This window comes from Crocodylus siamensis, chromosome 2 (genome assembly GCF_052110815.1).
Source record: "Crocodylus siamensis isolate JL-2025a chromosome 2, ASM5211081v1, whole genome shotgun sequence".
NCBI lineage: Eukaryota > Metazoa > Chordata > Crocodylia > Crocodylidae > Crocodylus > Crocodylus siamensis.
Genome location: NC_143396.1, coordinates 79423240 through 79535093, shown reverse-complemented (window position 1 = coordinate 79535093; position 111854 = coordinate 79423240). Strand labels below are relative to the sequence as shown.

General features: G+C 42.0%; 1 protein-coding gene across 5 annotated transcripts; it reads right to left on the bottom strand.

Annotated features, from left to right (window-relative positions):
- Window positions 1-30763: 30763 nt before the first annotated feature.
- NEK1 (NIMA related kinase 1) lies at window positions 30764-110328 on the bottom strand. 5 transcript variants are annotated; one of them, XM_090036214.1, is made up of 35 exons: window positions 110276-110328; window positions 101387-101535; window positions 101209-101305; window positions 99859-99956; window positions 98857-98940; window positions 96210-96277; window positions 95561-95647; window positions 93769-93823; window positions 90597-90797; window positions 87704-87764; window positions 83634-83791; window positions 75750-75809; window positions 75468-75527; window positions 75270-75317; window positions 75075-75149; window positions 72666-72844; window positions 72453-72584; window positions 70131-70233; window positions 64176-64259; window positions 63572-63655; window positions 60696-60773; window positions 58377-58472; window positions 55164-55337; window positions 50319-50384; window positions 50001-50229; window positions 47417-47569; window positions 46020-46193; window positions 44920-45043; window positions 44583-44686; window positions 43330-43547; window positions 40239-40393; window positions 35508-35719; window positions 33735-33868; window positions 32615-32747; window positions 30764-31341 (listed from the first exon to the last, which is right to left on the bottom strand). In XM_090036214.1, the coding sequence occupies exons 2-35, from the start codon at window positions 101501-101503 to the stop codon at window positions 31325-31327; spliced, it is 3918 nt and encodes a 1305-aa protein (XP_089892340.1). In that variant the 5' UTR covers window positions 101504-101535; window positions 110276-110328; the 3' UTR covers window positions 30764-31324. The 5 variants fall into 5 exon arrangements, with proteins under 5 accessions (XP_089892340.1, XP_089892341.1, XP_089892344.1 ...); XM_090036215.1 differs by having other exon boundaries at window positions 110250-110302; XM_090036218.1 differs by lacking the exon at window positions 72453-72584.
- Between the last annotated feature and the right edge of the window lie 1526 nt (window positions 110329-111854).

Genomic DNA, 111854 nt, shown 5'->3' with positions numbered 1-111854 from the left:
AGCTGTCCTGCTATGTCTAGATTTGGGATATTAACCTATGTTTTTGTTGTTTTATTGGGTTCTTGTGGAATGTTAAATGTATTTATATGTAATTTTTGTAAATCGGGTTCCTGGAGTTACAGCCTAAAATTACTATGTATTTTATTTCACTTTTACAGAATAAAGTAGTTACCCAATGTTCACATGACTGAAAACAGCACAGTGCTTCCTGTTATATTCCTGAATATGCAATGCAATATTAAATAGCCACCAGATCTTAAATTGATTCTTTTATTATGAAACAGTGTAAATGTATGCAGTTTCTTAAAAACAAACAACTCACTAACCTTGTTTTATACAATTAGTTGAACAATAGAGTCCTTCTCCGTGACTGGGGTTCCTAGGTAACACCACAATATAAATAATACAATGGCATGAAGTTGACTAGATAAACACAATGTGCATCGAGGAATACTCTGTTTCTCAACGCAGTGCTACATCCTGCTGTACAGCCAGCACAACTAAAAATGAGGAGGATTACCAAGAAATTAAAATATTGACTTCTATTTTGTATTCCATGAGTAAACGTCCATTTTGTAATTCAGTTTCATTATCATCCATCACTTTTCCTCAAAAGCTCGCTTCAAGCTTGAATACTACCATCATACAATGGTTTTATAACGAACACAATTATTTATATGGAGTTTTGGCATATCCATTAATGCAGCAAGGATATTTACATTTAGCAAAGCTTTCTAGAGAAGTAAGGTGAATATTCAGAAATAATTGGGAATGATGATAAAGAATGTTGGGCTACTCACTTTCAAACTAAGTTTTTGAAGTATTAGTATATCATGGTATACTAGCTAAAACTACAGAAGCCTTATGCTTAAGAGCTGTCATAAAAATGTATTAATGAGCACAAGTTATAGCACAGGAATTGATTTTTTAAAAAATATACATGATGAGCTAATAGTATGTGTGTTTGTGTACAGCGCTGCCCTCTGTTGGATAAATTGTTTGACTTAGAATTGTTAGAATCAGTGGAAATAATCTCAGTTGACACCAATATAGGTAAGAGCAGAATTTGGCCCATAGTATTTATGCATGACTTAGTCTCAATAATCATCCTAAAAATTCACATGCAGCAAACAAAGCACTCCTCCCTTCCTGTCTTTGTTATTCTTATATATGAAACCTATTGACTAAGGTGTGTGTGTGTGTGTGTGTGTGTGTGTGTGTGTGTGTGTGTAACACAAAGTTTCATGAACCTCAATTCACTTCATCAGATTCAGTTAGAAAGAACAACATAGAGCAGTAGATAGAGTGAGTGATTTGCTCATACAGCAAAATTCTAAAAACTAGTTTGAATGGAAAATTGTAGAACAAGAAAATTGTGGAACTAAGACTGGTTTGTGTTAGGTATGGCTTAAAACAGGGACTATGTAGTCCTATCCCATTACCTGGATTAGCTTTTGTGATGCCTTTGTTCCTATGGATTTTTTGCATGTTTGCTTCTTCCAGCACTGTTCTTCTCTCCCCTCCTCCCTCTCCCTTTTTCCCACCTTCTATATTAAAATCTCTCACTCCACTTTATATATTGCTCTATGATGTCCTTTCATAGCATCTGATGAAGTGAACCTGAGTTCATGAAAGCTTGTGCTATATATCTCTCTCATTTAGTTAGGTCTGTAAGGTACATATCTACCCTGCTTTTTGTCTGATTTCAGACTAACATGGCTAACTACTTCATTCTGATATATGACATATATCAGTTAGGACATGGCACCAATCTATTAAAGAAGCAATTGCATGCCTGCTTAACTAGACTATTATAGCACTATAAGCCTAGATAACTCAGGGAAGCTGAGCAATAAAAGCAGAACAAAGGAACCCAGCAATAAAAGCAGAAGGTAGATATCATCCTCTTGTTGTTCAAATTGTAGAAATATGAAGTTGGACTGCTTTTAAATTCTATTAAATTTTTTTAATCTCGATGAAAATAATATTTTACACAGACAGATTTCTTTCCATTTACTAAATTGCATTTCAGAAGTTAGTATCCATATGCAGACTTTCTTCCTTTTCCAATATACACCATCTGTCTCCTGTTTTTAAACGATTACAATTGCTTTGTAATGGGATCTGTCAAATCTTTGTCCTCCAAGAATTTGCTCTTCAGAAAATTAAAGGAGGCAATGAAGTCTTATGTAGAGTTGGAAAATTGCATAGAGTAAAAGAAATGGTCCACTATTCATAATAGGATATTACTTAACTGATGCAAGTGAAGTAATATGATCAAGTGAATCTATAGCAGTTTATACGGATGGAAGGACAAATAGTATAAGCTTCAGAAAATGTGTAGCTGAAAGAGATCTTGGAAAAAGGATGAACTGAAGAGTAGTGAATATGAGAGAGGAACAAAATAGAAAAAGATTGACACAGTCCAGAACACCTTTCTACTTGTTAACTTGAAAAGGTTATGAAATGTACTGTCATTTGGAAGTATATAATGCACAAGACAAAACAAGTTTGAACGTCACTTTAATATGTAAAGGGTGAGCTCACAATTCTGGTAAAAGGACAGACAATGTGTATGGAAAGACCAAATGAGGAAACAATATATTAAAATTCATGAGTAATGGATAAGAGAGACCCAGGTCCAAGGAACCAAAAATGGGTAAAACTAATTTTAATAGGGAATTCTAGGTAAAATATCTGAGACCACAGTAGTGACTCAAAGCCAAGTTCATCATTTGCATGACAGTGTGTCACACTTCCTCTGTAGTACAATCATGTAACACAGGGCTGTCTAAGTGGCAGCCCACTGACTCCTGGGTCCCTCTCCCCCTATCACTCCTGCTATTGCTGCTGAGAACTCTGGCCTCTTGGTCGCTCCTCCTGCTTCTGCTTTTTGCCTCTGCCCTGAACATAAGGCAACACAACCTGTGGGACCCAGAAGATCTGAGGGAAGCAGGTAGCCCGTGCTACAAGAGGTCTAGAGGCCCACAGCCTGCACAGTTCATGACCCATAGCTGTAATGTTCAGAAGTTGTAATGAAAGGCTTCAGGTCCTATCAGAATGCTTCCATGCAAAGGGTTAGAGTCTTAGAGGAGACATACGTCTGAATTTCTTCATTGTAGGTTAAAGCCTGAGCTTGCTTTAACAGTGCTCTGAACTGAATATGATTATATTAAAATAAAAAATATTTTATGTTTTAGGTTACACATCTTTTTTGTGTATCATTCAGGTAATATTTTTGTTAAAATGGAACTGCCTATGTAACCTCAGTCATGCATAGACAAAGTAATTTCTTTGCAAAATGATTCCTCATAATACAGTGGAAATGATCTCCTTCTGATAGCTAAAGGTCAGGCAAAACTCCCACTGACTTCAATAAAACAGAATTTCACCCTGGGTGCCCATACTGATATAATTGAATGTACATCAGCCACTTTTAAAGGCGTGTATGATGAAGTATGGCCAGTTCTTCTGTGGTCCCTGGTGGGGGTGGATAAGGATGCTCTTCAGTGATTTAATTCCTTTCTCATTAAAGAGATTTGAGACGGTAGTGTCAGATAATCGCTTTTCCTGCTATGTCTATGCTGCAGTAACTGCTGTGACTTCAGCCTAACCAGTTAGCTTTGGTGCAGCTGGCATCTTAGCCACTGTAGCACAGGACTCAGTATTGGCTAACTTCCTGATGACTTGCCTGGCATCTCAGGAGTGAGATTTGCAGCTTGTTCTGTGCTGCTGTGGTTAAACTGCTACCATCATCTAAGCAAGCTAGTTAAAGCTAAGCAGGCTGTGCTTATGCAAGCTGCAGTCTCAGACTACAGTAGTGACATACTCCTAAGGCTTTCTCACATTCTATACCACAGAGTCATGCTGTCACTCCTCTGCTATTGTGTATGAGAGACTGCAGGAGTGTTGGAGAAGAAAGGTACACATACGTTTCTGATATGCTGCCAGTATCCAGTTTTAGCTCTTTATTTTGTCCAGGCAAAAAATGCTGAGGTGATTATGGCATTAGCCATTTTATTAATTGGTGTTCTCTTATTTCCTGGAATTAGGGAGATTTATGGGGGAGGATTGTGTTTGTATGTTGATGGACCAGTTGCTGCTATAAGCTGCTGTTACATGCTGATATGAAGGTGGACTTATAAATTTGTAGTGTACATGCATTAAAAAGCTGATGCTTTGGTAATAATTTATAGTGCTTGTGAAGGATTATACAGAAGTATAATTTGATGTGGTATTAAAGAACAGGCTGTTAGATGTTCAAAACATGGAGGCTGTAAAAATTAAAACAAAAGTTTGAGGCCAGGTGCATTGCCATGAACAAGATGTGTGTGCATGGGATAAAGATATTAAAGATTTATAGCTGTAATAACAGAGTTTTAGTTTGGACCATCTCTAACACAAAGTGCCTTTCACATGGCTTCCAAATCAATTTTCTATAATACTTTAAGGGAGTGCAAAGTCTCTGACATGGGTACAAAGGAGCAGTTAAGCTGGGCTTCCCCCCAACCATTTGTTTTACTGTGTAGATTTAAACTGTGATACTGGACAGGGAGGCATAAATAAAGAGGTTTCTTGTTGTGTAACAACTCTCCTCCATTAGGTAGAGACTTCTTGTACTTGGATGAGTGACATTATGTTGGCATCATAAAGAGACTAAATAGGGATAACTAGTGCTGTCTTTTTCCCAAACAGTAGCATGTTTTGGAACATTACAGGTAAGTTTTACCATTGGAGCAGAAATCAGAGCTTGGTATCTTCTTCATGCGAAGGATACATAAATCCCATTTCCTTGGAAGGAGATGGTAATAAGTTGCAACCAGAAAACTCCCTTTTGAAACAACATGTAAAGCTAAGCTGCTCTCTCCAGCAGTAGACCTGCATCTCTCTCCAGAAATCACACAAAACTCCTGATAAGTCTTTAAAACACTTTATTGTGCAGTTTCTCCTCTTCACACTCAGGGAAACCCCAACGGTTTCCTCGGTGTCTGACCTACAAAAGGTGGCTGGGCATTTACCTTCCTTCTGTGAAGCTGCTTCCAGCACAAAGGAAGCTCAGCAAATACTATGGTCCCTAACAAAGAAGAGTGTTTTTAACCCACATAATACCCTTAACAATTCTGAGGACTATTACTGTATGAGTCTTGGGTGCATATACTCCACAGCATACAGGGCATTAGTGCTTTTTGCCCTCTGTCTAGCAACAAAGTTCAGTATCAGAGTTTTACTATTCCAGTACTTTCAGTAAATCAGATCATGTTAGGTCAAGGGTTTTCAAGCTTTTTTAATAAGTGTATCCATGGCGGCTTGATGTGGGGGGTGAGGGGGACGCAGCCAGATGCGGAGCAGTGGCAGTAGGGGAAGAGGGGGTGGCAGTAGCGGCTGCTGCATGTGAACTTTCCCCTCCCCTTGCATCCAGCAGGCCAGGTAGTGCCTGTGCAGCCCACAGAGGGCCGTTGCTGCCCTCACCACACCTGGCCCTGGTCCTGGGAGGTGGCAGCATGGGGTGGTGGGTGGCTGTGCTCCATCCTTGCCCACCCACACATATCCCTTAGTGCCTTCCCAAGTACCCTCAGGGGTACGCATACCCCTGGTTGACAACCCCTGCTTTAGGTCATCTAACTTCCCATCTTAACCTATATGCATGTATTTTCAAATACTTTAGTTGATGGATTAAAACATCATGCAAGAAGATTAGATCTGTTCCAAAGTCCATGTCTCATCTTCATTTTATATATATATATATGTATGTTATAGTCAACAGATTTTGCTTGTGTGAAATAACTGTTAAGCTGTATAGTACCATAAAATGCTGATAGGGTATCTTTCTCCATACTATACTTGGATGTTGCTTATAGCAAGTCCTATATGAGTATCTGGGTTATTACAAGCCATTATAGAATTTTAATTTTGTGGCTAAGGACAGATGTTCAAAAAGCCCAAGCCTGAATTGAGTCAATCTTCGCAGATTAGTTTAACCTGCAGAGAGTGAATCAGTTTCCAAGTGGACAGACATTCCCTTTCTATTCAGGAAATGCAGACACATGCCTGCAGCGGCTCAAGCCAAGACCCTGGGGGTGCTAGAGAAGCCCTCCCTTCCACTGGGGAGCTGAGCTGAGGAGGGGGGCATTGCCCCCGCAAAGCAGCTCCCTGACAGCTGGGAGCAATCCAGGGACACAGGGCTGCCCAGCCCCAGAGGGGAATTCTTCCCCTGCCTCCCTCTCCCCCACCACCATGGGCCCAGAAGGGGGACCCTGTTCAGTGCTGGGGAGGGAGGGTTCTTCTCCTTTTTCCCTCCCTGTGGTGGGGTGGGGAGCAGGGCTCTGTGAGGCTGCCTCCTCTGCTCCCTACTGCCTTCTGTTTCCCTGCAGAAGCCAGCACTGGACGTCGCCTCTGCAAGTGTGGACCTGCAGGTATGCAGCACAGAGCCTCTGCTCTAGGTGCGAGAAGTGCAGCCTTGCACAGTCTGCCCGGCTGCTTCTAACCCCAGGGCTCCATGCCACATGCCTGCAGCTCCACACTTGCAGAGGGAAGCCCTGGGCTGAACTCTGCAGGGAAGCAGTGGGCAGGGCTCCCTCCACTCCCAGCAGTGTGGGGACCTGCACAGGCAGCAGGGAGTGGGAGAGGCAGCAGGCTCCAGTGTGGGGCTTCCCCTGCTGCAAGTGGTAGAGCTGCAGGCATGGGGAGCAGAACCCCAGTGATAAGGCAGGCTCTGCTCCCTCCCCCTAAGCCCAGTGCAGGCCACCTGCGCTAGGCACGAGTACCCTGACCTCCCTGCCTTCTCTGCTGCCAGGCAGTGGGGGTGCATGACATAGGGGCACCCCCCACCCTCACACACACAGGGAGGAAGAGGAAGAGTCCCCATCCAGGGCCACACAGAATCCCCGTCCTGGAGGGGAAAGAGTCTCCACGAGAACAGAACAGAGTGACCCTCCCCACCCTGTGAGACAACCAACCCAGTATGGCCCCATTAAGGTGAAGAGGCAGGGAGAAGGGTTAATTCCTCCCTCCATCCCTTCCCTACAGCTGGGGTCTGCCACCTCCAAGGGCCACCGCTGCAGCCTCCTCCCTTCTGTTCCCTGGCAGACAGGCTGACCCCAGCTGGGATGGGGGAAAGAGGGGAAGGAGTAAAGAATTAACTCCCTCCCTGCCCACGTGGCCTTAATGAGGCCATGCTGACCGGTGTCTCCACTAGGGCCAGGCTAGACAGCAGAGGGGCAGAGTCTACCCTGCAGCTGGAGCAGAGAGCTCTGCCCAGCCCAGCCCAGAGAGCATGTTGGGACGCTGGGGGAGTCTGGTTTAACTTAAATCAGGGAGGGGTCTGGGTCAAACATTGCATAAACTGGTTTGAGCCAAATCAGTTAAGTCTGATACTACATTCAACCAGGTTTATCTCAGACTGGTTTTGGCCATTTTGAAACTGGTTTATGTCCATTGAATGTCTGTTCTGTTACAGGCTTAAACCAGTTTCTGATCACTTAAACCAGTTTGTGTGTAATGTCTGTCCCTTGCCCAAGTCACAGTTGTTGCTGGAAGAGACTTGCAGGGGGTTAGGGAAGGAAAAGAGAAAACTTCAACTTTTTTTTTTTTTTTGAAAGGATGCTAAGCCAGTTTTTAGCTTCTGTAGGCTTAATGATTACAGTGGGCAATAAGCAGAATATGAGCCAGTAGTGTGCCTTGTTACAAGGAAGGCTAATGGCATACTGGGCTGCATTGGTAGGTGTGTTCCCAGTAGGTCAAAGGAAGTGATTATTCCCCCCTATTCAGCACTGTTGAGGCCACATCTGGAGTACTGTGTTCAGTTTTGGGCTCCCCACTACAAAAAGGATGTGGAGAAATTGGAGAGAGTCCAGTGGAGGGCAACGAAAATGGTGAGGGGCCTGGGGGCACATGACATAAGTTATGAGAACAGGCTGAGGGGATGGGGCTTATTTAGTTTAGAAAAGAGAAGACCGAGGTAGGATTCAATAGCAGCTTTCAACTACCGGAAGGGGAGTTCGAAAGAGGATGGAGTTAGACCATTCTTAGTGGTGGCAGGTGACAGAACAAGGAGGAACAGTATCAAGTTGCAGCAAGGGAAGTTTAGGTTAGATATAAGGAAGAATTTTCTTGCTAGGAGAGTAGTAAAATACTGGAACAGATAACCCAGAGAGGTTGTAGACTCTTCATCCTTGGAGGTTTTGAAGACTCAGCTAGATAAAGCTTTTGCTGGGATGATCTAGTTGGGGATGGTCCTGTTTTGAGCAGGAGGTTGGACTAGATAACCTCCTGAGATCCCTTCAAACCTAATTTTCTATAATTCTATGACTTTGGAATATGGTATTTTCCTCCTAAAACTGTATGTAGTGATGGGGTCTTTGACAATGCTATTCAATTATCAACACATTGAATTTTCAAACATCTCAGCTGCCCAGGGCTGCGCGAAACAGCTGTTTCATTTCAGTTTTGGATTCGGCCATTTCGGAGGACACTAATTCATTTTGATGTTTCAGATCAGTGTTCCGTTTCAATTCGGCCGAATCTGTTTTGGAGTTTCGACTCCGATTCGAAGATTCGGATCAACTGGGGAGAGGCAGGCACAGCCAGGTGGCTGCAGGTTCTCCTTTGGCTCCTCTGGCTGTGGTTGCCTCTGCCCCACCAGGGAGAGCTGCAGGAGAAGCCCCCATGGCTGGCCTGCCCAGCCCCAGCCTCCCCTAGCCCTAACCTCCTGGCACTTAAAGCAAAAAAAAAAAGCCCCGCTCTAAAAAAACAAACAAAAACAGCTCACTGGCTGCATCAGCAGTGGTCAGGGCCTCTGAGGGCTCATGGCAGAGCTCCCCTGCCCCCTCATGCAGCACAGGCCAGCAGGGATGGGCCCCCCAGCCTGGCACCCACATGGCAGCCATTACATTGCACAGGTGCAGCATGTCTTGGCAGGGGACTATGTGCTGCCCAGAAGATGGGCTGCTGGGGCTGAGCAGTGCCAGACTCCGGCTAACAGGTGGAGCTGCCCCAGCTTCTAGACAGTGAGTTACAAGCTCTCAGAGGTCCCGATCACTGCTGCTACAGCCAGAGTGAGGGGGGTTTTTTTTCTTTTTTGCCCGGAGGCTGGGGCTGGGCAGGGTAGCCACAGGGGTCTCCCTCAGCTCCTCCAGCTGTGCCTGCCTCTGACCTGGCAGGGGGAACCATGGGAGAAACCCTCCCAGCACTTTAAAAGGAGGACTACAGGGCTGTGCCAGATCATTCCCAGGGGCCACCTCCAAAATGTTTCAGATGGTTTTGTTTCTTTTGTTTCAGAGCCTTCCATTTAGTTTTGGATTTGGTGTTTCAGGGTACTGGACCTCTCTTCATGGGTTTTGTTTCAACTTAGATCCAGCAGTCTGTTAGTTCTTTATATTACATTTGTGGAAGATCTATACAGATATGCAGGAAAACACAGTCCCTGTCAAGAATATGCATTTTATAAAAATAAAAATGGGGAAAGGGATGTGGCATACCAGGCAAGTGGGTAGAGTTGCAACAACTGAAACAGACTTGGATGGCATGTACATTTTAAAAACGTAAAAACAAAAACTGGGAAAACATGGGACACATCCACATCTGTGGGGAAAAAAAGACAACTTTGTATTTCACCAATATGATTGACCAAAGGTTTTCATTAGTTAAAAACTAGAAATTTGTGGGCAGATCTACGTATGCACTTTACTGCACAATAAACTAATTTTCTGCACAGCAAAGTGTCACCATCTAAAAATTCACAGCAATTAGGCCAGTGTAGACTAATTTACTGCTCCATCAGATAGCCCCATCAGACACAAGTACCATCCAATGCAGGGGCGGGCAATCATTTTGGACAAAGGGCCACTTGCTGAGTTTTAGCGAGCCATTGAGGGCCACATGACAGGCAGGCCAGGGCAGATAAATATTAATTTTCTACATTTTCTAGGGGCTCCGCAGGCTGGATAGAATGGCTTGGTGGGCTGCATCCGGCTCCCGGGCCACATTTTGCCCACCCCTGATCCAATGGCAGAGTAAATTACTGTGTTTAAACACACATATAGACAGTGATGTCTGGATTAGTTTACACTGGCTCAAATTGTGCCAGAGTTTATTCAGACACATTAATTTCATGTGTAGACATGCCCCGTCTCACTTAATATTAAATCCAGTGTGAAGATACCCCTTAAAGTGCCTGGAATTACTTTTTATAGTATTTTGTAAGCCTTTTGCTCAGAACATTTAATTTCTAGCTAACTTACGTGGCTTTCATCACCCTAGCATTTGATTATCCAGCCATTATGAGGTAGGAAAGGATTATCTTTATTTTATACCTGAGAAAATTAGACACAATGTATATTAAGTGATATATCCAAGCTGCATAGGAGGATTGACTCCAGATCTTTCATGTCTAGTCTTGTTCTCTAGCCATTAGAACAGTGATTTGCAACTACTGTGCTACAGCACTCAGGGGTACCTTGAAACCTTTTTAGGGGCTGCAGGGTGCCATGCAATGTTAGCACTGTTAGGTGTGCAAACATGAGTGACAAAATGAACCCAGAGATTTCAAATAAGAATCCATAGTGTTAAAAACGTTCTGACCTGTTTGGGTCAGAAGAATTGCAACAGAAGAATTGCTCTATTGTTTTTCTGTAGCCAAAAATTGAGTGAAAATTAAAAGCTGGCACTTTCTGAGGGGTGCTTTGAGAACCACTGCATTAGAACTTAAGTTCTTAAATATCTGGGGGTGGGAGAAGGTATGACCACCAACCTTCCTTAGATGTCAGAGTTTTCTTTGTTGGAGGATAACAGTATGGAAAAGTTTGAGAACTACTACCCTGGACAATCCCTTCCCTCTTGATTTGACCATTAGAATCAAAAGAAGTAACAGGTGAACAGGTGCTAGCTCACAAAAAGACAATATTCCCCTACCATACCATGATCACTCATGGATAAGCCAGCCAAACAAAAGGAAGAAAGAGGAAACAGATATAGCATTACTTTCAGCAACTTCCCTTCTTATTTTCACAGGAATTTGAACAAGCAGATCCAGTGTTTTTACCATAAAGAGAATTACGTAGCACTACACGTGGTAGCTTTAGTGGAAACTCTAGACCTCCTGGACAATAATAAAGGGACAGGCTGTAATTTATTTTTGGCGCTTTTATTTTTAGTTTCCAAAGGATTTTGCAGGACTCTGAAGAACCCTGAGGCTGCTTATTACAATTCCTGTGACACAAACCCATGTGTGCTGCTGCAGTGGCTGTCCAAAAGGGGCTTAGCATGTTATAGGTGCTGTGGGAACCTTAACTCAGACTGTTGCTGGCTTTTGGAGGTTAAGTCAGAAAAACGCTGTTTTAATGTCATTTTCTGTATTTATCTGGCAAATGCTAACGTCATTTTAAAATTGTTTAAAGCACAAAGCATGCTTCCCATGGGATGCATCAAAAGGGCATTTATGTTTTCCTGAGCAGGGAATGGGGAGAGAGGTTGGAACTTAGGCCTCCCTGCTGCTGTTTTTAATGTTTTTCTTCAGCTGATGAGGGCTGTCACTTACTGTTCCCCTAGCTTGCATTAGAAAGGGAGAGTGAGAGACTGCAAGCGAAGAAGTGGGGGCGGGAGATGGAGATTTGGCTCCCTCCTGCTGTTTCACTTCATGTTCTTTTTTCTTTTGGTTGACTAATTCTATTCCCCATTAGCAGTAGAGCTTGAGTCACAGAAAGCATATGCGTTTGGAAATCTATTTTCACCTACAAATCTGAGATCCTTAAAACACTTTATCCTGGTTTGCTTGAAAATCTCTCTTGTAAAAAAAAAAAAAAAAAATATCTGGGACTTCTGTAATATCTATCCAAGGAACTTAAGTCACGACACAAGGCAAATTGCAAAAAGGTAGGAAGTATGATTTTCCTTCATTTTGCACATAGGGAGCTAATGCACCAAGAGTTGGATGGCCCAAGTTTCAAAAGATGCTGGGCACCTAAAATACCCATTGACATCAGCGGGAGTTGTGGAGGAACACTTGATTTGGCAGAAAGCATACAAGAAGGGCCTAGAAATGAGATCCCTTGTTTTTAGTCCCCAGTTCTGCCTCAATGGTATGGCCAGCTTTCCAAAACATACCTGAAAAAATGTGAACCTGATATAGTGATGAAGAGATTTGGCTGGTTTCATAATCCAGATATAAATCTGTGTGAAAAAGCCATCATTTATGACTGATGTAACATTACTGGGATTTTTTAAAGTAATCACAGAGCTAACACAGAACACTAACTTTTAACAGCTTAATACACTTACCAACAATTGAAAGCAAAAAGAAACTCCTAGTGAGATTCTTATGCAAGTATATTAAGACTTTAACTGCACTAGAGAAGCAAGTACATTAAGACCTTAACTACAATAACCACTGCTACCCCCACTTCTGCCACCCAGCATGTATATGACACATTGCAGCGTCATACAACATTTCTCGCTTAATAGCATGCAGGCAGTCCCACGCCCTACTTGAATTAGATTGGTTTTGAATAAAGCCACTCACTGCATGATTCCTTACTGAAATAGTTCCCTCCATTGCATTGTCATTGTGGATGTGTAACAACTGCCAATGGTAGAAACATCCTACCGCTGTCACTCCATGGTATACTGATCACTGGTTAGCTAACTTCACTATGCAGGAGACAGAAGTTAATAGACTAGAAGCCCCTTTATATGAAAAGCACTGTAAATCTGTTTTGTATTGCTTTGCCATAATCATTGCCTCAAGAAAATCTGACCATTGGGCCAAATAGCCAGAAGCAAATTTTTAAGCATTGGTGCCCATGCAGGAAGAAAATAAATCCAACCAGTTAAACTATGCACTTCAGAGGGATTTCTGACACCACTGGTCAGATCTGGGTTTGTTGGGCGGGGAGGAGGAACAGTTGACAATTTTACTTTTTGTTGTACGCTAAGAATCAATCATAGGTAGTTCATTAATGTGGAAATAATTCTGTAAGTTGAAGAATGTGCTCTCTCACATTTAGTGGGTCTGAGTGTACATGCGCGGTGGGTGGGTGGGTATGTGTGGTATTTGGAAACCGCTAACAGTCAAGTTCTAAACTGAGAATGTAAAAAAATCTTAAACGTAAGTTCAAACTCACATTATGAAGAAGTATAATTTTCCACCTTTAGAGACTTCCATTCACATTGGCCCAGTGAGGAAAGCAAGACTGTAAAACAGTGCGGACCCAAGTCATTTTAGGCTCAGTAGTTTATATACAACTTGTTGAAAGCAGTTTCCACCCCTTCTCCATTTTCTTAAGTTGTTAATGGCTTTCAGTCCTAACGTCAGTGAAATGTTTATAACAGCGCCAGATGCTAGGAAGGAACTACTCTAATTAGTTGCATGCATGCTACAATAAAGTGATATGGCAAATAAGCCACATGTAATCTATTACTAGTCTTCTAGACATCTTTATCAGTAGTTGCTGGAGCCCAAATGTACAGGCAGAACCAAGTGCAGAGATATATTAATGAGCCAGGAGCTGTATACTGGTTTACACAAGATGAGAATCTGGCACTTTAGTAGCAGTCAAATTAGTATGGATTTGCTTTGTAAAGGATCTAGTTAATTGCTCCTGAGTTGCTGCTGTGTGTCTCACAAACTTTTCTCAGCCTTCTCTGCTCTCCCATTTCAATCCATTCCTGCACACTGCCTTATCACATTTGTTTCCAAGGCTACTGTTTATCATAATATCAATTCTATGTACTGGTAACAAGTCCATTCAATGTGATTCTAGCTAGAATAAACCAAAATGTAATGCAATCTTTTCCTCAGTGATGAGAGAGGGCATGAAAGAATGCCATTCCTAAACAAAGAGCCTGAGATTTGAAATGACGTTAAGATGGAGACAGATTTCAACATATTTTGCCTGAAGTTGCAAACTAGGGAAAATTCAGATCACGTACTCTAGTTTGTCTACTGGCCAGAATTTTCTGCTGAGTGCAGCAAAGATGCAGGGCTATCAGGGATCTGGTTATGGCTCCCTTATGCTCTGAGCACATCTGCACCAGCTTGTGCTCAGTGCAGTTTAGAGTAGCACTTTAATTTCCACTAGCTGGCTATTGTCCCTAAGGGAGCATAAGTCATTTTGAGCAGAGCAGGACTACATCATGATTCAGCTGCGCACCTGACACTGCTCGCTTTGGGTACAAACGATTGGAGAATGGCTACAGCAGTCTTGGGCCATTTCATTGACCCACACAAGATTTCCGTTGTATCAAGGTACAATCTGGCTGCTTTCTTTGTTGCTTAGGTATTGCGAAAAGGGCCAGAATGCATCCAGACACCTGCCCCAATGAGTTTTAAACTCTAAGGATGGGCAGTAGGATGTAGTTAGTGAACAACTTTCATTTTGAATTAAAAACACCTTGAAGAAAAAATTAAGCGGCTCAAAAGCTCAGCAACTGAAGTGTTGGCCTCCAGTACCTCTGAAACATTAGTTTAGGACTATCACAAACTACTTTAAATGTCTATACATTGAAACAACTTATTGTTTTAGTAGCTTAACAAGTCTTTCAGAGGCTCAGACTTTCTGAGACTGAATTGACACAACTGAAATGCAGAGCACACCTTCTGGCTTTGAAGCATGTGGATTTAGAGCCCTTCCAAAGTTTCAACACAATGGTAGCATGTTAGTATTTAACATTGATATATAGTGCCCTGGGGAAGGATGGCAGTGTTCATTACTAAATATCTACACAGGATTCCTGCCACACGATGTTTACAATTAAGCAGTGGACCGTTACTAATTTCTTTTTCCCAAGGTTTTTTCCCCAAGTTTATGCTGCCACCCTGTGACTGCATAAGGAAGCTTAAAAGCACCACTGTTAGTGAACTGTGAAAGTCAGTTTTCATGTTCTGAGTGCTGAGCTTAGTTAATAGCTGCTTCAGTTTTTACTGTCACCAACTTCAGGCACCACAGCTGTTCCCCTCTATACACTCTAGTAGGTGCTTCTAATGCACTTTGCAAACCAATTTATTGGAGGGAAGGGAGAGTTAGCCAAGTATAAGGTGAAGCAGGTAAGCATATTGCCAAGGAGACTGAAACCCCAAAGAGACTTGGGAGAAGTAGTAATTTTGAAACTAATTAAAAAAAAAAAAAAAAAGCAAATATAGGATACATGCAAGTTACCTGTGTATGGTTTACATATATATACCATCTTCATGTGTCAGAGAAAAGTTATTTAAGGTTTGGTAATAGATATTACAGTAGTATCTTGTGAGGTGGGGAGACACCATTTAACCCACACTATACACAAAGAACTGAGACAAACCAAAGGCCAAACCCAGATAAGGATTTAGTTGCCTAAAATGGAACTTACCAAGAATTTAGGCACCTGTGTCCAATAGTGCACTCAACTCCACCTCAAACCTGGAAGAGGTTAAGTTTTTAACCAGGGTGGATTAAAACTCCACTAGGTGGGTACAGGTCCACTTCTGAGCATCACAGAACTGGCAGGGCTGAGCAGCTCTCAGTTCCATCTCACAGCTCAGCCCAACTGGGCTGCTCAGTCTGGGCATCCCTCTTCAGTCTACGGCTTCAGGGGGCGGGGAGCGAGAGGAGAAAGGGACCAACTTGATAGAAATGATCAGGCTCTGCACAGCAATACAGCTGTGATCACCACTTTTGTTTACATTGTCATGGTGATTTCATCCCATAAAAAAAAAGTCCCAGATTTGTCTCCTCAGCCTGAGGGGGGTTCAGACCCATCTTTCACCCTGCGGAAGAGTACGCTAACCCCAGGGTATGTTCAAGTGGGAGGCATTCTTCCCAACCCCAGGTGTCATAGCTGCTATCTTGCAAAAAAAGTATGTAGGATTAATTAAGCTCGAGAGAGAAGATAAAGTGAGCATGACTCAAATCTAGTAGTTAAGGCACTCTGCTGGGAAAGTGGAAATGTAGATCTTATTCCTGCTCAAGGGATCATTTCATAAACACATAAATGGTCTTGCGCTTCTGGACAAGTCATGATTTTTTACCAGCTTTTGTCACTGAACAGGACAGTTCTTCATGCCAACAACTGGGTGGGAATGGGAAACAGTTCTGCCATGAGTAGGAGGCTGGACTAGATGGCCTCCAGAGGTTCCTTCCAACCTTACTATTGCATGATTCTATAAGCAAACTTCATTTTTATTCAGGGGCTAAGGTCAGCCACCTGTGTATGCTGCCTCTCTACCTGTCACCTTACGGACCTGTCTCATGAGCTATTCCCTGTAATGGAGGTCAGTGTCACATACCTTGAATGTACCCTTAAGATAAGCTGAGTCAACCTAAATAACCAGATAGAAACAATCCAGCTTTTAGATATGGTGAGTTACATCATCCACATCTCATAAGCATATAGCAAGGAGGTTTGGGGCAGCTGCCCTGTGGAGTTTCAATTTGGTCTAGAGTGTGAAACTTCTCTGGCTCCAAAGGCTGCATTTATTGACAATTCTGCACGAAGTTTTATTACTAATCACGGTATTACAAGTGCTTCTAAAATTGCAAAATTTAAGAACATACTGAAGTTCCTTCCAACAGTTCTGACGTCTGGTGACGTATACCTTTTGCAGGAGCACATTAGTGCAGGATTTCTGCCTCAGATTGATGACAAATCTGAGGAGACAGCACATATTTATAAAGAAATCCACTATGGTTTGTGTATATCTTACTACAAAAGGAGAGAGACTCGGGCATAATAGTGAATAAAGTTCACAAACAAGTCTTCATCTTTGCTTGAAGTTGGCTCAAATTACAGCATTTTTTTTATTGCAAGTTTACCTTGCATAAGTCTAATACACATTTCCAGGTTTGATTTTACAAAAAAGCTTTCCCCCCTAAATATAAGTTAGTAATTACAATTGCCCTCTATCAAATCCCAAAGAATTAAAATAATCCTATGGGATAAATTACCTAAAAATACTAAAATGAAAACTGCACTGAAAAGATCACTGAACAAAGAAAAATACAGTACACAGACTTGTATGTGTCCAAATATTTTGATTCTGGTGTCAAATCCCCAAATGTAACCACCAAAAGGCAGCAAACAAAATGCTGAAGTGTGGATACAAGAGGGTGAACCAGTCCCATACTCTTAGTTGTATGAAAGGCAGGTGCTCTGACCAATAAGCTACAAAGTCCTGCTCACACTTGTGCATACACTCTCTGGTCCAATGAACTGCAATTTCTTTCATGCAGTATCAATTTCAAGAGAGGTAGAGGATATCACCAAAGTTGCCAAATTTAACCTGGTGGTAAGCGCACTTTACCAGAAAGAGGGAAATGTGGTTTGATTCCCCTTAGTTCAAAGCAGGCATTGAGCTCAAGTGTCTCATACTGTGGATGAGTGCTCTGAGCCAGGGACAGGCACAAGTGGCCAGGATGGCACAGGCAATGTGTGTGTGGTGTGTGTGTTAGCAGATCAAAGTCAGCACAACAGCAGATAGGGCAGAAAGCAGAGCAGCAAATCATGCAGGAAGCACAAGACAGACCAGAAAGCAGAGAAGCACATTGGGCAGAAGGGGATCGGAGCAGCAGAAGGGGATAGAGGGTGTGGGGCTATTGTGCCACAACTGCCAAAAAGGCTTTATACAAATAAGAAAGCTTTTGGTGACAGGACCACTACCTCCTCTTCTGCTTTCTTTGATTTAGAAGGAGGAAGTGAACCCCCATTAATTTTTTTTTATAGTAACAGACAAATAAAGCTAGAAGGGACCTCTAGAGGTCATCTACTCCAACCCCCTGCTCAAAACAAGGTGATTTATTTAAGAAGAATTAATTAGGTGCCTACTTAAGAACACAGATACAGGCCAGAATTTGAAGCAGAGGTAGGCTTCTAAACAGCTGAGAGGGGAGAGCTAAAGTTACACACATTTCTTCTTCACTGTTATGGTAGCTTGCACAGCTCAATCAACACCTTTGCCTTTGTGAGTGAATGACTGCCAGAAGACTTGGCCCATTCCCCCATGATCTGAAATGTCAGGTACACTGTACGTGAGAGGGTTTTAGTACAAATTCGTTAAATAAATGTTAACTTGCACACAATTTTTGCATGCTTTTGTTTATATTTACATATTTCTCGATTTACATTTTCACATTGGGTTCAAATTAGGTTTTGTGAACATGTGCTTTTGCAAATGTGCCCTTAGATAAAATTGTTGAGAAGCAATGTAACGCTATGCAAACAGTAACATGAAACAGAATGGCCTAACCTGATTTATGTTTGAACATTGCTTACTACCAGTTCATTCCAGTACATGTCCAATAAAAATGTAACAATGGGTTGTCAGTGGTTCTCAACATTAAGTCTCAAAGCATTCCTTGGGAAGTGCCAGCTCTTAGCTTTCATTTTTTTTTGACTACAGAAAATAACAGCCTTTCTGTTGCAAAGATCTTGGGGCAGGGGGAGCAGGTGACAACACACAGTTGGTCAGAAGCGTTTTTGACATTATGGATTCCTATTTGAAATTTCTGGGTTTACCTTGTGAATATGTAGGCATTTGCACACCTAACAGTTTTATTGCATCAGTCTGAAAAGGATATCGTTGCACTCCCATCAGCTTGCAGTGCCCCTAATGTGAATGTTCCATTATAGTACATTCTCTTTTGCCTCTACTGATTGATCACCTGGTAAAGCACACTAGTTGAGCTGAAGTTCAACAGTTTATTTTTTTGTTTTCTAAATGCCATGTGTAACAAATGAGAGGTTGAAAGTTGCTACAAATCTGAGTAGCAATGCTAGACTATAGTCTCATGTCCTACAAAAGACCACACTATCTAGCCTAGTTAGTATGCCTATGCAAATAGGGACGTATTTGATTCGGATTTGGCCGATTCAGAGGCCAGTGATTCCATTCAGAGATTTGGATCATGGTCCTGAATCCCTCTGGCCGAATCAGCTTCAGAAGATTTGGTGCCGATTCGGATCGGGCAGGGAGAACTGCAGGAGAAGCCCCCAGGGCTGCCCCGCCTGGACCCAGCCTCCCAGCACTTAAAAAGCCCCACACCCACCAGCTGCAGCAGCGGGGATTAGGGCCTCTAGTGCCAGAGCCCTGCCCTGCAGTGCAGGCAGAGAGGGGCAGCGGGGGTCACCCCCCCTCCCACCTGGCACCCGTGTGACAGCTGCCCCGTGGTGTGGGTGCAGTGCGGACAGGCATGGTCCTGTGCACTGTATGGGAGCTGGGGCCACTGGGGTTGAGCTCTGCTGGGCTCTGGCTGACACGTTGAGCCGCCCCAGCTCCCAGGTTTGATTTGCCTGCTCTTCCCTGCCACCACTTGCCAGCCAGTGCGGAGGGTGCAAGATGTGCCCACAGCAGCGCTGGGAGCAAGAGCTATGCTATGCCTCTGCTTGCCCCCTTCAACCTGGAGTGAGCCATGCCTGCATCCTGCCACCCCCCTGCCCTGAGTAATGCCCCCCCCAGCTGAGCAGCTTGTCCCAGCCCCAATCCCTCTCTCCCCCACACCCTTTCCCTTCCCCAACCCCAACAGACTTACCAGCTGGAGGCAGCTGTCAGCTGCCTGTTTAGTCTATAGCCAAATCTCTTCCCAAAGCTTTTCCAAATCAATTGAGATGCTTCGAATCGATTCAGAGCTTTTACTTGGTCTCCTGATTTGATTCGGATTTGGAGATTTCATCCTCGAATCAGGGGAATCTCCTCTGAATCAAATCAGCTACTGAAGCTTTACACACCACTACTAGGCAAAAGTAGCTGCTTGCTACTTGGTTTCACCTGCATTAAACCCTTAATTTCCTGTCCTTCTGTCATATGGCATGGTTCAGAATTACCCAGGGTTAGACCAAACTGCACAGCCAGGATCAGTATGCACAGACATTAGACTCTGTTAAAATGGGAGCAGCTTCTGCCATGTTAAGCGACACACAAAATTTTCTGCTATTGCCAAATAACATGCAATAGATCAGATATAGTACCTTAAACCTTCTCTTCTCCATCTCTTCTGTTTAGAAACAAGCACATTTTAATTTTAGCATTTTGCTCCTGTGAATTATTGACCATGCTACATCTAGGAATGTATTAGAAGTGAAGGACTGACCTGGAGCCCCACCATGAAGGCATACCTAGATAAACTGATGTAATTTCCTGCTAACAGTCAGATTCTTTTAAAGATCCTTAGAGGCACATTACTTTGTATGCAAGAAAATGTTTACAAGTATTTGAGAAACAATGAAGTTGGATGCCTGGTGCCCTCACAAAATCACTAAAATGCTTTATATACTTTTGCTTTGGGAGTGCAACTTCACAAATGCAGAACATTCCTGTTTTGATCTTGACCTCTGATACAAATCCTCTGCTAATCATAAAGTTTTTATGAAGTAAGCCTGCAGCAGCTATATGAGTCCCACTGTTGCAATATTACTCATTTAAAGAGCAACGCATTGCATTCTTAACACATAGGTTGGGAAAGACCTAAGCAGGAAGAGCTAACAATCTTGTTAAACATTGCCATGAAGACTGTATGGAAATTAATGCTTTAGACCACAAATGATCTACAATTACAAAACTGTAGATGCAATTTTATGTAGACTACGTCATTTATTAAACAATTTCCCAAAATCTGAAAAAAACCCACGGACTTCAATAAGTTCAATTAAGCACCCCTAACTTTCTAAATTAATATGAATGTTCCTCCTTTAATGACTGCAGTTTAGAGGAGCATATAATTTTTTTCTGTGCTTTTCTCTTTCTTAGTTCAAACATCTGCATGACTTCCATCTGCCTCTCATGCCTTCTCAATTCAAGAGGTGACAACATCATGCATCATTTCTTGCCTGCTCCCCCCACAATAATCTTCTCCAAAATGTCCAACTTGAGAAAGCAGCACCAGGTAGGATTACCCTCACATAAAATAAAGTTTAGCTGGGTAAAATTATGCTAAATATTACATGCACAGTGGGCACGTCTACACTTTCAAAGAACAATTTTTCCCACCAATTAGTTGGTCTAATAAAAGATATCACACTTACCTAAACAGCCTTGTCTGCCTTAGTACTTTATTAAGGAAGTACTAAACTAAGTACACAGTATCTAACTAAATGCACAGTACCTAGAGTTACTGCACAGTAGCACTGGCACACAGTTATTTAGTGATGCATATTAGGGCTGTGCGAAATGGCTATGTCTTGTTTTGATTTCGGAGTCTGTTGTTTCGGAGGACTGTGATTCGTTTTGGATCACTGCTCCATTTCGATTTAACTGAATCTGCTTCAGAGTTCCGACACTGTTTCAGAAATTCAGATTAGCTGATGGTGAGGCAGCTACAGGTTCTCCCGTGGCTCCTCTGGCTATGCCTGCCTCTTCCTGGGTGGGAGGAGGCACAAGAGAAGCCCCATGGCTGCTCTGCCTGGCCTTGTCCCCCCTCCTAGCCTAGTCGTGGCACTTGAAAAAAAAAGCCCCACTCTCACCAGCTGCAGGAGCAGCAATTGGGGCCTCTGGGTACTCATGGCAGAGCCCCCTGCTCAGCACGGGGCAGTGGGAATCACTGACCATCACCTGGCACCCACACACCAGCTGCCCCATGGTACAGGTGCCGTGCAGTGCATGGTACAGGGTGCCGCGTGCTGTATGGGAGCTGGCTGGCTGTACAAAGGGGCTCTGTCACAAGCACCCAGAGGCCCCAATTGCCGTTCCTGCAGCCACTGAGTATAGGGCTTAAGTGCTGGGAGGCTGGGTTGGGCAGGCAATGGGGCTGGGCAGAGCAGCCATAGGGGCTTCTCCCATGGCTCCCCAGGCTGTGCTTGGTGCGGGCTGGGCCAAGCAGACTTGGGTGCTGGCACTGGCCCCAGCTGGCAACAGCAATATGCTATCATCCTGCATACAGGTCTGGGGGCTGCACCCCCCTGGGAGGGCTGTGAGGCTGTGCCAAACTCCTGCTGGGGGGTGCAGGCCCCTGGATCTGAACACAGGATGACAGCAGGCTGCCGTCCCTCCCAGAGCACTGGGATTGGAAGGGACCTCAGGGACAGGTCACAGACACTGGCCAACTACAGATGTCAATATCAGAGCAGTCTTTCCATCCCTCTTCTTAGCTTCTGTTTCCCTGCAAACCTGGCTCTGAAACATTTCCAAAAAGTTTCAGATGGTTTTGTTTCGCTTTGGAGATGTATCAGAACCTTCTGTTGCATTTTGGGTGCCAAAACACCTCCAAAACGAAATGGCAGCCGAATTTTCACACAGTCCTACTGCATATCAGTCTAGTAACACTGTGCGCTATGCTATTAGCATGGTTTTTGTCATGACACACTACCACAATGTTATTAGACTAATGTTCAGTAAGTTTCTCAGGTAGATGTGCCCAGCCAGTGCTTAACAGCAAACCACAACTGCTTTAATCAGTTTGGAAGAACAGGTCCCTTTCATTTACAAACACTGCAATGAGTATTTTCCCTTTTGCATGGTAATAAGGAACTATATTTTAAAATAAATAGATTATGTAATGCACTTGTTGATCAGTACACTTATATAGCATGCTTAATTTAAAACAAGCATTACATATAAATGCTCAAAATACAAGCTAAGTAAGGTTTAAAAGGCATGTATTGAATTCAACAACTCCATTCCAATTATAGTTACTCTAGAAAATGTTAAGTAAGGTAAATTTATTCCCCTTACAAACTTATATGGAAAAATCCATATACATTTGCCAATGAAAGCATCCAATTATAAATCAGTGCCCAAGGTGTGTCTGTAAACTTTAGGTCAGCTAAGACCACGAACATAGAGTAAACAGGGAAAAATCACATAAGAACTGCAGCAAGTAGAAAGAGCACCAGGGCCAGAGCTGTACTTTGTGGGAGGTGGGCAAATTGGGGCAACTGCCCCAGGCCCTGCATTTGGCCTCTCAGCACCCCCCCCATGAATCCATTGCTGAATCTGGCTGCTTACCATCCCCCCCTGCCCCTGCCCACTGCTGAATCCACTGCCAGCTTCCTTGCATCCAGGGGTGGGGCCCAGCACAGGCTGATTTGACCCAGGCCCCACACCCTGCTCAGGTCATTTCTGACCAAGGCACAAGGAATTGAGAGAACATGTGGTAATGAACTGTCATTTACAAGACCAAATACAACCGGGCCTAAGATGTTGCAAGCCCAGGCTTTATTTGCTAACTACTTAACATAAAAGCTCTGAAACACTGGCTGTCCATTTTGCATCTGCCTGAAGCTAATATGACTAGAAACATGTACCATCAGTCAGGTGCAAAGATGAACTTAGAAATGAACTAAATAGAAAAATATTACAAATGTCGGGGGTGGATCCAGAAAGGGGTAGGCAATGGAATTGAAACACCCCCTCCCCACCTTTGCTTGTGCCACATGCGAGCCCTTGGCATAGAGTTTGGCTGGACACCCTGCTGGAAGGGCAAACAGTGGGAGCATTCACTCTCTGGGCTCTGAAGTGGTGTAAAAGCAGGGGTTCTGATGAACTCAGATCACTGCTTTAACAGAGCTCCAGCAAGAATCTGTGCTGACCAGGCAGTTCAAAGCTCACTGCACATACATAGCACAGCCAAAGTACTCCCATACCCTGCCTTCTCCCATTCCTAGACCCACCACTGAGTAATATTTATCTGATTCAACAGACAGCCCAAAGCAGTTACTCTAAGGGCACAGAGACTCTCCTGTTTCCTGTTAGTCCAGGATTCTCCCTCCAAAGACTAACCATTGACACTTGAAGTCTGAATATTAGGTTTTTTGATGCTGATTAAATTAATGATCTGAACTGAACTTGTCCTCCTGCTTAACACAAATAATTACGATGTCATAGGGATAACGGAGACCTGGTGGAACTCTACCCATGACTGGACCATGGGTATAGACGGCTATGCCCTGCACAGGAGAGATCGAGTGGACAAAAGGGGAGGGGGTGTAGCTCTCTATGTCAAGGAGAGTTACATGTCCCTGCAAACCGATATTGGCAACCAGAGTGGACGACTGAGGACCCTCCAGGTTAAAATCCATGGGGAACATGGCACAGGGGACACAGTGATGGGAGTCTACTACAGACCTCCCATCCAAAGTCAGGAGCTTGACCAGGAATTCACCAGGGAATTGACTGAGGCCGCATGCTCTTGGTCCACAGTTGTCATGAGACACATGAACTACCCAGACATCTCGTGGGAAGAGCGCTCGGGTAAATCCAAGCAGTCGCAAAGCTGATCACAGGGATAACGTTCACCCGCACCTCAGCAAGAGCTAAAGTCCAGGACACTTGTAAAGCACTGGAAACTCTGCTAGCCATGTATCCATCACCCACAGAACTACAGAGTGATAATGGCCCTCACTTCTGCAATCATCTTGTGTATGACCGGATCGCGAAACACGGCATGTTATGGACACAGCACATCCCATACCATCTGCAGTCTAATGGATTGGTAGAGTGAGTCAATGGCATCCTCAAATGCAATTTACGGTTAGCTGCTGGCCCAGCTCTTAAGGACTGGGACTTGCAGATGTCAGATTCATCTCCTTGTTGTCTTGTTCCTACAGATTGGATCAGTCCACAAATGCAGCCATAGCCATTCCTAATTGAGCCTGCCACTGAAGACGAGTCCTGCTCTGTCACCTGTCTGAATTGACTGGCATCATGAAGTGGTGGACTGTTATAACTGTATTTTTCTTATTAATGCCTTATTGTGTTTCCTGGGTATGGCATGTCTAATATCCTTCTTATTACCCAGATATTAATGAACTTGCTCCTGAAGACTTCAAGGAGTGGCCTGACACTGAAGAGCATCCCCTGGAAATGTGCTCAGATGACCTTCACGTGGTCCAGCCACAGTATCCATATTGAAAGAAACCCGCCACCCCAGAGCAAGTGAAATCCAAGTAGAACAAACAGGATATATGACTGGCAGGGTGGTATGTCAGTGCACCTGTGGCACCAGTTATTATCCTGGGTACATTCCCTACTGAAGGCTGGAATGGCTAACTGTGGGAGGAAAGGTAATTGTTGTAGTTCTGCTCGTTTATGGGTTTGTTGTAACATACATTCTGAGGGAAATCCCATTGAGTTCAACGCCCCTGAGTCTGTGCCCCCAACTGAGCATTCTGTATCTGTTCAGCCTCTAGAGCCACTGCGTTTATGGGAGAATCTACCCCCCCCCATTCCTATAGCTGACAATCCTCTCCAGCGATAATGTGAAGCTCACTAGGTGGGAGAGCACATTTCAGGTTGAAACAAAGTTATTATACATGATTTATAAATCATACCTCCACCGAGGTGTGGTGGGATAGTACCACTTGGGCTTTGGGCAATTCGTGTTGCTTAGGAGCTAAAAGTGGAGCTGTTGCTCTGCTGCAATTAAGTAACTGTACTATTGCCCTAAAATGGCCAGAAATTTCCTCTGAAACTATACTTCTCAACTTTACGACACCCACTTCATGGGTATCAGGTGTGGACATGCCATGGTTAGAAGACTGGAATGAGGTAAAAGATGAACTATGAAGCCTTAAGGCAAAAGCTCGGCAAGGAACTCACTTAGCCCTTTTTACCTCGGGAGGGTGGGCAAGTCATCAGTTTGGCTGTCAATGTGCCCAAGCCATGTAAATGATACAGTGTGATTTGCACTGTTTGCATGTCACCAGGTATCACCTCAACTATGTGGTTAACCATCTTAAGCATCATAGTGTACTGCATTACCCTAGTGGCAACAGCTAAATGGTGTTTTAACTGTTGTCGTCATAAATCTGTTCACGCTATGCAACTTAACTTCCCTTCCCTGATGTAGCGCATGTAAACTTTGGCATTTCAACTGTAGCTATCACAGTGCTTCAGTAAGCAAGGGGTGGAGCGTGACAGCTGAAAATTATGTCTGCGTGATAAAGACGCTTGCTAAGGCTCTACGATTAGACCAAGTGTTTTTCTGTCAGTTGTTTAGATATTAAGCTATATGTTGTTGTTAAGAGCCTAACTGAAATCAAAGATGTAATAGATCTCATAGACATTAGGGCTGGAAGGGACCTCGGGAGATTGAGTCCAGCCCCCTGCCCAAAGGGCAGGAAGTCAGCTGGGGTCATAGGATCCCAGCAAGATAAACATCCAATTTACTCTTGAAGGTGTTCAATGTAGGTGCTTGAACCACCTCCGATGGCAGACTGTTCCAGACCTTGGGGGCTCGGACAGTAAAGAAATTCTTCCTTATGTCCAGCCTGAAACGGTCTTGCAGGAGTTTGTGACCGTTCGACCTCGTCATCCCTCGGGGCGCTCTGGTGAACAGACGTTCCCCCAGATCCTGGTGGTCACCCCTGATAAACTTATAGGTGGCCATCAGATCACCCCTGAGCCTGCGCTTTTCCAGGCTAAAGAGTCCCATGGCTCTCAGCCTGTCATCGTAAGAACTGTTTTCCTGACCTCTGATTATGCGCGTGGCTCTCCTCTGGACTCTCTCAAGCTTCTCCACATCCTTTTTGAATCGTGGAGCCCAAAACTGGACGCAGTACTCCAGCTGCGGCCTCACCAAGGCCGAGTACAAGGGGAGAATGACGTCCCGGGATTTGCTCGAGAAGCATCTATGGATGCAAGCCAGCGTTTTGGTCGCTTTACTAGCCGCAGCATCGCATTGCAGGCTCATGTTCATCTTGTGGTCAATGATGACCCCCAAGTCTCTTTCTTCTGTAGTGCTATCCAACGTAGCACTGCCGAGCCTATAAGGAAGCTGCAGGTTTTTCCTCCCAAGGTGGAGAACCTTGCATTTTTCGGTGTTAAACACCATCAGGTTCTCGTCTGCCCATTTGCTGAGCTTGTCCAGGTCAGCCTGGGTCACCCGCCTATCATCTGGCGTGGATGCTTTGCCCCAAAGTTTTGTGTCATCAGCGAACTTGGCCAGTCCACTCCTGACTCCAATGTCCACATCATTAATGAAGATGTTGAACAGGATGGGTCCCAGGACAGAGCCGTGAGGGACCCCACTGGTCACAGGGCACCACGATGAGTGACTGCCATCAATTACAACCCTCTGGGTCCAACCACGGAGCCAGTTTCCCAGCCAGCGGATCGTGGTGGAGCCAAGGCCACAACTGGCCAGTTTGGCCAAGAGGTGATCGTGGGATACCAGATCAAAGGCTTTTTTGAAGTCAAGATACATGACATCAATCTCTTCTCCCTTGTCCAGGTGATAGACAACCTGGTCATAGAAGGAAATGAGATTGGTCAAACAAGACCTACCCGCAACAAACCCGTGCTGGCTATCCCTTAGGATGTTAGCCTGGGCCAGTCCATCAAGGATGGCCTCCTTAATAAACTTTTCTAAGATCTTCCCCAGGATAGAAGTCAGGCTAATGGGCCTGTAGTTAGCCGGATCCACACTCCTCCCTTTCTTGAAGATCGGCACCACATTGGCCTTCTTCCAGTCTTCGGGCACTACACCAGAGCCCCAGGAGTTTTCAAAGATCCGTGCCAGGGGCTGGGCTATGATGCTCGCCAGCTCCTTGAGTACCCTGGGGTGCAGATTGTCAGGGCCAGCTGACTTGAAGGTATCCAGCTTCTCAAGGTGTTCCTTCACAAGGTCAGCATTTATGCAGGGTAGGGGATCCCCATCACCCGGATCTCCCTGTCCCATAGCAGGCATGGGCGTCCCATGGGACTGATGAAAGACTGACGCAAAGTACCTGTTTAATAGGTTGGCTTTTTCCTGGGCGTCAGTTGTCAGTTGCCCCATCTGGTTTAGCAGGGGTCCAACGTTGCCCTTGCTTTTCCTCCGGCTCCCCACATATCTGAAAAAGGACTTTTTGTTGTCCTTGATGCTTGAAGCTAGTTGGAGTTCAGTTGCAGCCTTGGCTTTCCCGGTTTGCTCCCTGCAGGACCGGACCAGTGCAGAATAATCCTCCTTGGAGGTGAATCCCATCCTCCATCCTTTGTAGGCTTTCCTTTTTAGCTGCAGGAGGTCCGCTAGGTCCCTAGAGGGCCAGGAGGGCTGCTGTGCCTTCTTGCTGCCTTTCCTCCATGTTGGAATAGATTTAATGAGGCCTTGTATGTAGTATAAGGCCTAGTAAATTTAGCAAAGTCTTGTAGAAGTGGTAGTAGGCTTTGTGGCATAGTTAAAATTAACCTTATCAAAAGAATGCAAGGCTTATACTGCTATTGGTCAGTCCTAAGAATAATTATAATGAGAGAATCTGGATGGCTGTAAGTTATCAGCCTAGCTCAGACATTAGAAATTGGCTGGCACATTCAGAAATTATTTATAAGGAAGATGCAGCTCTGTAAAAGAAGCTCCTGATTTAAGATTAGCTGCTGGCCTGGATTTGGTGGGCCTGTGGATCTTGAGGAGTCCAAGGACTGAATACCAGGGTCCTTCCTGGTACCTCTTGGACAGCGCTGATCAGAGACACTTGACTTTGCTGAGCTTTGCAGAATAGAAACTTGTTGTACATCAAGCAGAGGGGACTGTCGATAAATTGCCGATACGAATTATTATGGTCTGTTCTTGTTTTGTTATTTACATGTAATTGTGTGTTTGTTAAGTCAATAAAACCTTTCTTACCCTTCTACCCCCGATCACACTCTCACTCCCAAACCCTCTGCAGCAGCTGGGACACTGGTGAACTGTGGCCTCGAGTCCACTGTGATCCACTGGCTGGGGAATTGGCTCCGTGGTCAGACCCAAAGGGTGGTGGTTGACAGAAGTCAATTGTCACGGTGCCCTGTAACCAGTGGGGTCCCCCAAGGCTCTGTCCTTGGACCGATACTGTTCAACATCTTCATTAATGATGTGGGCCTTGGAGTCAGAAGCGGACTGGCCAAGTTCACCGATGATACCAACTTTGGGGTAAAGCACCCACACCTGAGGACAGGAGGGCGATCCAGGATGACCTTGACAGGCTCAAGAAATGGGCAGATGAGAACCTGATGGTGTTTAACACTGAAAAATGCAAGGTTCTCCACCTTGGGAAGAAAAACCTGCAGCATCCTTACAGGGTAGCACTATGGATGAAAGGGACCTGGGGGTCATGATTGACCACAAGATGAACATGAGCCTTCAGTGTGATGCTGCAGCTAGTAAAGTGAGCAAAATGCTGGCTTGCATCCATAGATGCTTCTCAACATCATTCTCCTGTTGTACTCTGCCTTGGTGAGGCTGTAGCTGGAGTACTGCATCCAGTTTTGGGCTCCACCATTCAAAAAAGGATGTGGAGGTTGTTGAGAGAGTCCAGAGAAGAGCCACGCGCATGATCAGAGGTCAGGAAAACAGACCTTATGACAGGCTGAGAGCAATGGGACTCTTCATCCTGGAAAAGCACAGGCTCATGGGTGATCTGATGGCCACCTATAAGTTTATCCGAGGTGTTCACCAGGATCTGGGGGAGCATTTGTTCACCAGAGCGCCCCAAGACATGACGAGGTCGAACGGTCACAAACTCCTGCAAGACTGTTTCAGGCTGGACATAAGAAAGAATCTCTTTACTGTCCGAGCCCCCCAAGGTTTGGAATAGACTGCCATCGGAGGCGGTTCAAGCATCTACTCTGAATGCCTTCAACAGAAAATTGGATGTTTATCTTGCTGGGATCCTATGACCCCAGCTGACTTCCTGCCCCTGGGGCAGGAGGCTGAACTTGATGATCTTCCGAGGTCCCTTCCAGCCTTAATGTCTATGAGATCTATGAGAGTTGTATGAAATGATATAAAGGAGGACATACATAGGGGAGAGGAGTGGGGGGAAGGAGTGAGAGACAAAGAGAGAGAAAACTAAGGCAGGCATAGCTTTGGTGCTAAAAGTGAACATAATTTCCAAGTGATATAACAAGGTCCCAAACAAATAACTAAATTTTCAAGTATCATTATGTAACACATCAAGACCATTTACTAACTCTGTTTTTTCTATAAATTGCTTATTTGCATCAGTGAGAATACTGCAATGGATTTCTAAACTTACAACTGAGCCCATGCTCTACAGTTAAAAACGGAATTTGGCCATCTCCTCTAAACTCACTGGAGGCCCCAATTTTAAAACATGCAAAAAAGAGAAAAGAATTTAACACTGTCTTTTTATTCCACCTCCAGTGGACAAGGAGAGAGACTTTAATAGTAACACCACTAAAAACCAACAATTATACAAAAAAAAAATTATTTTTGAAGAAGGTTAGAAATAATATACATATTAAGTCTTGCTTGGTGCTAAAATAATTTAAATATTTTTATTTTTTAGATTTTTCTGACTGAAGTTGCTATTATTAAAGTGTGTAAAATCCATCTTTCTTCAGCGGAGCACTTGGAAGTTAAACATTTCAGCTAAGCCTTAATACCTGATCTGTTATTCAACAGACCAATAAAAATTTCCTGCCACTGTATTTGGGGAAACAAACTCCTAATTTTGTCCATCTTTGTATTCTCTCTGACAAAAAAGCAGAGTAGGAGGAAAGAATAAAATTACCCACCTCCCTAACCTCTAGCTAGGGAAAGCAGGCTACAAATATCAGCATCATCAAAATGATGCATCACAACATTCATGGTTACCTTCATTTCATTTTCCCTTTTCCAACTGCTAGAATTATCAGCACAGCAGCAGGAGGTAAACATAAAAGATTCACCTTAAACTCTGCACAGCATTATAGAAGAGGCAGCAAAATTTGAAAACATTTCTGGTTGAAAGCAATGATAAATTCTTTGGCTACAAATGAATTTCATAACCACTACAAAAAAATTTAACTATTTCAGTGATGTGACAGCAAACACTAGTTTGCCTTAATTTGCAAACACCAGTAAAAGTTCAGTTGACACTGGTTAAAAAAAAAAGTGACAAAACCTGAAGCTGCAAAACACTATAAATTTTATTCTTAAAAAAAAGTGAACTATTCAATGTGGGTAATTGATATGATGTACTTATTTAAATACAGCCTACGTAGTCAGAGAATGAAACATAGCCTTCAATGCTTTGGTATTAATGGAGGCTTTTAGTATGCAAGTGAAGAGCTAAAAGAAGGTATTTTCACAACCTGCTTATCTTTTTAACTGTTTGAGCCTAACAGCCAACAGTTTAAAAGGCTTCTTTCATTATATTATAAAACTCTCCTCTCTCTTACATTAGAACATCTTCTGAATCATCTTCTGTATAATTTGGTTGACATTTAAAGGTGAAGAATTTCTATAACAGGTAACTTTAAAGTGAGAGAACACATGTTGAAGGAAATGCATGAATATTTCAGTTGAAAAAAAGCATATTTTCCATCTTCTTCATGCAACCAGCATGCTTTCTAAAGTGTCCTACCTTCCCACCCCTTTTTAAAAGTGTTACATTTTCCATTATGACTTCTTATTCTGCTCTACAGCATCCAAACACATATATGTAACACAGTATTAATGAATTTCCTGTGTCAGGTTTCATCGTTATCTGTAGAAAAAAAGGAGGGGGGGTGGAAAAAATCAACCTAAGCTTAGTAAACTTAAATTAGGAGGAGCAGCTTAATAATCAACCATATATGTTATAAAACTCTTATCAAAACAACACAGACAGGGACATTTAACAAAATAGCCAACTTCAAAATTACCTTGAAAATACTAACCATGCAAGCCTGTAAGGAATGATACCGCATCTTTACCGGATTAAGTAAAATGTCTTAATATACTTGCACGTCAAACACCATGCTCAGTTTAAAGAAGCTGTCACCATGAAACCCTTTTACCACTAAATAAGAATACAGATTTTTATAACTTCCCTTATGCAAGATAAAAGTATTTATAAAACTGTTTAGTAGCAAATGTCTTTAAAATTGCCACTAGTCCTCTATTTCATTGTTCATTAGCGCAGGTGGCAAAAAATAATTGCAACAAGGCTGGTTCTCAATGGTAATTATTTTAAATGTTTAAACCTTAAATGACCAGAAAGCTAAAATTAGCTTAATTATCATTACTTAAAAAAGCAATATTCTTTCTAGATTATTAAACACAGATTAAGTTTACTTATTTTAAAAGATGGTAAAAACACAAATATTTTCCAAATGTTCCTTCTATTCATGAATATGATACAACAAAGGAATGACCGTATGTATACAAGCATTTTCATTGACCATGTAGGTGTTGCTTTGATTTGTTAGTGCTTTTTAAAAGGTTCTCTTATTGGTTATATTCACCTGAGATTTACTTTTAGAAAAAGAGACCGACAATCTGACTCTTGTTTCAATTTTCCAGGAAGTTTTCATAGGATCAGCCTGAGTGGTTGCTCTTAAGCATGCCAGATACTGCGGTCTCAAGAGGGACCAGAGACGCATCTTCACTGGTGTATTTCTGGATTTGGAACATACATAGGCTAGATGTGCTCAAGAGCAACTCAGCCAAAATTTGTCTGCTGCGTTCAGAAATGCACAGTGCCTCTTTCATTTGCATCATTAGAAATATAAAAAGGCTTTGGGTTCTGGCTACCAAAAACTAGCTCTTAAGGAGAATGCCATGGACGGGGTTCACAAATCAAGGCCCTTCACTGGTATAGCAAATATAAAAACTGAATAGCATTTCACATCATGCCTTTAACCTAAGCATTTCAAGCAATGATTGTTTAGCTATTGCCCAAGGCTTAAAGCTTCAAATCCTTTAAAAACAGGTGAATAGAACCTGCCGTGCTCATTCCAAGCACAAAACCTTAGTACATAAAGCATTAAGAAAATTACCTTCTTGATAGGCTCCATCTGCCATTACCAAATGAAGAATTTTGGCATATAAGTGTTTATGTTCATTTCCCAAACTATTCTGAACTATTGTTGAACAAATATCAATATTTTCATCTTCATCTTCATGTATAGCCTAGAAGGAAAGACAACCATGTGGGTCCAAATTAAGATGGGCATAAAATTAAACGATTTCACAGTAACAAAGCGGAGATCATCTGTACTTGAGCTCAAACTCATCTTCTAGGTCCTCTACAATGGAATTTTGAATGCTGAACTGAATACAGAGTTAGGAGGAACATGCAGAAATTGTAGTCATAGGATAATAGGAAGGAAGAGCTGGAAGGGACCTCCTGAGATCATCTGGTCAGGCCAGGCAACTGCTCAAGACAGGATGGTCCCTGACTAACCCAACCACCCCAGCCAAGAGTCTGTTCAGCCTGCTCTTGAAAATATCCATGGATGGAGATTGCACAACATCCCTAGGTAGCCTGTTCCAATGCTTGACCACCCTTAGAGTCAGAAAGTTCCTCCTAATCTCCAACCTGAATTTCCTCATCTGGAGCTCAAGGCCTATGGTCATAGAGAAAAGCCCAATTCCATCCACTCTGTAATTGCCCTTCAGGCATTTGAAGATTTATCAAATTTCCCTTCAGGTTTTCCTTCTCCACTAAATAACTCTCTTTCACTCTTTCCTCTTAACTCTTCCTTCTCAGGTTCCTAACAACTTCTATTGCTCTGCATTCCAATCTTTCCAATCTGTCCACATCCTTCTTGAAGTACGGAGCCCAAAACCTCACCAGTACTGAACAAAGCAGAAGATTTAGTTTTCTTGAATATTCCAAAACAACAGAAATATTGACATTCCTGTTAATACAACCCAGTATGCTGTTGGCTTTCTTTGCAACCAGAGTGCACTGTTGGCTCCTATACATTCTAGTTATAGCTTACTGTAATGCCTAGGCCCTTCTCTCCAGTACTGCAGCCTAGCCAGTCATTCCCCAGTCTGTACTCATGCATAGTTATACAACAAACTTAGATAGCATAGCAATGAGCAGTATGAGGTCAGATTAAAATAACTTTAAAAAAAAAAGTATTATTCCACTTGGAGAATTCAACAAACCTTTATTTTATCATAGATTTCAATGAATTTATCAAAGCCTATTTCTTGCTCCAAGTTGTATCTCAACTCTTCTAGATGGCTGAAGACACTGTCATACTCTTCACATTCACTGGTGATCTCTCCATCACTGTTGTCTGCAAAGAAAATATATAAGGCAGATAGCACAAAAAGTTTAATCTTCCTGGGGTTCTGAATATATTGCACCACATGACTAAACTCGTGTCATCACAGAAACCTCTAAAACCAAATGCAAGTAATTAGCTTCAGGAAAGTGTGCCAAAATGCCACCATACCGATAAAAACAGCACACCCTCATGGTCTAAAGAAGGAGAGAAGGATAGTGTGCGAGTGTGTGTGGCCAGAGAACTTACTGTTTTCTGACAATATTGTGGCTAGATTTGCAAACTTTGTTACAGTAAACTGACAAACAGGTAGCAGAATTTAGCAATGAAATACGAGAACTCTTGACTTACTATTATAAATGATCAAATATATAATTCTGTGACCGCCATAAGCTAGCAACCTAACCATGCCATACATTTAAACCAGCACTGCCAGCCCCAAGTGTCTACAAAATTAGTAAGAGCTCCAATAAAATAATGAATGTCTTAAAAACCATGATTTTATTGGCTTCTGGGTTCTAAGCTATTAGAGGTTGCATTTTAAAACCTGTCTCGGTACAGCCTTGAAGGCTAACATTTTATTTTCTTTAAAACAGAATCCTATAAATCTCATGAAATCTCATTATTCCAGGAGGTTGGACATTAATACCAAATGCTGAAAGGCTCATCATAAAAATCAAGAGAATGGGCCACTATGGATTACTTCCAAAATGCTGTTATTTACATGAGCAACTAAGAACTGTGAAGAGAGGAGAGAGGGGAGAAACATGCATATGAAGTTTAATTTCTACAAAAACCTTTTAAGACTCCCCATGTAAAGGTGCTACATAAGGCCATTTATTTATGTATTGTTGGTATGCTGAGATATACCAGTAGCCTTCACCTACTCATGAATGATGACAAAACTATGATTTCACTTTTAGTACGTAGTGGTTGTTTTTACAGACAAGAAATTCTGCTATAATCCTGACATCATTTAGAACTTCTTAAATTCCCTCATTTACCCTGTTTCTTTACTAAAAATACAAGTTTGGATTTATTTATTTTTCTTAAACAGAACTATTTTTTCCTTTCATTAGAATTTTAGTGCAGCATTTTGTGCTGTTACTATCAATTCCTCAAAGTAGTAAAGCAGTGATAGAATTTTCTGAAATTAACTCACTTGAATTTCTAGTCTGACAGCAGCAGCTTATTTTGGGAAGGGCAGTGTTAAAAACATGCTGCTTCTTCTGAGTGTATTAAATACATTTTATAAACTTGAATGCAGTATAATTCTAACTACTCCAAACAAGCCATCTGCTATTTCCCATTCACTCTTATGTGACAGGATTGTGAATGCAAGTTGAAAAAGAGAATATATACAGATGTATGATCTTCAATCCTTCCAAAGATATGTTCTAGGTGACTGTATAGCTATACTGGTTTGTAATAACTATTCAGATGCCAAAATGTTTTCCTTCAGCACTACTTGCAGTAAGAAGAAAAACAGATTTAATCACAGCTTGAATTCCCACGTTTTGCAATAAAATAAGCTGGAATCTTACTATTAAAAACAAACAAGCAAATTTAAAACCCTATACTAACCGTTGGTTTATTCTGCATTTATGTCTAACATCCCAGAAAGGAAATGACAAATAGTCACTACTTTTACCTGACTGCCATTCTTCATTAAGTACACTTTCACTGCTGGGGTTATTGTCTTCCTCATCATCCAGTTCTGTACCATTTGTTATGCGTTCTGCAGTTCTAGCTTTTAAAGTAGACTCTTCCTCCTCACTGAATTCCTCACTAGGCTCCTCCCTAAGTAGTTGTTCCATTGAGGCACGAAGCTCTTGCAGGTCTGTATCTGCCTCTCCAAACATACTGAGATAAAAGAAAATATAAAAACATTATAGCCCATCATCCACAAGCCAGTTTTAAAAAATCTTCCACATTTGTACCAGAATTGTGCCAAATTTTTTATAAAGGGGATGCATTTTCCCTAAACTTCAGTGTCAGGAACAATACAAAAATATACTTAGATGGCATCTAAAATAAGACATGTACAAATGACATGTTCCTGATTTTTCTGCCACATGCCACAAACGTGCTGCAGGGTAGCCACCCCTGCTCTAGAGGAACTAGAGGGAAGAGAAAGGAAAAAGAGGTTCTATATACAGCTGCTCCAAAACTGGGGTAGCAATGGACAAAGCAGAGCACCAGGAGGTAATTTAACCAGGTGTAAAAATGGAAAGCAAGTCTTACGAACCCAAATCAGCAAATGTGATTTGGATGGGGTATTTTCAGGAAGAGAAGTGCAAACAAGCCATGTCCCACTAGGGAAGAAGTTGACATGCAGAAAAATATACGTTTTCTTAATTTTGAGATAACTTTCACTATAATACTGACAATTCACACATTAATTATAAATAGCCATAGCATACTGTTTATGGCTCGATAAACAGTACAAGCATCATGCTTTCCCCGTGTGGTTCTCAACTTCTTTTTGATCCCCACAAGCCCCCAGGGCACCTCACAATGAAGCTAATCAGTTCTCACCATACTAAAGCAGTTCTGTTGCCTCCTATTTAGGACGCAGAGCAGCCTGGTGCCATAACCCAATGTTTCCTAGAGCCATGGGAAAACTCAGAGGTAAGAGGATCACCTAAGCACCTCTCCTATACATTTAGTCCACAGGTTCAGGGCTCCTGTTAGCTATCCATATACTAGTCAAAACTCATTCCATCTTGTGAAAATACAGCATGTACTATAAGAACAAGGGGGGTGGGAGGGTGGAAGAAGGAAGGTGTTAAGAGTGGCTCACGACAGTTACTTATTAAACCATTTTTAAGTAACAAGACTTGTTTGATAAATATTCTGATGTCTTCCCTCTTTGATCACATCTGTTTGAAACTGAAATTTCATTAAAAACATCTGATAGCACTTTTTTGGAAAGTCATCCCCCCCATAAGTAAAAACAAACATAAGTAGACAAAGGCCACAGGTGGATACACAACACCAAATGGAGAAGTACAAATACACAGTGGGACAGCAGTGGTTAGTGTGATAGAGAGTGGTCTCAGCACACTAATAGCCTAAACATTGTCAATTGTTTTTGATAGACTCAAGACAAAAGGAAAGGTTTAAAAAAAGAATAATGAGTTGGCATTTATGATGTTTATAGGGTGCTGCTCGTCGCAACTGTGAGGAGTCAGGGAAAAAGTACAAACATTTTTTTGACAATACTCAGCCCTTTTTTTTCTTTCTTTGTTTTTTTTGTTACAAAATTTCAGCAATTGGGCAATGGAGGCTGGCATTGCAGGCAAATTAGAAACACAAGCTGATATGTCGATAATGAGAAACAAGGCAAAATATTGATGTGGGGATAGGCAGAATGGTGGTAGCGCTCGCAATAGTTGAGATAAGCAGTAGGTGGAAAGGGTTGTAGGTAGGGCTGTTAATTAAATCGCAGTTAACGCACACGATTAACGCATTAGTTGGTTCTTGCATTAACGTGTTAAAAAAATTAATTGTGCATGTGGCTTTGAAGCCCATGCCCAGGCTCCACTCTACCACATCCAGGCTGCCCAGTGGGGTAACAAATGGCAGTGCCCTGCTACCTTTGCCTCAGGAGCTGTGCAACGCAATGTAGGGCAGTGGATATGCGATGTGGTCAGTGCATGGCTCCCAGGGCAAAGGCAGCAGGGCTCAGACCCCAGCCCACAGCCTGCCTCCACCTCGTGCACAAATCTGGAGGGCATGTGCCCTCCATGCCTCTCCTGAGGGGGCATGCAGTGGTGGGTAGCCACACCCCCATGCCCTATACGAGCCTCCTGTGGCTCTGACCCATGACTTGCCCCAGCCCCTGGTCCCATTCACCCCAGCCCTTGCCTCTGCCCCACTCCCTCCCATACCATGGGGGCCCTGATCTCCCCCCACCCTCTGTGCTCCTTCCCACACCCATATCCCTTTCCTCCACAGACTTACTTGCAGGGAGCTGTGTCTGTCCCTCACCCCAAGCCACAGCCTCTCTAGCCCTGCTGCTGCCCCTCACCCCTGACCCTCAGTATACTGCATTCTGCCAGGGTGTACCGGGACTGTCCCCCACCCCACACATACACATATACATACAACCCCCCCACAACCTTCACAAATGCTCGCCACGCTCGCACCCCACACCCACCCCAACCATACCTGCATAATTTAATTTTTCTGTGCATTATTTTGAGTTTTGAGCTGTATGATTTAAATTGTGATTAACTGCAACTATTATTTTTTTTAATTGCACAACTAATCACGATCAAAATTTGTAATTGTTTGAGAGCCCTAGGTGTAGGGAGAAGAAAGAATAATTAAGGGATCTGCTTTGGCTATGCCGAACTTGAACTAACAGTTAAGCATCCGTCCACAAAGATGTCAGAAACGGAGCAAAGATTTAATTTGAACAGAAGGATGCAGGTCTGGAGTTGAGAGATAGATCTGTGAGCCATTAGGAAGAGAAAATGAACTGCTACTTCTAGATTAAATTATCTAAAGATAAGATATACAAGGGAAAAAAGAGGGACCAAAGGATAGACCCTGACAAACCCCCCCCCGAAATTTGGAGAATGAGTTTCCAAAGGACACACTGAAGGATCAATTAAGACAGGTAGAAGGAGAGGACATTTCAAGAGCATGGTCAACATGTTACAGGACACTTGTCAATAAATACTGAGGTTGGAAAACTGAATCTGACCTTAAGTCAGAAGAGGAGGTCATTAGATATTTTGGCAATAGTGGTTAAGATATTGAATACACTTTAGAGCAGGGCTGGTCAAAATATGGCCCACAGGCAGGATGCGGCCCATGAGGCTATTCTATCTGGCCCGCAGGGCCCCTAAGAAAAAGGAGAAAATTAATATTTCTCTGCCCTTGGTTCTTGTCAGAAGTGGCAGGAACAAGGGCAGTAGGACCCAGGGGAAGCCCGGCGGGATCCAACAAAAGCAGGGGCCACCCACCCTGCCCCCCAGCCAGGGTTTCTGGGCTGGGAACACATGGCTGCCCCAGCATGGGAAGCTCAGGTAACAGGGTGGGGGGACACCAGGCAGGGAAGGAGTGCGGGGTGGGGGGGGAAGCGGCCCCTCCCCACCCCACACTTGGTGCCCCACGCTGCAGCTGCTTGCAGCCCACATGGGGCTGCCTGTGCCCGCTTTGGACAGCCCACGTGGGCTGCAAGCCCCTGCAGTGTGGCACACAGGGCAGGGGAGGGCCACTTCCCCCCCATGCTCAGCTTTTCCCTGGGCTCCTTCCCTACCAGAGAAAAGTGGCCCCTCGCCCACCCCATGGCCACCACTCCCTGCTGCAGGCACTCGCAGCCTGCATGGGGCTGTCTGAAGCAAGCACAGGCAGCCCCAGGCAGGCTGAGAGTACCTGCAGGGTGCCGGGCATGGCTCAGAGAGGGGCTGCTTTTCCCTCCCCACTGTTCTCAGCACCACCTTGTAACCTGGCCCCACTGCCAGGCTGGTAGGGGGCAGGTTACAAGCTGGTCCTGAATGCAGGGAAAAGCAGCCCCTCGCCCAACCCATGGCCAGCACCCTGTGTTGCAGCCACCTGTGGGCTGCCTGTGCCTGCTCCAGACAGCCCTGCATGGGCTGTGAGCACCTGCAGCAGGGAGCACTGGCCATGGGGTGGGCGAAGGGCCACTTTTCCCTACGCTCAGCACCAGCTTCTTCCCTGCTGGCGAGCAGGGGATTGGGGCTGTGTGCTGCCCCCCACCTGCACCAGGGGGCTGGAGGGCACTGGGTGTGAGTGGGCAGGGAGCCTGTGGGAGCACAGGGCCAGCACCGGTGTCCTGAGGCTAGTGCCGGTGGGGCCCAGAGCAGCATGGCGGGAGCAAAGGGTCCCAGCTGGCGGGAACTCTATGGAACCAAGTTAGCTCCCCCATCTCCCTGCTGGTGCAATCCAGCCCAGCTCCACAGACCCCTGCTGGCTTGCACCCCACTCTGGGCCCCACTGGTGCTGGCCCTGGGACATTGGTCCCAAGATGGTGACCAGCGGGTGGGGCACCTGTCAAGGGGCAGAGCTACCCATGCAGCCCTCGACAGCCTGCCAAAACTGGGTAAGCAGCTCTCCGCTGAAAATAACTGCCCGCCCCTGCTTTAAAGAGCATTTAAGATGGAACTGGAGGAGAAGATTTCCAGATAACAGTTGTACATTTAATAAGCTAAAAGAGTAAAGAGAATGGCAGCAGTTGGAGTGATTAGTGGGTTTAGGGTCGGGGGGGGGGGAGGGGGTGTTGTCCGTTTGTTTGTTTTTTTTACAATGGGAGAGGAAAAAATCCATGTCAGTAACTTGGTTACTCATATCCAACTAAAGAATATTCTAAATATTTTTGCAATATTGGGAGTAAATGTTTTATGCTTACAGGTCATCAGAATCAGAATGTCCTTCTTTGACATGCTCATCTTCCATATCATCTATTTCAAGATGGTCTTGATGTTGTACATCTGCTATACTTGGAACATCAACTACTGCCTTGTACAATTTGGAAAGATCTGGGAGTGAACACGTTCTTAACATCTATAAAGATCACAAACACCTCACGTTAAGACGGTTTTTATAACGATTCAGTAACAAAACATGGAACAACTAAATTTAAAAATTAAAGCAAAGTATGAAAATCTATTTTGACGCTTTATCTCAAAACAAAAACCACACGCAGGAAGTATATTCTAAATTCTGAAACCGTGAGATTTTCTATTAGAAGTAAAAGGGATGTTTTCCCTTTTTAATGTTGAAAAGGTACAAGAAACCCAGAATAAAAATATGTAAACTGATGTACAGTTTCTTTTATCATGTGGATCTGTTCTTTTTTTTTTTGCTAGATCTTTTTAATAATAAAAATGTTACATTGGTCAAAAACTGCACTGTTAAATGTGCATGTGCTCATGCACACATTTAAAAAAAATATTCCTGTCAGTTTAAAAAAAATACATTAAAAATTAATTTCTTTAGTATGCTACTAAAGACACCTTGTTTAATGGCAACTGAAGAAAAACGAAATATCTACTTAATTATTCATGGTGCTTTGGATTATTGTGTCTGCAGCTTGGACAATAAAAGACAAGTGATGTGACAAAGCTGCATTCAAGTCAGTTTTTCTAGTAGTAAAAATAGGAAAAGAACAAAAAAAACCCAACACATTGATTTCACTGGCAACAAAAATAAAAGCATAGCACAGATTAGCTGTCCACTCAGTATTTACACAAGAAGGTTCTGGTAAGGGTAATTAGGTTTCTTACAACGTATACTTAATATCCTACACCAATGGTGCTCAACCTTTTTCCCCCTGTGGGCCAGATGGGCAGTGGCTGGTCCAACAGCAGGCCATGTAGTGGCTCTGTTCCAGCAGCTAGGGCCATGGCAGCAGCCACCATCCAGCCATGTGAAAGTGGGTGGAGGGAACAGCCTGGCTTAAGCCTGGCCCCACAGGTTGGGGAAAGGGACTTCACCCAGCCCCAAGAAGGCGGGAGGGATGTAACCTGGCCCCACAGGGGAGAAAAGGGCCTTGACCCAGCCCTGTGGTATAGCCTGGCCCCACTGTGTGGCCTGGTCCCATGGAGGGAAAGGGGGTGTGGCCTGGGCCCAACCCAGGCCCCTGGGGAAAAGGGAGCATGGTCAGGCCTTGTTGGGGAGAAGGGAATGTGACCTAGTCCTGTGGGAAAAAGCAGGGTTGGACCTGGCCTGTGGGGTGGGGGGGAGGGCCATGGCTGTATTAATGGCCACTACTCCCTTACTGCGAAATTTCCAGACACCCCAGGGGAGCCCAGCAGGTCATATGTTCTGGTTTCGTGGGCTGCATTCAGTTCACAGGTCAAAAGTTGAGCACCCCCAGTCCTACACCTTGATATTTTTACTGCAAAGTTTTACTCTTAGAACTTGCTTGCTGTTAGCATTGGCTTAAGTGTGTTCATGTCCAGTTTTGATTCCTTCAAACTAAACTTCTGAAGGTAAACCAAGTGCCAGAAGACCTACTGTACAGTACAGCAGAGCAATACCCGTGTAGAAGCTGAAGTACTTGCACCAGTGCCAGCATCATGCAGCAATAAGCCCTGGAAAGATATTGTTCCCATAACAGTGGCCAAAATAACTGAATTTGGTCATCTGTGACAGCTAGGGGTCAGAGTGCCCTATAATGAAATACTGCTGTATTTTGGGAACGCCTCTTTGCTACCTTTGTGACCACACAGGCTTAGCTCTGGGTAAGGCTCCAATTAAAGCTTATGTTGCTGCTTGATCCAGGAAAGTAGTCCTGGACTTCCTCAGCTTGTGGGGAGAAGTAGAAGTTCAGCCACTGCCATGGAAGTCCTGAAGCAACAAATGTGAATATACAGACAATGGAAAAGAGATGGAGATGCTGGGATGTGACAAGGATAACTTCCAATGTCAGGCAATGGAACTTATCTTTCAGTAAGCCTACCACAGCAAAGGGCAGGAGAAAAAAAATCTAGTCGCATCCTCATAATACAATCAGCACTTAAAGAAGCTCAGTGACAAACAGAATAGAGATTTTAATAGCCAGAATAATGGACATCTTGCCAGATTAAGAGACAGCAACCCAAATCAGAGGAAATTGGACTCATACTCCAAATATTTTCAGCAAGGAATACTAGGGTCTGAAATACCTCGCAAAAATTTCACACAAAATAATATGCTGTACAGTAGCACAGGACACTGGTGCCTACCGACAATGTTGCAGTTTCTCTTAATGCAACCAGGTACTGTGAGACTACACCAACCTGGCAAAGGGAGCTGACTACGTAGGGACCTCTGCTGAAAAAGCTACTGTATTTATTTGCATACAATTCATACCTCTCTCCTCCCCTCCCCCAATCAGGTTTCTGAAACTGGGGTATATGTCTTAGATTTTACTTCACTGGAATAGAAGCATGGAAGAAAGAGGCAAGGAAACTTTGTGCTAAAACATCTGCCAAAATGTCTGCCACTTCTCCCAGAAGAGGCAAGCAGCAGGGGAAGAGTTCAGTGTTAACTCTCTCATAGCTGTTGGTAGGTAGGTTTTGGCTGAAAAGCCATTAAGCGGACTCAAGACAAGCATGCTGCTGTAGTCTGTAGCATCTTATCAGGTGTGTGGTGTGAAAGCAATCCTTCATTATTTCTAGGAACTTATTTAAATAGCTGCTTCTAACAAACAAGCAGCAGTCTTGTTGCTTCCCTTGAAGGGTCTGGGGCCTACCCTTGTTGCTGTCCTGCTATACTAGAACTGTCTCCCGGGATGTCACACTTCCTTTATGTTTATGTTTCTAGGAGGACTTACTCCATATCATAAAACTCAGGGAAAAATATCTTTCTACATTCTACCTTCCAAAAAATAAGATACATATCTTATTTGGGGTCCTGTGGTATGTGAGAAAATACATGATGTAGAGGTTCTCGTACAGACAAGCCCCAAGATAACAACATTAGTTTATCAATAAAAATAAGCTTTAGGTACTTGCCTTTGGATTGTTTGCATCAAATAAGCCAGTAGAAAGCCCAATCAACAATGAACTTTTCCCTTTACTTTTGGCTGGTGATACAGAGCGTGACCGAGGTGGAAACGACTCATCCAGTGAAGACTGAGCTGACAAAATTGGTGAGGCTGTTGGTCTGGTGTGGGGCTGTGCCACCCTCTGGAAAAAGGGTTCAGGTTGCATAGAGTGATCAAGACAAGTTTCTGGCATGATAAGAGAAATAATGTTATAGATCTATGTAGATTTAAAGAAACCCTCCAGTCCTCTAAGCCTTCAGGGCTCCCCAAGGACTCAAAACTTTCCAGACCCATGTGGAGCCAGGTGAGCTGAACAGCTGCACACCCAATCTGTGCATGTGGGGCTGGGGTGGGGCAGTGCGTGGCCCAGTCTAAGGGCTGACCCTGGGCTCTGGCCTGGTGACCGTCCTCGTGCAACTTATTTGGGTCAAAGCCGATGGTAGACAGGGTTCCATTCCTATAGCCCAATTTTACTAAAAAACACATACCAGCTAATTACCATACTGTGGATTCACTTATTTTGACTGTTTTAATACAGGTGGTCAAAAATATTGGTTAGGAAACAACTCCAGCTTATTACTCTCTTTATGCATCAAAATGCTATAAAAGGAGATACAAAATAGTATTCACTTGCAAAGTTTTCCTCTATTAATATTCAACTTTTGAAATGTGTAAGTTTAGCAATTTTTGCGTATACTGGATAATAATTTTGTGGATGGTTTCCACTGTACCTCAAAATGAATGTCTGGTAGAGTGGACTGTACCAGGGCTCGAAAATGGGCCCCAGTGAAGTCCTGATCGGCAGCCTGGGAACCACATGGGGCTCAAATGGTACTACTGCCAATCAGCTGATCAGCAGCCACCATTCAAGCCCAGGTGCAGTAAGGATCCAACCAATGATTAGCTGATCAGCAGCTGGCTCTGACCCAGGCCGGGGGGGAAGCACTTTACTGAAAGAGGCAGTGTGCTATTAGATAAAATCACCAAAACCCTCCTGTTGAAGCATGAAATTAATACAGACATTGGGTGAGCTTGGCCCAACTAACGCAATGCCTTTTCTGGGTGTGCACTGGGCTCAGCGTGGGGGTGCACCAAGTTTACAATAAAGCACTTTTTTTTGGTTGGGGGGGTTTATGCCTGTAAGCAGCCTATAGGAAAAAGGAATTACTATCAGTGCTACTAATTAAATAAATAAATAAAAAGTAAGATATACTGACTGACCTAATGAAGATTCATCCTGTGGCTGAACTTTATCTACCATTTCTCTCTCTGAAGCTGTATCATCACTGCCATTTCCTTGCTGACAGGCAGAATCATTCTGTGGCCTGTAACAGGACACCACAGTCAGAAAAAGAAACCACATCAAACTAATTAACATGTGCATCTACTGAAAAATTAACCACCCATCAAAATTAATCATAATAAGACAAAGACAAACAGGGGAGCCAAAACCAAACATAATATTTAAGTAAACTATCTAGTTATCAGTGAAAAAATAGTTACTGATTCTAATGCTACTACAGGCAGTACTAAAGAAAAAAAGAAAAAAAATAATTACCCATTCTCCTTCACTTCTTTTTCTTTAATCCACACATCACTAACAGTGATGGGAAATTCTTTACTTTTGTGCTTTTTATTTCCTTCTATTTCTTCCAGCAACTCTGTTTCCAAATCATCAGGCTCTAAATTCAATAAAATCACAAGTGAAGAGTATCAAGTAAAGGCCATTCCTTGGGAAAAAAGAGAGAAGCTTCAAGAAAAGTTCTCTCATCTTAAAATAGTTACATTTACATCCTTGGAGTTTTAAAAACTGGATGTAGCAAAGAAAGATGAGTGTGACCCTGAGGTATGTGGCACTGCAGACCTGTCTGCGGCACCACATGCTGCATATTCACATGTTCTCTGCAAGGTAGCACTACAGGGTTTTTTTTGACCCTGAGAGATTCTGGGGTCAAAAAATACCCATGTGAAGAAAGTAGGGCAGTGCCTGCAGGGGCAGTGTGTGACATTCAAAACCAGAGCCTGGCCGTCCAGAGCCACACTACAGTGGCTGGCTAGGCTCCAAGTGACAGGATCGCTCCAGCTGCAGCTCCCCGAGGCTCCCAGGACTCAGGTGAGGCTGCCGGGCCCAGCATGGTTGCTGGCTCCAGCCTCCCTTGCCCCACCCATGATAACTTATGTGCCAGAGCATGTGTGCCACAGGTATTCCCAGGGACAAGTAGCAGCAGCACAAGTTATGCTGCTGCTTCTTGTCCCCAGGGAAACAAATCTCTACGCTCGTGTGGATGCAGTCTCTGGGTTTAATAGAAGGACATTATGATGGCAGCTCTGCCTCCTTATAGAACCCACTGTTCATTCTCACAGCCACAAAGAGCACTGGTTTCCTGAAAACTCAGCAGCACCAATGTTCCCCATTCAGAAGTGGAAAATATGCAGATGTCTCTTCAGTGAAAAAGCTTGGCATCACCTTGTTCCACGGACAGTCACACAACATAACAAATCAAACAGAGTTTTGACATTTAACATATTCCAATTGTAACCTATAAACGATATATTAATCATATCAAAATTCTGGCAAATTCTTCTTTTTAAAAAGGAACCAAGAGTTACACTACTATTAATTCCTTAATCTTAACTAGTATCAATGAAAACTCATACCATCCAGCACAGCAGGCAGGGATGAAATCTGGGTAGTTCCAGATGTCTGCGATTCCTCAGGTACTGTCCTTTCAGACTCGGTGACAACAACTAGTTCTGAAGATTTATCTTCAATAGGAGAAGCAGTTTGCTCTTTTACTGTTAAAGATTGATAAGTTTCCTCTTCAGATATTTCTACAGTTTCAAAACACAAAAGTTACTGTATAGTTTTAAAAAAAAAACACCTCAGAGAGTTATACCTGGTTTGGCACAAGTTTCAATCTGGTAAACAGCAAATTGTAAAACCAATAAATTAAGCTAAGTCTCCATACACAGGCAAGCACTAACACTAATACAGGGGAAACCACCACATTTAACACCCTTTTTTAAGCAAAAAGATGCATTTACTCTGTTGTAACACAATTAACTCATTATACTGGCTATAACTGAAGCAGTTGTCTAGTAACTTTTAAGTTTCTTTGTTTAGGACAATAACCAGATAGTGTGCACAGTATGTTGCTGGATTTCAAATTTCACCAAGAATTCTTCTATTTTTACCTATAAGAGTATAACTGTTTGATGCATGAAAGGTTGCACATATGCCTGATTTAAAACAAAAAATAAAACAGAGTTGACACAACTGCAAACTGACTCAAGCTTATTTAGACTATTTAAGATATGACTGTTACGCTTACTCAGCTAAGTAATACTGCTGATATTTTGATAAGGGTAAACCCAATAACACTGCAAGAGACTGAGTTGAAAATATTAAGTTTTTTGCTTTAGACATTTATCACTGTGATACAGAAAAATACCATTTACAAGATACCAGTGCATTTAATTTTAAAGCATAAAATTACACCTGTAATAAAACATTCAAGCGCAACAACATGGATGTAAGTTTTGTTAGGACATCACAGTGAAGGGTCTCAGATTCTCAGAAGAGGAAAAGAAAAATATTAACAGTTGACATGCCAAATCCCTAATATTGTCTATGTTCCAACCTCAAAAGCAGTAAGATACAAAAGCAAGAGTGAAACACCTGTTTCACCCCATTGGAAACAGGTCAAAAACAAGCAGGAATGGAAGACTTAAGAAAAGTTGATATCAAGAAGTGATAGAACAGTTAAATAACTTAAATCGAAGGTTAAAACAGTGTACGGGGATTCTTGTTTTAAAACACTGATTTCTACTTCTTTGTCCTTTACTGGAAAACTATTCTACTTTGTCAAATTTCTAATCCCTCATTAACTGGAGACAAGAAAGTTTTGCCCAACTAAAAATATTCCTTCAGAAACAAGTTGAGGCAAAACGTGGTGTACTGTATAAGGAAAAATGTTTCTCTAATTCCAAAATATCAGTCTATGAAAAGTTATTTTGCAGCCTTGCAGTTCAGAAAACCACCGATTCTTGCTTACCATTTGTGATACTTATTTCCTCCATTACATCAGTCTGAAGCTGTAGCTCTGCTTCTCCCAGTACTTTCAAAACTGAATCTGTAGGACTTTTGCCCCAATGCTTCCGGTGGTGCTCACCAATATCTAGTTTAATTACCTCCCCCACAGTGCACTCTGATGGGAAACATGAAAAATAATTATGTTTAACATTTACTTTGTTCATATTCTGACAAAACAAAGATGAAGAGAAATCATACAAGCTGTATATACTACCTTTTTGTTTTTTTCACCATTACAACACAATAAATGACAAAAGGTATTCCCTCATCCCTGCAGCAAATCCAACAACCTAAAGAATTTCACTCCAGGGCCTTAGTTTTAGTAGTTCCCACTGTAATTTCCTGTCTTCAATAGCAAGAGCCACTGTGAAAAAAAAGTTCAGGAGAACAAGCTGTTTTGTCAACAGCTGAAGTACTGCATATCAACCACAGAGAAAACAGTGGTTTCATTCTCACTGCTTGTATTGGTCTTGATTTCATACCAACTAGAAACTTAGTGTCCCTAGCAACCTACCTCATGAGAAAAATGGGGTTAATGCAAATATTTCCTGTCCTTCTAACTTCCTTTGCTGTCCATATTTGCTAATTCTGGCCAGATGGATGTGCAGGCATGTGGAGTTAGTGGCACTGAAAACTTCTTTGCGATGCCACAAACCGCACGCTTGGAATGTTAAAATGTGCTCTGTGCTGCAAGTTTGCAGCACAGGGGCAAAATTGTCAGCCAGAAAATCCTGGTAGCAAAAAACAAAACAAACAAAAAAACGCTGTGAAAAAGTGGTGTGGAGCAAGCCACAGGAGTGCATGCCAGCAGACACAGAGGCTTGGTCCTCTAGAGCAGGGGCTTTCAACCTTTGTAAATAAGTATACCCGCAGCATCACCCTTTTTAATAAGTGTTCCCCCGAGGGAGGGTGACCAGCCAGATGCGGAGCGGGGGCGGGGCAACAAGGTTCCCTCTAAGATGCGTGCACACGCAGCCAAGCACAACTAAAAAAAAGTGTGGCTGCACACAGCTTTTTCAAAGCCATGTTGGACCAAGGCGGTGTGCTCACGGACTGCTGCTCCTTAGAGAGAACACTGGGTGGCAAGTGGCAGCAGTGTGGTGTCTGTGTGGCCCTGCTCTCATGCCACCCAGGCCCTGCTCTTGTGAGACAGTGCTGCAGGGTGGCAGCACTCTGTCCTCATGTATACTCTGGTACCTTTCAAAGTACCCACGGTTTGCAACCTGTGCTCTAGAGAGATGTTTTGGATGCTCTGGCTCTGCTAGCCAGGAGCGTCTCCCCTCCTTTATTCTGCCCCAGCTTCTCCAGCAAACCTGGAGCTGGGAGAAGTGAAGAGAGGGCAGTTTGCCTCAAGCGGGGCATTTTGCCCTGCACCAAAGCACATATGCAAGGGCAGCAAAAAGTAATGGTGCAAAATCTATGCTGTTACTATTTTTGCCACTGCAAGTGCACGCCTCTGCATGTGGAGATGTGCCCTTAGGCCGTTGGTACACATTAACTGGTTAATCACATCTTAAGTGTTAATCACTGATTAAGCTGTTACCCAGGCACATATTAATGCAATTAATGGCGTGATAAAAAAGGAGTAAGCACAAAGTTTATACATAAAATGTGTAATAACTCTGTGGCTTGTTCTTATCACACCATTAACTTAACATGTGGCTAGGCTATGGCTCCCAGAAGTGGACTGCACCCCCAAAACTGGGAGCTCCATCAGGTGACAGATTCCAGCCTCAGGAATGCTTGGTGGGATCCCCAATCATTTTTCACAAAAAAGCACTTAAAAGGGTTAATTTCAGTGCTAAAAGCATTTTGTAAGTTCAGGAAATTTAACTCTGCTCAGCAGATTCTTTTTGTTTCCTATGGAATTAACATCTCATTTTAAAACTGCTTTAGATTTTAGCAACACACCAGCCACACTGATTCTCTCTTTTTCAGCAAGGACATTTAATCCCTGTTAAAAGTGAAAAAGAATAAGGGAAATTATTAAAGTGTTATTTTAAGCTTCAAATGCCATATGTGCTTTTCCTTTTTGCAAATGCAGCTATGTTTGCAGTGGGAGTATATCCAAATAACTTTATAGAGCCTTAACCTAAATTAACCTCTTCACAGCTGACTTGCTAGGAATATTCAATCATGTGATTTGTATATTAATTCCAAAAATAGAACATAACCACCTACAATTTTTTAAAAAGCACAGACAAAAAAGCAGTGTTAACTACAAAGACAGTGTTTACTGCTGTTTAGACTAGCAGCCAGCAACCTTTCAGGAGCAGCAGATTGCTAATGGAGCTAGATCCAAAGGCTCAAAGCCACCACTTCTGACCCAGCCACTGATGATTTCCCCCCTGCCCACCCCCTACCAGTGCCAACCTGATGCCAAATTGTTGCCCATGTACTATCTTTGCCAGCCATAGGCCATAAATTGCCAGTTCCTAGCTTAGATAATGAAGAGTTATAATTATAGAGCACTTCTTGTTCTGACACTATGCATCGCAGATTGGTACAATGATGACTAAACCTTTCAAACAAGAAAGTGTGCTTACTCTCTGTCCCAGACAATGTTTCTTCCATTGTTAGTTCTGCTAGAGGAACCACTAACTCAGCTGCCTCTGGTTTCCATTTCTTGCGATCCCCCGGATATTTTACTTCATGCTGTTCCTTACTATCTTCAGTCACCTCTGTTGCACAGATGTCTTGAGGCTCTTTTTTGACTTTTGCATCCTCCTGGGCTTTAAGATTTTGATTCAGCCTTCTCAGTATTTCTCGCTTATTCTAAGAAAGGGCCAAAAACATGCCACAAACTTGATACTCAGAAGGGAAAGGAATTGACCAGTGAACAGAAATTTGAAAATTTAACCTACTTGGATGGCATTATCAGGCCTTTTTATTTCTTCAGAGGTTTCTGGGACAGAAGCTGCATTTTCATCCTTTAAGTCCAGGGGGCACAAAATACAACACAGGATAACAGGTCAGAAAAATATACTCAGAGTGTTAAGAACCCGTACTGGGAGAAGAAAGAATTAACCTTTCTAACATCTTTCCATTTACAACAGTACAATGAATATTTTAAGCTTTTGAACAAATGTTTGTATCATTCACTAAATAGAAACTGACAGTTAAAAAAAAAAAAAAATCAATAGATTAAGCAAATGAAAAAAAAAGGTTCAGAACACGAATTGTGTGATAGGAAAGTTAAAGTTGGGACTGTTCTACAGATCAGGCATCCTAGTCTGAAGTTAGGAATAGGTTCTCTCCTGAAAAACGAGAGAAAAGTACAAGGACAGACTTAAGGTATTTCCTAGGCAAAATGAAAAAAGGGGGGTAAATCTAAGAATGTCACTGGAAATGAAAGGAGGAAATAGAGAACAATGAGCTTTAAGTAAATCATATGAATAACAGAAACAGCAGTTTCTTGATATTCCAGCACAAACAAATCAACAGCATCAGAAGATTTACCATCAAAAAGAAAGATGGAAGGGATCGCAGGTGATTTAGTTCAGTGTTAAAGGATTATCTGTGTGTAAATCATCCCATTCAAGTGTTTGTCTAGCCTGCTCTTTGAGATTTTAAGGATGGAAATCCCACAACCTCTCTAGATAACATGTTCCAATTTCTAATCACCCTCTTAGTGAGAAAGTTCTTCCTAATATTGAACCTAAATTCTCCTGGAATTTGAGACCATTGCTCCTACCTCTGCTATTTGTGACTGAAGCATCTCCATTCTCTATATAACCACTCTTCAGGTATTTGAAGACTTATCAAATGGCCTCTCAGTCTTCTCTTCTCCAAACTAAATAATCCTAGTTCTTTCAGGCTTTCCTCATAAAACACATTTACCAGCCCTCTAATAATCTTTGTTAATCTCTGTTGAACTCCCTCCAATCTGTCCACATCCTTGTTGAAGTGTGGGCCCCAAACTGGACACAAAACACTCCAGGTGAGGCCTCATCAGTGCTGACTAGAATGGAAGAATCATTTCCTCATTTGCAAGTGATATTCCTACTATTGCCCACCCACCTTTTTCTTTCCCCAAAGAAAAGCTAACTTGCCTCATATTCATCTTAACATCCAGGTATTTTTCTGCAGTACTATAGCCTAGCCAGTCATTCCTCAGTCTGTATTTGTGCATGCAACTGTTCCCTCCAAAGTGTAGGACTTTGCATTTGCCCTTGTTTAATTTCATTCGTATGATTTTTGGACCATTTCTCCAGTTTATCAAAGTCATGCTGGATCCCAACTCATCCCCCTGTAGAATGGCAGCAACTCCACCAAGCTTGGTGACACCATGCAAGATCACCAATGACGCTAAAAACTTTGGGGCAGAGTGTCCACACCTGAGGATAGGCTGATGATCCAAGCTGACTTGGATAGGCTTAGAAAGTGGGCGGATATAAACCTGATGATGTTCAATACCAAAAAATGCAAGGTACTCCACCTTGGGGTGGGGGCGGGGGGGGGGAACCCACAGCATGTTTACAGGCTCAGCAGTGCTATGCTTGCTAGCAGCGCAGCCAAAAGAGACTTGGGAGTCATGACTGACCATGAACATAAGCCACCAATGTGATGTCGCAGCTGGTAAAGTGAACAAAATTCTGGCTTGCATCCATAGAAATTTACCTGCTTCAGGTAAATCTGAGCATGTCAACCTCCTGTTGTACTTGGCCTTGGTGAGGCCGCAGCTGGAGTACTGCATCCAATTCTGGGCTCCACAACTCAAGAAGGATGTGGGGAAGCTTGAGAGAGTCCAGTGGAGAACCACACACATGATCAGAGGGCAGGAAAACAGGCCTTATGATGAGAAGCTGAGAGCTATGAGACTCTTCAGCCTGGAAAAGAGCAGGCTCAAGGGGGACCTGGTGGTAGCCTATAAGTATATAAGGGGTGTAACATAAGGGTCTGGGGGAATGTCTGTTCACCAGAGCACCCCAAGGGATGACAAGGACCAATGGTCACAAACTCCTCCAAAACCATTTGAGGCTGGACATAAGGAAAAACATCTTTACCGTCCGAGCCCCCAAGACCTGGAATAGACTCCCTCCAGAGGTGGTGCAGGGACCTATTCTGGACTCTTAAGAAACGTTTGGATGCTTATCTTGCTGGGATCCTTTGACCCTAGCTGACTTCCTCCCCTGAGGCAGGGGGCTGGACTTGATCTGTCGAGGTCCCTTCTAGCCCTAATGTCTATGAAATCTGTGAAGATGAGGAAAGGTGGAGCCACAATTATGCCAAAAAGGCAAAATGTTCATTTCAGGCACTGTACAGACCCTGCCAATAGTTATTTCCTAGTTGTGTCTGCACATACATTTAGGTGAAGGCAGTATTGAAATCACACTTGTATTTAACACCCTTATTATTTAAATTTAATTTTCTAGATCTAAAAATACTATTTTTAGGGACTATTTGAATTTTGCATAAAATCTTCATTTGGAATGTAATTTTGCTTAAGAAAATATTTGAAACAAATTATTTTTTAAAAATGTCCTTGAAATATTTCAGATTTTAAATCAGGTCCCTACAGCAAATGAAATAAATCCTTAAAAAAATAAAAAAAAATGCAAGAGAAGATAGTGCATGAAATACCTACATACATCTCAGGGATGGGACAGCTTTAAAAAAAACCAAACTAACCATCCCATGAGAATTGTTCCCATCTGCTATAATTTGAAGACAAGGAGCTGCCAAGCCTGCTTTCTCTGACCTACCGGTTTCACTCAAAACATATAGACACCCAACACATTTCACTCCAAGGAGCAAAATTGAGGTGTAGATGCAGAGTTATGCAATTAGGGGTAATGAAAGGACATAGTTGTGAAAAATTATATACATGCTTGAGAAGAGTACATCCAACATGGACTGGAGAGGTTCTAGGATTTTTAATCCAAGTTTTTCAGTTGTATTATTCAGAAGTACTTACAAGTACATAAACACTTGAAAGATCTAGTGTGTGCAGCCACAGGGAAAGGCAACTACTAATGAGTAGAATTAGCTGCCACTGATATGAAAGAGAAAGTTCTTCAATTTGTACACCACCTAAAAGCATGATTTACTAGAATACAAGAAGGTGAGCAGGTCATTAGATAATACAGCTCGGTATAAAGATATTTTTCAGAACTTAAGGTAATTATTTTAACTAGATGGTATTAACTACTGCTGATTAATATTTTGATCAGCGATTCGAGTACCCAGCATTAATGTATGAAGGTATTTGATCCTACATACTTAGAGTTGAAAGAGGTTGAAGGAAATAAACAACTGAAACACTTTTTCAGAGGAAAAATGAGTTCTGTCAAGAGCTGTTAATAAGCATGACAAAGATTTGGAGTTAATACAAAAACAGAAATAAAAAAAATAAAAAAAATCAGGTTTTTTCATATTTTTCAGGATCAAATGTGCTATAGCATAAGACTAATCTACTGAAGGGGAACAACACAACACTGATTAATTTGATGGCCTTGCAAATAGGACATTTTTTGGCACCATGAGAGTCACTAAAATGAATCCACAGTGATAATTTACATATATGTTTCAGCCCTTCCAGCAGCTATTCAACATCATTTTCATTCAGGAAGAATATATGTTCATCTTCAACATCACAAATCAGCAAAGATGATACCATGGGAACTGAAAAAGGTATAGATTTGGAACTTGCAAAAAACATTACAGTTTTCAATGAAGCATAAATCAAATAATTCAAAGAAATGATTGAAGGCCATTATCTTGCACAGATTTTTGTAAAAAGTTTGAATTGAAAGATTCACTACTAGATGCTGATGGTAAAGAAACCAAGGCAAAAAGTCACAGCAAGATTTAAAAGCGCAACTAATATTCATGCAAGATAATTTGCTGCATGTAAGGGGAGAAAATATATTCCTATAAAAAGTTACATTATGTGCCTGAAAAAAAAAAAAAAACCTACAGAAAAGTGTGTTCAAATAAATTCAGATATTACTGTAAATTCCAATTTTGTAAATACTTCTTCATATGCTTAACTTCTGCTACTACAAGCAGTCCCATTTAATATCAGTTTGACCCGCTTGCAGTGTTACAGTCAAAGGTATAACCACTTGCAGGATTAAATATCCCGCAAACACAGAATGATGTGTTCGCACTGTTTCCAAAAACACATACAATAGCAAGAACATCCCATACAGTCATCCTCAGAAATATTTAGTACAGTATTCAAAAACTCATTAAGTAGTAACATAAAATACAGCCCTATAGTTCAAAAATCTATAAATTAAACTAACAGTACTTCAACACTGAAAAGAGCTTTCCCTTGCATGTCTACAAAAGCAATTCTTCTGTCCTGCTCAGCACTGATGAGGCTTGATTACTGCTGTCCAAGTTTGCACACCATATTTCAAGAAAGATGTAATCAAATTAGAAAATTTCTGCCCACCAGAGAAAACATCATATGAGAGAAGGCTGGAAGATCTAAGATTATTTTCATGTTTGAAAGTTTTTAAGACCAGGTTTGACAAACACTTGGATAAAATGATCCACCTTCAGTAAGGGGTTGGACTATATGACCTGTTGAGATCTCTCCCAGCCCATTTTTCCCCCTGAGGTATCCAGTTCTAATTAAAAACATACAATGTTTCAAAATACCAAAAGTTCTTGAATGAATACATATTCTTCAAATCTCACAAATTGGTAGATTTGTCTCCTGTTTCTTCATTGATTTTAAATGTTGGTGGAGTACCTACCGCACCCACTTCCTTCAATGCAGAAGTCATGGAGATGATGGGTGAACTGGGCTTAAGTGGAGGCTGTGGTTTGACAGAAGGTACTTCAGGTTCATGCTGACCAGACACAGGACTAGCTCCTGGTGCTGCCACATGGAAAGCCATATTAGAATTCTTTACCCCTTTGGCTGCTAACTGTGGAAAAACAGAACAAAACCATGCTACAGTAATACAAACCAACAAGCGAAATACATCAGAGTCCTGTTACATTCATAAGCCTTCTTATATTTGTGTTGTTACCAGTTTAAATAAATCCTTGAATCAGTAGGTATATTATGAATTTTGCTTTCAAAAGAAGTAATCTTAAATGACAAACAATTTTCCTTGGAAGGCTGGTTTTGAGAGAACACCTCATGGTAGTATCAGAATGTCACAGCTGTGATGGTCAAGGATGCATCTCTCATTTATTAGCAACCTGATAATTTCTTATATGTTATTTTTGTTTACATACACACTTCTTTGTTTCATCTGCTAACGAGCTCTTCTACACCTGCCTTTTTTCCCCCCTCAGAGACATGAGGAATGGTACAGTGGTACCCAGAAACTCATCTGTCTCTTCCCAAACATGCACGTGATCCAATAAAAGACATCACCAACAAAAAAAACTGCTCTCTTGCATTTTGGAAGATCAGCACCTTACATTAAAAACTCAACTCATGTAAGAGTACCTGTGCGTGGTACTTATAGAATACCACGTGGGCCAAGTGAACCAGGGGTGCCCAACTTGTGGCTCATGTGCCACAAGTGTCACACAGCTGCTGTGTGTGGCATATGAGCCCTGGGCACCCAGTGAACAGGAGGCAGTAGAATAGAGACAGGTAGTCAAGCAGCCAGTAGATCAGAGGAGGGGCAGGTCAATGTTGCAGTAAGTGGTGTCAGGTGTCACTACCAAGAGCCAGGTTTACCCTTCCCTGGCCCTCAGGGAATTCAAGTCTTCAGATCCTCATTCACCATAGAAAACTGTAGCTGTTGCAGGACCAGGGAAGAGTTACCTGGCTCTTGGTAATGACAGCTCCTCTTGCAGCAGTGTCTTGCTCCTGCTCTGCATGGCTGGAGGTTTGAGTCTCCCTGCCTACATTCCAAACACTTGGACACAAACCCGTATCAGGTGTACCTTAGGCAGCATAGGTTACAGCAGCACTTGTGGGGGACAACTTAATTTGTGGCACACCTGGCAAGAAGGTTAGTCACCTCTGATCTAATTTAACCAAACCTAAGAAGCTATTACTACGGTGGAAGAAATAAAGAAATTTATGCATGTAAGCATAAATTGTGGTCACATAATTAAAAGGAAGTAAGAGACATAGGGAAAGCTTGCTGAACTGATGTGAAGACAGCTAGACCCATGGACTGTAGAAAATATCAAAGCAACAGCAAAATAAACTAGTGAGCTAGTGATTTACAGTAAAATCTACTGACAAAATAGGTGATGTCAGAGGATAAGGGCTCAACATGATCTCAATTTTTGATAGTTAAAAAAACACTTCAGCAATCCCTTTAAAAGGAAGAGCATTAAAGATTCTATGCACACTTTAAAGTCTTGGAAGGGGAGAAGCAAAATGACATCTGAAAGCATATCTACTTATTGATAGGGAAACACAGGACAGCAATTATTCATAGAATCATAGAATCAATGGGTCGGAAGGGACCTAGACAGATCGTCTAGTCCGACCCCCTGCCATGGCCAGGAAGGAGCACTGAGGGTGGGAGGGGTCATAAGACCCCAGCCAGGGGCCTATCCAGGCTCCTCTTGAAGATTTCCAGGGAAGGTGAGAGCACCACCTCTCTGGGAAGCCTATTCCAGGCTCTGGCCACCCTTACAGTGAAGTAGTTCTTCCTAAAATCTAACCTAAACCTATCCTCCCTCAGCTTGTGGCCATTGTTCCTGGTGACTCCAAGCGGGGCCCTGGTGAACAGACTTTCCCCAAGTCCCTGCTGCTCTCCCCTGATAAAGTTGTAGGCAGCCACAAGATCCCCCCTCAGTCTCTTGCGGAGACTGAAGAGATTCAGGTCCCTCAGCCTCTCCTCATAGGGCTGGCCACGGAGCCCCCCCACCATACGAGTGGCCCTCCTCTGGACCCTCTCCACATCCTTCTTGAAGTGTGGCGCCCAGAACTGGACACAGTACTCCAGCTGCGGCCTGACCAGCGCCGCATAGAGGGGGAGCAAGACCTCTCTGGACCTGTTAGTGATGCCCCTGTTGATTCATGACAGGGTGCAGTTGGCTCCGCCTATTGCTTCGTCGCATTGGCGATTCATATTCATCCTGGAGGCAATCCTGACTCCAAGATCCCTCTCTGCCTCTGTGCTGCTGAGAGGGTCAGCCCCTAACCTATAACCATAAAACTGTTATTGGTACCTTCCCACCCTTGAATTCTTACCCAAGATCTTTCTTTCAGCATCCACAGGTAAAAAGGAACAGCTATCTTAAGTATCATTTTATGTACACCTGCTTTTGTAAATCACATGCTTTCAATATTTAATTTTGTTTAAATACAGAATGGCAGTGCCACCAAGTGAAACAAAGTAGCACCATAGCCTGGCAAATACTGACAGCAATAATAATTTACATAACTTCTAGCTAGTCCTGTAGTTCATTGCATCAGTAGAAACTAGCTGAAATGCATCCTTCTAATTATTACTTGTTTATTCATTAAATAATTTATGAGTTGAGCACACACTTATCAAATGACAAGCTGATAAGTACCACAAAAAGGGACAAGTAATTTCACACACAATTTCATCCTGATTAAAAGGATTGTCAGCTGTATGCTATTTCCTATTTACTGGCCTCATAATACCTTCCTTTTAAAGCAGCGATATTACATATTCGACTTTGCACTCCAGAGAGTTTATGAGCAAAAGAAACAGTTATGCACATTTCAGTAAGTTAGAGACCATCACCAAATACTTCAAGGTTAAATCAATGATTTTTCACATTTGATATATACTTTAAACTCAGACCAAAATTTTCATGCCTGGGTGACTGATGTAAATCTTCTGAATAAGAGTAGCCTGGCTCTCCCAGAGTCTCATTTTTGTACAAAAGCTAAGCTACAGTAAACTAGACTTGAAAATCTTATTTTAATTTTTTAGACACTGAATTCTTTGGCTGGGAGATGAAAAGTCAAGTAGTGATCATTCCACATAGAACTATGCTATAAAACATCTTACATGTTCCTCCCAAGCTCTCTTCTCTCTTTCATATGCTTCTTTTCTCTTTCGCTCTAACTGTTCTTTCAGAACTGCAGCTCTTGCATTCGCTTGGGCCTACAAATAAGAAACCAGCAGACTTTAAACTAGCATTACAACCAATAGCTTCCCAACTTCATTCCATGGACCACTTAAAAAAACCAAAACAAACAAAAAAAACCCTCACATACTGCCTCGCTTCCTAAAATCCAAATCCTACATTTTTTAAATTCTCAAAAAGAGCTCCGTTTTGACCAGCATGAGAAAGGGTTTTTCAGGCCACAGGAGAGCCATGACCAGATGTGATAACTAATGTCACACTTGAAATAAGTAAATTCTTTCTGATGTTGCCTAAGCTAATTTCTAAAGAACTTTAAACAAATCAACGGCTTATTCTGTCCTCAAGTCATTTTCCTGGGTGATACTAAAGGAATTAAAAATTTAATTGTGCATTTCATCCAAACAAAATACAAATTAAAAAAAAAAAATCATTGGACTAATGCAGTTTTAGAACAAAAACTTCAACCACACACACACACACGTAAAATGAAGTTTGTTTTGTAGAAAATATCATCAAATTATGTAAGTTGAACATTAGAGAGTTTCTGTAAATAAAAGAGATATCAAATCAGTTACATTAAGAAACATAAAAACCGTGTGTGTGTGTGTGTGTGTGTGTGCAGATCCTACTTATACACAATTCCCTCATCTATATACACGTGCATTTATTAACAGACTCATCTTGTATCCAAATTTAACATTTAAACATATGCACACAAGCACACATTTAAATGTTAAAATTTGTTAGTTGATAAACCCAATCTGTTAATAAGCACACAAAAAACATTTTCTCTCCTTTAAGTAAACTTAATTAAGCATAACATACTAATGTTTGTTTTTACATTATATTTCTTTCTATCAACTGAAGTGGCCAGTTGTACCTTGTATAAATACAGGCATACCTTGTTTTATTGCTCTTTGCAGATATTGCGTTGTTTACAAATTGAATGTTTGTGGCAACCCTGCATCGAGCAAGTCCTATCGGCACCATTTTTCCAACAGCATTTGCTCACTTCGCATTTTTTAGCAATAAAGTATTTTTTAATTAAGGTATGTACATTTTTTTTTAAGACATAATGCTATTGCACACTTAATAGACTACAGTATAGTGTAAACATAACTTTTATATGCACTGGGAAACCAAAAAATTTGTGTGACTCACTTTATTGCAATATTTGCTTTATTGCAGTGGTCTGGAACCAAACTCGCAATATCTCCGAGGTATGCCTGTATGTGCAGTACAGTTACATTGTTGCTTCACAGGCTGCTGTTGCAACAGAATTCAGAACACTCTATAGGTTGTGTGTCTATATACTGTTGAAGAACACAGATCTAGAAACTTTCTTTATTAGAGAAGCATAACTTTGAAATTAAGGCATAAATCAGCATTTAAAGCAGTGCGTTTGTCAGGTCTGAAAAAACACGGTGAAAACATTGCAATATTTTGCAGGTGCTCTTTTCCTGCCCTTAGTTAATATAAAACTAACAAAAATAAATGAAGTAGTCATGGTGCACTCTTTCTCCTTCCTTTCCCCCATCAACTCCAATCCATCTTGCTTATACCAAATGGTCTTCAGGGCCAAGACAAACATGAGAAAAAAAAGTCAGTCAAAATGAATTTCATTTTAAATATATCATAACATGACTAGAATGGGTTTTAGTATTTAAGTGATAGATAACTTTAACAGCTTTGACATTGCAGTATAATATAAAGCGTTTATGGCTCCATCTTCTGCAAACAGCATCAAATAATGTCTGTATTGAAAGAATGAATTTGAATGATTCATTTCAGCTGAGATTACTTAGTCTGAGAACTATTCACTGTGCATATTTGTAGGAAATACATATTTTGATACTGGAAAATATGTACCAATATTTAGTGTATTGCCTATATTTACTTATGGAAGTATCAAAAACACTGCAATGAAACAACTACTGCAGATGGAAAATGAATAATTTTAAAATAAGGCCACTATATGCCTTTAGCCCAGCAAGGTGTACAGACATTTGCTCTCACAGGAGAAACTCTCCCGGGATATATTCCCAGGTTATTTTTTTCTTGGAGTGGCCATTTTTTGTTCTGGAAGAAAAAGCATGAACATCTCTACACTCATGGTTTTTCTTGAGAGCAGTGACTGTCCCAGGAGAAACTGAATGCCTGTTCATGGCCCAAATCAGTTCAGATAAGAGAATATTAAATACACGTTTTTTAAAGAATTTACTGTAACGTTTTTCAATTACCTTCAGTGCTTCGATTTTCTTGAGTCTCAATTCTGCTTCTTCACTTGCTTCTTGTCCGTCAGAACTGCCAGAATCATTCTACAAAAGAGTTCCTTGAAGAGTGAGCAAATCAATGTTGGCAGACAGGTTCATCAGATGAAGGCCAGAAAGAATCATTGTCTTTGTGATTGAACTAAAGAGCATCTTAGATTTATTTGTTTGTATGATCACCAAACAACTTCAAGGTAAACAGACTATTCCAACTTTTCTCTGAGCCTAATCTGCATATACAGTGAACAGTTCCAAACAGGGGATTTTACCATACCTTCAACTCTCTTATGAAATATGAACTTTCACTTATACCCAGAAAAACTTTTACAATCTTTTCTCCAAAGCCTGATGAAGTGTGTTGTGCCTGAAAGCTTGCAATTAAAGACTTTTTTTTTTTTTTGCAGAAGCCTAGTTGGTCTAATAAAAGATATCACCTCTACCACGAGTCCTGATAACTGATAGATCCTGATAACTTGTAGGATTTAGAATTTGCCCCAAAGAGCTCTAAAAGTAAATCATTCTTGATCTCTCATTCAAGTGCCCTCAGCACACTCATGCCTGGGACAGATGAACAAGTGCTAGACCAATAAAAAAAAAAAGTGAGAGAAAGAGCCCTAAAGAGCCCTAATAGAATGGCTCCTTACTGACTGAGAAAGAGGGATGACAACCAAGCTAAAGGCCTCTTTAATTGAGACTTTAACCCATCCTTATGACCTTTGGGAAAATGTAGCTGTCTTTTTATTTTTAGCAAAGGAAACAGATTGGAGGAACATCTGAACAAGAAAGCAAAGCTATCTTGTTTCTTGTACTCAGAGTAAGAAATACAGACACCCTGAGGGAAAATGTTACTCTCCAAGGTAGGCAAGGCACCACATATCCACATTTAGTGCTAGAGATCAGAGGCACAGTGTTTAGAGCCTGGCTTCTTAATCTCTAGTTCCACCGTCTGGAGAGCCTGGTGAAAATGTGGTGGGGCTACTCGTGGCAGTGTAGCTCCTATAAAATACCACAATGTTGCACCTCCAAAGTCAGGTGAGTACAGGGTGTCTCAAAACCCTAACCCCCACTGCATTGTGAGTACACCTTGGTTGGACAGAGGCTAAAAATCATCACCATGACAGAAATGTGCCCTCACCGAGGCAACAGGGAGTCAGCAGTACTTCTTATATGTTGCTCTCTGGCAGAAGCTACAATCATCAAGACACAGAACATCTGTTTGGCCTTTGGATTCTGTCTCAATGGTCTAAAAGAGGGGACGGTAGGTCTTGGGCAGCCTCTACAACTCCTTACTCTTGCCTAGGTGTACACATTGAAGGTCTTGGTGTGATGGTTGTAGGACTCTGTATAGGCGAATTCATCAGGTACCTGATTAGACCTCTTACATGTGCACCACAATCCAGAGCAGTATTTCCCAACCTTTTGGTTCCGATGGTGGCGGCACACTTACTGGGCCTCTCCCATCCCGCGGCACACCAGACAAACACAAAGCGGCAGTGGGGGGTGTGGGGAGGAGGATGGTGAGCGGCCAGGTGCAGATCGGGGGAGGGGGAAGGGGGGGCAGAGGGGGCAAACATGGCACAGATGCAAAAAAAAAAAAGTCACTGGCTGGAGCCATGCCCCACCTCCATCTGCCTGTCCATCACAGCAGCAAGTGGGGGGCGTGGCTCTAGTCAGCAAAGGGCATGTAACCCAAAATTCTGCAGCACACCAGTTGGGAAATGCTGATCCAGAGGATTAATGGTTGCCTATTGGAGCCAAGCAGTAAAATAGAAGGGTTTAGAGCACCGAGCACTTCCTGATCTTCCCTTTCCTGATCTTTTACTACTGACAGATGAAAGGAAGCAAGACTTGTCCTACACGCTCTTACAGCATTGCCTATGGTATATTCAGTAAAAAGGAGGATAAGAATAGGAAGGGGAAGTAAGATTGTGCTGACAGGCATTGGTTATTAAGGTTCTATTATGCGAGTTACAACTGGCTGGCACCTTCCAGAATCTGGTATAACCACTCAAGAGAGCACATCTAAATGAAGGAAGTATCCTAATGCATGTTCCCCAGAGATGAGATTAACAAATATAAAAGGTAGGATTGAAAGCTCAAACTGCACAACCTAAACTTTGCATTGGCAGTTTCTTTTACAATACAATTCTTTTCTAGAGTGATATATATTTTGAAGGAATAAGCCCCCAATTCCAAACAGACAACAGCCAGCAAAAGCAAAAAGGTGCACATCACTACTGGATAGTTTTTATACTTGTATAATTAACACTTTCCAATCAAAAAAATATATGCACCAGAACTATAAGATAAAGTATATTTCTATCTCAATATAATATAAATCTTTAATAAAGAAAAGACACCTCTTGAAAGTCCCCAGAGACTGGGCTGCAAACATTTAATGTAAGAAAGTTCTGCCCCAGCCCACAATTAAAATCGCTTTAAACTGCTTTTATCTATTGATGACACTTTTAAAGACTTATAGTGTATAAGAACACAATATAAAAAATGCGAATATACCGAGGAGGACAGTGAAGTACTGATAATTTAGTGGGGGAAAGTCTGTTAGTTCAGAATTCATGCTACCTTTCTTTTTCTTTTCGTTTGCACGTTTCTATTTTTCTAAAATAGGAAAGTTCTTGTACTCACGCTGCTCCAGAGCTAAATTTATTTTTGTTTATATCTTATGAAAAAGAAATAATTTTCTATAGAGGCTGAACATAGGAAATGCACCCTAACAGTACTCTATAAGCAATTATATATCTACCAGAAGAATTTTTAATTAGCCATATCAGGGAAAATCTTTCACTGACAACTCCTGAAAGCTTTGGTGTTATTTTTCAACCAACCTTTTCTCCACGAAGTTTTGCTTTAATTTGTTGACGTTCGTTGAAGTTTTGAAGCCTAATCTGCCTTAATCTTGCCAAATACTCCTAGAAAACAAAGGAAGCAAGTCTCAAATTAGAAGGATACCAGCATATTATGTGTACAAAAAAAAAAATAAAAAAAATCAAAAAATGAAATAAAGAAAAAAATACCGCTAACTTATTATTTATTTCTAAAAGAAATTCTATATTTTTTCTTTAATAGAATTAAAAAAACCGAAGTTTAGGTTCCTTAATACTAAATTACCATAACATTGGTAGAATTAAGGGAACTAGTAGATATATGTAATACAACGGGGTTAGGGTAACAGAGTTGTAATTTTTTTTATGATGGTGTGCATTCTGTTTAACAAGGAAATGTAAATTAATATTTTAAGATAAAACTCTTTTGGTAGGTATTTTGTACAATTATTAAATACCAAAATCTAGGATTGGATCCAATATCCCTGGGGAATCTATGAAGCCCTTTTTTGAGTTTTACATACAAACCATGCAGGAAAACAAGGAAGAGTCAAAGTCAAGTGATGCTATTTGTATGATGAAGGTGGCAAACATGCGGCAAGCATACCTCTTCCTCCTTGTTTCTGGACTTCCTTCCTCTCGCAGAATTGGACCTGCCTCCATAGATAGCTGCCACGTTTTGCAGTGTGCCCTGTTCACCATTTAATGTATCAAATTTAAGAATGGCTGGGGCTATAACATTTTCTATCTTATCCAATAACAACTGGATTAAAAGTTCCTATCTGAAACACGGATGACTTGCAGCTCTTACAAAAACTTCACTGACAAATCTTTTGTTTACAAGAAACATTTTACTGTAATATTTAAAATGGTTGAGTAATTAAAGAGAAAGCTCAAGAACATTCTAATAAAGATTTTTCTCATTTAAACTGAACTTCTTTTGGTCTCCCAGTGAATCTAGTCTTTCATATTTTAGACTGCAAATTCTGGGTGACTGAGTACTTTTTTTTTAATTTAACATATAACTGTAGCACATAGTTGGTGTTCCAATTAACGCCAATGCATTTTTTAACAAGTTTATAATACATAATTATTTTAACTGTTATAAACATAAAATATGAGATGCTAATATTTCAGTGAGTACTTGTTACACTATTAACAAAACTGCTCTAAAATACTTATCACAGTATTATTGCATTACACTGATGTACACTGCAAAGTGAACACTAAAGCCATGTTTTGCTGTCCCGCACATCAAAATGTTTTCATGCAAAATTAATATTAAAAATAACAAACACTTCTAGGTTTAGTTTACTAAAGCACTGACTCCAATTAAAATGTTTGTTTTCATATTTGCAAACACAATGATAGAAAAAGGATAACAATCTGCTTTTTACACTGATTCTACTAGAATTAACAAAAGCTAAATTAAATACATTGTGATACTTTAAATGAGAAAGGAGTCAAAATTGTGTAAAAGGGAGCCAGATGTTTTGAAGAGTAAATGTGACCAATATTATAGTTAAATGGCCTGGCTGGCACAGACATATCTCCAATGAACATACAACTTCAACTTCAACTTCGGAGAACTTAACAATCTTGTTTATAAGTTAAATTAATAGATCTTCAACAGATCAAGACCCAGCAGAGTAATACTTTATTCAGACAGTACCAAAGTTGGACAAGTTTTGAGAGAAGGTGTTTAAGAACAGTTGAATTTAAATTAAAAAACCCCACCAACTAAAATCATGAAAGTTTATAAAAATATTAAGACTCAACCTCATTCTCCCTCTACCAAAACATACACACTATTAAAAGCTAATGTTTGTCAAAGCTACTTTGATTTCTACAACTTAAAAATGAACATTATAATTCTTATTGGAAAGGGCAGACAATTTATTGTACAGTATTCCATTTTTCTAAACAAAAATTTAAAATAAAATGGAAGCATCTGTAAAGAAATGTTCTGGAGTGGGACATTAGTAGAAGGAATCAAACATGGCCCCTCTGAATCTAGAAGATTAAGAAGAGTAAATAGAAAATTCAGTTAAAAGAAACTTTTTAGTTTAAATAAATATGGTGTAAATGTGACACTTTTAAAGAAAGAATGTAAATTAAGATGGTAAATAATGTGCATTAAGTCCTACACTTACTGCTCACAAGTATTTTAAATAAAAATTAATACTTAACAGTGTATTTTTGCTGAAATTAAAGAAGTCAAATCACAGAACTAGTAGAACTGAGTAAGGAACAAGAACTTGCTGAAGAGTTAAAAGCAGCTTTTGACAAAAGCAGCCTCTTCTGCAAGGGCAGAGAATACTTCCTGTATTTCATCGATGTCAAAGATATAGCCCGTGGGCCAAATTTGGCCAGTGGAACGTTAGCACTTAGCAACTGGTGCTGCCTGTGGGTCTTCGAGTTGACCTACAGGCAGTATGTGGGGTGCACTGGATGGCCTCGGCTCACCACGTGCAGCACCTCCTCCAGCTCACATCCTGGAGAGACAGAATGGCTGCTACATGTGACATGGCCCTGGAGTGGCCAGAACAAGACTGTGCTGCACAGGGCAACCACTCAATGATGTGCTAGACCCAAGATCCAGGGCTAGTCTGTGGGTCCAATCCAGTTGAAAACTGAAAAAAAATTAAGAAAGAATGCTACCTTCCCCTAATCTATGAACAAATCTAGATGCAAAAAAGTTGCAATTTACTAGTTCAAAAATCATGAAGGACCTGGTAGCCAGGAACAATTAGTTCTAATTTCCTCATAATAGATAACATTTCATTTGTTTAATATATCAGCTTTAAGTGATAAAAAAGTTTAGAAGTATTTTCATCTACGTAGCACATTTTAAGGTAGTTTTATTTATTTATTCATTTTGAATACTGCTTTTGTGCATTAATTAAATATTGATCTATATGTAAAATGAACCTTGGCACAAATAATTGGTGAAAAACAGATAAACTATTATTTTTCTACTAAAATACATGTAAAAACTAAAAATCCAGTTACATGTATAAAGCATGAAACTGTTTGACAAGTATGCATGAATATGATGTATGCCCTGTATCACAAGAAATCAAATTTAAATGTAAGGGCTGATTTATCAGTCTTAATGGTTACTGACAAATCATAATTCACCTCTTTGAGAGAGAGAGAGAAAAAAAAGTAGCATGAAACAAGATTAAAAATTGATGACTGAAATCAAGGTTTCCTATTTTCTAATTTAAATCACTTTTACACTGTTAATCTACCTCATGCATAAGTCTTCACTAGTTGAGCTAAATAACCCAGCTCTATTCCTTCAAGGTAAGTAATCAACTTGTAAATCTGTAAGGTCCAGCCATAAGTGCCAAAGAGAACTCCACACTCTAACTGAGTTAGATGCACCTATGGACAGAAATTTAGAGGTCTAAACTGCAGAGGCTCAAACATTTTGAATTCCCATATATGTCAACTTGCAATGCAATTTTCTCTGGGTAATAATACTTGACTGTAGGGATTGGGTCTAAAATCTGAGTGGGCAACTATTTTGGCCAGAAGGCCACTTAAGAAGTTTAAGTGAGTTGTCACAGGCCAGGTCTTCAGCCCCGTCCCCCCACCACTCCCCCCCCAAAAAAGCCTTCCCTAAGTGGCCCCCACATGAGGCTAGGCAGCTGGAATGGGGCTGTGGCTGAGTGGGGAGCTGTATCTGGAAGTGGGATGGGCAGGCAGGACCAGAGCTGGGATTGGGATTGCCAGGTGGTAACGGTATGGGGATAGGACCCAGGACAGAGCTGCAATCTACAGCAGGGCCAGGAACAGTAGCTGGAAAGAGCCACCACTAGGGCTGCCAGGGAACAGAGTCCAGGGCAGTGGGACCACCCAGGCTGCCTGCTACAACTGGGTTGGGTAGGGCCAAGGGACCTGCTGTAGGCCAGACGAAATACCTTGGTCAGCAGGATCTGGCCTGTGGGCTGTATTTTGCCCTTTCTGGGTCTAAAAGTCTAGCAGATTTAGGGAGTTATACACATAAATGATTACAACACTATAATATGTTGGGGATAAGGAGATGACTTGCCATTTAGGAGTATGAATCAGGTGCTCCATTATAACTTTAGTCTATTCACTCTTATCCCAAGGTAAGCAACACCTTAACCATGAATGAAATGGAGATAAACTTTCCACTAAATGAAAGCATTCATGTTAGCAAAGCAATCTCCTATTTCAAGAGATTTTGTTTGAAAGGTGACAACTTACATTTTAAGATACACGCACTGAATAAAGCTTGTCAGGATTCTTAGATGCTTGAATGTGGGGGTGCAGATTTTTCACATATGATTACTGGAAATGAAATTAGCCCTACAGAAGAAGGTGGTCACTCCACAGTGCTCTATAAGTACATATACCTAATTAATAGGATCCAGTTTCAATACTCTTGTCAACCTAACAACTATAACCAATTCCAGCACGCCCAAAAGTTAACATTATTCATAGATTCCTAGAGTCAGAAGGGACCTCAGTGGGCCATCTAGTCCGACCTGCTGCTCCTGGCAGGCAGGGAAACACCAACCCTGGGGTTATGTGATCCCAGCCAGGTGGCCATTGTTCCTTGTCAGGGGGTGGCCTGGTGAACAGATCGTCACCTATTTCATGTTGCTCTCCCCTTATGAATTTGTATGGTCCCCTCTCAGCCTTCTCTTGGAGAAGCTGAAGAGGTTAAGGTCCCTTAGCCTTTCCCTGTAGGGCGGGGTAGATAAAATGCAGCCCGTGGGGCCCTAAAGGTTTAGAGAATTAATATTTATCTGCCCCTGGCTCCTTGTCATGCAGCCCTCAATGGCTTGCCAAACCTCAGTAAGCGGCCCTCCGCCTGAAATAATTGCCCGTCCCTGTTTAGAGGCCTGAAGGGAAGGCCCTACATCAGGCAAGTGGCTCTTCTTTGAACCCTCTCCAGGTTGTTCGCATCCCGCTTGAACTGCAGTGTCCAGAACTGGACACAGTACTTCAGCTGTGGTCTGATCCGTGCCGCATAGAGAGGAAGAATCACTTCCCTGGACCTGTTTATGAAGCACCTACAGATGCACGACAAGGTGTGATTGGCTCTACCAACTAATTCATCACATTGGCGACTCATGTTCATCCTGGAGTCAACAGCACTTCCAAGATCTTTTTCTGCCTCAGTGGAGCTGAGAAGGGTCGCCCCCCAGCCCGTAGGTATGATGGCAGTTCTTCCTCCCTAGATGCAGCACCTTGCACTTGTCCTTATTGAATTGCATCCTGTTGCTCTCTGCCCACTTCCCCAGCCTGTCTAGGTCAGCCTGGATCTGGTTCCTCCTCTCCAGAGTGTTAGCTGCACCCCATAATTTTGTGTCATCCGTGAATTTGGACAGGGCACTTCCCACCCCTTCATCCAGATCACTGATGAAGACGTTGAACAGCACCAGCCCCAGAACTGAGCCCTGAGGGACTCTACTGCCCACATCTTTCCAGGTTGACACCGACTTATCCACTACCACCCTCTGAGTGTGACCCTTGAGTCAATTTGCTACCCAGTCTACCGTGAAATGATCTGTGTATTGTTGTACCATGTACTATATATTGTTGTAACTGGATCACCTGGTTAAGGGTGTTTTTGTGGTATGGATGAATCTTAAAGAAAACAACAAAACAGTTCAACTGAACAATTAAAATCCTATGTATTCTAATATAATAAAAGCCTAAGTCTATCTATCTGTAACGTTTTATTCGCACTCTGATTGGCTGCCAAGACAACCAATCGCAATGCTGACAGAAATGAGTGCTCTGAGAGTGTTCCAGGAAGGAAGCAGTGGCAGCAGCAGGGATGGAGCAGGGTGGAGAACGAGGACAGAAGGGCAAGCTCCTCCTCCCTCTGATGCAGTTCTCCAAAGTGGTGATGGCACAGGGTGGTGGGTGGTGGCACTGTCTGCACACCCCCGCCCCAACATTCCCGACAAGCAATTGACTAGCATAAGAATTATTTCATTAAAATGTACTATGGTGAAAGGGCTTCCTAAGAATATTAAACATATAATTAATAGGATAGCTGGACAGGAAAAAAAGGTGTATACTTTCAACCTTCAAAGAAGATTTAAAAACCAAAACAAAATGCAAAAAACTGGAGGGAAAAAAAAAACTTTGACAATGGGAGTTAAAACGTATGTTTAGAGCATAGCCAGTACAGTTTATCAGTGTTTTGTAAAGCATGGAAGTGTAGGATGAGGTACAGTAGTTTGACAAACATCACAACTGCAAGCTAGCAAGCAATGCACAGGGAGCTCTTATGATTAAATAGGTATGGATCAATGGACATACTTTTCAATTTGGTTCTAAAATTTATAACTTCAGCATCTATTAACATGCAGCCTTTTTATTAGATTATCATAAAAATAAAATACCTTTGTAAATTTTTCATGCTACCAATACAACTGAATCAAAGGAGGTTAAAAATAAAAAAAGCATTTTTCTCACTTTGTCATAGTCTATTAATATTAAAATAAGTATAGCTAGTGTATGCTAAAAAAAGTTTACAATTGTAAAAGAAATACAAAGACAATTTCCATACCATGTGTCCTTCAGCACGAGCTTTGTTTTGCATAGCTTCCCTCTTTCGTTGCCAGAATTCCTCAACTTGTTTTGCTCTTTCTGCAGCTACCCATCCTTTTTGCCTGAGTAATTGCAAGATATAGCAAGTTGAAAGTTTCAAAATGAGACATTCAAAATAAGTGTACTGACACAAAGAACTAGCACACAAAGAAAGGCAACACTTAGGACCGTTCAGCCTGGAGAAGACTCGGAGGGGATTTGGTGGCAGCCTATAAGTATATCGGGGCATACATCAGGGCTTGGGGGAACATCTATTCACCAAGGAAAAGACAAGAAATCATGGGCATAAACTGACTGAAGTTCGCTTCAGGCTAGACATAAGGAAAAAACTTCTTTATAAGTCAAGTCCAATGGTTTGGAACAAACTTCCCCCAGAGGCAGTACAGTCATCTACCCTGGCAATCTGCAAAAAAGTCAGCTAATACTGGTTTTGCAATTAAACTAATTACTTGAACAACTACCTTTTTCAATCAAGGACAATTAAAACGTTTAATATTTTCCCTTCATATATGGTCATTTTGATTTCTACTGGAGGGACCAGAAGGGACTTGGACAGTATGAGGCTAGTATGATCCACTGCATCGCCACTTATGGAATTAGGACCACAGATGAGAAGTCATAAGAGTTTCTCCCAACCATGGGATGAGGCTGGCATCACACAATGACCTTAAGTTGAGCTCTATGCTGAAGCAAGAGAGCCAGCACTTCTTGTTCATGCCCGAATAATAAAAGTTTAATCTTTGAATGCTAGTTTAAAAAAAAAAAAATGGCCTCTGTATTATAGTGCATGGAGATGCATCTATTAAGGCTGTTTACGGTGATATTTTAATACTTGAAAGATGTGCAGAAACAGCAGCTGCTCTGGAAACAAACACACCAGTCTTGTAGACTGACCACTTTCCAACACTGGAGAGAATTTGTGCTTCCTTGTTAGCAGGGATGGTGCATAGGCCATGTGACCCAAGATAGCTAGGTGAAGTCAGGCTGGCCTCCACCTACATGGATTCCAAGAGGGAATACCATTTATTGGGTACAGGAGGAAGTTTTTAAAACTATGCTAAAATGGCCCAGGTTACTATGCAGCAAACCACGTGTTCTAGCACAAACAATATAAAGTGTAACACAAGACAATTCCAATTAAATATTATAGTGGTATAAATTTTAGAACCAAGGACCCAGAAAGCAATTTATGACAGTTTGAATTATTTGATCACATGCTATTTTTGCCCCAACACAATAAAGGAAGACCAGAGGGCTTTCTTCCTCCTCCTCCTACTTCCACAGGGTTTTAGGAGGGGTCAGCAGGTGGAAAAACAATTCTGGATGGTTCTTCCCTAATTTAACTAAAAGAAGCATATAATCCTGTTTACACTGACAAAGAAAGTTAGTTTAGTTAGTTATGTTCATGTACTTTTCCTTAACAAGTAAGTTACCATTTGCTGGTTTAGATACAACCTGAGGTAGTACCAGCATTTCTGAGAAAAACATTGTTGCAATCTCCTACTCAGCTTGAAGTTAAGAATTTGCTTTTAAAATGCCTGTGATGGACACAAAAAACATCAACCACTTCTGACAAACCCATTTTTGCAGTATTACCTGAGTCTTCCCATCTCTGGTCACTAATCTTAGAACTATACTTTCAATCTCAGATTGAACCCAAAAAGCCATTTCCTGAGCAACAGACCTTAGTCAGAACAACTAAAGAAACCATTACAGAATTAGGGCAATAGTGCGTTTTATAGTTATACTTCAACAGTAGTGAATCGAAGAAGCAATTAGGGTACGGCAAACAGTGAAAAGAAGGAAGAAGGATGGATCTGGGCAACTGGTGCAGAAAACTGAACTATGAAAAAGAAGAGGTTTGTGACTTAATCCAGGCTGTCACTGAATCAGTAGGTTACATTCAGAATCTTTAAAATTCTTTGTCTGAAATTCAGTTACTAGTAATTGCTTACAAACATTAAACCAAGTCCACAAAACCAAGTAACCTTTTAAGCAGGCAGATTTGATACTGACTTTATCCATGTAACACTAATAGCAATGGTACGCTCTCCTCAGAGATGACAAAATGCAAAACCATGTTTTCCACCATCAGTGGGAACTAAGACACCAACTGATTCCAAAAGGATTATGTAGTTTCTGAGGGCCCCACACATGTACACACAGAACAGTCTCAATGGATAAAAAATGGTCTTGAAAAGTGTCAATAGGTATTAAAACTAAAGACACAGGACAAAGATCTAACACGAAGGGACAGATTTATGGATTATCACACTCCAACCTGTTTGCGTTGGCTTGTTTAGACACCTCCTTCAATCTTTTCATTTTTTTTCTAACTGCATCAGTATCAGGTAAATGGTGATGACCTGCAGGCCCCTTAGGAACTCCTGGATGTATTCCAGGTGGAACTTCTCTGCAGATAAATATGTACAGTAACTTTCATTACTTTCATCTAAAACAAAGCATATGCAATTCTAATGGAAGGCACTCATACCTTTCAATAGGTTCTTGACTTTGTATTTCTGCTCTCCATCTGGTATCTCTCTCCTCAGCAACTTTAAGGTTTTCTTTTTGCTGTTGCATCTGGTCAAATACAGCATGGTAGTGTTCATACGGCCCTCGAGTAGGCACTGGTGTAGGACCAACACCCCCTCCACCACCAAAAAAAGGGGCCTGGAATTAGAGGAAGAACTCTCAAGTCCTGGTCCTCACAAGCCCTGGTAGTACTATTACCCTTAGTAGATTTAAAACTTAAATTTACTTCAGAACTCCCAATTTATTCTTACATAATATTTATGCTCAAAGCGCCCTTTTCTTAAAAGCGCTGTATTAAGAATTTAAAAATTATTCTTACATAGTATTTATGCTCAAAGCGCCCTTTTCTTAAAAGCGCTGTATTAAGAATTTAAAATTTTTATTTTTGTGGAAAACCAGCGTTTTATTTACTAGTCTCTCACATTAGTTTACTTCAGGAGGGATGTGGACAACATGGAGGAGAGGGTCTAGAGGAGGGCCACTCGCATGATCAGGGGGCAGCAGGGCAGGCCCTATGAGGAGAGGCTCAGGGACCTGAACCTGTTCAGCCTCCACAAGAGAAGACTGAGGGGGGATCTTGTGGCCTGTTATAAACTAGTCAGGGGGGATCAGCAGGCATTGGGGGAGTCCCTGTTCCCCTGAGCACCACCAGGAGTGACCAGGAATAACGGTCACAAGCTGGCAGAGGGTAGGTTTAGGTCAGATATCAGGAGGCGCTACTTCACGGTCAGGGCAGCTAGGGTCTGGAACCAACTTCCAAGAGAAGTGGTGCTGGCTCCTACCCTGGGGGTCTTTAAGAGGAGGCTAGATGTACACCTTGCTGGGGTCGTTTGACCCCAGTACTTTTTCCTGCCATGGCAGGGGGTCAGACTTGATGATCTGCTCAGGTCCCTTCCAACCCTACCAACTATGAAACCATTAAATTTGTGAGTACAAAGTTTTCCAGGATGATTTGGGTCAATGACACTTTTGCAAAATACAATATAGACAACAAATTGTGATGGTACCAATGAGTCTAATGTGGTGTCTAATATAAATTATTATAAGGGTACAGAGTAGGAAGAGGATATGCATTTAGCGAGGCAGAAATAGTATTATGCCTGAGATATTCTCTTAAGAGAAGTTGCAAAATAATTTCTCAGACTTTATATGAAGCATGTTATATATTTAATAGTAGTAATTTTGACACCAAGACACCTGTAACCTTATACTCATTTATATTTGAAGAAGTTGGAATGAGTAACAGCTAGGATGAGAGAAGCATCTCAAAGTAGTTTGTAAGTTCTCTAGTGGGGCTCAGGCTTCTTGGAAGACAGCAGAAATCTAAAGTAGCAGCATTACTATGGCAATTTCTTACAAGCATTGTCTTAACTATTATTTGGGATACAGCCAAGCCCATGTGGTTTCTTCACGTTCTTGTTGAAGGACAGGAATACAAAACCTGGATACCATTGACAGTATCCTTTCTTCCTCCAGAAACTTGATCAATACAACTCACTATACCTATCAGTGAAACCATATGGCATGAAAGACCTCAAACTGGTAGAAAACACCACCATCCACTTGTTATGAATACCAAACCGGTATTTTGATTTTTTAATTGGCTTCTCACTGATTGAAGTCCAATTCAACATTTTTCTGCTAATAATGAACCATCTTTATGAGATTAGCTATCTTGAGATAGACTCCCCCTCTGTGACCATGAATTCCTATAACAGTTGTGTTCCCATGGAGGGAGTTAAGGTCCACAAATGTACAAAAATATCACTGCACAGGGGTTAGATAGAGTTGTAAATTCACTCCTGCAAGATAAAAAACTTTGGACCTTACCATTTTCAGAAATAGATACAAAAGCAAACCTTTATCTTCAACTTAAAAACTTTCCTATGAAATATCTTCAAATATTTGCTAACAATAAATTAGTCAAGCTACCTCTGGCAGAGACTTGAACAGAAGAAAGAAATTATATCAATCTTAATATTTTAAATATAATAAATGGAGCACTTTCACCTGTGGTGATAATATCACAACAAAAAGTTAAGGAGGGGATTTGAATAAAGAGGTTGTTAAATGTATAAGTTAAGCACAGGAAAAGGGATTGAGGTACAAGTAGGAAAAGAAAAATAAGAAGCAGGAAGGATGACATTATTGGCAGAGAAAGGGAATATACAGAAATCTGATAAATACAGGACAGTGTACACTCAAATTGCCAAAAGGCAGAGGATACAAATGAAATCTGTTCTACAGTCTGGCAGCAGATTTTACTGGGACAGTTCCACAAGTAAACTGGCATCTGTCTTTTCCAGAAAAGGAAGGTGACCAAAAGGGAGAGAACAGATTGAGCTACATTTCTGATTCTGCTGCCAACCTTAACTTCACCACTTCCACCTGAACTAAGCACATTTCTCCATCCTTGTTCCCTGGCTCTGTTTATTCGTTCCATCTGGAGAAAGGGGAAGAAAAGAAAAGGAAAAACACATGTTCAAGGATCCACTAGTTTATTTTCCTTATTTATTTTTTTTTAAACTTGATTGTTGAAAAGAAACATTAAGGTATATTTTACCCTTTCCTTCTCCAGTCTTCTCATCTGCTCAGCCTTCAGCAAACTGATCTGTAAATTTTAAGAATGAAACATTTTGAACAGCTGGTATAAATCAGACAGCTTTATATTTTGAGGTAATTAAATGAGGTACTGCACAAAGTAACATTTAATAAAGGTATCACTATAAACACAAAAAAAGCTAAAGGTATTCTTGTCTACCTGGTCTCTCTGTCGTTTTTCCTTCTCTAGTAAATCTAACCTTTTCTTCTTTGCAGCTTCCTGAAAAATAGAACATAATTAGAATTTATTAGTGCATGTTACTTTCAAACTTCTTCCAAGAAAGTTAGTACTCCAGTGCACAGGCATTAAAATTAGAGAGTGTTCGGAGAAAAGAAATAAGGAGGAAAGGTTTGAAGGTTTTATTTTGGATATAAAAACAATTCTCCATTCTTGTTTTGGTTTTCATGGAGATTGAAAATAAGCAGATATGCTTCTTTATACCTCAAACATTTTCCTCCTCTCTTCTCCAGGAAGCATTTTCTTCATTGGAGTTGGATAGGCCTAGATAAAGTGAAACTACAAATTAGACAGGACAGGACATAGTACTTTCTAGATCCCAAAAAAGGAAAGCACATGAGGACATGACAGAAGAATAATTTAAACTGTTATAATAATAAAATAATTTAAATTAATTTAAACTGTTACAAACAGTATGATTTGTTAACAACCCTGCTTCATACATTTTCCAAGAATATAATTTAAAATGATAAAATTCTAGCAGAGCCAGGATACATCCTTTTGTATTACTTCATTTGGCTCTAAAGAATGAGCTTCAGTAAAAGAAAATTAATTTTAAAAGCACAATGTTTTATTCTCTCCTGTCAGTTTCTTTTATTTGGGAATATCACAGCACTGATGCTCTCCACCAGTGACTTTCAACCTTTTTAGACTTGATGCACCCCTGGAAAAATGCCAGCTCTAAGTTTTCACTCATTTTTTGACTACAGAAAAATAACAGAACAGTTTTTCTGTTACAAACTCAAATACCACACCAGGTCAGAAAGCTTTTAATACTATGGATTCTTATTTGAAACCTCTCAGTTTATCTTGTGAATCATGTTTACACATAGTGCTAATATTGCATAGCATCCTGTGGCACCTTTGAACGGATCTCAAGTTACCCCTTGGTGCCAAAAAGCACTACTCTACGTATATACACACTGTACAGCTGGTAGCTGTGTGTGTTAATCACTGCAATCCTACCTACAAGCTTTTTATTGCAAGTGCTTTCAAACAATAGCAAATTAAAAACAAGTTATGGAATGTTAGTAATTTCTTAATTGGCATAGTAATAAGAAAAGTGTCCATATTTAAACTACAATGTATAAATTTTGAACACCTCTGAATATAATGCAGTTAAGGCAAAAGATTTAAGAGGAAGATCAGGTAAGTTCTCTCTTCAAGAGCTAGATCTTCTATACACAGAGAAGGACAACAGAACAAATTGGTATTTTACTGGCCTCTAGCTACAACTGCAATACAAATAAAATTAATTAAAAAAATTCTGAGGCACACAACATGCCAAGAATCCTCCTGCAAAAGGTGCAGCTGCCAGATGTTTGGATATCCAGTGTATTAGTTCTTTTTAGACTTGTGCATATTGTGTCAAAGTTAATGTTTTTCAGAATCTCTTTGTTGATGCATAGAATTAAACTTTCTTTTCCAAGGAGGTCACAACTGATGAAATACAAAACAGACACTTCCCTTAGCATCTTTCACTGAATGTTTTGAGTTAAGTATTAGAACTGGGGAAGAAATTATTTAAATTCTGTGGCTGTACACTGTAGAAAGCTAGAGTGGAGCAGTTGTACTCCAGGATTTCTGCTTTCATTAAAAAAAAAAAGTTTCTAGTTGTTGTGGCTATGGTGATAAAATACTTAAGCCAAGTGAATGCTGTATTCCCCAAAAGGCTTTAAAAAAAATCTCAAAAGTTGGAGAGAGAAAATGCCACATTCACCTCAATATCGAGTTGCCTTTTAAATATAAGGATGGGAGTATTAGCATTATCTTCTGATTATTTAAACACAGATATCAAGCTATGTTTAATTCTGTAATATTAAACCACATCCCCAATCTTCCAGGGCAGTGGTGTTCAACCTCCAGCCTGTAAGGCCACATCATCTGGCCCATGGAGTTTCTCAGGTCTGAAAGGTTGGGACCTGTGGGGGAGCAGTGACAACATTAATGGCTGCCTCCCTGCTGCCAGCTGCCAAATTTCCAGATCCTTGGAGAACCCTGAAGACCCAGATCCAGTACTGCTCAGATCCAGATCTGGATCCAGCACATAAGGCCAGGGTCATACACCAAGTCCATGCTGAATCCAGTCCATGGATCAGCCCTGCACCACTCATCCAACCCAGGGGAATCACAAGGTAGAGCACCACTGATGTAGGGCAATAAAATGCCTATGCTAAAATTACTTTCTTCACTTACTGCCAAGCTTTTATACTATTGTTAAGATGTGTGGAAATACAGGTTTCCCTCAATTTATGTAGTACATGTGTTCCTGAAGAATGCTGCATAAATCAAATTTGCATAAAACCCATACTGGAGCGGCCCTAGGAGCAACCAACACCAGCTGCCTGCACCAGGGCTACAAAGAACTGGCAGGGGCTGCTCCTGGGGCAGCTGCAGCAGGAGCTGGGGTGCATGGGACAGAACGAGCCCCTGGCGGGTTTGGGGTACAGTGCAGCCCAGCAGCTGCAGGCAGCTAGCCCCAGGAATGGCTGGCGCTGCTGCAGCCAGGGCTGGGGTGAGTGGGGCCATGGCCCTTTGCCCTCCCCACGCAGACTTACTTGTTGAGGGGCGGGGGGGGAGGGAGGGCAGGGTGGCTCTGCTGATCACATAATAGTGAATTTACCTCGCATATGAGTTATGGGTCTAAATATGCTCATATATATTTATTTGCATAAGAGCAAATTTTCATATAAAGAAGCCGCACACAAAAAAAAAAAAATCCAGGGAAACCTGTAGTATTTGACAAATTTCTGTGCTGGTTGTATTAGGTATTTGAATATTAACATTTAAAATAAAGTAGCCAACTAAATCCGTTTAGAAACAAAATCCAAGAACAATGTACAAAACAGGCTAGGGATTATTAGTCCAAGCCGCAGAACACCTATTGCAGAGCTGGGAGCTATGCAACAGAACCAGGGGACAGAGCCAGCCTTGTATACCTGGGGCATGGCCGCAGCATCTAGCCTAGCGGCTGCATGCCAGTGTGAAGGACATCCAGCCTAAAGTAGAAACACCTGTGGGAGGCTAGGAAACCACATGACCAAAAGAGATGAGGCTTAGGCAGTATATATGTCCAGGGCCAGAGCCAGAGCCAGAGGGTAGTCTGGCTCTGCCAGCTGCCAGGGAAGGAACTCTGTACTAAGAGGACTATGCTGACTGGGATCTGCATGCCATGAGGCCTGCAAGTTTGCAAAAGAACTCAGCTGTGTTATGCAGCTACAGTACTTATAATTTCAGATATAGCCTAGGGGCTTACTTTTGCTTGTAGTTTACACTAGAGGACCAGGTTGGGAATAGCAAAGAAGGCTGGAGGTCCCAGGGTGCTTGAGGGGCACGTGACTGCTTGAGCTCTGCTAGGGGCTGGGCTTACAACACTAACAGGTGGCAAATGTGAAGGAACTAATGCCAAGATTGAGAAGGCTACTGCCCAGAAGGTCAGAGACAAGGCCAGGGGCTCAGTGACACAAAGGTGGAACCAGGGCCAGGGACTCATAGTCCTTGTAAGCAGTCTCCCACCTCTTTTCAAACGAAAAGAGCATAAAAAAAAAAAAAAAAAGGGGTGAGGAAGGTGAGGAAAAGGGTGAAGCCCAAAAACTGAAGGGCAGGGATTGCCAGGCCATCAGGTGGTATCACAGCTGTTTCTGGGACCTGAACCTGCTGCAAGTACCTATAGACTTAACTTCATTCAGAAATGATGCATTTTACCTTTTTTTAAACTGCTGCAAGATTTAATACTGATAAATAAACTCACTTTTAAAGTAGTATTTTAGTTACTTATGTATAGCATAAACAGGGCATGATATTAATCCAAAGGCTCGTGATTTATGATATAGTTCATTAGGCTGGACCCCAGCAGAATCAACAGCATTTCAAACCATGGTTACCTCACAGCTCAGCACTGCTCAGTTTGTGTGCATGTACTCCTGATGCATCCCAACCCCTTTCTGCAGAAGGATGCATGTGCTAACTGGGTGTTCTTGTCATGCCTCCTAGGATCCTCCAAAAATTTATATAAAAGGTAAGTCATAGGGCAACCTGGTCCGGCTCCACCTCATGGAGGGCCGGGCCACACTAATCATAGGTAACGGGCTGAGAGGGGTCAACAGAGAGATTCTGGGTGAACTGTTTGAGGACCTGTTTCGTGATGTTTGCCAGATATTTAAGGTAGGGGTGCACCAATAAAGAATTTTTGGCTGATACCAAGGCCTGATTATTAACCAGCCATATTGGCCAATGCTGATCTGATAGCCAAGATGCAGCTCAGCAGTTTGGAGAGCAGCTCCCTGCTGGTAAGTCTGTGGAGAAGGGGCATGGGGCAGGGACAGGCCCCCATGGTGAAGAAAGGAGTGGGGCAGAGGCAGGCACTACCCAGCCAGGGCAGTGAATGTGACCCCATGGGCAGGGTGGAACCACAGGCAGCTAGTCCAGAAGGCAGCTCCCTGCCACTACACACAGCCCCAAGGGAGGCATGAGGGTCATGCGTGACCCAGGATTTGTGCATGGGGAGAGGGCAGGCTGCCCACTGCAGGCTCAGGGCCAGGGGCTACACCTGCTTCTTCCCAATGGGGAAAGTGGGGCCTGGGCTGGGCCTGCACTGAGGGCGGGTAGCGGTGGTGCTGGGAAGGGTAGCGGTGGTGCTGGGAAGGGCAGCTACGAGGTGGGCAACAGCTACCCCAAAATTTGCCATAGATACTCTTCCCAGTGCTACTGCCTGCCCTGAGCACAGCCCTGACCCAGGCCCCTGCCCAGTCAGAAAGAGGCTGGTGCAGCCCCTGGGCCCTAGCCCTTGCCCTGCTCACAAATCCAGGGGTGTATGCAGTGGTCGGGAGCCATGCCCATCCCCCCCTGCACTCCCCGGACAAGCCGCCTGTAGCTCCATCCCGCTCCTGGGATCGCATTCACCGCCCTGATTGCACAGTGTCTGCCCCTGCCCATCCCACACACCCTCTCTCCCTCATCATGAGGGCCTTGATCTGTCCCCCACATTCCCCTTCCCTTCCCTCCCCCCCCCGTCACCCCCCCCCAGACTTACTGGCAGGAGGCTGCTCTCCAACTGCAGGGCTGCAATCCTGGCCAGGTGTGTGCAGCAGCTATGCTTAATTTATCAGTTAATTAGCTACACCAGTCAAAAAAAGCCGACTGCTGATCATGTGAATTTTTCTTTTATCAGTACTGATCTAATATGCAACCAATGCATCAGTGCACCTCTAATTTAAGGCTAGCAAAGAAACAGGAATCATTAGAAATGGGAAAGAAGTACAGTTCTGCTGTGGGAGTGAAAGAGAAATTGAAATGCATTCAGTAGATTCACCAAGACCTGAAAGTCAGTGCTGATGGGGACGGTGCTACCATCTAACTTATTCAGATGAGTTGCACTAACCTATCCTTGTGGTACAGTAAAAGCCCTGTTTTCTGGCATGAGTGAGAAGTGGGGGGGTGCCAGTAATCTAAAAATGCTGGTTACCTGAGGCACACGGGTTTCCGGCTGGACACAGAACGGGGGCAGGGCAGCCGCACGCAGACCAGCAACAGTGCAGGGTGGTGGCAGTGGCTGCTGCGTGCAAGCTTCCATTCCCCCCGCCCATCCCCGGCCCAGCCGACTGGAAATTCCAGTTAATAGAAATGCTGGTTAGTAAAATGTCAGATAACAGGGCTTTTACTGTACATATGATCTCAGCCTTAAATGACTCAGTGTAGTTAAAAGAGTGAAGGCCATATCTTCATGTCAGTCCTCTTCTCTAACTACACATTTATATTCTTTCTACGCTTTCCACAGTATGCTACTACGATAAAAAATTCCACTAGTGATTCAGACACACAATAAAATTTTAATTCACCAATAATTCACTGGTATGCCTTTCAAAAATGCATATTTTTTTTAAATAGAGACATTAACTCATAACCTTTCAGCTGTATAAGTGTTTAATGCTACAGTTTTGTTATATCTCTCATTGGACAGCCACTGGTTGGGGATGATCTAGGCATTGCTATGCCCACGTTCTACCATGGGCATTTCCCATGCTTCTGGGCTTTGCTGGTTGCCCCTGCCCTTCCCTCCCCCTCGAACATTTTCTGCTGTGTGTCAGTGTTTAAGCCTTCCTCACAGGTATTGGGTGTTGGCTGTAGTCAAGTTGGGGACTTTGACTGGGATTTGCCAATGCTCCTGATGGAAGCAAAGCCAGAGGTTCCTGTCTAGACAGTCTTGCCCTTCCACTCAGGGTCAGGCCAATCACCATATTTGGTATCAGAAAGGAATTTTACCCCATGGGTAGATTGGTATAAACTGTGGGGGTTTTTGCCTTCCTCTGTCAGGGGATGTGGCCCTCTACCAACAACCTCTTGAACCTACATTGATGATATTTCATAGAAGCAAGACACTGACTGCTGTGGCAGGTTAGAGTGTTAGGTCTGTGTTGTGGCAGGGCTGATAGTGAGTTTATACAGAGTTTAGATTATGGTTTTTATCCGAATGATCCTGCCTCGGGCAGGGGGTTGGATTAGATGACCTCTGGAGGTCCCTTCCAGCCCTACTTCTGTATGACTCTTTGCACAAATGTGGTCTCTGAAAAGTACACTGTGCTCTGGAGTGTAAATTGTGCATTCCAGTGGAAGCCAACCTTTTGGGCAGGCATGCCACAAAGTCCCACACCCCCTACGTGTCACTCTAATCCCCTTCTCCTGCCTGATCCGCTCTGCTTTCTACTCCTTGTCCCATCTGCAGCTGTGCTCCCTGCAACCCCTTCCTGATTTGCCGCATGGCATACACAGAGGCTGTCCATGTCACTTGTGGCAGGCATGCCCTAGATTGGCCAACCCAGGTATATTCCCACAAGGAATCAAATTAAATATGTAAGTCAATGATCACCATGAATTTGAGTTGGTGAAAACTGTAGAACAAGACAAAAAAAAAAAAAGCACCAGAAATCTCCAAGGTATTAAATACAGAACTATCCAAAAATAACCATAATTTTCACATAACTCTTTCACAGCACTTTTCATCAGGAGATCTAAAAATGCTTCACAAATAAAGTTGTAAAATTATCCCATTTTTTAGGTACGAAAAACAAGGAAAATGGCTGATCAGGTCACACAGTGGGTTGGTAGCAGATCTGACAATGGGAAACCTGGGTTTCAAATCTCAGGGTACCTGTACTTGTGATGGAGTTCTGCTCCAGTGAGTGCCAACTAGCAAGTCGGCTGGAGCATACTAATTAGTGTACTCCAGCAGCCTGCATGCGATATGTATTCAAAGTCCCTGCATTTCAAAATAGTGGCAGGGGTGTTTTAACTAAAGCTTGTGGAATAAGGTTTAATTAATGTGTCCCAACTGCCATTTTGAAGCATGGATGCTGAATACATGTGATGCTGTGGGTGCTTTAATTAGAGCGGCTTACAGAATACATGTATAAATGCTCCTATCAGTTATTACGGTTTTATTAGAGCAGGAAAACTGCAGTATAGAATGAAGTGCAAGTTTGCACTTTTGAAGTACAGTACTCCCAAGGTTGCACGCTTTAATTGATCTTGCTTTGTGCACAGACAAAGGGCACAACCAATTTAACAGTAACAACACTTAGCAAATGATGGCAATCTCCAAAATTTCATCAACATCTTTACAAGTTGAATAACTAGCTTGCTTCATCTAAAAGAAAATAAACTTCCAGCTTGCATACATGTGTCATTACAAAAGATGTTATGAGAAGAAATAGTAATAAATACATTAAAATTCATGCCAACTGATGGAACCTTCAAAACACACTGGGCTTCTATCTTCAAGCTATGGATTTCCACAACTGAAAGTAGCATAACTTCACTCCTACAGCACTGGTGGTCTAATTGGCAGTGTTAATAAGCCTGCTTATAGCACATGGCAGTTGTAGCCACACTACTTCTGCATGGGGATGGACTGTTAAAATGCTTCTGTTTGCCTATGTGGAACAACACAGTGTGGTTCACTACAGTGGCAGAATCAAATTACCATTAGCCAAGTACCAAAGTTTGTAGCAGAGTTATGCCTCAAAGTTCAAGTACTTAAAAAAACCTGAAAAATAAATGCATCTTAATTATTGCCATCAGATATACCCTTACCTGCCTACATTTAACCAGTGGCTTTTTTTCATAATATCTTTTAGGTGCATCACAAGATTTCTTGATTATTAAAGGCACTCCATATTTTGCAGCAGGTTTGGTAATTTTCTGAGCTGGCGCAGCAGAAGCCAAGATTTGTCCTTGGGCTGGTCTTTTTCCTAGGCAAAATGGGATAGAGTTATGAATTGTTTATAAACAGAGTTAAACTTTTATGGAGCTGGCCTTCTTTGACTAACATAGCATAGAGCTCCATCTCTCTCAAATTACCTGACCTGTGTCATCTGTGTTCTTGCATTTTTGTTCGATAAGGAAAGGAGGGGCCAATTCACCCTTGCTCTTCCTTAATTCTATGAGCCACGTACCAAAAAAGCATTCTTTTTTCCAACTGAGATGCATCTTTTTTTTTTAAAGAAGTCAGAGAAGGAAAAAGCTTTGCATGTATCCAAGAGCCTCCAAAACAAGTTTTTCTTGTTTGGCACTGAACAAATATTTCCCCCCGCCTCACCATTTAAAATTCTGAAAAATTATTCCAAAGGTTTTCAAACAAGCTAGATACATTTACTTTGCTCTCTTTATTAATTAGTAATTAATTACCATATGCCAGACTACTCTTTTGAAATATCAGAACCAAGTCATTTTGACTGATCATAAAATACAATCAATTTTGAAACATGTTAATATTTTACTTCAGACAGCGTGCAAATCTCCATATACCTTCAAGGCTCTTTGGGTTAATACGATGCATCTTTTATTAGACCAACTTAAATAGTTGGAAAAAAATTTATAGCCAAAGAACCTTGTCTGCCTATGTCCCAAGATCAACACAGCCACAACCTTCACCCCTACATACACCTGCAAACACCCAAGTACACACACATAGGCAAATTTCTTAAACTCTAAATTTGGCACCATGACAAAATTCCAATATCTGCAACTCTTCCACTTTAGAATCTTCCGCATAAATCATGGGTACGAAACAATTCTTATCCAAAGTTTCTTAGTAGTTTCTCTCCTTATTCTTAAGGACTAAGTAATGCTTCTCATTTGTGGATTCCAGAAGTGAACCAATATCCTTTCTGAAAAATTAAATCCTTTTCTAAAGCTACAAAAGATGTTCCACTAACTTATAAAAACAGCAAGCTTGAAGTTATATTGTCTTGTTTTAAATAAAGATGTTTCAGTTCATTACAAAATTCATTCCTGTCCCTTACCAGATGGGGGGGAGGGAGTTAAATGAGGGAAGCAGCTAGCAAAATGAGAATTTTCTTACAGAATGATTTTTCATTATGCTGCACAGCTTCTTGCCTCATCAAAGCAACTGGAAGTAATGAGCACTAATTAGCAGAAGTTGAGGGAAGCAATGAAAAGCAGTAATTGTAATTACAATGGTGTAATACAGAAAATAGAATAAAAAATACTCTATAAGGAAGTTAGGCAGTAAGCTCTATTTTAAGAAACGTATTTGGAAACTAACCCAACAGCATCCTATCAAAAATATCCCGGCAGAGAAATTGAAGCTTAAATCTTCTTTAAAACGAGACCAACCCTTTCCTCCTGCACCCTGGGAACAGAATTTCACATCCTCTATGAATGCTCACCCAGATGGCCGGCATGTCAATTGGTGCAAAACTCTGACATTTTGTCAGTGGTAATTTTCAAAGTCAAGTCACCATTAGAGTAACCACTTATTTCTTGCATTTTAACATGAACTCCCTTGAAAGACAACAGATTCTTTTTTGTCTATTACATTAAAAAAAAGCAAACCTTCAATTTCTTGTTGTTCATTAAAGCTGGAAGACAAACATCTGTGCATCATGACATATCCTCAGGATTCATTTCTAGATTCATATCAGGCAAAATGCCATTTGAGGGAAAATACCAATGCATGATGCTAGTCAACTTTAGTTGCTAGAGACAGCCACCTAGGACTGGTTCCAGAAATGACTAATGCAAAGAAATATAGATCTTCACCAATCTTTACTTTGGTTGGAAAGCCATGACCAAACCCATGCTTATTTGGACCACAGGGTCAAAAAAGTTCTCAAAAGCTCTTGGTTATAAACTATTGGCACCTTTTCAGCAGTTGACAAGCTACAAGTAGATTTGTTTGACTGGGCATAGCATAGATCTGATGTTACCCATAAGCAGGTATATTTTGGGACCAGACTGCATTATACCCAACCTTAGATGACTGGTAATAAAGTGCAGACCAAAAAGGAAGAGTTTTGTATAGGAAGCCCTTACATACAAATGTTGATTTTGTTTTCATGTTGAGAACTGCTAAATGTAGGATGAAAAAAAAAAAATGATCTAGGTCTTCCTCACAAGCTTCTGTTCCTGATTATTTCCCCTCTGCTAAGAAAGAAAAGTAAAAAAAAGCCATTTTGAATGAGGAGAAGGATTTCTGCCATCATGGAGTACTTAGGTGACTCTCTCCTAGGTACAGACAAAATAAAATACACACTAACGTATAAGGAAGGAGCAGTCCACTGAAGTGGGGTGGGAGTGAAGCAGAAACAGAATACTTTCCACCCTGGCAGAGAAATTTCATAGGATGAAACCAAAACAGACAGTTTCCATTAAACTGCTTCCTGAGATACATCTCTTCATGTCTAGAAATGCCATGGTATGGGAGTGAAACAGCGAGTCCAATATAGTCCACTGCAAGAAAAAAAAGTCTCAGCCAATACAAGAGATGAAGGGAGGAAGGAAGAATGGACAAATGTTCAAATAATGATTTTTACACCCCTTGCTTACTAACTGTAACCAGCTGGGATGTATTACCTCCTTGGAAATCCTTATGCTCCTGGTCATACCTTCTTAAACAAGAAATGCAAGTTGTAATGGATGAACCTGTACCTCCAGCATCCTTATGATGCAAAGCTCCAAGCCCCAGTAGAGCAAGACTCAAGCAGCATGAAGTGGTCAGGCACAGACTTTGAGGATCTCAAAAAGATTATAGCATCCCTTAGGCTTGATTTGTTGCAATACTTCCCTAGCATAGAGAAATGTACTCAAGTGCTGCTGTACCAAAAATCCTAGTAAGAATTTTAAAAAAAGTTTAAAAGCAAGCAACGCTTGGAAGAAGACAGTTAACCCAGTTTAACATCAAACAGGCAGAAGTTCTTGTGGCCTGAGCTGAACAATAGGGCTTGTTACTGAAACCTCCAAAAACCAATATTGGATCACTACCAAATTCTGCAGATGAAATGAGGAAAGAGCCTGTATAGTAAAAATACTAATTATCCCATCACTGATATCCATCATCAGCAATCAGTGATTTGGGTTTTTATCCAACTGTTCCTTCCCCCTCACCCCGCAAAAGAAGAAAGTAAACTTTAAGTCTATGTACAGACAGTCAAAAAGCCTGAGGCTGAATCGATTCAATCTTCACAGGTTAATCTAAGCTGCATAGACTGAACTGATAAGCAAGTGAACAAACATTCACTTTTGATTCCAGAAATGCAGCCACATACCTGCAGTGGCTCACCGGGGGATGCTAGAGCACGCCTCCCTGCTCACCTGGAACAGACTGCTTGGGCCAAGGCTAGCCTGCCCATGCTGCAAGAGGGAGAAGCGGGAGGCTTGTGAGAAAGGTGCAAAGCATCCTGGGATTCATGGATTGTAAGGCTGGAAGGAACCCCAGAAGATCACTGGGTCCAGCCCCCTGAAACAAGCAGGAAAGACAACTGTGGTCAAGTGACCCCAGCAAGGTGACCGTCCAGTCTGCTGGATGATACTGGATACTACATGCATCCAGGTTTACATTAAACTGGTTTTGGCCACTTTGAAATCAGTTTATGTACACTGGACTTCTGTCATTAGAGATTTGAACTGGTTTATAATCACTTATGCCAGTTAATGTGCAATTTTTCTCCCTAGCCCAGACGCTATTGGCCCATAGTTTATATCTGCATAATTTCTAAATAAAACCCATGCTTCTGAAAAGTGTATTTCCCTTGTGGCTTAACTGAAGCTTTTATTGTCAAGTCAAGGATAGATAGTACATTTTTACAGTCTCCTACTGCTATTCAAAAAAATTACAGTGCATTTTTCATATGCTTATTTACCTGGTGCAGCATGGGCTCCAAATTTCTGGAATACTTTGTGACTGAATTCTTCTGCAATAAGCTTAAAACAAAGACAAATTACATTAGTACATACATACATACACTCACTATGTAAGTTTAGTGTATGAATATACTTGTAAAAAAACCTCTTAGAAATGCAAGGGAGTGCAATGTCAAAATACAATAGCAAATGGTGTTCAATCACAATCCCTGGGCCCTAATCCTGTATGTATCCAAGACTTAACTTTATGCATTGCTAAGAGCCCCACTATAATTAATATGGAATTGGAAACATTATTTGAAAGTACTCCTATTATAGTATCTCAGAAATTTTTTAAACCATCTGGCTCATCTCCGGCATATTATTTGGCAAATATTAAGCATACTGGGAATCAGTGAATAAAGATTCAAGTAAACTTAATGACACTTGATTTTTTTTTAAATGGTTTGTGTTTTTCACTTTTTATACTTTTCTATTTAACACTGCTGTATTTTAAATCACTGTGGGGAGGGGACTGGAGGTTCTGTTCCTTTCTTGAAAAGAAATGAAAATTCTGCCTGAACACAGAAGGCAGCAAACAGAGCACTACCAAAAATAGAGTAAGTACACTAAAATAAAAGTAGAGAAAAGTATTTTCCATTAGCTTCTTTATTACAGATGGCAATAATATTTAGCTTTTTTTTAAAAGCATCACTTTAACCAATTTGTATACCTTGGTAAATTAGTGGAATAGTTCTGTCATAGGCAGAATATTTCAACTGAGAAAAAAATACTGCCTTCATCACAGATTATTGATAAAATTAATTCATGACTATTCAGGCTGCACTGGCACTGAAAATTCCAAATCTATGCTGGCTTCAGGAAGCAAGCACATGTAGGTCAAAAGAAAAAGAAAAAAAAAGAAAAAAAAGAAAAAGAAAAAAAGTGTAGCCTATAAACTAACGTTAACACCGGAAGCTAAAGCCCCAAATTAGTAATTTAATAATTTCTTTGTTTACTATGCTTCCTTCCTCTGGAAGTTTAATCTATATTTAGGCTCTACACAGATTACAACAAAACTTTGGATATAGTTAAAAAATCTACGTCATGAATAACTGAAATTCCATGTGAACTTTCAATCTATACAAGGGTACACTAAAGGGTAAGGTTACCTTTTAATTTTTTCTTTAGTCTATCATTTATACACTTCCTAAAGACAGTATAGCTTACTATCTGTTGTTCTTGCTGTTATTTTAATATAAAAACTAAATTCAAAATAATTCCGATAAATACAATGGTTTCCATATTGCACTTCAATATGCCAAACAATTACCTCAGACTTAGGTCTGATCTATGCATTTAAAACATTCTGGAAAGTTTTTAAAACTAGTATTCTATGAAACTACCAAAAATGGTTGATCTGAAGTGGTCCAAAAGTTTAAGAAATCTATATCAGTATGCTATCAAATTCATTGTCAGTCCCATTTTGTGGACACTTACATTTTAAATTAAATCAAAGCCTAACTTGAAGTCTCACTGTATGCACAAATAGGATACTACACACAGAAAAATTAGTTAATTTAACTCAGGGGTGGGCCATTATTTTGAGTAGACGGCCACTTACCGAGTTTTGGCAAGCCATGGAGGGGCCACATGACAGGCAGCTAGGGGCAAATTAATATTAATTTTCAATTTTTAGGGGCCCCGCAGGCTAGATAGAATGGCCTGGCAGGCCACATTTTGCCCACCCTGATTTAACTACTAATCTCAAAAGAGGGAAACAATATTTTAGCAATCCAAAATTGATTTTTTGGTAGTTCTCTAGTGCAAATATTCTAGGAACAAAGAACAAGTTGTGGGTACTGCAAGTGTAGCTGGTTCAGAAATATGGTAATAGGTGTTTTCTTTTCAACATAAAATAGTTTAATAGATTACAGAGTCGGAAGGGACCCCACGGATCATCGTGTCCGACCCCCTGCCCCTGGCAGAAAAAAAAAAAGGACTGAGATCAGATGACCCCAGCCAGGTGATTGTCAAGCCTCCTCTTGAAGACCTCCAAGTTAGGTGACAGCACCACCTCTCTTGGAAGCCCATTCCAGACTTTGGTCACCCTTACTGTAAAAAAATTCTTCCTAATATCTAACCTAAATCTACTCTCCACTAGTTTGTACCCATTATTCCTAGTTACTGCCTGAGGTGCTCTGGAAAACAGCACATCCCCAATTCCCTGCTGTCCTCCCCTGATAAATTTCTAGGCGGCCACAAGGTCACCCCTCAGCTGTCTTTTGTATAGGCTGAAGAGAACCAGATCTCTCAACCTCTCCTCATAGGGTCTTTCACGGAGACCACTAATCATGCAGGTGGCCCTCCTCTGAACCCTTTCCAGATCCTCTTGTCCCTCTTGAAGTGCAGCACCCAGAACTGGACACAGTACTCCAACTATGGCCTGACTAATGGTGCACAGAGGGGGAGCATCACCTCCCTCGATCTGTTGGTCATGCATCTGCTAATACGCAACAAGGTGCGATTGGCTTTGTTGGTCTCGTTACACTGCCGGCTCACGTTCATCTTAGAGTCAACTATGATCTCTCTCAGCCTCTGAGCTGCTAAGGAGGACATCCCCCAACCTGTAGGTGTGCTGGAGATTCCTCCTTCCTAGGCGGAGTACCTTATATTTATCTTTGTTGAACTGCATCCTATGACGTTCTGCCCATTGATCTAACCTGTCCAGGTCAGCTTATAACTGCTCTCTGTCCTCTGGTGAATTAACTTTGCCCCATAATTTGGTATCAAATGTTTATATAAATGTTAAAATTGGACAAAATGACTAGTTTGAATATAATTGTTTTAATTGAATACAATAAAGATGTAGAATTAGTTATAGTAAAATAGTTTTTTAATGCAAGTCCATACCTGTGGTGTAAGAAATTTTTCAACTCGTTTGGCTATAAAGTTTTTCTCCAATATGGAGTTAACTGATGGTCTATCCCTAGGATTCCTTTTAAATAGCTGGGAAAGGAGATTACGTAGATCATAGGAATAATGCATAGAAACAGGAGGAAAAGATCCAGAGATGATCTTCAGGACCAGATTTTTCATGTTACCAGCTTCAAACTATATTACAGGAAAAAAGATCATATGTATGTGAGCATAGAGCAAATCACACTGGAAAAGTAACAAAAAAGGTAAGAAAGGATGAATGTCATTTGGACATGTATCAAAAAATCTAATGCCTTCCAAATATTTTAAAAGACCATTATCAATATCTTTTAGATCAAGATTTATGCCAAGTTATCTGCTTATATCAATCCAGTACCAGGTATCTCAATTTTATACAACTGTACTATGCTGAGAAAAAATACAACTTGTCTCCCCTCAAACTGTAAGAGAATACAACAGCGTTGTATAACTATAGTTAAAAACAGAAAAAAAGGCTACCCAAGGTGGGATGAGTCAACAGTAACACGCTGTATAAATCGTTATGCCACTCCAGACACCTGATTGTCTTAATTCTATTTTGAGAACCAGCCTCTAGAATGAAGGACAGTAAAATGGCCAAAGCTATCATTTGGCCAAATCCTGAGAAGTGTATAGATTTAACCAGATATTTGAAACTCCCTGAATTTGTCTCTTAATCCTTTAGTCCAGTGAGCGCCAACACTGAGAACACGCAGCAAAATATGACCATCCACTGTTGACAAGAACAATTTGAAATTCAGTCAAATTTGCATTAATGTGTCTTTTCCAGTACTATATTTGCCTGTGAAGTCCTATTCTAAATGTGTCATTTTACAATTTTTTTTAAAAAAAAATCTCTCTTTATACAGCAAACAGAAACCTGCTAAATAAGGGAAGGTCTGCTGTGACAGAGACCTACTAGATAAGGAAAACAATATGCATAAAGTACGTCCCACTCAAGATCCTAGAGAAAATACCTTTTGATTTAAAAAAAATGTCAAGGATTAATATTAGCATAGCTAAGAAAGTTTTAGACAAAAAGTGATTTCTTATATAATACCTTTGAACAAGACACACAAACTAATTTCAAATCCACCTTAAATAAAACAGATCGTGACGTATTTTCGACACAACTAAGAAGTATTAAGGTCTTGTTTCAAGATTTTTATAATACAATTGCCTGTCTTATCAGATCTGTATGCTGAAGAGCTCATTACTGCTACCAAGTGTATATGCCAAAATTAATCACCGACTTGGATGAAAAAGTTCACAGCTTTATAAGGAAAGGAATTCTACAGTTGCATCTTTAGCTACAGAAGTGTTAAATATGATAACAAAAAAAGAGTTTACTGAATGAATGAGTTCAGGCGCACACACTGCTAACTATCCTGCATTCGTGTATAGAAGCCAGAACAAATATAAATGGAGGATGGCCAGTAGGGCTGTGCGAAGCTTCAGTAGCTGATTTGATTCGAAAAAGATCTGGCCCAATTCAGGGACCAAATCTCCAATTCCAAATTGAATTGGGAGACAAATTAAACGCTCTGAATCAATTTGAAGCACCCGAATCAATTTGGAAAAGCTTTGAAAAACATTCGGCTGCATCAGAGATTCGGCCATAGACTAAACAAGCAGCTGACACAGCTGCCGCCAGCTGGTAAGTCTGCTGGAGTTGGGGAAAGGGGGAGGGAAGGGATATGGGGGAAGGAGGGGTCCAGCTGGGACAGGGGGGTACATTACTCGGAGAAGGAGGTGGGGTAACACGGGATGCGGGTGTGGCAGCAGGGAGCAGGGGCTCTGCCTTGCTGCGGCTTGCCCAGCTGGGGTGAGGGAGAGGCGGGATGCAGGTGCAGTTCGCTCCAGGTGGAATGGGACAAGCAGCAGCAGGGCACAGTTCCAACTCCCAGCACTGCCGCACCCGTATCCTGTGCTTCTTGCACCAGCTGGCAAGCAGCAGAAGGGCAGAGCCCCCACTCCTTGTGCTGAAATGGGCATGACAGCCCTGGGAAGGGCTATGCCCTGCTGCTGCCCAAAGCGAGTCACGCCTGCCTCGCGCTCCCCACCCCTTTCTGGCTGGGCAAATGGCAACAGGGCAGAGCCCCCATGACCCATCCTGCCTGGGCACAGGCAGGCACAACCAGAGAAGCTGTGGGAAAGCCCCCATCACTGCCCTGCCTGGCCCCATTCCCTGCCCGGCCCAGCCTCCTGGCGCAAAAACCCCCCCTGCACTCACCAGCTCTAGCAGCAGGGATCAGGGTCTCTGAGGGCTCATGGAAGAGCCCCCACATGCAGCACAGGGCAGTGGGAGACAGCAGGGACCACCCCCCTGCTTGGTACCTGCACAGCAGCTGCCCCATGGTGTGGGTACAGTGCGGCTCAGCAGGGCGCTGTGCACTGTCTGGGAGCTGGGGCAGCTGCACCTGTCAGCCCGAGCCTGACACTGCTCAGCCCCAGTGGCCCCAGCTTCCAGACAGCGTGCAGCGCCCTACTGAGCCATGCTGCACCTGTGCGATGGAACAGTTGCCATGTAGATGCCAGGCAGGGGGGGCAGTTCCCTGCTGCCCCCCACTGCCCTGCGCTGCACAGGAGGGCTTTGGCACGAGCGCCCAGAGGCCCCAATAACCACTGCTGAAGCTTGTAAGTGCAGGGCTTTTTTTTTTTTTCCTGCATATGGAGTGCCAGGACTAGGTTGGGGCTGGTCAGGTAAGCCACGGGGGTTTCTCCTGCAGCTCCCCCTTCCCAGGGAGAGGCAGGCACAGCTGAGGAGCTGTGGGAGAACCTGAAGCCACTTGGCTGCGACTGCCTCTCCCTGGCCAATCTGAATCACTGAATCTCTCTGAATCAGTGCCAAATCTTCCAAAACCTGAATCAAATCACTGTCCTCCAAATCAGCCAAATCCAAATCTGAATTGAATAGTTCCCTATTCACAGAGCCCTAATGGCCAAGGACTAATCAGCAAGACAAGCAGAGAAAGGGAATTACTTTAATGGAATAGTTCATTTTAAAAAGCAAGCAGGTGAAACGCATCAGCTCATGAGTTATCATTTTTCGACTTGACAACAAAAAATCCCCGGTTGTTCGAAATTACTACCACAATTTTACAAAATACTTAAAGTTTCTACTTACTGCATGTTTAAGTGTGCACATTTCATAGAGAACACAACCAAGAGCCCATATGTCACTAAACAAAGAAAAATAGACATGTAAATTTTAGTTTTTATCTTCTAAAATTACCAAATAACCTCGAAATATATTCTTGAAAATACTGACTTAGTTGTAAAAATGAAGCATTTCATTCTGTAGAAGTGTACTAACTTAATAATTTAAAAATAATATACTGCATTTTCTCACATACAAAACACCCTGGAATATAGCCAGCCCCTTGTTTTTGAAAGGCAGAATGAAAGAAAAGAAGACTTTTCCAGAGTTATGGCTACATAGAACAAGGATGGAGAATACTCTTCTGCTGACTTGCCCTCTTTTTCCTGCTTAACTAAAGCCAAAATCCTAACTACTGCTGCAGATTGGTCTCCGTGGCTGGATTTATGATTTTGAAAAGAACTGAAGATTCTACAAGGGTGTGAATAAGAGGAGAAAGATCAAGAGCAGCTAAGGAAGGTTAGCAGAACATGCAAACTATTAAAAAGGAGAGACACTTGTAATACCTCTGGAGTGAAGAATAATGACTAATTAAGTCAAAGGACTCTTTCAGCTGCCTGAATATTAATGCCACTGATGCTGCTGGGCTGTGGAGCAAGAATCAAAAGCAGGGTGCTTCTATTCATGGCAGAAAGACCAGCTTCCCCATTTAATACATGCACCCCAATTTTTTTTGTGTGTGGGGGGGAATATGTGCAATATGCAAGAACATAACATAACAAAGAACAAATGCAAAAAACATAGCTGGACTTTGGACATGCAAGACCAAATCTGAGGTCCAAAACAGCCCCTGCTCAGCAGCTGCCTCTTCTTTTGACTTGAACTCTCCCTAGGCATCTTCAGTTCTCCTATGCATGTCCATAGTAGCCCTAGTCTGAGCAGCTTGGCACATAGCTCCCATCTACACCCCACTTGACTCCAAAAATCTCAGCCTAGCAGTGCCTAACTCACTTGAAAATTCTTATCTACATTGAGTTCAACACCAACTCAGCACCCACATTTTTTCATTCAAAAGGTAACTAGAGGAAGAGTAGGGGGGGGGGGGCAGGGAGATAATATTGGTGCCCATCTTTAACATAAAAAGACTCTGGGGATCAGGCACCTAAAGGGTAGACATTGTAGTCCAGATCCACAGACGGTCGTGCATCTATCACAAACTGGAGGACTGTTATATATTCTAATTCCAGATTCTCTCTAGGCATTCACAGTTTACTCAATCACCAAGAGTAAGAAGTAAAGCAATTGGTGCACACAGACAAATGGGAGAAATGCTAGCTGCCTTGCTGGGGAAAACATTAAAGGGAAAAGAACAGAAACGATCTTCCTCCTCCAAAAAAAAATTTAAAAAATTAATGCATAAGTTTTCGCTATTACTAAGACTGCTTAAAGAATTCCAAGTGGGATAAAAACACACATTAAGAAGAAAACATGAATTTGCTCGTGAGAGTTGGAACTAGGTTTTGCCTAACAGCAGGAACAGCAAAAACATTAAAAATGTGCTCACATTAGACAGTGCTAATTATTTCCTAAACTAGTAACCAGAAGCCTACTGGACCACCCAGGCACTCAACTATTAGAGGGGGGAAAAATAGTTTTTGTGTTTGTGCATTCACTCTGATTTTCCAGTTTAAACAAAAATACACCTACCATGTTGAGAGGAAGACTGAATTAAGTGCTCTTTACTGAAAGCAGGAAAAGCTTTAGTTTTTTAGACAAAGGAAATAAAAAGAAGAGAAGAATTCGAGGATTTTTGCAGTACCTTTTATTGTTGTAAGGTTTGTTCTGACAGATTTCAGGTGACAAATAGTATGGTGTTCCTATGCAAGTACGAGCCAACTCTACAGTACTAAAATAAAGAAAAACTAAAAGTGAATTAGTTAACATTAACTCATGTAATGTTATGTAGAGTCTATTTTGCTACATGAAGTCTATTCCAATAAATTTATAGCAGGGATGTCAAACGTATGGCCCACAGGCCGGATCTGGCCCATGGAAGTAGGTCTTCTGGCCCTCAGGACTTCTTGCCATGGCAGAGGCTGAGCTGGTTGGGGGGTGGAGCACATTTCTTCCCAAAGGAGCTGGGAGAAAAGGCAATTTTGTCTTGGACCACTGTGTGAGTAAAGCCAGTTCCAAAGAACTTAAATCAGTTGGTGGGCCATATACCCTACCAGGACCCAGAAGTTCAACACTGTCATTCCTTACCACCTCCCTTTTCCCATCACTGAACTTATTGTTTTTAATCACCACAGACAATGAAAAAAAAAAAAAAATCAGCAGCAGTTAGCAACAGGGACAAGCAACAATGATAGCAGCATTAGCCTTGTGGCTGCTGACACAAAATATGGCCTACCAACTGATTTGAGTTTGATACCCCTGATTTACAGGAAGCAGCACTAACTAGGAGTTACCTGTTAAGGACTCTAGCAATTCCAAAGTCTCCCAGTTGTATTGTTCCATCTTTGGTTAAAAATATATTCTTGGACAGGAACAGAGGAAAAAAGAGGAAAAACAGTTCATTCAAACAGAACTGTAATTCATATAGAAGAAAAAAATTAATTATACAAGCTATATTTTCAGTTTCCCTATATGTAACTTTATACTGTTCCAAAGGCTGGAAAATATTTTTTACCCCTGAAACATACATAAATGGTTGTTACCTGGCTTGGGGAGAGGTACCCTTCTCCCCAGAAGTACTACACAGGTACATTTAGGGTATATCCATACAAGGGGTCAGCAACGTTTCTAGGCAGAGTGCCAAAAACACCCACAACCCTGCCTTTTAAGATGTTGGTGTGCCAGGGCAGGTGGCAGGGAAGCCGCAAGGAGCTTGATCCTTGTTGTGGCAGCACAGCCCCAGCCCCTTCCCCAAGGCGCGACCACCAAGTAAAATGTCTTTGCATGCCACACGCCAGCACACATGCCAGGGGTTGCCTACCCGTGATCTACACTAGCGCTGACTGCCTGGAACCACTGTTCTGAAATACAACATGCCTGTTCTATGTGTTACAGTCCTGGAAAAAAAAAAAAAAGTGTAATGTAGCTGTTCTTTGGCATACACTCAACATCCCTCTTAATCTCAGTCGATACTGTGTTTATTAGCACATATACCCAGCACTCTCTGATGTTTACATTATGTTTTCTCAGCATTTGGTGAAAGTGGAACAGAAAAGCAAGTAGGTGGGGCAGTGTTCCCAGCAGTTCAGATTAGTGCCAGATGTTGCCTCATTAGCAAGGATGTTAGTTTTCTCTGTTTAAAAATCTCAAATTCTCTGATAAAAAAAATCCCAATCCTCTGATTAAAACCACAAAAAATCTGTGTTTCTCCATGATTAAAATGAAACGCTACTATATGTACAGTATCTGTTAAACATAATATTTTATTGATATATATACAATTTTAAAGCAATTTGGAAGCCTACTAGAATCTCAATCTTTATAATAAAATAAATTCTAAATACCTACATATTTTGCCATTTGATTTTTTTTTTATTATACAAATTCAGAGGTTCCCCTGCCCTCCTTCGCTCACTAAGATGTGGGTCCAGCTGTGGCTGTCCTCACCTGTTTGTGGCTCTGAACAGCCCTGATATGCTAGTACCCTGCCCCCGCCTCTCACTCCCAATCCACAGATCCTCAGCGCTGCCAGACCCCCTCACATGTAACCCAGAGCTCCCCACACTCCCAAACCTGCTGATGCTTCTCAATCTCAACCTGTAGCCCCCTGCCCCCCAGCCCTACCAGGGGAACCCAGCTGCCAGGTCTATGGCAGCTGGCAGATGCTGTGGCTAGAACAGTCTCTCTCCCCGTGGATGGCCTGGCCAGAGCAGAGCTAAGTGGAGCTTGTGTGGGGTGAGGGAGGATGTGGGCTGCTCGCTGCAGTCTTGGGCCTCCCAGCCCTGCTGACCTCCCCCCAGGGGCCTCTGCATCCCAGTGGGCGGGACCTGGCACAGAAGGATGTAGCAAAAGCAGAGTGGGGAGGCTCAGTGCCACTGCCACCACCACTGGGACCCCTGCGCCAGCCGTGTCACCAAGGTGAAGCACCCCCTGCTCACCCAGCAGCAGCGGGGCCATAACTTCTCACCGCCGCTCATGGCTGGTGTAGGGGTCGCAGCACTGGTGGCACTGAACCTCCCTGCTCCACTCTACCCTCCCATGCCAAGCCCCACCACACCGGCCCATGGGGGGAAAAGGGAGCTGGGCGGGGAGACCCAAGCCCACAGTAGCTAGCCCACATCTGCCCCTGCACCACACACAAATTGGGGGGGGTGCGGGGGCATGCTCCCCATCACACACTCCCAGGGAGAAGGATAAATGGCAGGGAGCCAGCCACCTGACCTTGGAAGAGCTGCCTGTGGCTCCGTCCCACTCCTCCCTCCGGACCCCACATTCCTGCCCCAGCTGGGCAGCACCCCCATCCCCAGCTGCCAGCCCTGCCTCAACTCCCTCCCTCACTGTGGTCACCTCAATCGCCCCCCAATAAAAACTTACCAGCAAGCAGCTGGGGGAGCTGCTCTCCACCTGGATGTATTGCCTGGGTATACTGCTAGCCACGTGCACATGTGCAGGCATAAGTGCATGTGGCGCCCACTGCATCCCACTCCTCCCAGCCCCAAGCAGCCCTTTGCAGGCTGGAACTTGGTGAGCCTGCAAGGGGAAACCTGCAGTTTCCCATGTTTTTCTCCTTCATAGAAGAAAACCGTATTTTCCTGCAAACAGAAAAGCTGGATCCCTACTCATTAAATCAAAATTAATAAAAATACTTTACAGAGTTCTTGATGTTTGAGGCCCATCTGCCATACTAAAAATAGGGAGACAAAAAACTTTTCATGATCAACCTACACTACACAACTAATGTTTCATCCTTGTGACATATTGTCTACTCTACGTCTTCTATTCTAGTGAACAGGCACTTGTTTCACAGGGAAGGAATTAGACAAATCTCAGCACGCATCATTTTAGGCTCACAGTTAGATTCTAGTTGTAAGAGAGTCAGGAAGAAAATATAATGCATAATATTTTTACTGCAATTCCATTTCAAGTTAGCACCCCACATACCTGTGATTTTATATCGCGATGCAAAATTTTTCGCTCATGTACATGTTTCAGCGCTAAACAGATCTGTACAAACCAATCCATAATCTAAATGTAAAAATAAGAAATTAAAAAGAAATTAAACTTCGACAACTGTGTGCGCGCGTGCACGTGCAAGTAGATTTGAGACAGAGAGAGACCGAAAGACTCTCTCTCCTACGTTTTACTAAGCCCAACACTTGGTTTATAAAAACATATAACAGCATTCCTACATACATACAACATAACTGGGGTTCAATTTTTTTTAAAAAACCTTTTACTTCCATTCTTTAAAGGTTCCACATTTTACAATAAATACAGCATCCAACCAGCAAATGAAACATTAATCTTTGTCTTTAAATACAGCACTCACCAGATGTTGTTGAATACATAATTCTAACAGAACATCAAATCAAAATATATAGAGAGAGAGAATATAGAAAATTTTGTGCCACAAAATCCAGCAGTTTTAGAGAAATTCATCTGGACCAGAGGTGTCAAAGATATGGCCAGGGAACCGCATCTGGCTGGTGGACCCTTAACATCCAGCCTGCGAGTCTCAGGTTGAACCTGCACAGTGCACATGGTGCATGCCAGCCCTGGCCTTGTGTGCTGCACATGAGGTCAGGTCCAATGTTTTTGCTGCACACAGCACCTGCGCCAGATCAGCTCCATGTACTGAATCTGGTGTGCAAGGCTAGCCCGTGGGTCTTATCTGGTCTATAAATAGTGCCATGCCACTCATTCAGCTTGTGCGGCCTACTGAGTTTGATATCCTGATCTGCACCATTTCCTTTAATCTAGATCAATTAACATACTTAATCTATGTTTCAAACGTCGTGTTTAGCATTTCACAGATAAATAGATCAGACTGTCAACCTATAAATAACTATATTCATGAGGTCAGTCTGAAATTACATAATATTTTCTACTACTTAAAAAATGAAAGATAGATAGTATGTAATTATAGCCCCAAGCTACCATTACCTGATCTTCAGAGAACAAGATACCCTTCTGAGCGTTAATTTTTTTAAACAGGTCCCCACCTTCACAGTAATCCATCACTATGTAGAGACAGCCATTTTCTGTCAATAGAAGCAGGAAGCATTTCAGTATTCCATAACAAACAACACACTTAAAGCTTTTAAATGATAAATGCAAAATATATTTCTTCATTTGCAAAGCTGGCTGCAAGTTACTATTATTTGTTTTTCCCAATTCTCAGGCAAAATACTTACATTCATGGTACCATTTTACTGTTTCCATTTTTGATGCTAACAATTCTTTCCTTCAAACTTCGTAAGTAGGAACCTAACACAAGGCTAGAGACCTCTGTGTGACAAGAGGTACTATCTTTTGAATAGAACATAAAGCTAGTCTACCTAGAGGAGATAATCAAAATCTCAGACTGTCTCCTAGAAGCAAAAAATATTAAACTTCACCAAATTCTAATTTAGGTGCCCATATCTGACCACATTTATTCCTCTTGCAATTTTGAATGAATATGGTATTCCTACTCCTAGATATGCCAGATTAGGGTTTGTGGGACATCCTAAAAAGGTATCAGATATTGACTTAAATGACATTCAGGTTCCCTACCGCTTTTGAACACTATTCCACAAGACATTTAACTACTGCACCTCATCTGCTTGTTCCTATGATGTGCAAATTTTGAAGCACTAACTCTACCAGCCTTTCCCAACTAGTCATGGCTTATAGCTTCCAGGATGCCAGCCTAAGGTATTTAATATTTAGACAGAGAACACTGGGCCACCAGTAAGTGAATCTCTCTTAAAAAGGTGCAGCAAATCATATTTTCCACAAGGCTCCCTGGGTTTGAAAGTTACTTCCCCATTCACCAAACCACTTCATATATGCAAATGTCATCTATATTTTTCAGACATTTGGTGTCATTTTAGGGGGAAGCATGCTTGCCTGAGGTGACTGATTTCTTTTAGCTCACGGGAAGTCTGGTTGGACTACTCGTATCTGAATTCACCTTGTGTATAATTACTCCAGGTACTTACAGCTGTGGACACACATATACTGTTTGTAAAGAAAAAAATTGTGATGGGACCTTCCTTCCAGGAACAAGCACACAGGGATCTATTGCTTGCATTATAGCACAGACAAAATTAAAAAGAAAAGAAAACAAACAAAAAGGCGTGTTTTATTCCCCAGTCGAGTGAGTTATAAGAAGCCAGTAGGAATTGAGGTAGACAATAAAAGATAAAGAAAAGACATTTAATCATGCATAACAAAAACATCAAGAATATTGCCTGTATTTTCCCTGCCATGTTAGATGCTTTATAGTACACTATTAGTTACTAATCCTACCTTCAAACGACTCTCTGTACAGGACAATATTTGGATGTTTCATGTTGGCTAACACAGCAACTTCCCTCCTTGACTCTTCTCTCTCTTTATTAGACATCTAAAAACAAAAAACCCCAATACGTTGTTTTGAAAGTAGGACTATAAGATGAATACATTAATAATTAATAAGATTGCTCACCTTGGATATGCTTATCTCCTTAATAACATACTGCTTCCCATTTTCTTTAGACTTGACTAAAACTGCTTTTCCAAAGGATCCTTCACCAATCTTTTGCACCTTAATGTATTTATCCATGGCTCTTTTTCTAAGGCATCCTTACATGAGTGCTAGGCAAAAAAAGTACTTAGTTAACCAAATAAGTTTATTTTATTTATTTAGCTTATTTCTTTAATACCTCTCAGATCACATTATGCTTTTCACTTCAGTTTCCAATTCATTTTCTCATCACTTCCATCAAGGAGCTCATTGTTTTCCTGTAAATCAGTTAATTCATACCTCAATTCCCCTTATAATATATACTGATGAGAAGGTCCAGAAAGAGAGCTATATTGCTACTCACAGTTCAATTTGTTACCGTAATGGAATGTAGGTAATCAGAAAATGTCAGAAAATAAGTACATTTAGTCTTCAGGTACAGTCAATGGCACTAACTTTTGTTTCAGCTGACATGAATATCACGGACAGCTACAGTAGTTAGTTACTTTTACCTCCCTCTCCACATTTTCTGAGAAAACTACTTCAGAACTGCCCTCCTCCTCCACGCACGCACCAGAGATGTGGGATGGAAAATTTTCCAATGCTTTATTTTTCCATGGGAAATTTTCCATTTCTAAAAATTCATTGTTTCATAAAATTAATTTGTAACAATGTATGGATGTCAATACAATTGGAGGCAAGCTTGGCAGTTTCAAAGTTGTAATTAATGTTTTTCAGGTGATTATCCCTAGGAAGTGAGTGAGAGAGTATGTATATGTTTTATTGATATGTGAACTGGAGGCTAAATACACTCACATAATAATCCAAACCAAAAATTAAGTTATAAATTGACCTAATTGGCTGTGCAGGTCAAATCAAAACCAAATGAACACATCGCTAAGGTTGTTTCTACTTCTCAAAATCTCTTGCTTCTTGAGAATCAGTCAGAAGCACAATTAGTGAAGAAGATACAGTGTGATAAGTTGCCCTTGCCCATAGACTCATTGGTAAAACCATCCTTTAGCAAAAGAGAATGTGGTTCAAGTAGTTCTGAATCAGAGCTGCCTCAATCCGATTCTGAAATGGAATTAATAAGTAGTGCAAATGATTCTACAGATAGTGACAGTGAAACTGGGTGCCGCAATGAACTCAGTGGAAGAGAGTTAAACTCTGTTGAAGTAGATGATTAGACAACTAGGGCATATCATACACAGTTTTTTGGGTGTGCTAAAATGAGTGTCATCAGTTTTCATTGCCTTTTTTCCCCCCTTAAATTTAAACAAACAATGTAAGGGAAGTACATGCTATTGTGTTTACATTTTTACAAGTATGCCAGTAAAATAATTTATTTCCACATAAAGCTTTGCATTTGTTTGAATATAACATTTAAGCCACATTAAGTGTGCTGTATTTAATTTTCTTCCTAATCAAATATTTCAATTCAAATACTTGTGGCTGTTGGGACATAAAATTCACATGGAGGTACTTTTTTAGTTTTGTTTACTAAATATAAGTCAAATAAACATATTAAATCAGACCACGCTCTATTTAGGGAAGTGGAAAATTTTCAATTCAAAATTTCCAGGAAAACCCACATATCTGGCACACACACAACATATCTATTAAGTGCTATCAAAATGTCTGTGCTAGAACTTAGCTGACTTTTAGCTTTATAATAGTGGTTAAGTTCCAAGCTCAGAGGCCATCACATTTCATTTAAAACCTTCCAGAGACACACTTCTTTCACCAAGATTTTTACTCACCTGTCCACTATAAAAAAAAACAACATATGACATTACTTTTTGAACCTGTACCTTCTTGAGCGAAACTCACCTAATAGGTCTATGGCTGACTGAATCAGGAATCTCCTTTGAAACATGCATTATCAAAACTCAGGCAAAAATGATGTACAAGAATCTATATTAAAATTATGTTTTTGTGAAAAGTGAAGCACTCAGAAGACTGAAAATAGAAGAGAGAATTCTGAGCTCTGCCCCCTGCAGAGATTTTAACACTGTCTTTCCTATAAAACATCTAACTTGCCCACTGTGCAAGTGGCTGGCATTCAATGAATCAGGTAGCAGTATTTATTTCTTCACTGTTCACAAGGTAGGCATTCTATAGTCAGCTCACACTTACCTTTCACTACACCAAGGTCCCAACTATGCTTTCATTATCACCAGCATAAAAATTAGGTCTATTTAAAAATTAGGTGACATTTTAAGCACAAATTAAATTTGGGCAAGAGACATGTCTGTCTCACAGTCTGACCCTGAAAATATGAAAGAATAAATAAAAGTAGTATCTAGCTCTCACTCTAGCATATATGAATTGATAAGTTCAGCAACTTCATAGTTTACTTTAACATTTGGGCAAAGCTCTTGCTCCACTGAAGTCAAATACATGTTTCTTTTTACTTCCCTGGGACAAGAACTTAATCCAATGTTTCCAAACAGTAGAGAACAGCATGCAGCTATTTATGGATGCAATAGCTAATAGATTTATTTACCCAACAGTTTCCAAATGATCAAAAATTATATTATTTTAGATTTAGTTTTGGCAAATAGTAAGGACATCATGAGTTGATCCAGTTTGAATTCAGTTTTACAGTTAAACTTCTGCTTAACCCAGGTTCTCAATTTCAAGAGCTAGAGAAGTCAACTAGCTATCAGCAAAGTAATTATGTCAAAATGGAATGTGAAAGATACCTGGAACTTCCTTAAATCAAAGGTAACAGGAACTATAAGGAAACAACTTCCAAAGGTAAAAAAAAGAAAACAAAACAAAACTGTGAGCCAATCTCCTGCTCTAGCCATAATATGGCTCAAAACATAAACAAATATTTGTATTAAAAAAAAAAATGATATGCACTTGGGCAGATAGGTGAAGGGGAGCAAAGCCAGGTCAGGTAACAGGAACAAGGGGGAAAAAAGTGAAATTACTAAAACTAAGGTGAAAGGAAAACAATACAGTATTTACTGGAATATATGATAACCCTGAATATAAGATGACCTCCCAATAATTAGATTCCATATATGGAAAATGTAAAGAATCGTTATAATTTTCCAGGTACAGAATCTACTTCTTGGAGGTATGCTTTGAATTTGACCCCTTCTATTACTATTGCAGGAAAACTAAATCTGAGAGGGTCAGGTGGCCCCCTTACCCTCCGTCCTTCCCTAACCTTCTACCCCTTGCAAACCTTCCTCCCCACCATCAGACCCTGCTCTCCCCAAGCACATGGAAATGAGAACATTTGAAAACAGTAATGGATGAGCTGACACATTTTATCTTTTTTTTCTTTAAATTGATGCAAGTTTTAGCACAAGTACTCCACAAACATACCTTTAAGCAACATTTTTGTACCTCCTTACATAGAGTATAGGAACTACACTTGATCTGAGCTGACAAGAGGCTGAGATGATGCTTGATCTGAGCCAAAAGCATGATGTTAATTCAAAGCCAAAAGGTTGCTGATTACCATTATAGATCACTGAGCTGGGCTTCAGCGGAGTCAACAGCATTTCAAGCTATGATGACCAAATAGCTCAGCACTGTCCAGTATGTGTGTATACTCCAGATACACTTCCCCACAAAGGAGTCATGTGCTAATTACCCCCATTTATCCCTAGAACTGAGTGTTCATGTCATGAATCCTGGGATCCTCCAAAAGTTTATATGCAGATGGAATGCAGGCCAACCTGGTCCAGCTCCCCCTTATGGAGGGTGGGGCCACACTAATATGTGATAGGCTAAGAGACAGAGCATCAGAGGGATTCTGGGTAAAGTTTGGGACCCTGTTTAATGATGTTTGTCAGATAGTTAAGGCTGGTGAAGAAACAGGAATCATTGCAAATGGGAAAGAAAGGCACAGCTCTACTGTTTGAGTGAAGAGAAAATAAAAATATATGCAATGTGGTGGCTCACCATGACTTGAAGAAGAGCTGGTGCTGAAGAGGATCGAGTGCAACGGGCATTACAATACATCTTAATCAAAGGGGGTTGCACCAACCTATTTTTGTGGTAGGTTCCTACAAGAACCTACTGCATCTCAGCCTTTTCAGCTAAGAAAAAACATAGTCCCCCACCCCCACAACTGTATCCCACATGCTGTTATTTGTAACTGTATGTCTTTCCCAACCAATCTTCCTTTTACAATGTAGTATTGTTGTGCGGGGGTCTCCTGTATACTCTCTGCTTTGTAAGTGTAATGTTCCCACCCTCCCATTCCCCCTCTCTACCTGGACTTAGTTGGCTGCATGTTTCATATGTAGGGACCTACTGAATTTGTGGTGGAAGTGGGATGCGTGGTGGCTCCTTTAATCTTGCAGGTTCCCCCCCACACCATGCCCCTCATCCCACTGACTGGCAGAGAGGCCCCACTGCTTCCCGCTCACTCCTGATCAGTGGGAAAGTAAAAACCATGGTTTAAAGTACGGCCAGGCAGCAACAAGCAGAGGGTTGCCAGGGCCCCTTGGCCAATCAGCAGCAGGAAGCAAAAATGGCACCATATATAAAACCACGGTTTTCACTTTCCTGATCACGAATGAGCAGAGACTGGGGAGCGGCAAGCAGCAAAGCCTCTTCACCAATCAGCCGTGGGGAGGCAAGTGGGGGAGCCTGAAAGAAGGAGCCAGTGTGTACCTCACTTGCACCACAAATTCAGTAGCTCCCTATTTATATACAACTTAGTTGTATTCCCAACCCTACAGCCATCCTCTACTATGCAGATCCCACTCGGGTCTTTCTGTATTTCTTTGTGCTTTGAACTTTGCCATTTGAAATTTAACATTTTCTAATAAAATTAAATTTTTGGCACCAAGGGATAGTGTCAGGCCTGCTTCTGGCCCTCCCAATGCTGACCTGGTATTGTAGTACATCCAGGTCCAGTGCCAGTTTCCTGAGGAGGGAACACCCCCCTGTTTTTTCCACACATGCACACAAAAAGGTTCCCATCAGCAACTCAGACTTTTGGCTAAGATTAGTGGTCAGGATTAGCTCTGGCCCTCTCAGTGCTAGCCTTGTACTGCAGTACCTCCAGTTCTCTCATGGGGGAGCAACTTTGCTTTTTTTTTTTAAATAGCCACACACAAAAAAAGGTCCCATCATTATGTTTGCTCAGCATGGGCCATTTGTTTTAGTCATGCTCAGTATTGGTTGTATTTTAAATGAACTTCATAGTCGATTTCAATTATTGAGCACATGCTGCTTTTGGCAGCAGTTCAATGAAAGAGAAAGTATTTAATGAGGTTTCCTTGCATGCGATTGTAAAAAATGGAGCTTTTTCCCTATGTTGATTGGAGGAAATAAATCTCATTTTGTATTCAAGCAAATGTAGTAGTAGCCATCCCAGAATTCTGAAAGAACATAAAATCCCTAAAAGCACAGGTCCTGTAGCAACAGATTTTAGTTGAATAATACATTGGGTTAGGTATGGCATCATGATTTAATACTTATTTTTAAAAAGGGAGAAAAGGAACCCCTGGGTCATTAGTTTAATCTCAATAACATACAAATCCTTAAAACAAAACTTAACAGGAAGAATAATCAAAGGCATGGAAGTAAAGAGAAAATTGGATACTATATAATAGGAACTTACCCAAGATAGACCATGCCAGACTAACCCAGCATCTTTGAAAGGATAAGTGGGTTTTCTGAACAAGTAGTAGACGTTTTCTGATCTGTAGTAGATCTTATTTATTCTAATTTCAATAAAGCTTTTCATATAGTACCACAGGGAAGATTATTAGCAAAAACAGAAAAAATGGGTACAAAGACTAAAAGGCTTTCTTCCTAGATGATAAGAAAACAAGCAGGCTTGAAAGGGAACCTGTCTGACTGGAGGGAAGTTACTAGTGGAGTTCCTCAAGAATCAAGTTTGGGAATAATCTTGCATAATATTTTCATTAATGGACTGGAATATGAAATCTGCCAGCAAGAGAAAGCTGATAGGCATCATCAATAGATATCAGAATCAAAATATCACATGGGAAAATTCTGAGGATCATGCAGGGACTAATGTTATACAAATTAAATTGAACAGTACAATGTCACACAGCTTGAATTAACAACAGTAAGTGGGAGACTCATCAGCAAGAAACGAATGAGAAGAATGAACCTGAACATATAAATTTATCACAGAATGACTCTGTAGTCAGGTACAAACATTATATTTTTACTGGTATAAGCGATCAGAAACTGGTCTAAACCCATAACAAGTTCAGCACCCACAGGGTGGTTTAAAAAGGGCGGAACCCAATCTAAGATAGGCAGCCTGCATGCCCCCTCCACCCTCCACAAGGGTGAATGTTCTGTTTGCTACTGATCTAAACTACGATGCTTACAGAAAACCACTTAACTTGGATCAATTCTGCCTCAGGCTTTTTAAATGTCTGTACCCAGCCTAAGATTCAGATGCAATATCAGCATGTACTGGGCAAGGTACTCCAGTAGACATAGTCAAGTACTAATATTTTGTTATAACTAAACATGGTTGAGACCTACTTTTGAATATTGTGTACAATTCTGGTCACCCTCATTAAAGAAAAATGAACTGACTGCATCTTATAGGAGGGGACTAAAATAACTTGTTTGCTTAGCTTAACCAAATAAAAGCTAAGAGGGGATACAATTACTCTATATAAACAGATCAGAGGAAGGTAAAATACTGAGTTGTCCCAAGAACAAAAGTATATAAACTAGCCATGAATAAATTTTGGTCAGAAGTTAGCAGGTTGGTTCTTAACATCAGAAGAATCAAGCTCTGGAACAGCTTTCCAATTGGAGTAATGACACCAAACCCCTCTCCCCCCACCATGCTAGATAAAATTCAATTTATGAAATGGCTGTGGAATAGGAAGGAGAAAAGGGAAGATGTATTTTGAATCAATAACTCATTAAGTTACTTCCAGTTCTAGGCATTTGTTCTGATTACACACAAATCTGTACTTTAACAATGACATCCTAATTCTTTAACAAAGTTACCTATATTTTTATATTAATGATACTCTATACAAAGAGCTAACCGCCCCCCCAGCAAACAGTGCACTAATAGCCATTTTAAGCAAAGCAGTACTCAACACTTATCACTAGCAATCAAAGTGGTTGCTGTATCAAGTATGACTAGCCTAATTCTTAAAGATGAAACAGCAATATACCAGATAACTTATCCAAGGAAGGTTAAGAAGAGAACTCAGGTGAAGTCACCTGAACTCAAATTTTATGTCCAGTCTAACAGAACTCAGACGCTGGCAACCTACAGCCCATGAACCATCAGATCCAAGCTTTGGTGGCGTCACTCTGTGGGCATTCTCCCCATACCACGGCTGTGGGTGGGTCCTGGCACCCTCAGTTTGATCCAAGATGGATCATTCAAGCCTGCAACTGGAAAAGTTTGCCTACCACTGGCATCCATGGCTCCTTGGACTCATTCAAAGGCCAATGGGCACTAGCTGATGTGCTTTTCTTGGTGCACCCTGCCCTGTGAACACTTGTTTAAAAGTAAACACAGGTTTCTGTTGGTGCAGAGTTAGGGATAGGAGTTGGGGGTCAAAAGTTAATAACATCTGGAAACTGTTGATGCACAATTAGTGACCCCCTCTGATAAGAGGAAGGGGTTAGCAGTTTCTTTGTGTGCTTAAGCCCATACTCCCTATGTGCATCAAGCAGGCGTACCACTGGGGTACAGCATATTCCATTTAAGTGCATACTTTCAGGACCAAATAGAGGGAAGGTAGTAACCCATGGTGATTGTAAAGCATGCTCCCTAATGACATAAACACACTTCCCTAAGATTTTTGCACCTCCTTAAGGCTCTTCACCTGGTTTCTCAGAGCCTCATGCTCTAGCAGCTGTCTAGAACTGACAGGACCTACTCAGCTCATGGAAGAATTAGGCTGGCTTCTGGTCTCTTTCATCCACTTAAACAGTTACAGAGCAGACACATGGGCCTGACCAGCAGCACCTTCACATGTACTTGTCTGCTCTGTAACTTTGCTGTATTCCAAGAAGCTGCACTACACATAGTGGGAGGTAAAGCAGCTGTCAAACAATTGGTGGAAGCCTCGGTGAGGACAGCAACCAGCAGCTGTGAAGCAGGACTGCCTCCCCCTAGTTTCAAGGCTCCTAATGCACCAATTGTCAGGAGCTGGAGCATGAGGAGAGCTAGCCTGTATTGGGCTGCTAGTCCCAATGCACCCGCAGCACTGGTAGGAAGGAACCGCAGACAAGTCCAGTTGCAGGGGACTTTGGGAGGGGCATCTAGTCCAACCCCCTGATCAACGCAGAACCAGCCCCAACTAGATCACCCCAGCCAGGGCTTTGTCTATCTGGATCTTAAAAACCTCCAAAGTTGGAGTGTCTACCACCTCTCTGGGTAATCTGATCCAGTGTTTTACTACCCCTTAATGATAAAATTCTCCCTAATACCAAACCTAAACCTCCCTTGCTGCAACTTGAGCCCATTGCTCTTCACTGTGTCATCTGCCACCACTGAGAACGTCCTCTCTGTTACTCGCTTCAGGGAGCTGAAGGCTGCTATTAAGCCCCCTGAGTCTCCTCTTCTTCAGACTCAATGAGCCCAGTTCCCCCAGCCGCTCCTCCGCCCTCCCTCAGGGCTCATAACCACGCGCTCCCTCTCAGCTCGGGGGACCCAGCGCCCGGCACCCACTGAGGAGCGCCCCGGTGCGGGGCCGGGCCGTGGGGCCGGCACGAGCAGCGGCACGGGGGCCAGGGGCTGCTGGCACCGGCCAGGATCCCCGCTGACCTTGCTCCCACCCCAGCGGGAGAGGAAGCGGGGGGAGAGCCCCCCGCCACACCCGGCCCAACTCTGCCGCGCCCCCCGCACCTCAAGCCGCTTCAGCGGCTGCTTACCGCAGCAGCAGCCGCTCTCCCCGCTCAACCGAACCCCACAGCCCTGCTCCGGGCCCGCCCCCGCCCTACCATTGGGTAGCAAGTCCCAGCGCCTACTCCTATTGGCTAAGGCGAACCAGGCGAAACCATCAGGTTCAGATTGCACTACCAAAGGAGCGGTGCCCGGGTTGTGACTTCTCCCTGGTAACGTTTAGCAATGAGTCACGTGACCGCCACCAGCGGGGCGCCACGCCGGAGGCGGAGCCGGCGCCTCGGTCTGAGCCGGGTGTGGCTGCGGGTGGGCGGCTCCTTTTGGCTTTGGACTAATCTATAAGTAGTAGATGGCCTGTACTAATCTGTCAGGGGAGACACCATGATCAATCAGGTGGTTTTCCCAGGGCAGGTGATTGTCTCTGATGTGTCCACCATCCGAGGTCTATATTGAGCAGATTCTTTTTGGTGTTGGGTGGTGGAACCGGAGCTTGCTCCATCCACTCCATGCATTGACCTGGGCTTCCAGGACCAGTGCAAAAAAACAGAAAAAAAAAAAAAAGGCCCTTGGCCAGGGCACTGTGGGGTGCTGGCCTCCGTGCGTCGGTTTCCACGTGCTAGTGCACGCCCGGGCCCGGAGCTGGAGAGCCTGGGCCCAGCGGTGGGAGGGCCCGGGGCCGGGCGCTGTCCGCACCGAGGTGGCTCCGTGCGCGGCGTCCGTCAGATTCCCGTGGCGCCGAGCGTCTGCTCCATGTGCAGCACGGGGCGGGGAGAAGTAGCCCAGGATCATGCTGTAAGGGTTGACATAAACCGGTTTATGCACCGATTAGTGTGTGTGTGTGTGTGTGTGTACGTATACTTACTTGCATGCATGTCTACTTGTGTGGATGTGTATGTATACTTGTGTCGCCGTGTATACTTGCATGTGTGCTCCTGTATACGTGTGTAAACAACTCTTACTTATAATTCTCTATACATATTACATATATATAAAACTCTCCCCCCTCTCAATACTGTATTTTATATATATTTGGTAGTTTTTGTAAAATTAGTACATTGCCCGTAGCTGCCACACACCACCCCACACCACCGCTGCTTCCCAGGAGCAAGGGGAGGAAGCTTGAATGCAGCAGTCACCACTGCGCCACCACCCTTGCTGCCACCATTCTGCATCCAGCTGTGTGCCCCGCCCCCCCACTCACCTGCTCTGAATCCAGCCCTGTGCCTCCCTCCACACACCCATGCTGCTGCTGCTCCATGTCCAGTCACAGGCCACTTCCCCTCCCACCATGTCCAAGTGGCCTGCTCCGCTGGAGCCACACCCGGTGCATTATTCTTTATGGACATTTATGTTGCAGCACTGGTTGGAGCCATGACCCCCCCCCCAACAGGTGGACTAAACTCTTTACGCATGTAGGCTGGAAGGGACCTCAGAAGAGCATCAGGTCCATTCCCCCTGCACCAAGCAGGACAGACAACTGGGGTCAAGTGACCCCACCAAGGTGACCATCCAGTCTCCTCTTGAAGACCTCCTTTTGAAGATCTGAGATTATTGCACAGTCTAGACACCCTGGCTGTGAGAAGTTTTTCCTAATGTTGAGCCTGAAAT

Excerpts from the sequence above, each read along its gene's own strand:
- NEK1 (XM_090036214.1), bottom strand. The coding sequence starts at position 101,503 with ATGGATAAATACATTAAGGTGCAAAAGATTGGTGAAGGATCCTTTGGA. Across the intron at positions 98,941-99,858 it reads TCTTGTTCTCTGAAGATCAG|ATTATGGATTGGTTTGTACA; the intron begins GTAATGGTAGCT and ends TTTTACATTTAG. Across the intron at positions 75,150-75,269 it reads GAAGACTGGAGAAGGAAAGG|ATGGAACGAATAAACAGAGC; the intron begins GTAAAATATACC and ends CCCTTTCTCCAG.